This window comes from Chlorocebus sabaeus, chromosome 5 (genome assembly GCF_047675955.1).
Source record: "Chlorocebus sabaeus isolate Y175 chromosome 5, mChlSab1.0.hap1, whole genome shotgun sequence".
In the NCBI taxonomy this organism is placed as follows: domain Eukaryota; kingdom Metazoa; phylum Chordata; class Mammalia; order Primates; family Cercopithecidae; genus Chlorocebus; species Chlorocebus sabaeus.
Genome location: NC_132908.1, coordinates 1,310,068 through 1,443,351, shown reverse-complemented (window position 1 = coordinate 1,443,351; position 133,284 = coordinate 1,310,068). Strand labels below are relative to the sequence as shown.

The window sequence follows — 133,284 nt, the reverse complement described above, 5'->3', positions numbered from 1 at the left end:
CTTCCCCATCATGCTGGTGCTCATGACCGCCAAGATCGTGGGTGACGTCTTCATCGAGGTGCGCCGGGGCCGGGGCCTCAAAGCCTCACCCTGAGCGCGCGGGTGCTGCCGTGGGGTAGGGGCCCTTGTGAGCCCAGCCTCCAAACAGCCAGTCCCCAGGGGGTGGGCTCGGGTTTCCAGGGCGGCCTCTGGGTTCCTAGGGGTAGGCTCGGGGCTCCAGGGGTGGGTGTGGGCTCCTCAAGCCCTGTGTCGCGCCCCGCCCGCAGGGCCTGTACGACATGCACATTCAGTTGCAGAGTGTGCCCTTCCTGCACTGGGAGGCCCCGGTCACCTCGCACTCGCTCACTGCCAGGTATAGCGCCCACGACAGCTGTGGGTGGGGAGGGTGTCCAGTGGCCTCTTGTTGCACGGGGGCGGGGTGCATGGCTCGCGGGCTCCAGGCAGCCCCGCGTTTCCTGTCCAGCGGCTTCACACCTCACCAGCCCGCGGGGGTGACGTGGGAGTTGGTGGTGCATGACGGGCTGTGTGGCGGGGCTGCTCCGGCAGGGAGGTGATGAGCACGCCTGTGACCTGCCTGAGGCGGCGTGAGAAGGTTGGCGTCATTGTGGACGTGCTGAGCGACACGGCGTCCAATCACAACGGCTTCCCCGTGGTGGAGCATGCCGATGACACCCAGGTACCAGGCACCCGGGTCCCACCACGTGACCGCTGTCAAGTCCAGTGGTGGGAAGCACACGGCGAGGTTCGCGGGACAGGGAAGCTGCATGTTTGGGTGCACTGTTGATTCTAGGAGTGCTGGGAGCTGAGAGTGCGGCCGTGGGGGGCCGTGTGGACGCTGAGGCTGGGCGGGGCTGCGGCCTGGCAGGGTCCTGTGGTCCAAACCCAGGCTGGACTGAGAGCCGTGGCTTTGTCAGGAGGCCCTGACAGGACATGCAGCTTGGCCACTGCCGTGTGTCCTTTAGATGTGGACACTGGAGGTTTGGGGTTGGTTTTTATTGGGACCCAGTGGGGCCGCAGCTGCCCTGCAGCAAAGCCACCGTCCCTGGGCCCTTGGCTTTCTGCTGTGCGCGGTCAGGCCCCACCGCCCTGGCACTGATCCTTGGCCCCGTGGCATTGTGCATGTGGAATGCCATGGCGAGGCTGGTGTGAGCAGGTAGCCACTGACACGGGGCCCATGCCCAGATGGGACATCTGGCTGGAACAGGGTCAGAGAGGGGCCCGACACAGCATGGCAGCACAGCCCCCCACCCTCGGGCCCGTCACCCTGACCGCAGGCCTGTCTCGCAGCCTGCCCGGCTCCAGGGCCTGATCCTGCGCTCCCAGCTCATCGTCCTCCTAAAGCACAAGGTGCGTGCCAGGCTGCGGGCCGCCGGGTGGGTGGGGGCCCCAGGGGGTGCTGGCTGGGCGCCTGATGCAGGGCCCTGCTGCCCGCAGGTGTTTGTGGAGCGGTCCAACATGGGCCTGGTGCAGCGGCGCCTGAGGCTGAAGGACTTCCGCGACGCCTACCCGCGCTTCCCGCCCATTCAGTCCATCCACGTGTCCCAGGACGAGCGGGAGTGCACCATGGACCTCTCCGAGTTCATGAACCCCTCCCCCTACACGGTGCCCCAGGCATGTGCAGGGCATGGGTGCAGGGGGCTGGGGCCGAACAGCGGGGGTTGGGGTCCAGAGCCTCGTGGAGGGGCGGTCAGGGAGGCGGCGGGGGGGCGGGCAGGAGTCGGTGACTTTGTCTCCTGTGGAGGGGCCTGGCAGACTTTTAGGCTTCAGGCCGCAGAGCCGAAGTCAACGGGCTGAGCAGGCTGGCCAGATAGGCGTGGGGGCTCAGGACGTGCCTGGACGCCGTGGTGGGGGGCCCAGGGAGCCAGCTTGGGTGAAGTCCCGCCTGCCCCTGCCGTGTGTGCGGCACTGACGGCTGTGCGCCTGCTGCAGGAGGCGTCGCTTCCCCGGGTGTTCAAACTGTTCCGGGCCCTGGGCCTGCGGCACCTGGTGGTGGTGGACAACCGAAATCAGGTGAGCGGGGGCGGTGGGGGTGCAGGCGTGCCGTGCAGGGTTCCCCTCTTTCTCCTGCCCACGCTTACTCTCAGTTCCCGGCAGGGGACACTGAGGCACAGGACCCAGCACCGAGTTGGCCCATGCCCCATGGCCACATCCCTCCCCAGCCCTGCACTCAGCTCGGGGGCTGTGCTGAAGCCCCCAAGGCCCCCAGCCTGTGCTGCCCCAGCCACACACAAGGCAGGGAGCTCCACAGGCAGGCGGGAGCTGACCCGTGGGCCACTGTGGCCTGGCCTTGTCCTGCAGGTTGTCGGGTTGGTGACCAGGAAGGACCTCGCCAGGTACCGCCTGGGGAAGGGAGGCTTGGAGGAGCTCTCGCTGGCCCAGACGTGAGACCCAGCCCTGCCCATAGTGGGCACCAGTGCTGGCATCCTGGCCCCTCCGCACTTCCTCCCGGAGTCACTGGTCTCTCGGGCCAAACCATGCTCCCCAGCAGTGGCAATGGCGAGCATCCTGCAGCTGGGCGGGCAGGCGGTGGGCACAGAACTGACCCTCTCACGGGACTGACCCTGTGTGGGCAGTGGTCTCCTCCCTTGGCACCTCCTTGCGCACGCCCAATCTCTGCTCTCCTCGTCTAGGTTTCTTTATCTCCAGGGATCAGCTGTGTGTGTGTGTCACTGCCTTACTGGGCTGTCAGCCTCTTGGGAGCTAGCGGCAGGGCCGCCACCTGCGTGCCTGTGCCTGTGTGCGTGAGACAGAGCCCTCGACCCTGCTGCTGCCCCAAGGGCTGCCAGCCCTGGAAGGGCCCCTGTGCCTCCACACCTGTGGAGTCTTCGAGACTTGGGAGCTGGCCTGGCCCCTCATCCACAGGCTTGGCCTCATTTTCAACTGTGAACAGACAGCCTGTGGTCCCTGGGCCTGAGTCGTGGACTCGTAGCGCCAGGGTTTGGAGGCTGGGACCGCCCCGGAGAACAATCTCGCGCTGGTGCCACAGAGGAGCCCGGTGCCCTCCCCAGCCTGCATCTATCTGGCTTGGGTACACAGGCCCAGAGGACTGGAGTGACGGGCCCCATGCTGTGGTGTCGAGAGCTGAGAAAAACCACCAAGGCCCTGAGCCCCACGCCCAGCCCTGCTTTGGTTCCTGAGCCTCAGAGCAGTGGAGTTGCTGCCCTGTGGACACTGGCTGGGAAGGCAGGCTTCCCCTAGCACGTGGGGCCCCGGCCTTGGGGGTGGCCTCCCTGCCCCACCCCTGCCGGCCACCAAGTGCAAGTGCAGCAGGGGCCTCAGAGGACACCTGGCCCAGCACGGGGCTAGAAGGGCTGGTGGGCACCAGAGCCAAGAAGCCCCCCACCTGCCCACCTGAGGGCCCCTCAGAGGCTCCTCCAGCCAACCTGGCTGGGCCCCCTCTCACAGGGCGTTAGAGGCAACTTCAGTGTCTCTCTTAGAGCAACATGGGTCCCTCTATGGGGGGCTGGGGGTGGCTCCCTGCTGTGTATTTCCTCCCCAGGGAGTGGGGCCTCCCCAGGAGCTGACACCACACCCCCTGCTTAGCCCTCACGGGGCACCAAGGCGTCTGAGTGTGTCGGGTCTGAATGCGCGGAATAAAGAAATCCTCTCAGCCCGCCTTTGCCAGTGTCTTCCCTCCCACCCCGCCCGGACCACATCCAACAGCCTGGGACTTGCAGGGCCCTGGGGTTAGTGCGCCATGTGGAGTGATAGAGGCGTGAAGGACAGCAGCTGTGGCCACCTGGGGCACCAGCCACATCCTCTTCCTCACCCCCGCCCCTCGCCTCCCTCCTGGGGGCCTCTGGGTCCTGGCAGGTGGGTCTGGGGGACAAGGCAGAGGCACTCCGGGTGGAGGGGATGGGGCTGGGGTGCCTGCACTGCACTGACGCCAGAAGAAAATTCCTGGACCTCAGAGTTTCGGAGTCTGGGCGCCGGAAACCTGGGTGGGGTTTTCCCTCACGGTGGTTCTGTACTGAGGACCTGGAAGCGATTGTGTTTTGGATGTATCTGGTTGAATAGAGCAGTCAGAGTCAGGATTCACGAGGCCTCTTTTTGCTTTTTAATGGGGCTGCTGAGCAAGGCTGGAGTTACCATGGAGCCCGCCTGTGCCCCTACTCCCATGGCGCTGCCCAGGCCTCGGACTCTGCTCGGGCGCGGGCCTGGCTGTATCTGGGGTGTCCTGAGGCTCTCGACCTCCCTGCTCCCGGCGTCCCTCCCTCCTGCCCCCTCCTCCAGCAGCTGAAGGAAGTCCCCTTTGTCAGAGGACACGTGTCTGCGCCCCCTTGGGAGTGGGGCCCCTCAGATACTTCCAGAAGCAGGCAGCTGGGGGCCTGCGGGAGTGGGAGAGCTGAGGGCTGGAGTTCCACTGGCAGCTGGGTTGTGAAGCCATGAGGTTCTGGGGAGAGAAGGAAGGTTCCGGAACAGCCCTGCTGCCCCACACCTGCCTCTCTGTGTCCACAGAGGAGTCTTGCTCTGTCACCCAGGCTGGAGTACAGTGGCGCGATCTCGACTCACTGCAACCTCTGCCTCCTGGATTCAAGAGATTCTCCTGCCTCAGCCTCCAGAGTACTTGGGACTACAGGTGCCTGCCACCACGCCCGGCTGATTGTTTTTGTATTTTTAGTAGAGATGGGGTTTCACCATGTTGACCAGGCTGGTCTCGATCTCCTGACCTCAAGTGATCCACCTTGGCCTCCCAAAGTGCTGGGATCACAGGCATGAGCCACTGCACCTGGCCTAACTTTGCTAATTTTTAACATTTGTGTAGAGATGGGGTCTCACTACTTCGCTCAGGCTGGTACCTAAGAATCCTGTAAGCACTGAGGTAGTTGTGCCGGCAGAGGCACTGTGGGTAGAAATGACTCTGTTTCCAGAACAGTTGTTGGTAGTAGTTAGAATGGATTGCTGCCATCCTGGCTAACACGGTGAAACCCCGTCTCTACTAAATACACAAAAAATTAGCCGCGCGAGGTGGCGGGCGCCTGTAGTCCCAGCTACTTGGGAGCCTGAGGCAGGAGAATGGCGTGAACCCGGGAGGCGGAGCTTGCAGTGAGCTGAGATTGTGGCACTGCACTCCAGCCTGGGTGACAGAGTGAGACTCCGTCTCAATAAAAAAAAAAAAAAAATGAATTGCCGCCTACTCCAGGAAGGAAGAGATCTGATATACTCAATCTTCCACCACTGGTTGGCTAGTCCCCTCCAGAAGTAGAGTAATACCGAGAATTCAGCGTCAATATCTTCTGTTGGCAGTTTGGCCATTCATCAGTGGCAACAGCCATATCAGCCTTTGGTTGGGAGGAACCCATAATATTGGGCCCATGCTATCACAGCCTCTCCATTAACAGACCCATTGTTTTAAGCACTGAGATGGCCAAGGAGAGAGTCTGGCTGACATCCATAGGAGAAGTTAACCTGTTCACCTGGATTCTGAGTGCCTCTGGTTGACATTATTATGAGACACAAAGGTCTACACATTTTATGCCTATTTCATCAGAAAAAAAATTTTTTTGGATTTAATTTAATTTAATTTTTTTTTTTTAATGGAGTCTCGCTCTGTCTTCCAGGCTGGAGTGCAATGGTATGATCTTGGCTCCACCTCCTGGGAATTAATTTAATCTTTTTTTTTTTTAATTTTAACTTTTTTTAGAGACGGGGTTTTGCTGTGCTGCCGAAGCTGGTCTTGAACTCCTGGCCTCAAGTGATTTTCCTGCCTTGGCCTCTCCAAATGCTGGGATAACAGGCATGAGCCACCACACTCAACCTGTGCCTACTTCTTTTAATCTATCCACTTACTCCATTTCCTTCTTACCCAGACCTCTCGTCCCCATCTTCTAATCTTTTCTTTCAGGGTCCTGACTGTTTTTTTTTTGTTGTTGTTGTTTTTGAGACGGAGCCTTGCTCTGTTGCCCAACCTGGAGTGCAGTGGCGCGATCTTGGCTCACCACAACCTCCACCTCCTGGGTTCAAATGATTCTCCTGCCTCAGCCTCCCAAGTAGCTGGGACTACAGGCGCCTGCCACCATACCTGGCTAATTTTTGTATTTTTACTAGAGACAGGGTTTCACTATGTTGGCCAGGATGGTCTCCATCTCCTGACTTTGTGATCTGCCCGCCTCGGCCTCCCAGAGTGCTGGGATTACAGGTGTGAACCACTGCACCTGGCCAATTTTTTTTATTTGCTTTTGTTTTGAGACAGTGTCTTGCTCTGTCACCCAGGCTGGAGTGCAGTGGGGCGATCTCGGCTCAGTGCAACCTCTGCCTCCCGGGTTCAAGCGATCCTACTGCCTCAGGCCTCCTGAGTAGCTGGGACTACAGGCGTGAGCCACCATGCCCCGCTAGTTTTGTACTTTTTTAGTAGAGATGGGTTTCACCAAGTTGGCCAGGCTGGTTTTGCCCTTGTGACATCAGTGTGAGCCTGGAGGCAGTGAAGGATGGCACAGATAGATCTTAAGGACGAGAGTCATTTGTGAGGCATCTGCCTCAGGTTAGGTCTTCTTGCAGGGTGTCCAAGCCAGCTGAAGTGTCTCTCTTCCAGCTAAAGAACAGACTGTTTCTGATAGCCTGGGGAATTAGGAGAATCCAGGATTCAAAATTCTCATGTGTATCCACCCAAATATCTTTATCCTAGGTATTAGTGTCCCACTTTCCATCAGGGCCTGACTTTGACTTCAGAGTTTTGTTGAGGTTTTGAAACAATGCTGCCCTTACTCTTAGAACCTAGGCCTGATTTTTAGTGCAGTCTACCCTGTTGTTACAAGTATCAAGGGTCTTCTGAAATGCTGTCACAGAGGCTCTGTTGCTTTCACAGCTTAGCTTGCCAGCTGGTTTACCATAGCTTATCATTTTTTGTTTTTTTGGAACATTCCAGTGCTTCCAATGTTAATATATAAATGGAAGGGGTCCACCGAGCATTGGTGGAAGGAGGTCTACTGAGGCCCTTCCTCCTAAGGGTCTGCTTTTCTTTTCTTTTTTTTTTTTTTTTGAGACAGAGTCTTACTCTGTTGCCCAAGCTGGAGTGCAGTGGTACAATCTCGGCTCACTGCAACCTTCGCCTTCCAGGTTCAAGTGATTCTTCTGCCTCAGCCTTGCGAGTAGCTAGGATTATAGGCGTGTGTCACCACACCTGGCTGATTTTTGTATTTTTAGTACAGACAGGGTTTCATCATGTTGGCCAGGCTGGGCTCAAACACTTGACCTCAAACAATCCACCTGCCTTGGTCTCCCAAAGTGCTGGGATAACAGGCATGAGCCACCCCACCTCGTCCTAAGGGTATGCTTCCTTTTCTTTTTTTTCCACTGTGTCGTCCAAGCTGGAGTGCAGTGGCGTGATCTCGGCTCACTGCAACCTCCACCTCCCAGGTTCAAGTGATTCTCCTGCCTCAGCCTCCCAAGTAGCTGGGATTATAGGAGTGTGCCACAATGCCCCGCTAAGTTTTGCAATTTTAGTAGAGACAGGGTTGTGCCATGTTGTCTAGGCTGGTCTTGAACTCCTGACCCCAGATGATCTGCCTGCCGTGGCCTCCCAAAGTGCTGGGATTACAGGCGTGAGCCACCACATCCTGCCAAGATGATCGTTTGTATCAAGTATTTGAACTGCCCACTAAGACAGGAATCAATATTTTTCAGAGGAAGATAAAATCCAGACTCCTACAACGTATTATTCGCAATGTCCAGTATTACATTTATTTATTTATTTGAGACGGAGTTTCACTCTTGTTGCCCAGGCTGGAGTGGAGTGGCGTGATCTCGGCTCACTGCAACCTCTGCCTCCCAGGTTCAAACGATTTTCCTGCCTCAATCTCCCAAGTAGCTGGGATGACAGGCATGCGCCACCATGCCCGGCTAATTTTGTGTTTTTAGTAGAGACAGGGTTTCTCCATGTTGATCAGGCTGGTCTCGAACTCCCAATCTCAGGTGATCTGCACACCTCGGCCTCCCAAAGTGCTGTGATTACAGGCGTGAGCCATTGCATCTGGCCCAGTATTTCAATTTCCTAGACTGTATACAAAGAATGAGGAAAATAAAATCCATAGTCAAGGTGGGGGGAAAAGTAGTCTATACAAATTAAACCCAAGATGGCCTAGATGTTAAACTTATCAGAAAAAGAGTTTAGGCCAGGAGCAGTAGCTCACGCCTGTAATCCCAGTGCTTTGGGAGGCCAACGTGGGCGGATCACCTGAGGACAGGAATTAGGAGAATCAGGAGTTCGAGACCAGCCTGGCCAACATTGTGAAACCGTGTCTCTACTAAAAATACAAAAATTAGCCAGGTGTGATGGCACACACCTGTAGTCCCAGCTACTCAGGAGGCTGAGGCAGGAGAATGGCTTGAACCCGGGAGGCAGAGGTTGCAGTGAGCTGAGACGGTGCCGTTGCACTCCAGCCTGGGTGACAGAGCAAGACACTCTCTCTCACACACACACATGCACACAAACACACACACACACACATATATAAAGCCAGGCGCAGTGCCTCACACCTGTAATTCCAGCAATTTGGGAGGCCCAGGCGGGTGGATCATGAGGTCAGGAGTTCAAGACCAGCCTGACCAACATGGTGAAACCTTGTCTCTACAAAAGATACAAAAAAAAAAAAAAAATTAGCTGGGCATGGTGGTGTGTGCCTGTGTTCCCAGCTACTCGGGAGGCTGAGGCAGGAGAATCACTTGAACCTGCGAGGCAGAGGTTGCAGTGAGCCGAGATCGTACCATTGCACTCCAGCCTAGGCAACAGGGCGAGACTCCGTCTCGGAAAAAAAAAAAAATAGAAAAAGAGTTTAAAGGAGCTATCATAAATAAGTGCAAAAATTAAAGGAAAATATATTCAGGGAAAGAAAGAAAAGTATAATCTTAATTAGTTAACAGAAATAGAAACCATAAAAAATAACCAAGGCCGGGCGCGGTGGCTCAAGCCTGTAATCCCAGCACTTTGGGAGGCCGAGACGGGCGGATCACGAGGTCAGGAGATCAAGACCATCCTGGCTAACACAGTGAAACCCCGTCTCTACTAAAAAATACAAAAAACTAGCCGGGCGAGGTGGCGGGTGCCTGTAGTCCCAGCTACTTGGGAGGCTGAGGCAGGAGAATGGCGCAAACCCGGGAGGCGGAGCTTGCAGTGAGTTGAGATCCGGCCACTGCACTCCAGCCTGGGTGACAGAGCGAGACTCCGTCTCAAAAATAAATAAATAAATAAATAAATAAATAAATAAATAAATAAATAAATAAAAAATAACCAAATGGAAGTTCTAGAACTGAAAATTACAATAGCTGAAATAAAAAAATTCACTGGATGGAATTTATAGCAGATTATATATGGCTTAATAGGCCAATAGAAAGTTTTCATTCTGAAGAACAGAATGTTGAAAAATTATAGAAAAATGAACAGACACCCCTTAAATTTATATGAATTTAAAAACAAGAAAAATGGCCTCAGGGACTTTTAGAGCAATATCAAATGACCTAATATATATGTAACTGGAGTCCCAGAAAGAAAAGAGGGTGCAATTGGATCAGAAAAAAAACTATTTGAAGAAATAAATGTAGCTGGGCGTGGTGGCTTACGCTTGTAACCCCAACACTTTGGGAGGCTGAGGCAGGCAGATCACCTGAGGTCAGGAGTTCGAGACCAGCCTGGACAAAATGGTGAAACCCCATCTCTACTAAAAATACAAAAATTAGCCAGGTGTGGTGGCAGTTGCCTGTGATTCCAGCTATTCAGGAGACTGAGGCAGGAGAATCGCTTGAACCCAGGAGGCAGAAGTTGCAGTGAACCGAGATCATGCCATTGCACCACTCCAGCCAGGGCAACAGAGCAAGAGTCCATCTCCAAAAAAAAAAGGTCAAAAGTTCTCCATATTTGATAAGAACAGACGACGTTACACGGACACAGGAGCCAGCTTGCAGAGCCTCTGACAGGCCAAATCTGAGGAAATCAAGGTAACAAAATATATTCTGATAAAAGAATAGATGTAAGAAGTTCAACAAATTTCATAAATGGTAAAAAATATTAAAAGGCAAAAATAAAGACAGTCATACCTAGCCACATGATAGTCCAACAGTTGGAAACCAAAGATAAAGAAAATAAATCTTGAAAGCTGGCTGGGTGCGGTGGCTCATGCCTGTAATCCCAGTACTTTGGGAGGCCAAGGCGGGTGGACCACCTGAGGTCAGGAGTTCGAGACCAGCATGACCACCATGGTGAAATTCTGTTTCTACTAAAAATACAAAAAATTAGCCAGGCATGGTGGCGTGTGCCTGTAGTTCCAGCTACTTGGCAGTCTGAGGCACGAGACTTGCTTGAACCCGGAGGCAGAAGCCGCAGTCAGCCGAGAGATCGTGCTACTGCACTCCAGCCTGGGTGACAGTGAAACTCTGTCTCCCCCTATAAATAAATACATAAACAAGTTTAGCTTTGAATCTTTGTTTTTTGTATTTTTATTTTATTTTATTTATTTTTTTTTTGAGATGGAGTCTTGCTCTGTTGCCCAGGCTGGAGTGCAGTGGCCAGATCTCAGCTCACTGCAAGCTCCACCTCCCAGGTTCACGCCGTTCTCCTGCCTCAGCCTCCCGAGTAGCTGGGACTACAGGTGCCCACCACCTTGCCCAGCTAGTTTTTTGTATTTTTAGTAGAGATGAGGTTTCACCGTGTTAGCCAGGATAGTCTCGATCTCCTGACTTCGTGATCTGCCCGTCTCGGCCTCCCAAAGTGCTGGGATTACATTTTTTTTTGTTGTTTTTAAGACAGAGTCTCACTTGGTAGAAACAAGGTTTCATTTTGTTGCCCAGGCTGGTCTTGAACTCCTGGCCTGCAGTGATCCTCCCACCTCAGCTTCCCAAAGTGCTGAGATTAAAGGCGTGAGCCACTGTCCCAGCCCTCCGTGATGTGAATATACTACTTTTGTCTTTTCCATTGACCTCGTGATAGGTATCTGGGTTGCTGCCTACTTCTCCCTGCACCACCACCACCAAATGTGATGAAGAACGTACTCTGAAATATAAACCTAGAACTGGGAACACAGCTGATACATCGGGATATTTGTCCCCTCCAAATCTCAGGTTGCAATGTAATCCCCACTGTTGGAGGCTGGACTTGGTGGAAAACATTTTGCTTCTTGGGGACTGATCCCTCCTGAACAACTTTATGCCGTTCTCACTGTCATGATTGACGTCTTGCCGTATGAGTTCACAGGAGATCTGCTTGTTTAAAAAAGCCTGGGACTTCCTCCCCTCTCTTGTTCCCTGTCTCACCATGGGATATGCCAGCTCCCCCTTCGCCTTCCATGACGATTGTAAGCTTCCTGAGGCCTCACCAGGAGCAGATGCTGGCGCTATGCTTCTTGTTCAGCCTGCAGAACTATGAACTCTGGTCTTGCTAAGTTGCCCAGGCTGGGTTTGAATTCTCCACCTCAAACAATCCTCCTCCTTGGTCTCCCAAAGCACCAAGATTGTAGTCGTGAGCCACTGTGGCTGGCCACCTTCAATATCTCTTTACGTCCTATCCAGGAATTCAAGCGTCCTCTTCTATGAATTGCCTATTAATATTTTCCCACTTTTTTCAGTCTTATTTGTATTGGCTTGTAGGAATTCCACGTGTATACCTAATAATGATGCTCTGTGGCATTTAGATGTGGTAAATACCTTTACAGAGTGTGCTATTTGTCTATTAACTTCATCTAGAGTATTTGTTGTTAGACAATCGTGTTAAATCTGGGAAACTGTAGACTCCAGATTCAACCCAAAGAGCCAGTGGGGGAGAGGGGGTGGCTCTTACTCCCCATATCGCCGGGGGTGCCTCACCCCCCTGCAAGGTGGATCATAAGAGCTGAGGGGGGGAGGGGGTGGCTCTTACTCTCCACCTCACTGGGGGTTCCTCACCCCCCTGCATTCTGTGTCCATTATTACCATTCTCTTTTTTTCTGTTATCAGTGACAATTTCACAGGGTGTGTGTACACAGCCTGTGATATGAAAACTAATAGCATCCTCTGCACCTTCTCATATTAGGGACCATATCACACCATGGATGTACACTTTTTGAGAGATTTGCGAGATTTGGGGTAGTGTCATCCTTGGTTTCCCTGAATATTCGGGGAAATGTCACAGGGCAAGTGTCCACCCGCTACTCTGTTGGGAGGCACATCCTACGTTAGCTACTGGAAATTAGGAGCTATATCACAGATGGGGTGTAGAGCCACTGTCATATCTCAAGTACTATCATGCTCTCCCCAACGAGTTGTGAGGAGCACTATCATGGGGGGTGTACACCTTCTGCCATATTGGGAGTAATATCATCATCTCTTCCTTTAGATGATAGCAACAATATCACAGAGCAGGTGTACACCCCGTGTATTTTGGAAGCAATGTCATTAGTGAATGACATTCTTCTCGATTTTACGATTCATATCACACGCGGGGTGTACACCCCTTGCTATATTGGGAGTAATATCACCTCTCCCCATGTGGTTATTAAGGACGAAATCACAGGGTGGTGTACACTTCCTCCGTTATTGGGAGTAATATCATCCACTCACCCCCTGGATATCAGGAACCACATCACAGAAGAGTTGTCCACCCCCTTCGATATCGTCAGCAATATCATCATCCTCTTTGCACCTGGATATTAGGAACAATACTACGGGGGGTTGGGGGTGTGACCCACTGTGAGATCCAGAGTAATATCAGCCTCTTTCCCGCTGGATATTCGGAACTATATCACAGGTGTGTGCACCTTCTGTGATATTGGGAGTAACATCAGCCTCTACCCCGCTGCCTATTAGGAACAATATATGGGGGGCGGGGGGGTTACACCCCCTGCGATATCGAGCGTAATATTATTCTCTTTTCTCTGTACCTTAGGAACTATATCACAGGGGTCTGTACACCTTCTGCGATATTGGGATCAATGTTATCCTCTCCCCCTGCCGAATATCAAAAAGAATATCACAGCAGGGTGTACACCCCCTGCGATATGGCCAGTAATGTCATCGTCTCTACCTTTGGATACTAGGAACAACATCAAAGAGGGTGTGTACACCCCCTGCGATATTGGACATAATGTTATCCTCTTTTGCCCTGGACATGAGGAACAATATCCCTGGTGGGGGGAGGTGGAGTACCTTCAGAACAGTATCACTGGGTGGGTGTACACCCGCTGCGATATTGGGTGTAGTATCATCCTCCCTTCTCTAGGATACTCAGAACGATATCACAGGAGGACTGTACAGCCCCTGCAATATTGGGAGTAATATCATCCTCTCCTGCTCTCGACATAAGGAACAATAATCCAGGGTGAGTGTACATCCCCTGCGATGTTGGGCGTAATGTCATCATCTCCCAACGTGGATGTTGGGAATAATGTCACAGGGGTGTGTACACCTTGTTCGATATTGGGAGTAGTATCATCCTCTCCCCTTGGGATTGTAGACAAAATATCGAAGGGGTTTTACAACTCGTGCGATATGAGCAGTAATATCATCCTCTCCCCACCTAGGTATTACGAACTATATGACAGGCGGCTGTACACTTCTCGCGATATTGAGGGTAATTATCATCCTCTCCCATCATGGAGCAGGAGGTGCACACCCACCCTGGGATATTGTTCCTAATATCTGTGGAGGGGAGAGGCTGATATTACTCCCAATACGCCAGGGGGTGTACTTCCACCCTGTGATATTGATCTTAATATTCAAAGGCCGAGAGGTTGATATTACTTGAAATATTGCAGAAAGTGTACACGCCTGTGTGATACTGTTCCTGATATCCAGAAGGGGAGAAGATGATATTACTCCCCATATCGCAGGAGGTGAACACCCACTCAGTGAGAGCCTTCCTAATATGCAGGGGGAGAGAGGATAGTATTATTCCCAATATTGCAGAAGGCGAACACCACCCCACCTCCGTGATATTGTCCTTAATATTCCAAGCCAGAGAAGATGATATTACTCCCAATATCGCAGAAAGTGTACACCCCCCAGCGATAGAGTTCCCATGATCCAGGAGTGAAGAGGATGATATTACTTTCAAGATCGCAGGGGGTGTACACGCCCCCGGTGATACTGTTTCTAATTTCCACGTGGGAAAGGATGATATTACTCCCAATATCGCAGGGGTCATAAACACTCCTTTGATATTGTTCCTAACATCCAGGGCCAGGGAGAGGGTGATATTCCTCCCTGTATTGCAGAGGGTGTTCACCAGTCTTTGATATTGTTCGAAATCTCTAGAGGGGAGATGATATTATTCACAAAATCGTAAGCATGCTGTGTGTCCACCATGGATCCCAATATCCAGGGAGGGATATTACTCCCCTTATCGCGGGTGGTGACCACCCCTCATGTCATGTAGTTTTTTATATCCAGGGAGGAGAGGATGATATTGCTATCAATATCGAAGAAGTGTACACGCCCCCTGTGATGTGGTTCCTAATACCCACATTGGGAGAGGATGATATTACTCTCAATATCACAGGGGTTGTACACACCGCCTGTGATATTTTTCCTACAATCCAGAATAAGAGAGAATGATATTACTCCCAACAGTGCAGGGGTGTACCCCCCCCACCATGTGATATTGTTCTCAAGAGCTAAAGGAAGATATTATTATTCTTTGTAGTGCAGGGGGTGTACACCCACCTGTGATATTGTTCCTAACATCCAGGGAGGGAGAGCATGATATTACCCCCAGTCTCACCGTGGGTGTACACCCACTTTGTGATACTGCTCCTAATATCCAGGGGGTGGAGTATGACATTACTCCCAATTTAACAGTGGGTGTACATCCACTCGGGGATATTGCTCCTAATATTCAGGCAAGGCGAAAGTGATATTACTCCCAATATCGCAGAGAGTGAACAACCCTTCTGTGATATTGTTCCTAATATCCGGTGGGGGAGAGGATGATATTACATTCAATATCGCAGGCTGTGTACACCCACCCTGTGATATTGTTCCTAAAATCCAGGAAAGGAGAGAAGAGTATGACTTTCTATATAGTAGGAGGTGTACACCCACGCTGGGATTTTGTTCCTAATATCAAGGAGGGGGGAGTGTAATATTACTCCCAATATGGCAGGGGGTGTACATCCCCTGAGCTATTGTTCTTGCCATTCAAAACAGGAGAGGATGACATTGCTCCAGATATCGAAGAACGTGTAAATCCCCGTGTGATATTGTTTCTAATATCCAGAAAGGGAGAAGAGGATATTAATCCCCATATCGCAGGAGGTGTACACTCACTCTGATATTTTTCCAAATATGCAGGGGGGAAAGAGGATAATAATATTCCCAATACTGCAAGGGTTGTACACCCCCGTGTGAGATGGTCCTTAATAATATTGCAAGGTGGAGGGGAGGATATTACTACATATATGGCGGAAAGTGTACACCTCCCAGGGATATTGTTGCCATGATCCTGGAGCGAAGAGATGATATTACTTTAAATATCACAGAAGGTGTACAGGCCCGCAGTGACACTGTTTCTAATTTCATCGTGGGAGAGGAAGACATGATACCCAATATCGCAGGGAGCAGAAACACTCCTGTGACACTGTTCTTAATATTCAGGGAGGAAGAGGATGATATTACTGCCAATACACACGGGTGTACACCCGTCTGTGAAATAGTTCATAATTTCCAGAGGGAGAGATGTTATTACTCACAACATCGTAAACAGGCTGTGAGTCCACCGTAGATCGTAATAGCCAGGGGCGGGGAGAGCGGGTGGCTCTTACTCCCCATATTGCGGGGGGTGCCTCACCTCCCTGCGATGTGGATTGTAATAGCCAGCGGGGGGGAGAGGGGGTGGCTCTTACTCCCCCATATCGCGGGGGGTGCCTCACCCCCCTGCGATGTGGATTGTAAGAGCCAAGGGGTGATCTATTTATCTCCCCTCACTAGAGCTCTGGAGGGCGAGAATCCGAGTGCCACAATACAGGGTGCAGGGCAGGCCTGAAATATTTACGGGAAGGATGGGAGCAAGACTATGCTGGACCGCTTTAAATACCAGTGAAAGGACTTTCCAGTCTAACCAAAAGACAACAGAGTATTAAGTTTTCTTGCACAGAGGAATGGCTTGCAGAATACGGTGTGCCATAAAAATGCACCTGGTCATTGTGTGAGGTTGGATGGGAATGTGGCGAAACCAGTTAGGAAGTTGCTGAGGTGACCCTGACCATGGAGAGCAAGAACTACATTGAAAAGGCATTGCAAAGAAAATACAGGCTGGGTTCCGTGGCTCTCGCCTGTAATCCCAGCACTTTGGGAGGCCAAAGCTGGCGGATCACGAGGTCAAGAGATTGAGACCATCCTAGCCAACATGGTGAAATCCTGTCTCTACTAAAAATACAAAAATCAGCTAGGCGTGGTGTCGTTCGTCTGTAGTCTCAGCTACTCAGGAGGCTGAGGCAGGAGAATCGCTTGAACCCGGGAGGCGGAGGTTGCGGTGAGTCGAGATCGCGCCATTGCACTCCAGCCTGGGCGACAGAGCGAGACTCCGTCTCAAAAAAAAAAGAAAGAAAGAAAGAAAGAAAATACAAACAAAAGCTGAGATTTGCTGAGTTCCTGCTACAATGCCAACAACAAAGCGGCATCAACAAGGTGGCATGGACTCATCCTCACTTCTGTTAAGTGGGTGGGGGTAGGAGTGGGGGAGTGTCACACATCCGCAAACGGTAACGCTGAACTTCCAAAGTAGGTCCATCGGGCTTCCAGGAGCCGCGGCTGTCCCAGGCCTCAGTTGCCTCAATTAGTCTGAGGCTAACTTCCTGCTTGCACCGCAGGGTAAGGATACTTTTCTGTGCGGAGACCTCAGCTCCTCAATGTACAGAGAAGGGCCTTGCAGGGCCTAAGCAGTGGGGCTCAGGGACCCTTGATCAAGCTGCCAAACCTTGTCAGGGGCTTGGAAGGTCACCTAAGGGCGGAAGCGAGCCGCTGTGGCCCCCCGGGGCAGTGGGCAGGCGGCAGGGCGTCGCCGGCAGAGGCCAGAGCACCGCTGAGGCCTTAGCGGAAGCGGCTGAGTCATGGTGGGTCCAGCAACACCACTCATTTGGAGAAGCCCCGGGACGCCAGCGGCTCCAGCATTACTGAGCTGTGACTTGGCGTCCGCACCTTCACTGCAGTCGGGAACCACTGGCAGCGATGGCGGTGACCGGAAGAGCTGAGTCAGCGAAAGCGACAAGAACGACGCCGGGGGGAGGGGCTGACGCGCCCGCGGGGAGGGGCTGACGCGCCCGGGGGGAGGGGCTGGCGCGCCCGGGGGGAGGGGCTGGCGCGCCCGGGGGGAGGGGCTGGCGCGTCCGCGGGGAGGGGCTGACGCGCCCGCGGGGAGGGGCTGACGCGCCCGCGGGGAGGGGCTGACGCGTCCGCGGGGAGGGGCTGACGCGCCCGGGCTCCAGGGCCCCGCGAACCGTCATGACCGCGACGTTGCGATCCCTGGCAGTTCGGCGGGGGCCGCATCGGGCTGGGTCTCCCGGATCCCGCCAGGGGATTGGAGTCTTGTAGCAGGACGAGCGGCAGACAAATCTCCTCAGACAGCGAGTTATAGAAGGAAGGGGTTAATTCGGCCGGGGGCATAGGGAAGACTTCAGTCTCAAGAGCCGGGCTCCCGGAGTGAGCAATTCCGGTCCCTTTTAAGGGCTCACACCTCTAAGGGGGTGCGTGTGAGAGGGTCGGGACTGATTGAGGAGGCAGGGGGTACATGACTGGGGGCTGCGGTGCACCGGTAATTAGATCGGAAGAAAATAAGGTAGGGATTTTCACAGTGCATTTCTATACAATGTCTAATCTGTAGATAACAGAACCGATTAGGTCAGGGGTGGATCTTTAACTACCAGGCCTAGGGTGTGGCGCCGGGCCGTCTGCCTGTGGATTTCATTTCTGCCTTTTAGTTTTTACCTCTTCTTTCTTTGGAGGCAGAAATTGGGCATAAGACGATATGAGGGGTGGTCTCCTCCCTTAGTCTGAGGCTGAAATTTGAAATCTTGAAGTGGCCCCAAGCCACAAATACTACAGACGGGTTTCAGTGGGAATTAGGACCTTGTGAAAGGAGACAGCAGTGCCCCAGAGACTGGGTAGATTTTGAAGATCAAAGCCACTTGCCTAGGAACAAAAATGATTTGCCTGACTCAGTTCCAAAATGCAGCAAATAATAAAGCGAAACACACATGCACCTTTTTTTTTAATGCAAGAGCAAAACTTTTAAAATTCCAAAAAGAAAATAAATCTTGGTTTCTGAGATTAATTTCGTCAAAGGAACATATCTTAGGACCCCAAAATCACGAAGCTAAAGGGAAAAGTCAAGCTGGGAACTGCTTAGGGAAAACCTGTCTCCCAATCTATTCAAAGTCACCCCTCTGCTCACTAAAATAAATGCATATCTAATAGCCTCCTTTGGACAGGCTAATCAGAAACTCAAGAGGCTGGGTGCAGTGGCTCACACCTGTAATCCCAGTACTTTGGGAAGCAGAGGCGGGCGGATCACTTGAGGTTAGGAGTTCCAAACCAGCCTAGCGAACATGACGAAACCCCATCTCTACTAAAAACACAAAAATTAGCCAGGCATGGTGGCGGGCGCCTGTAATCCCAGCTACTCGGGAGGCCGAGGCAGGAGAATTGCTTGAAAGCGGGAGGCGGAGGTTGCAGTGAGCCGAGATGAGCCATTGCGCTCCAGCCTGAGCAACAGAGCCAGACTCCCTCTTAAAAAATAAAAATAAAAATAAATAATAATAAAGAAAATCCAGGCCAGGTGTGGTGGCTCATGCCTGTAATCCTAACACTTTGGGAGGCCGAGGCGGGTGGATCACCTGACGTCAGGAGTTCAAGACCAGCCTGGCAAATATGGAGAAACCCTCTCTCTACTAAAAATATAAAAATTAGCCAGGCGTGGTGGTGGGCACCTGTAATTCCAGCTGCTTGGGAGGCTGAGGCAGGAGAATCGCTTGAACTGGGGGCAGAGGTTGCAGTGAGCTGAAATCGGGCCAGTTCACTCCAGCCTGGGTGAAAGAGGGAAACTCCGTATGAAGGAAAGGAAAGGAAGGGAAGGGAAAAGGGAAAAGAAGGAAGGGCATGCTGGGCGTGGTGGCTCACGCCTGTAATCCCAGCACTTCAGGAGGCCGAGGCGGGCGGATCACGAGGTCAGGAGATCGAGACCATCCTGACTAACACGGTGAAACCCCGTCTCTACTAAAAATACAAAACATTAGCCAGGTGTGGCGGCGGGCGCCTGTAGACCCAGCTACTCGGGAGGCTGAGGCAGGAGAATGGTGTGAACCCAGGAGGCGGAGCTTGCAGTGAGCTGAGATTGTGCCACTGCACTCCAGCCTGGGCAACAGAGCGAGACTCTGCCTCAAAAATAAATAAATAAATAAATAAAAATAAAGAAAAAAAGAGAGAGGGAGGGAGGAAGGAAAGCAAGCAAGCTCAAAAGAATGCAACCATTTGTCTCCTATCTACCCATGACCTGGAAAGCCGCCATTTCCAGACCAAACCCATGTTGATCTTATATATGTTGATTGATGTCTCGTGTCTCCCTAAAATGTAGACAACCAAACTGTGCTCTGACCACCTTGGGCACATGTCCTCAGGAGGTCCTCAGGGCACGCATCCTCAACTTTGGCAAAATAAACTTTTTAAATTAACTGAGACCTCCCTCAGATTTTCGGGATTCACAAGTTTTAACAGGATGAGAGTTTTGCAGAGGGAACTTTACATAGGTCCGTGAAACTTGCTCAGAGGTACCAGGACTCAGTAGTTCATCTCTTTCTCTAGTTTCTCCCGACTTCCACACTGCTGAGGCCAGAACTCATTTTTGTATAATAGTGCTTAATTAGGCTGGACACAGTGGCTCACACCTGTAATCCCAGCTACTCGGGAGGCTGAGGCAGGAGAATTGCTTGAACCCCCCTCAGGAGGTGGAGGTTGCATTGAGCCGAGATCGCGCCATTACACTCCAGCCTGGGCAACGAGAGCGAAACTCCATCTCAAAAATAATAATAATGCTTAATTGATTTTGTTCAGGTTTCTTTTTTAGATGAAAAACAACTCTATTATAGAATTTTCTTGGGGGGGAAACACAATTGCAGTCGCTAAACCAGAAACCACAATTACTTTTGCTTCTTTTCCTACATTTTGTTCACAAGACGAGGTTTTTGTTTTTGTTTTGTTTTGTTTTGTTTTGAGATAGTGTCTCACTTTGTCGCCCAGGCTGAAGTGCAGAGGCTCGGTGTGGGCTCACTGCAAGCTCTGCCTCCTGGGTTCAAGTGATTCTCTCACCTCAGCCTCCTGAATAGCTGGGATTACAGGTGCCTGCCACCACACCCAACTAATTTTTGTATTTTTAGTAGAGACGGGACTTTGCCATGTTGGCCAGGCTGGTCTCGAACTCTTGACCTCAAGCGATCAGCCTACCTCAACCTCCCAAAGTGCTGGGATTACAGGCGTGAGCCACTGTGCCTGGCCTCAAAGTGTGAGTCTTTCTCAATCATATCAGTGATTAAATGGAGAAAACAAAACAAAACAATGGATAATGGTGGAAATGAATGTAATGCCACAGATTTTTTTTTGTTTGTTTTTTATTTTTTGTTTTGAGATGGAGTCTAGCTGTTGCCCAGGCTGGAGTGCAGTGGAACGATCTTGGCTCACTACAACCTCCGCCTCCCAGGTTCAAGCAATTCCCCTGCCTTGGCCTCCCAAGTAGCTGAGATTACAGGCATCTGCCACCACGCCCAGCTAATTTTTGTATTTTTAGTAGAGGTGGGGTTTCACTGTGTTGGTCAGGCTGGTCTCGAACTCCTGACCTTATGATCCACCCGCCTCGGCCTCCCAAAATGCTGGGATTACAAACATAAGCCACCACGCCTGGCCTGTCACAATTTTTTTTGTCTTGGGCAACAGAACTGAGGATGAGAGGGAGAAGAAAACAGTCAAGAAGCTATTCCTTTTCATCTGAAACTTCTTATGCACTTCTTTGTAACCATGTGCATATGTTACTTTTTTCTTTTTTGTTGTTTTGTTTTGTTTTGGATGTGTGGTCTGAGTGCTTGCTTTTGAGTCAAGGGGCTTGACAGTTCTTCAAACTGAAAACTAAAGAGTGGCAGATCTGGTTCTGGTATAACGCACGCTAGAATTTTGCTATTTCATTGTTTTCTCTCAGGCACCGTTTTCGATGGCTGCTGTTCATTCATCCATTCAGCACATACTTGTTCAGGGGCTTTTATGTGCCAGGCACTATGCGAAGGTCCTTCAAACAGCCAGCCAAAATTTGGAACATGCTTTGTGCCAGCTACATAGAGTGTGTTTTTGTTAAAGACTTCTGTTATTGTGGGCCTTTGTTCTTGTTGCTAGTCAATCTTGGGATGATCTAATAGCATGTAGCTTTCTTTGCAACAGAGCTGGACCCAGAACATTCCATTCTGGACTCCAGGGTCCTGCACATGTGAAATAGACATAGGACTGACTTTGAGCACTGTGATAAGTAATTCTCTTCTGTTAATAGCGCTTTCCTGGAGCTATGCCCTTAGAAAATGTCACACCAAAGGGTCCCGTGGACACTTTGCTGCAGAAATTATTTGATTCAAATCAATTCAATTTAAAATCATGTATCGAGTGCCTAGTACTTATAACCATGGGGTAGGAATGGGAGATGAGCCAAAGATGAAAATAACCCAGACCCTGAAGCTCATCCTTTTTTGAGAGTCTCACATCTTCCTAAAGACTGATCCAGATACTTCTCTTTTTAAAATCTTTTATAGGTCTCATTGGCTTTCAGATTTTTTTCATTTCAAAGAAAAACCCACTGCGTTTTAACTGAGTACCAGACACTGTGCTAGGGGTTGGTTATACCATTTCAGAAAATTACATTATTGATGGCAATGGTGTTGGTAGTATTTGAGTCACCTGCACAACATGCATGTATCAATCAGAATTTGCAGCTGTAACAGGCATGATTTTGCTATGTATAGTTGCTAGCAACTGACTACTGCTTGCTTTATTTATTTATTTATTTATTTATTTATTGAGACAGAGTCTCACTCTGTACCCCAGGCTGGAGTGCAGTGGCACAATCTCGGCTCACTGCAACCTCTGCCTCCTGGGCTCAAGCCATCCTCCCATGTCAGCTTCCTGTGTTGCTGGGACTACAGGTGCATGCCACCACACCTGGAGAATTTTTGTATTTTTTGCAGAGATGGTGTTTCGCCATGTTCCCCAGGCTGGTCTTGAACTCCTGAGCTCGAGTGATCTGCTTGCCTTGACCTTCCAAAGTGCTGGGATTACAGGCGTGAGCCACTGTGCAATTATGTATTGAAATATGTTATTATAAATAACCTTTTTATGTCTTCTTTGTATTACAGTTAGCACACAATATTGATTTTCTTTTTTTTTTTTTTTTTTTGAGACGGAGTCTCGCTCTGTCGCCCAGGCTGGAGTGCAGTGGCCGGATCTCGTCTCACTGCAAGCTCCGCCTCCCGGTTTCACACCATTCTCCTGCCTCAGCCTCCGGAGTAGCTGGGACTACAGGCGCCCGCCACCTCGCCCGGCTAGTTTTTTGTATTTTTAGTAGAGACGGGGTTTCACCGTGTTAGCCAGGATGGTCTCGATCTCCTGACCTCGTGATCCGCCCGTCTCGGCCTCCCAAAGTGCTGGGATTACAGGCTTGAGCCACCGCGCCCGGCCCCGATTTTCTTAAATATATGTGTGTAGGCCAGGCGCGGTGGCTCACGCCTGTAATCCCAGCACTTTGGGAGGCCGAGCGGGAGGATCATGAGGTCAGGAGATCGAGACCATCCTGGCAAACACGGTGAAACCCCGTCTCTACTGAAAATACAAAAAAATTAGCCGGGCGTGGTGGCGGGCGCCTGTAGTCCCAGCTTCTCGGGAGTCTGAGGAAGGAGAATGGCGTGAACCCGGGAGGCAGCAGAGCTTGCTGTGAGTGGAGATCGCGCCACTGCACTCCAGCCTGGGCGACAGAGCGAGACTCCGTCTCAAAAAAAAAAAAAATGTGTATATATATGTGTGTGTGTGTGTGTGTAGTTAGTTTGACTGTATTATCTATGGATCTCATTTAATAATAGTACAGAGGAGATTACAAAAAGAACTACTAGCCTACTCAAATACGTCTGAATGACTGATCCTGGCAATTATTGCCATCAGTGTCAAACCCCAGGCTTATTCTTATTTGGTACACCTCAGATCGGACCAAGTTGCTTTACTTCGTATTCCCAGTATTGGAGCAAGCATCTTTCACTCCCACAGCCCCATCTTAGGTCATCTTGTTCTATAACTATAGGACTCTGTCACCTTTGACACATCTAATTGACCTAAGGGAGTCTATTCATTTTCTGTCCAGTTGCCCAAGACAGTTGTTGCGGATAGGCCCGGTGGGTCACACTTGTAATCCCAGCACTTTGGGAGACCAAGGCAGGCGGATCAACTAAGGTCAGAAGTTCAAGACCAGCCTGGCCAAAACCTGATGAAACCCTGTCTCTACTAAAAATACAAAAAATTTAGCCGGGCATGGTGGTGGGTGCCTGTAATCCCAGCCACTCAGGAGGCTAAAGTAGGCAGGAGAATCACTTGAACCCGGGAAGCGGACGCTGCAGTGAGCCAAGATAGTGCCATTGCACTCCAGCCTGGGCAACAGAGCGAGACTCCATCTCTAAATAAATAAATAAATGGAAAAAAAAAAAAAAAAAAAAAAGAAGTCCAAAGAGACCAAGATGGAAGTTATAGCTTTAAATTCAAGCTTTCTGTTTCCCAAGTGAGTATAGCAAATCCTACTTTTACCATTTGTTCCCAGACTCATGTATTCTAACCATTTTGAATACATAGCAGCATTAGTTCAGCACATAAATATATCATGGAGGACAGTACCCAAAACCTACAGGGGATGATCTCCAACCTGATGGCTGTGGTGAACCTTTAATAGGCCACTCCAATTCTGTTAGCAATAGCTTTAGATGATGGGGAATGTGAAAAGACCAGTGGATTTTATGGCCGTGCTCTCTGTTGTACTTTCTTTGCCATAAAAAGAGTCCTTGTTCTGAGCAACATTGTGTGGGATCCTATGATGACTTTTTTTTTTTTTTTTTTTAAAGACAAACTGTCTCTGTCTGTCACCTAGGCTAGAGTGCAGTGGTAAAAACAGGGCTCACTGCAGCCTCAACCTTCTGGGCTCAAGCAATCCTCCTGAGTAGCTAAGACCACATGCTCAGGCCACCACACTCAGCTAATTTTATTTTATTTATTTATTTATTTATTTTGAAATGAAGTTTCACACTTGTCGCCCAGGCTGTAGAGCAGTGGTACGATCTCGGCTTACTGCAATCTCTGCCTCCTGGGTTCAAGAGATTCTCCAGCCTCAGCCTCCGGAGGAGCTGGGATTACAGGCACTCGCCACCATGCCCATCTAATTTTTATATTTTTAGTAGAGGCGGAGTTTTGCCGTGTTGGCCAGGCTCATCTCAAACTTCTGACCTCAGGTGATCCGCCCACCTTGCCTCCCAAAGTCCTGGGATTACAGGCGTGAGCCACCATGTCTGGCCAACTCAGCTAATTTTTTTTTTTTTTTTTTTTTTTTTTTTGAGACAGAGTTTCACTCTGTCACCCAGGCTGGAGTGCAGTGGGGCGATCTCGGCTCACTGCAACCTCTGCCTCCCGGGTTCAAGCGATCCTACTGCCTCAGGCCTCCCGAGTAGCTGGGACTACAGGCGTGAGCCACCATGCCCCGCTAGTTTTGTATTTTTTTAGTAGAGATGGGTTTCACCAAGTTGGCCAGGCTGGTTCTGCCCTCATGACATCAAGTGATCCCCTGCACCTGGCCCCAGGGCCCTGATTAACCAGACAAAACACTCAACACTGGAAGTGAAATCTCAGCCCATTTATCCCTCCATCCGGAGTGAATGAACAAATAAATACGCTATTCTCAACCCCACTCACTGGGGGAATTTCCCTTTAGTGCTGTCTTTTAGGGGCTCCCCTGAGTAGTGCTGTGGTGCAGCATCGTCCTTTTTGGTGCCAATGTATCATCTGACCCTCTGTGAACCACGGTCCCTGGGAAGGCAGCCAGACGACGGCAGCAGCTCGTCCCTCAAGGCCCAGAGCTTTCACGGGACTTCCTCTGGCCCCTGATCCCCCAGCCTGTGCCCAGCTCTGGGCAACCTCAGAGGCCCCAGGCCCAGGCTGGCTGGTGCAGCCCAGCAGCCATGTCAGGTGAGCCAGAGCTGAGGGCGGAGCAGAGGAGTGGGCCCGGGGAGGGGCCTGCCGCAGGTGTGAGGGTGGGGACCGCTCTGCTTCTGACCCCGGGCTCCCACACGCTGGCCAGGTGGGGTGCTGCGTGTTTCTGCCGCCCAGTGCTGTGTGTGTTCAGGCAGGGCCCTGGACTTGTCTGAGCCAAGCCCCTCTGGATCCTGTGTGACCCAGGGAGACGCGTTGAGCCCTGGGTGGTGGGCAAGGGTCCTGCAGGGGTTTGGGGCCCCGTTCCCGTAAGCTCCAGTGGGAGCCGGACCCCAAGGGGCGAACTCCCAAGACGCCTCCTTGCAGAACCGGCCGACAGTGGCCCCTCAGGGGCATCGGGCCCTTCCCAGCTGAGCGCCATGACTCTGGAAGACCTGGGGCTCCTCCTGGCAGGAGACCTGACCAGCCCCGAGACCTTGAGCCTGGAGGAACTCTCGGAGAGGTATGAGTCCAGCCACCCGCCATCCACGGCCTCTGTCCCTGAGCAGGACACCGCCAAACGCTGGAACCAGCTGGAGCAGTGGTGAGCCCTGCGGGGGACGCTGGGGCGGGAGGACCACACCGCCGCCGCCGCCTCAGCCTCTGTCTCCACGGCGGTCACCGCCAGCCTCGCCCACTCTCGCCCTGGCCAGGGTGGTGGAGCTGCAGGCCGAGGTGGCGTGCCTGCGGGAGCACAAGCAGCGCTGTGAGCGCACCACACGGAGCCTGCTGCGGGAGCTGCTCCAGGTGCGGGCTCGCGTGCAGCTACAGGGCTCAGAGCGGAGGCAGCTGCAGCAGGAGGTGCGGCCGGCAGCCCAGGCCCCTGAGAAGGAGGCACCCGAGGTGAGCAGCTCCCCCACCCGCAGGTCGAGCTGCCCCTTTCCTGGGAGTTGGGGGCAGCTGCTTCTGGGCCTGGAGCCCAGCTCACCCCTGCTGTCCAAGCCCAGAGCTCCCAGGGGCCCAGTGGTGCCAGAGCTGGGTGGACTCCAGGGCCAGGTGCCAGACCCAGGCCTAGGTCCAGCCCACAGCCTCCTCTTCCTCCTCGCAGTTCTCTGGTCTCCAGAACCAGATGCAGGCCCTGGACAAAAGGTACCTCCCACACACCCAGGGGCACAGGCCGGGGGCGGGGGGGCGGTGGCGGGAAAGCAGTGGCAGGTGCGTTGGGAGATCGACATCTCCCGCGGGTGTCGCTGGAGTAAGGGATACACATCCAGGTCCGGCTAGAAAGGGCCGGGTTTGTACGTGCCTGGGCGGCCCTCAGAGGCCCAGGAAAGCCGTGGGAGGTGGCCGCAGGGGCCCCTTGGCCGGACCCACAGCCCCCAGAGGCTGCCCAGCCCCTGGGCCTCTCGGGAGTGGCTTGTTGTGTCCCAGGCTGGTGGAGGTCCGGGAAGCCTTGGCTCAGCTCCGGAGGAGGCAGGCGCAGCAGGAGGCGGAGAGAAGGGGCGCCGAGCAGGAGGCCGGCCTCAGGTGGGCGCCCACTGCCCGCAGCTGCTCTGGAGCTTGCCTGGGGTCGTTTGAGAGTCCCTGGCCGAGCCAAGACACGGGTCTCCCTGCCGTGTGTCCTCGTGACCCAGAGGGGCACCCGCCCTCAGTGCCGAGTGTGCTGGGAGCCTGGGCCCGCTGCGGACCCTCCGTGAGGAAGAGACTCACAGCAGCCCTTCCCCACCACCAGTGCTGTGTTTCTCATTCCTCTATTTTCCTGGGGGCAGGGGTTGGGGGTCGTACACCTCCTGCCTGGCCAGCCTGTGGGTCAGCCTCACCCTGCTGGGTCCTCCGGCCAGCTGGGCTGGTGTGACTGCAGCCGGTTTCTCTAGGCTGGCCAAGCTGACCGACTTGCTGCAGCAGGAGGAGCAGGGCCGGGAGGTGGCCTGTGGCGCCCTGCAGAAGAACCAGGAGGACAGCAGCCGGAGAGTGGACCTGGAGGTGGCCAGGATGCAGGTACCACCAGGCCCAGCCTTCAGTGGGGGCCACCCAGAGGGCCGAGGAGGACACCCCAACCATCACGGCTGTGTCCATTGAAATCAGCTACAGCTGTAGACGATTTAAAACTCAGTTCCTCAGCCATACGTGCCCCATTTCAAAAGCTCAGGCCAGTCGGGCGCAGTGGCTCACGCCTGTAATCCCAGCACTTTGGGAGGCCAAGACAGGCAGATCACAAGGTCAAGAGTTCAAGACCAGCCTGGCCAACGTGGCAAAACCCCATCTCTACTAAAAATACAAAAAATTAGCTGGGCGTGCTGGCGGGCGCCTGTAGTCCCAGCTACTCAGGAAGGCTGAGGCAGGAGGATCGCTAGAACCCAGGAGGAGGAGGTTGCAGTGAGCTGAGATCACGCCACTGCATTCCAGCCTGGTGACAGAGCAAGACTCCGTTTCAAAAAACAAAACAAAACAAAAAAAACAAAAGCTCAGGCCATGTGCAGTGGCACACGCCTGTAATCCCAGCACTTTGGCAGGCCGAGGCAGGAGGATCACTTGTGCCTGGGAAGTCAAGACCAGCCTGGGCAACACAGCAAGACCCCATCTCAAAAAATAAAAAGCTGAGTCGCCACGTGGGGCCGGCAGCTGCACATCTGGGTGTCCTTCGTCCCAGGAAGGTGCTTGTGTCCTGCCGCCTCCACCCCTCCCCACACAGCCAGCGCCTGCCTGGATCAACAGATCGCACGCAGCCCTGAGGCCCCTTCCATAGCCACTTTCAGGCTCCACCTGTCCCTGCACGAAAAGCGGAGTTCGCCTTCCTTGATACGAGTTCCTAGAACCCGGGGTCCCACCCATGGGGCCGGAGCGGCTCCCCCTCCCGCTGTGGCCTCAGCAGGGGCCTCCGCTATGGGTCGGGAGGGGACCGGGCAGCCGCACATTTCAGCAACTCAGGTCTGAGCTCCACAAATAGAGACCGGGGACTGCAGCCAGCTCCTGTGGGCATCAGGCAGTACGCTGGGTGCGGGGCCAGGACTGCCGGGGTGCCCCAGCTGTCGCCCACATAGCTCTGCTACCTGGAGCCAGCAGCCTCCCTCTCACTGCCCTTTGGGAAGTTACTGAGCGGCTGTGTGAGCAGGCAGAGGCGCTGGGCTGAGGAGTCCCGAGGTGCCAGGTGTGGGGGCGCTGCCGCTCACGAGGGCGTCTGCCTTTCCCTGAGCCTGGGTGTCTGAGTGTTCTCTAGGGCCAGAGGCAGAGGACCAGAGTCAGGCCGACCCTCGTCTCTGGTTTTGAGACGGGGTATTGCCTGGTTGCTCAGGCTGGAGTGCAGTGCTACGATCACAGCTCACTGCAGCCTCAACCCCCCAGGCTCAAGTGATCCTCCTGCCTCAGCCTTTCTTTTTCTTTTTCTTTTTTTTTTTTTTTTTTTTTTTTTAGACGGAGTCTCGCTCTGTCACCCAGGCTGGAGTGCAGTGGCCAGATCTCAGCTCACTGCAAGCTCCGCCTCCCGGGTTTATGCCATTCTCCGGCCTCAGCCTCCGAGTAGCTGGGACTACAGGTGCCCGCCACCACGCCCGGCTAGTTTTTTGTATTTTTTAGTAGAGACGGGGTTTCACCATGTTAGCCAGGATGGTCTCGATCTCCTGACCTTGTGATCCACCCGCCTCGGCCTCCCAAAGTGCTGGGATTACAGGCTTGAGCCACCGCGCCCGGCCCTGCCTCAGCCTTTCAAGTTGCTAGGACTGCAAGTGCATGCCACCATACCCAGCTAATTTTTTTTTTTTTTCTTTTGAGACGGAGTCTCGCTCTGTCGTCCAGGCTGGAGTGCAGTGGCGCGATCTCGGCTCACTGCAAGCTCCGCCTCCCAGGTTCACGCCATTCTCCTGCCTCAGCCTCCCAAGTAGCTGGGACTACAGGCGCCTGACACCACACCTGGTTAATTTTTTTGTATTTTTAGTAGAGACGGGTTTTCACCGTGTTAGCCAGGATGGTCTCGATCTCCTGACCTCGTGATCCGCCTGCCTCAGCCTCCCAAAGTGCTGAGATTACAGGCGTGAACCACGGCGCCCAGCCTGCCTGGCTAATTTTTTGATGTTTCGTAGAGACGAGGTCTCACTGTGTTGCCCAGGATGGTCTCAAACTCCTGGGCTCAAGTGATCCTCCTGCCTCAGCCTCCCAAAAAGTTTTCTTTTTGCTTCTTTTTCGAGATGGAGTCTTGCTCTGTCGCCCAGGCTGGAGTGCAGTGGCGCGATCTCAGCTTACTGTACGCTCCGCCTCCTGGGTTCATGCCATTCTCCTGCCTCAGCCTCCCGAGTAGCTGGGACTATAGGCGTCTGCCACCACGCCCGGCTAATTTTTTTATATTTTTAGTAGAGATAGGGTTTCACCATGTTAGCCAGGATGGTCTTGATCTCCTGACCTTGTGATCCGCTTGCCTCGGCCTCCCAAAGTGTTGGGATTTCAGACGTTAGCCACCGCGTCTGGCCTTTTTTAAATTTTTTTTTTTCCCGGACAGTCTCGCTCTGTCACCCAGGCTGGAATACAGTGACCTGATCTCGGCTCACTGCAACCTCCATCTCCTGGGTTCAAGTGATTCTCCTGCCTCAGCCTCCAGAGTAGCTGCAATTACAGATGCCTGCCACCATGCCTGGCTAATTTTTGTAGTTTTAGTAGATACAGGGTTTCACCATGTTGGCCAGGCTGGTCTTGAACTCCTGACCTCAGGTGATCCACCCGCGTAGGCCTCCCAAAGTGCTGGGATTACAGGTGTGAGTCATTGTGCCAGCCACTGCTTGTTTTTGTAAATAAAGTTTTATTGGCACACAGGAACATTTGTTACATGTTGTCAGTGTCTCCTGTGGGGGCTGTAACCACCGTGCCGAGAGGGTTACAACAGAGATCCCACGAGGGTGGAACTTGTACCATCTGGCTTTTTACAGAAAAATATCTACTCTAAGGCGGCTTCCTGGGGGGCAGGAGGCCAGCAGGGGCTCAACCAGAGAGGAAGCTTCCCGGGAGGTGCCTCTCCGTGGCTGACGAAGGGCCTGTGCCGCCTGCCTGCCCTTTGGGTGTATGAGACGCAGGGACTGGGTCGGCTGCACCTCCCCTCTCCCCTCACCTTCAGACCCTCAGTGCAGAGGAAAGCAGCTGTTGGGGTGGAGACAAGGCCCCGAGGCTCTGCCCAGCTTGCCTGGCTCCCCGGGCGTGGGGACACCAGTGTGACATCCCTGCTTCCCTGTCGGGGCCTGGTAGTGGCTGGGGGGCCTTCCCTGGGCAGCATCGGTGGTGGGTGCCAAGTGTGTCTGGTCCCCACATGAGTGTGGCCTTCCAGTGCTTCACAAACCCATGCCTGGTCGGTCGTCTGGGTACAGAGTGGTCCTGCCCGCTCTGGCTTTCTTCTGGCTGAGGGTGTGGCGGGCCTGGCTCTGCTGGGCTCGGGGACAGGAGGGGACCCCAACTCTGATGGAGACCATGGGCAGGAGGGGGAGGCTGCACACAGGACAATGTGCCTCCGCCGCAGGCCCAGGTGACCAAGCTCGGTGAAGAGGTGAGCCTGCGCTTCCTGAAGAGGGAGGCCAAGCTGTGCGGCTTCCTGCAGAAGAGCTTCCTGGCCCTGGAGAAGGTGGGAGTCTGCCTGCGGCCGGCCTGCCCCGCCCCACTTTCCAGACGCAGACCTGCGGCTGACCGTGGGGTCTCGCCACAGAGAATGAAGGCCTCAGAGAGCTCGCGGCTGAGGCTGGAGGGCAGCCTGCGGGGCGAACTGGAGAGCCGGTGGGAGAAGCTTCGGGGGCTGATGGAGGAGCGCCTGCGGGCCCTGCAGGGGCAGCATGAGGTGGGGCCGGCTGGGCGGCGGACAGGTGGGGCTGGGGCTGGGGTGTGGGTCTCAGGGCGGCCTCCACCCCTTGGCAGGAGAGCCACCTCCTGGAGCAGTGCCAGGGCCTGGATGCCGCCGTGGCCCAGCTGACCAAGTTCGTGCAGCAGAACCAGGCATCGCTGAACCGCGTCCTGCTGGCCGAGGCGAAGGCCTGGTGGGTGTCCTGGGGCCTCAGGTGCTGTCAGGTGGGGAGACCCCCAGTCCCACTCAGGAGGGGGCCGCGGTGGCCGACTCAGTGGGGAATGACCTTGCCTCCCCCCAGCAGAGTGCTTGACCCCGAGGGCTGCAGCCGGACGGTGCGGCCCCCCTCCCTCCCGTGCTCCCGTGGGGCCTCCCATCCCTCACCTAGCCTGCTCTCCCTGGGGCACTCGGCTGTGGCCATGGCAAGTAAACCCCTGCCTTGGCCGTGGGGAGTGAACCCCTGTCGTGGTGGCACTGTGACCACAACCCATCTTCTGATCCCAGGGTCTCCTAGGAGGTTCCGGAGCCAGCAGCCAAGCTTCCCTCCCTAGCCCAGGGCTGAGGGGTGGGCAGGCTCTGCTGAGGGCATCTATGTGTCCCCCAACCCCTAGGGATGCCAAGGGGCGCCTGGAGGAGAGCCGGGCCGGGGAGCTGGCTGCCTACGTGCAGGAGAGCCTGGAGGCCGCACAGCTGGCCCGCGCGCTGGCCCGGCAGGAGATGCATGGCGAGCTGGTGCTGGTGAGCGGGTAGCGCAACACATCCCCAACGGGGTCCCCCATGCGCACTGGATGGGCGCTCAGTCAGGCCTCCCCGCACCCACCTGTCCCCCTTCAGCTCCGAGAGAAAAACCGGGCTCTGGAGGCATCGGTGGCGCAGCTGGCCGGGCAGTTAAAGGAGCTGAGTGGCCGCCTCCCGGCTCTGAGCAGCCGGCTGGATCTGCAGGAGCAGACGCTGGGCCTCAGGCTGTCTGAGGTGCGCCAGGCAGCGGAGGGCAGGCAGGGCTACGGGGAGTCCCCACCCCGCCGGCTCTCAGCCCACCACTGTCCCCAGGGGAGAGGCTGGACAGGCCAGTCCCAAGCCTCCCATCACCCAGCGACTGTCCCCAGGGCCCAGGAGACCCCGAGCTCCAGAGACTCCTGTGTGGGGTGGGACGGCCGCTGGGCAGCCTCGGCCCACGGCGCAGCCATGCAGGCAGTCACAGAGAGGCAGACAAGCAGCCTCCACCCCTCCTGCTCTTGTTCACTTTGTACCAGCTCTATTGAAACGGACTCACTCCCCACACGGTTCACCCGTGAACAGGTACAGTTCCGTGAGTTCCGTGTGTCCATTCACAGTTTCAGAGCATTCCTCCGCCAGAAAGAACCCCAGCCCCGTCCGTCCGCCGTCATTCCCATCCCCACTTCCCCTGGCGACCGCCGGGTCCCTGCCTGTCTCGGGGGTGCCTGTTCTGGACGTTTCCAGGAAACGGCGCCACACCCCGCACAGCCGCTGCGGCGGTAACACCCGTGGGCATCCCGTTTCCCGCTCCTTGGGGCCTCGTGCACAGAGCTTCGCCCTCCCACCACGGCGTAATGTGCATCGCGTGGGCGCCGCCGCCCGGTTCCGGCTCATCCCCTGACGCATGCGTGCTGCTGCGAGTGGGTGACACCCTGCGTCCCGGGGCTGGATCCCACTGGGGCCTGCCCTGCCTCCCTCGGGCACCTGTGTGGTCGGAACAGCCCCCACGGGCCCTCAGCTGCCCAGGCCCTGCCTGGCATGTGAGTCTCCAGAGCGTGCTTGTCCAGGCCGTCCCCGCTGCCTGCAGGCCTGTGCACAAATGTCTCAGAGTCGGAAGTGGAGGTGAGGGCCACCTGCCCCCAGAGCTCTCCATGTCTGTCCATCCATCCGTCTGTCCTCCCTCTCTGGGCATCTGTATCCCAGGCAAAGACCGAATGGGAAGGTGCAGAGAGGAAGTCTCTGGAGGACCTGGCCAGGTGGCAGAAGGAGGTCGCCGCGCACCTGCGGGGGGTGCGGGAGAAGGTGGATGGCCTCCCCCAGCAGGTGGGTGAAGGCACAGCCAGACTCGGTGTACTTTGGCGCGGGACCCTCCCCCACCGCGCCCGTCCTCTTGCCGCCTCCCTCTCGCTGTGTGGGCACCCAGGCCAAGGCTGGTCCTAGACTGTGCCCGCTCCCGGCTCTGTGCTCAGATAGAGGGCGTCTCGGACAAGTGCCTTCTCCACAAGAGTGATTCGGACCTCAGGATTTCCGCCGAAGGCAAGGCCAGGTACAGCCTCCAGGGCCCTGGGAGAGGGGCAGGGGCTCTGCTGACCGTCACTGGGCAGGGCCAGTCCCCACGCTGCTCTCCACAAGCCCCCTGGTGTCATGACAGATCCATTCCCCCTGAGCCTGGGCCCGGCCCAGCACTGAGCTCACCCTGCCACCCTGGGGCAGCCTCTGAGAACTCTCCCTCTATCATCTTCCCTCCTGGAGGGTGACACAGCTGAGCCCCCTCGAGCCTCCTTAACCCTGTGGTGGCTGTGGGAGTAGCCTGTGTCCCCGGTCCTGGCCCTACCCCCGAGCACACCCCACAGCCAGCCCCAGCCTCTGGTGCCCGCAGGGAGTTCGAGGTTGGGGCCCTGCGGCAGGAGCTGGCCACGCTGCTGTCGTCCGTGCAGCTGCTGAAGGAAGACAGCCCTGGGCGGAAGATCGCGGAGATGCAGGGCAAGCTGGCCACGGTAGTCCTGGGTCTGCCCGCACCCAGGTGGGAGAGAGGGGGAGCCGTTGGGTTCAGACGGGGCAGCCGTGCAGAGGCAGGACCCCCTGGCCTAGGGGGCGTTTTCCAGCCGGCAGGAGACGCTCAGAAAACCACCTGTCAGAGGCCTGGCACGGTGTCTTATACCCATAACCCCAGCACTTTGGGAGGCCGAGGCGGGCGGATCACCTGAGGTCGGGAGTTTGAGACCAGCCTGACCAACATGGAGCAACCCCATCTCTACTAAAAACACAAAAATTAGCCAGGCGTGGTGGCGCATGCCTGTAATCCCAGCTACTTGGGAGACTGAGGCAGGAGAATCGCTTGAACCCGGAAGGTGGAGGTTGTGGTGAGCTGAGATCGCATCATTGCACTCCAGCCTGGGTGACAAGAGCGAAACTCTGTCTCAAAAACAAAAAACAAACCCAGTTGCCCTGGGCCACCCCAGCTTGTCTCAGCCTCTGGAAGTTCTAAGCGGAGGCACTTTGCCTGGAGCCCCCACACTGGGGTGTCCGTGTGCAGCCACGAGGGCTGAAACAACCCTGAGACCTGGCCAGGCCCCCGCAGGGCCACTCTCAGGCTTCCCCTTCCTCAGCAGAGCTTGTCCCAGGCCCTGCGGGGGTGGGGGGAGGACGAGGACCAGCATCTCAGCGGGTGGCCCCTGCCCAAGCTGTAAGCGGATATGGGGGCGCCCGTGGGGACAGCAGGATGCCAGCAGACTGGCCCTGTCTGTGGCTTAATTGGGGCCGTGTTTAGTTTCAGAACCAAATAATGAAGCTGGAAAACTGCGTCCAGGCCAGCAAGACCATCCAGAACCTCAGGTTCAACACTGAGGCCCGGCTGGTGAGAAGGCCCTCCCTCGCCAGCACCGCCCAGCTCCCACCCACTCCCTCGGCCCTGCCACCTCCCCGCCTGCCCTGCTGCAGGCTCCAGTGTCCGTCTGTCCAAGTGTCTGGCAATGGGCATGGTTTCCCTGAAGATAAATGACTTCCAGCCTCTCGGTGGGAGATAAACCCAGTTTGCCGTCCGCTGCCCGGAGGTCTGGCTCCTGGGTGACACGGGCATCCCCGTCCCACAGCGCACACAGGAGATGGCCGCCCTGCGGGAGAGCGTGCTGCAGCTGCGCAGTGAGGGGGGCCTGCAGACGCCACTGGACAGCTGGAAGCTGCTCCCGTCCCTGGCGAGGCTGCGGGTCTTCATCAAGGACACGGCGCCAAACGAGGTGGTACCCGTGAACTGCTGGGGCGTGTACCAGGCGGTGAGGTGGGCAGCAGGGATCCCAGCGCAGCCTCCTGGGCCTTTGGGTCCAAAGGGTCGGGATTTGGGGCTGGGGGCCCGCGGGCAGCAGGTGGGCTGTGGGGGGTGGGGCAGGGGTGCAGGGGCCACGTGCCACATTTCCGGACAGGTGGCTGCAGTGGAAGGCGTCCCTCATAAAGCTCAGGGCCCCGCGGAGGCCAGGAGGGGTCCCAGAGAAGCCCCACAGGCAGGAGCAGGTGCAGCAGCTCACACCCTCGCTCTTTATCCAGAAATAAACGAACCAGCCTTGTACTCATTAGAGCTGAGGTTCCCTGATGCGTGCCAGCGAACAGCCTCCTCAGGGCCTGTGGGGTGAGAGGGGTGGCGAGGCCCCCGGCAGCGGGGGTGCCCAAGGCTGGAGAGAGCCAGACTCTTGAGCCCCACAACTCTTCCTGTCCTGCCCAAGCCCAGCCTGGCTTCAGGCTGTTGCTTTTCCTAGCACTTCAGCAGCCCCTCTCCTTCCCTGCCAGGCCCCCTAGGGCTGCCAGAGCCCCCCGGGGTGGAAGGGGCTGGGCTGGGGTCTGCCCAGAAGCACCTAGGCCTGCCCCCGCCAGGACCCCCAGTGAGCCGCCCTGCCCAGGTTGTGAGGAGGACCTGGGGACGCTCCCTGGCCTGGGGCTCTCTGGCTCTGCCTCAGAGCCACTCCAGCCCAGCACCCTGCAGTGGAAGAACCTTCCAGCATCTGTGGAGGAGACAGCCCTTGTTTGTGCTCTCCGTCGGGCAGTGGGCCCCTCTTCCTGCCTTTCCAAGGAGGCCGTCGCTCATCTTGCGGTCGCCGGCCCTGCCACCTGCTGCCGGGGGCCTCAGGCGAGGGGCTGCAGGTTCCGGGCCGCTCAGCCCTAGGGCTCTGTGGGGTGGGCAGGCAGTGGGAGGGCTGGTTCGGAGGCCTCTGTCCTCCATTGCCCTTTGCTGCTGACCTGGAATCTCTGGGACTGGCCCATCAGCCTCCCCTGGGGGTCCTGGTGGTTGGAGCCCCCTGAGCTCAAGGCTCCCTCTTCTGTGGGCTGGGCTCTGGAGATCCCTGTGCCCCTCCAGGGGCTCTGCTGGGGCTGAAGGCCAGGGCGTGGCCAGGCCTGGGCACCACCCTTGCTGCTCCCACTGCAGCCCGGCCCTGGTGACCTCTCGGTTTGCCCTTTGGCAGCTGTGAGGGATGGAGGAGGCTCTTCCCAGGAGGATGGGAGGAGAGTCCAGTGCCTCAGGGGCGGCCCCGCTGCCGCCAGCTGACTCCGACCCCAGTGCCTTGCTAGGCCTCGGCTGGCTGTGCCCCTTCCGGGGCTGGGGTTCCCCTACCGGGCAGCTCAGGACAGGCCTCGGCTGACCAGCTGGCCAGCAGGTCGCTGAAGTCGGGCGTGCCAGGGGGCAGCAGGCCCAGGGGGCTAGGGGTCGGCTCCTTCCAGAAGGATGGGGGCAGCTTCCTCTGGGCCATGGGGGTGATGTGGCCGTACTTCCGCTCCAGCCTCAGGCTCCAGCTGGCCGCCGCCCTGGACCCCCAGTACTGCTGCAGCCCGTAGTCGAAGAGCTCGGCCAGGGGTCCCAGGGGCTGCGCCCTGTCCCCGCTGAGGCCCGGCCTGCGCACCTGCCCTTGGGAGACCCCGGGCTCCGGGGTGTGCTCGTCCTCCAGGGACCCGCTGCGGGCCAGGCGCACCAGGTCCGCGTAGTAGAGCTCCCGGGCAGTGCTGCCGGCTGGGCGGCTGTCGGCGTAGACGTCGCAGGCATCTGGGTCCTGCGCCTTGTCCTTGCGGCCAAAGTACCGCTGGATGTCGTCGCTGATGAGCTCTGAGAAGCGTAGCAGCTGCAGCGGCATCTCGGGGCTGCTGGGACCCTGAGGGGCTGCCTCCTCCGAGGCCTCTGCCCGGCCTGAGCTTGGGAGGATCTGGCTGCAGCCCTCCAGCCCCTCGCCCTCCTCCTCCCCCTCCTCCCCCTCCTCCCTCTCCTCCTCCTCCTCCTCCTCCTCCTCCTCCGAAGTCTCCGGGGGCTCTGGATCTGAGGGCAGGAAGGGGTGGTGGTGCAGCAGGGGCAGCTGGAAGTCGCACAGGGTCCGGATCACACCGGCGGCCATCTCCGCACGTCCCACGCTTCTGGGGCCTCCGGGGCAGCAGGGGCTGGCTAGGGAGGGAGGCAGAGGAGCAGATTCCCTGTCAGGCCTGGCCATGCCCCCACCACCCTCGATTGCTGCACTCGGATCCCACCCATCTGTGGCCTCCCCCAGAGACCTTCCTCAGCTCCTGGGCTCCCAGTTGTGCTTGCTGAGGGCACGGATTGCCACCGGAGTGAGGCGTGGAGAGAGACGGGGTGGGCACTGTGGCCGCATGGCCGTGGCATGAGGGGGATGGCTGGCCAGGGGCTGAGACCTGCTGGACGGCTGGCCCAGGATGGTCAGTGGGTGGGAGCAGTGGGGTCCTGTCGTGGGGGGCAGTTGGGGACACAGGGACATTGTAGGGACACTAGAATTGTGGTCACTTGGGAGGGGAGGATGCTGGGTGGGAGAGGGCAGTCCCTGGGGACGGGGCCTGGAGAAGCCAGGCAGGTGGGCAGGGACCCCCGCAGGCCAGGGCAGGGGGCTGGGGCTGCTGAGCCAGAGCTGGGCCCCAGGTTGGGCTGCTGTGAATCAGAACCATGGCTCTTGATCAAAGTGGAGGCGTCAGCTGTGACTGAGCCCAGAGCCGCAGCCCCTGCAGGGTTCTTCCAGGCCGTCACAGTCCCAAGGGAGCGGGAGGCAGCACCCCAGTGGCCCTAACTGGGGTGCCTCTGCGATGGTGAAGGCGGCTGGGGTGGGAGGTCCCTGGAGGGGTGGGCTCCAGGGGCCACTGCACTTGGCCAGGACGACTCAAGGGAGGCACCTGGATCAGGGGCCTGGCAGGAGGGTGTCTGGGCGGGGACTGTGGGGTGGGTGAAGCTCTCTTCTAGGCTAGCTGCCAGGTAGAGCCCACCACACAGACAAGGGCTACCCAACCCCTCCTCATGGGTGTCCCTGGGGCCAGGTAGCCTGAACCCATCTTGTCCGGAGCCTGCGGCCGGAGGGCGGAGGGAGGGAGTCGGCTGCAGGGATGGGGAGGGGCTGCGGGGAGCATCCACAGCACTGAGACAGGCGTTCCTCGGGGTCAGGATGTCTCCCCACTGGCTGTCCAGAAGGCGAGCTGCGAGGCCCCCCGACCTGGCCGGCCCAGCTGTGGTTCTGATCTCACTCAAGTGCTGGGGTCCCCGTCGCAGGAGACGTCCAGTGTCCTGAGTGCTGGACTTTGGGGCTGACCACTCACAGCCAGCCCAGACGCAGGCGCCCTCCCATGGCCGTCTGCCCGGATGCTGGCCCAGCCCTGGGCCAGCCCAGCGCTCTGGGGGACTCTCCCAGGGGTGGGTGGTCCCCGCAGAGCCCTGGGCAGAAGGACTCACAGGCTCCCCAAGTCCCCAGTGCTGTGGTGGTCCCCAGCAGCGCCCACCTCCCCCAGGCCCTAGCTCCTACCTGGCCGGGGCCGCAGCTCTCGATCCACAGGCACACCCTCCACCTGGACACGAGCATTTATAGCCGCGCTCTGCAGCCGCCAGGAGCTGGCAAATATTTGGCAACAGCATTGTCATCGCAGACTGGGCAAATAGAGCCCGTTTGCTTTAGCGCCCGGCAACCAGGGCCCCGAGGGGGGAGCACGCCCCCGGCCTCACCTGCACACAGCCTGCCCGGGGACTGTGGAGTGTTTGTGCGGGCGCAGCTGGCTCGCCCCCGGGCCCCGGGACCCTTATCTCTGCTGCTGACTGAGGCCTGGACCCAGCCTTGTCAAATAGGCGGAAAATTAAATTTCATGCTATTTTGAGTTCTGGAGTAGGCCTCTCTAGAGGGCATCCTGCGTTTGCAGCCAGCGGGGTGAACAGTGCTCCCGGCCACAGGAGGACCCTGGGGAAAGGGGAGGGGAAGGGGGAGGGGAAGGGAGCGAGGTCCCAGGGACCCCCAGCCAGGGCCCGGCACCTGCCCAGCTCCCCTGGCCATCGGGACCTCCTGGACAACCGTGACCATCTCCACTGGCCCAGTGGTTACTGGGACGCCTCTGGGCTGCCGCCGTCCACCTGCCCAGAGCTCAGAGGTGTTTGCAATTCATCGTTAATGGAGGAACCCCCTGCTTCCCCAGGCTTCTTCCCAGGGGCCTGCATTCCTCAGTTGCAGCCACCCCTGGGGTGGGAATGGGGGGCTGGGAACCCTCCCCTCACCTATTGCTCCCAGGAAAGCCTCCCCCAGAAGTGTCCCCAAGGGCTTCTGCCGCTCCCACCGACTCCCTGGCTCCTCCTGGGTGACCCCAGCTGGTCCGTTGTGGGGCCATGTTAGCTTCCTGCGACTGCTGTGGCCATGACCACAACCCTGGCGGCCTGGAGCACAGGGCGGGAGGCCAGAGGTTGGGGTCCAGGGTCCCCAGGAGTGGCTCCTTGCCTCGTGGTTGTGTCTCCCCAGTCTCTGCCTCTGTCCTCACAGGGTCCTCCCTGTGAGTGTCCTCTGCCCTCCTATGGGGACCCCGTTCCTGGATTTAGGGCCCATGCCCACCCTTTGTGCCCTCAGCTTCACCAGTTACACCTGCAGGGCCCCCATTTCCAAATGAGGTCCCACTGGGAGACTCAGGGTGGATAGCATTGTGGGGACATGGCTCAGGCCGCACAGGCACCGCCCACATGTGACTGTCCCTGACCTTGGCGTTCGCCAGGTGTGCCCCTGCTTGGCACTATGCTCCCCAGAGCAGCCCCCAGTGGCCCAGGTTGGGAGGACTCCACAGTGTCCTTCCCAGGGACTCCGGCTCTGAGGACGGGACAGCGGCCCCCAGCCTGGCCTTGGCCCCAACACTCCGTGTCCCGAGCCCCCAGCTCCTGGGCCTTCACCTTCCAGGGGCCGGGACGGTTCTGGATGCCACCCCCCACCCCAGTCCTCACCCCTACGCTCCAGGCATCCCCCAATCAGATGGTAGACCAGCCCCTCTCACCCAGTGGCATCCAATACACAGGGATCTGGACACGGGCCCAGCCCTTTTCTGTACCCGGGGACCTCTGGCTGACCTGCCCCGATCTCGGGCAACTGGAAGGCAGGAGATCCCAGAGGGCCTCAGGCAGCCAGTGCAACCAATCAGTGTCCGGGGGCTGCAGTCAGGACCCCTGGCTTCGAGGGAAGGGACAGGAAACGAAAAGTTCAAGCTTAAGAGTGAGATCCTGCAGAGGGCAGCCCGGCGGCCTCTACATGGTTCTCATGGTGAGAGGTGGGGTCACCTGCAGGTCCCAGGAGAGGCTGCTGGGAGTGGGGACAGGGACTGCATCAGCACAGCTGCCAGTTACGGCTTCTCCTTACTGCTCCTTCACAGGCAGAAACCGAGCCCATGCCCTGGTGAGCTCACAGCCCAGGTGACCCCACAGCCCAGTGAGCCCGTCCCCAGGTGAGGTGCATCTGGCCATACTCAGCCCTGAGCGTCCAAACCATGTAGGGGCCTCTGTCCCTGGCTTCATGGGGGCGTCCCTGAGACTCCAGGGTCTGAGGATGCTTTGCCAGCCTCACCAGCTCCCCTCTGATCCAGCCATCATTGAGGACCTGCGGCTGCCCGGGGTTCAGGGCCCTAGACTCCCATCTCTGACCAGATACAGCCCCTGTCCCTACCGATCTGGGGAGCTTCCAGCCTGGGGCCCTGGGTGCGTCCACCCTGGTCTGCTCAGAACCCCAGGGCCGGACCTGCAGAGGGTGGGGGTTCTGCCGCTCCTGGCAGTGACTGCAGCGCCCTCTGCCGCATGCCGTGGAATGGCCGGGGTCTGCGGAGGGAAGGGTGGGAGCCAATCCAGCCTGGGGTCTGGCACTGCAGCCTCCCCCTCGCTGGTCTTAGCAGGAATGGCGTCAGCAGGAACCCCGAGGGAACTTTAGTGCAGGACCCAGAAGGGCCCCTGGGCCCCTGTATTCTGCCCTGAAGGGCGCGGGTGGCGGGAAATGGCGAGCCCAGGCTTCGGGCGCAGGTGGTCCCCAGCTCACTCGGTTACCAGCCTTGCTGTCCTGTACACCGTGGGTGGGGAAATGAGACCCAGCCCCTCATGAAGGAGGTGGGTGTGGGGGCTCGACAGGCAAGCCTCGGGAAGCAGACGGGGTTCCCGCAGAGCGGACAGCCTGGGAACACTGGCCCTGTGATGGCCCCAAGACGTCCGCACCTGAACCCCCAGCACTGACACAGCTGAGGGACCGCGGGTGTGGCTAAGCGAATGACCTTGAAACGGGAGATCACCTGGCGGATCCTTGTCGGAGGGAGGCAGGAGGCTGAGAGGATGGAAGAGGCCATGCTGCTGGCTTTGGAGCTGGAGGCAGCGGCCAGGATCCGGGACGTGGGAGCCTCTGGATGCTGGCGGGGTGGGGGCCATGGCTGCCTGAACCTTGGCACTTCCCCGCTCCTGGGGAGAAAGCCTCAGCGGGGTGACCTGCTGCTGCTCCTGCCCCGAGGCCCTGGGTTTTCCCGCCGTCCTCTGACTCAGGCGCTGGGGGCCTGCCTGTGACCCTGCCCAGAGCTGCCTGGATGCTCATCTCTGCCTGACAAGAAACCACAGAGAAAACCGCAGTCTGGGATGGAAAATGCTAGAGTGGGCACAAACCGGAGCAGACAGGCATTTGGGAGGAAGCGCTGGGGCAGAGCAGTGTGGGGCTGGCACGGACACCCCGGGAGCTGGCCGGAGGCTCAGGACAGTGCCACTGCACCGGTCCAAGCGGGTAGCGAAGGCGAATGCAGGGGTGGCCGGAGGGGCGAAGGTGGGATATGGGGACTCCCTGGGGGAGGGGTGGATGAATTAGCCACTAGCTAATTAGTCCCCTACCCCTGTGCTGAGACTCAGGAGGCCCGCAGGTGCCGGTGACTGCGGTTTCTGGTGAGGCTGGGTGGGGCGGCAGCCTCTGGGGCATCTGGGACAGTGGAGAAATGCACGTCCCACACCACCACCTGCCTGTTTCCTGCCTGGGGTAGGACGGGCAGCCAGGGCCAGGCCAAGGAGCACAGGAGGCTCGGCAGTGGGGCTGGGCCCAAGCGACGTCCAGCATCTGCGGCCAGCGTGCCTCTCGGTGGGGGCAGCATCGGGCCCGACGGAGCTCCCAGCCCACAGCTCCCTCCCCTTGCTGTGGGGCCTCAGGCCCGGGAGGAAGGCGCTGCCCTTCTGAGTGCAGCATGCCTGCTGTGCCCACGCACCCCATCTTGATCTTCCTGGAGAAAATCAATAGCTCCAATATGCCAGCTCTCAAGAGGCTCTCACCTGCCATTAGGCACACGAGGGCCGCAGCCTCCGCCGACCATTAGCGGGACATTAGGCCTCCTGTGAAATGTCTCTGTGTGCTTTGAGATAAACGAAGGCTGAGGTGTTGGTTTACGTCCCTGGGGGAGGGGGAGGATGAGAGCCGCTTCCCGGGCAGGGCCAGCGCCAGCTCCACGTGGACGCGCCAAGGACAGCAGGGCCCCGGGGACACAGGCGCCCCAGCACATCCGGCTGTGGCTTTTCCCACCCGGGGTCAAGCAAACACACAGCATTCGGGGGGAGCCACCGTCCACCAGCCAAAGGCCACTGGGGACAGATGGGCAGCATGGGAGCTGGCGGTGCGCTCACGCCTGGAGTCCCAGCTCCTCCAAAGTGGGAGGACACACTGAGCCCAGGAGTTTGAGACCGGCCTAAGCAACATAGTAAGACTCTGTCTATACCGAAAACTACAAAAATCTGGCTGCGTGCAGTGGCTCACGCCTGTAACCCCAGCACTTTGGGAGGCCGAGGAGGGTGGATCACCTGAGGTCAGGAGATCGAGACCATCTCTACTAAAAACACAAAAATCAGCCGGGCATGGTGGCGGGCGCCTGTAGTCCCAGCTACTCGGGAGGCTGAGGCAGAGAATCGCTTGAACACGGGAGGCAGAGGTTGCAGTGAGCTGAGATAGCGCCATTGCACTCCAGCCTGGGTGGCAGAGCGAGACTCCATTTCAGAAAAAAAAAAAAAAATGCAGGAGGGTTCCAGAGTGGCTGCTGTCAGGAGCGGGGGCCCCTCTGGCTGGACACCTGTGTTTGTGTCTACAACCCTACAACTAACCGCCACACACTGGGTTTCCTCAGGGTTCCAGAGGACGCAGGTCCAAAGCCAAGACGTCAGCATCACCTCGCTCCTGCCGGGGGCTCCGGGGAGAATCCGTTCCGTGCCTGTCTCCCTCCCCTGTGGTGGCCAACGCTCCTGAGCATGTCCGGGCTGTTGGCGCCTCACTCCAACTGCCACCGCTGTCATTGCCTTGGCCTCCCCGCGGGCGTCTCTCTCTGTCCTCTCCCCTCCTCAATGTGTGTCTTGTAATTTTTGTAGAGATGGGGTCTGTGTTGCCCAGGTTGGTCTCAAACTCCTGGGCTCAAGCAATCCCTCCTGCCTCCTCCTCCCAAAGTCCGAGGATTAAAGGTGTGAGCCTCCACGCCCGGCCTCTTCTCACCTTCTTGTAAGCGCTCCGGTCACTGGATTTAGGGCCCACCCTGGTCCACAAGTGCCTCGTCTTAACTAATGACGTCGGCAAAGACCCTGTTTCCAGACAAGGTCAAGTTCTTGCGTTCTGAGAGGACGTGAATTTGGGGCACTGTTGAACCCAGGGTGGTGTCTTCCAGTCCTCACAGTGGGCTCAGTGGGACGGGGGATGCCCGTTTCACACTCTTCCCAGGTGTCTCATTTCTGTTTGAGACTGAGATTAACGTGGTGGCCTGGCCCCTCAGAGGCTGGCCCGCCCCCGAGTGAAGCCTCAGCCCCTGCCTGTGCCTCCCAGCCCTGCCCCTGACTCCACTGTCCTCAGGCAGCTCGTGCTCAACTGCCCAAAACCATGCCAACCAGGCAGCTGCACCAGCCTAACCCAAAGGCTCCATGCCTAACCGCAGGGCCCTTCGATTTCCACCTCCTCCAGGAAGCCCCCCGGGCTGCACACCACGATGAGGCTGACCAGTCCTCCCCAACCACACCTTGAGCCCCCTCCTCCCACAACAGTGGGTGCTCCCAGGTCCCTACAAGGGGATTGATTTGGCAGTGATTCCACGTGGGGTTCTAGGGTAGAACAGGTGGGGCAGGGCCGGGGAGGAGGACCTGGGCAAACAGGTGCCTCTGTTGACACAGCAGCCCCAAACACGGACTGGGGCCGGGCCGCCCAGGTGTTGCTGAGCTCAGGACACCTCCAGCCCCCCTTCCTGGCCTTGATGCCAAGAGCTCCTGGGGGAACAGAACTGGTCCCAGATCTGGTGCTTTTCCTGCCGGGAAGCAGGCGCAGAAGTTGGTGCTCCAGAGGCAAGCAGATTCTGGCTCAGGGGAAGGGGCTTGTCCAGGACGACCCGGCCACACGCAGCGCAGCAGATGGGCTGAGGTCCCTGCCGCCACCCAGGTGACAGGAGGGGTGGCCTGCACTGGCAGTCAGGAGCAGGCCGTCTAGCTCTAGCGCCTTCCTGAGAGGAAAGAAGCACCCCACCTCCTTCCCGTTCACTGAAGGTGCGTCCAGGCTTCCGACTAATCTCGCAGTCGGAATGGGTGTGAATTCCTCTCTGAAACTCTGGGCATAAGAAATGACACGTTTCTGTTACACAGACATATTGCAAAAATTAAAAAAAAAAGACGGACTGGGTGCGGTGGCTCACGCCTGTCATCCTAGCACTTTGGGAGGCTGAGGCAGGCAGATCACTTGAAGTCAGGAGTTCGAGACCAGCCTGGATAACATGGCGAAACTCCGACTCTAGTAAAAACTCAAAAATTAGGCGGGTGTGATGGCACCAGTAATCCCAGCTACTCGGGAGGCTGAGGTGGGAGAATCACTTGAGCCCAGGTGGCAGAGGTTGCAGTGAGCTGAGATCACACTATTGCACTCCAGCCTGGATGACAACAGCGAGACTCCATCTCAAAAAAAAAAAATAAATAAAATAAATTTTAAAAAGATGAAAACACACACACACACACACAAAGAAATGACATGTTTTCTTTTCTTTTCTTTTTCCTGAGACAGCGTCTTGCTCTGCTGTCCAGGCTGGAGTGTAGTGGCGCAATCTTGGCTCACTGACACTTCCACGTCCCATGTTCAAGCAGTTCTCCCACCTCAGCCTCCCGAGTAGCTGGGATTACAGGTGCGTGCCACCATGCCCGGCGAATTTTTGTGTTTTTAATAGAGATGGGGTTTCACCATGTTGGCCAGGCTGGTCTCGAACTCCTGACCTCAGGTGATCTGCCCACCTTGGCCTCCCAAAGTGCCGGGATTACCGGCGTGAGCCACGGCGCCCGGCCTTATTTTCTAAATTAAAAAAAAAAAAAAATTACCCAGGCATGACGGCACCCACCTGTAGTCCCAGCTACTTGAGAGGCTGAGGTGGGAGGATGGCGGGAGCCCAAGAGGTCAAGGCTGCAGTGAGCTATGATGGTGCCTCTGCACTCCAGCCTGGTCTTTTGAACAAGACCTTGTCTCAAACAAAAAAACAAAAAACAAACTTGCTTCAGGCCTCAACTTCTCAGAGTTGAGAGAAATCCAAGCTCAGTCTCACTGCACAGGGCCTCCTGCCTCCCCTACAGGCCCACCAGGAGACGGGGCTGCCAGCCGCTGGAGCTGAGTCTGGGGTCTTCGGGGGTCCCGCTGCTTTGGGGCGCTCCTTGTCAAGCTTTCGTGGTGGGGGTTAGTGTAGCTGCCGGAAGGTTTCATCCCACCTGCTGCACAGACAAAATCTATTCCCTGAGACCACAGTATTGCAGTAAAGAAAGACTTGAATTGACTTGAGGCGGGCCCCGCCACTCAGGAGACGAGTCATTACACACATCAGTCTCCCCAAAGGCGCCAAGGTTTGGGCTTTTCAAAGACACTGGTGGGGCTGCTGTGTCTATGGAGTAGCCATTCTCTTTCTTTTTTTTTTGAGATGGAGTTTCACTCTTGTTGCCCAGGCTGAAGTGCAATGGCGCCATCTCGGCTCACTGCAACCTGTGCCTCCCAGGTTCAAGCAATTCTCCTGCCTCCGCCTCCCGAGTAGCTGGGATTACAGGCACCTGCCACCATGCCCTGGAGTAGCCATTCTTTTACTCCTTTACTTTCCTGATAAACTTGCTTTCACTTTTCTCTATGGACTCGCCATGAATACTTTCTTGCGTGAGATCCAAGAACCCTCTCTTGGGGTCTGGATCAGGACCCCTTTCCCGTAACGTATTTCTGTGGAACCACAGACGGGACTATAGCGTGGAAGACCCTTCCCAAAGGCTAACTTTCGGAAAGTGCTGGGGTCCTGTAACATCCTTCTGGTGAACCCTGAAGGGACAATATTCAGGGGACCCGAGACCCATAGGAAATAGAAAAGGAAACTGACTCTGCAGCCCTGATTGGACGACTCTGGGTAAGTGGCAGGTCCGGTAAAGAATGGGATTGGGGTAGAGGCCCAACTTAGGTAACTCCTAAAACAGAGAGGGGCATGGTGGTTCATGCCTGTAATCCTAGCACTCAGAGGCTGAGGTGGGTGGGTCACTTGAGGCCAGGAGTTCGAGACCAGCCTGGGCAATATGGAGAAACCCTGTCTTTACTAAAAGCACAAAAAAATTAGCGGGGTGTGGTGACTCACCTCCCAGCACGTTGGGAGGCCAAGGTGGGCAGATCACCTGAGGTCAGGAGTTTGAGACCAGCCTGGCCAACATGGAGAAAACCCGTCTCTACTAAAAATACAAAAAAATTAGCCTGGTGTGGTGGTGCCTGCGTGTAATCCCAGCTACTTGGGAGGCTGAGGCCAGAGAATTGCTTGAACCTGGGAGGCAGAAGTTGTAGTGAGCCGAGATTGCATCACTGCACTCCAGCGCGGGCGACAAGAGTGAAACTCCTCCTCAATCAATCAATCAATCAATCAAGGCTGGGCGCGGTGGCTCACGCCTATAATCCCAGCACTTTGAGAAGCCAAGGGGGGGCGGATCACCTGAGGTCAGGAGTTCGAGACCAGCCTGGCTAACATGGTGAAACCCCATTTCTACCAAACATACAAAAATTAGCCAGGTGTGGTGGTGGGCGCCTGTGGTCCCAGCCAGTCAGGAGGCTGAGGTGGGAGAATCGCTTGGGCCCGGGAGGCGGAGGTGTAAGTGCTGAATGGGTTCACCTTGCCCGCTGCCTAGACAGAGCCAATTTATCAAGACATGGGGGAGTGCAATAGAGGAGTAATTCACGCAGAGCTGGCTGTGCGGGACACAGGAGTTTTATTATTACTCAAGTCTCCCCAAGCATTCGGGGATAGGAATTTTCAAAGCTAATTTGGTAGGTACAGGCTTGGCAAGTGCGGAGTGCTGGTTGGTCAGGTTGGAGACAGACTCATGTTCAGACTCCTCTGTTCCTGGGTAGCATGGCAGAACTGGTTGGGCCAGATTACCAGTCTGGGTGGTACCAGCTGATCCATCCAGTACAGGGTCTGCAAAATATCTCAGGCACTGATCTTTGATCTTAGGTTTTTGTTTTTGTTTTGTTTTGTTTTGTTTTTGAGACATAGTCTTGCTGTGTCGCCCAGGCTGGAGTGCAATGGCACGATCTTGGCTCACTGCAACCTCTACCTCCAGGGTTCAAGCGATTCTTCTCCCTCAGCTTCCCAAGTAGCTGGAACTACAGGCTCCTGCCACCATCCCAGGCTAATCTTTGTATTTTTAGTAGAGACAGGGTTTCACCACATTGGCCAGGCTGGTCTCGATCTCCTGACCTCGTGATCCACCTGACTTGGCCTCCCAAAGTGCTGGGATTACAGGCGTAAGCCACCACACCCGGCCTGACCTTAGATTTTACAATAGTGATGTTATCCCCAGAAGCAATTTGGGGAGGCTCAGACTCTGGTTTTTTTTTGAGACGGGGTCTTGCTCTGTCACCCAGGCTGGAGTACAGTGGCGCCATTTCGGCTCACTGCAACCTCTGCCTCCCACGTTCAAGCGATTCTCCTGCCTCAGCCTCCCAAGTAGCTGGGAGTACCAGGGTGTGCCACCACGCCCGGCTAAGTTTTTGTATTTTTAGTAGAGACAGGGTTTCACCGTATTAGCCACGATGGTGTCGATCTCTTGACCTCATGGTCTGCCCGCCTAGGCCTCCCAAAGTACTGGGATTACAGGCATGAGCCACCGTGCCCGGCTGGTTCAGACTCTTGGAGCCAGAGGCAGCATGACCCCTAAACCATAATTTCTAATTTTTTTTTTTTTTTTTTGAGATGGAGTCGTGCTGTGGCCCAGGCTGGAGTGCAGTGTCACAGTCTCGGCTCATTGCAATCTCTGCCTCCCGGGTTCAGGCAATTTTTCTGCCTCAGCCTCCCAAGTAGCTGGCATTACAGGTGTTCAACACCATGCCTGGCTAATTTTTGTACTTTTAATAGAGACAGGGTTTCACCCTGTGGGCCAGGTTGGTCTCAATCTCCTGACCTCGTGATCCGCCCGACTCGGCCTCCCAAAGTGCTGGGATTACAGGCGTGAGCCACCGCGCCCAGACAATTTCTAATTTTGTAGCTGATTTATTAGTCCTGCAAAGGCAGACTGGTCCTCAGGCAAGAACGGGGTCTTTTCCGGAAAGGGCTGTTAACTTTGTTTCAGAGTCAAACCAAGAACTGAAATTCTTCCCAAAGTTAGCTCTGTCCACGCCCAGGAATGAACCAAGACAGCTTAAGGGTGGGAAGCACGACGCAGCACCTTAGTTAGGTCTGATCTCCTTCACTGTCACAACTTCCTCAGTGATAATTTTTGCAAAGGCGGTTTCAGAGGCCGCAGTGATGTGAGATCGCGCCACTGGCGTCCAGTCTGGGTGACAGAGCGAGTCCCTGTCTCATGCAAAGAACCAAACGGGAAAAAAAAACAAAAACAAAAACAGGGCTGCGCCACGGCCTGGGGGAAAGCCGGCAGAGAGGTGCGGGCGCCCAGCTCAGGGCGGGCAGGGCAGGGCTGAGGGCGCGCATCCCCACCCATGCCCCGAGCACCTTCATGACGGTTCAGAGCTGCTCCGAGGCAAACTCAGACAACTCTCTGAGGACGACGTCCGCCCCCGTGGCGCCCCGCCTCTCTTCGGGGCCAGGGACCCGGGTCTCGGTCCTATTCGAAAGGGACGGAGAACTACATTTCCCGGCATGCTGTCGCGTTCTCCGGCGGCGCTGGGGCCTGCGACGGAAAAAGCTCGCCGCAGTTAAACGTCATTTCCGCTGCGCTACTGGAACCACGTTCTGTAGTCGTGAGCGGAGGCCTGGTATGGCGTCCGGTTTCCGATTTCCTCTTTCGGGCGACGGAAGTGACGCGATCACGGCGCGCCACGGCGTCGAACGCAGAGTCCAGGCGGTAATGAACCGCGTCTTGCGTGCGCCGGCGGCCCGGTGAGCTCCTCAAGGTCTCGGAGGGTCGAGGGCAGGCACCGGCGGGCGGGCGGAGCGCTTACTGCTCTCTCTCTTCCAGGGCCGTCCGGGCGCTGAAGCTCATGAGCTGGGCTTCTGGAAGCCTTCATCGGCTGCCCCGTTCCCGGGATCTGGCCCAGCCTGCCGCCGTGGAAGAGGACGACCCTGACCGCCCAATTAAGTTTTCCTCCAGCAAAGCCAACCCTAGCCGCTGGTCTGTGGGCCATTCCATGGGAAAGGAACATCATCAGCCCTGGTGGAAGGTGCTGCCCCTCAGCTTCTTCCTCATGGCGCTGGTCATCTGGTGCTACCTGAGGGAGGAGAGCGAGGGGGATCAGTGGCTGGGACGGGTGTTGGGAGAGGAGCCAGAGCCCCGTGATCGTTCTGAGGAGCCTGAAACTCCAGCTGGCCACGGAGCGAGAAGTTAACGGGGTGGCCGCTGGGGCTGGCAGGAAGGGAGCTGACAGCCGTCTTTTGGATTTGATGTCATGTTTGCCCGTGACTGTCCTGGCTATGCGTGCGTCCTCCGCACTGAAGGACTTGGATGGTGGGTGGAGCACTTGGTTATGCTGATCTGCGTGAAGGCGGAGTAGAATCTGAGCAGATCGGAACCTGCTCCTTGCCTGGCGCTTGATGTCCAAGGATTCCATCCGCAAGACCTTTTTTCAGATCCTTAGGAAAGGTTTCAGTTGCACTGTGTGCTGTTGGATTTGCCCAGTCTTTGTATAACATAATCATGTTTCCAAAGCAATTCTGGTGACAATTGTAATCCGGTGTTAGTGTGCAGGTAATTTGCTTTCTGAGATAGATTGGCAGAAGTGTGAAACTTTATTACATACTGTGTGGCCTGTGTAAAGAACACTTCTCCATATTAGTTCTGCACAATAACAAATTGAAAATAAATTTTAATTTTATAATATGGGGTTAGATGATTCCTTTTCGCATCTAGTTTTTAAAAAGGGGGTATTTTAGCAGTTATTGTTTTTTATTTTAATCTTACCAGAGCACATAAGTTAGTTGCACCAGCAGCTATTTTTAAAAGTTTCGTTTTCCTTTTTTTTTTTTTTCCCCCTGAGAGTGGGAACTGAGGAGAGAAACCTACAGATATGTCACCAAATAGTACCAGAAATGAGGAACTTTTGCAGTTTTCTGCAAAACTTTTTAAGCAAGGCAACAATTTTCTGAGTAGAATACAGCTAATGAGTATTTCTTTTCACAAATGATGGGCACTATTTTGGGTTACCTAAGTGATACTTGTTGTTGTTTTTTGTTTTTCATTTTCGAGACAGGGTCTTATACTCTGTCGCCCAGACTGGAGTGCAGTGGCACAGTTTTGGCTCACTGTACCTTCTGTCTCCTGGGTTCAAGCGATTCTTCTGCCTCAGCCTCCCGAGTAGCTGGAACTATGGGCTTGTGCCACCACACCCACATCATTTTTATATTTTCAGTAGAGACGGGGTTTTGGCATGTGCCAGGCTGGTCTCAAACTCCTGACCTCAAGTGATCTCTCCTCCTTGGTCTCCCAAAGTGCTGGGATTACAGGTAGGAGCCACCGCGCCCGGCCCCAGATTCTTTTGTCTCTTTTTTTGAGGTGGAGTCTTGCTCTGTCACCTAGGCTGGAGTGCAGTAGTAGGATCTTGGCTCACTGCAACCTCCGCCTCCTGGGTTCAAGCGATTCTCCTGCCTCAGCCTCCAGGGTAGCTTCAGTCACAGGCATGCGCCACCACACCCGTCTAATTTTTGTATGTTTAGTAGAGATGGGGTTTCGCCATGTTGGCCAGGCTGGTCTTGGATTCCCAACCTCAAGTGATCTGCCCACCTTGGCCTCCCAAAGTTCTGGGATTACAGGTGTGAGTCACTGTGCCCAGTCAATTGTTTTCATACACATATACATATACATTTTTGACAATGTGACTATCCCACATGCAGCAGATCCCAAGTGCCTCCAGGGCAGTGATCTGGGAGGGCTTTTCCTGTTGCTGACCTCACACCTGTGCCGTGGACAGACCCAGGGCCAGCTGGGGATGGTGGGCGGATCTTCCCTACTCCTGGAGTTTTCAAAGGATGGTAACAGAGCAGGTTGATAGGTGAACAGTTAATTCAGTACAGTTAGTATTTTTTATTATTAGTTTTTGAGATGGAGTCTTACTCTGTTGCCTAGGCTGGAGTGCAGTGGTACAATCTTGGCTCACTGCAACCTCTGCCTCCCGGGTTTAAGCACTGCTCCTGCCCCAGCCTCCTGAGTAGCTGGGATTACAGGCACACCACCACTCCTGGCTAATTTTTGTATTTTTTGTAATTTTTGTATTTTAATTTTGTTTTTTTGTATTTTTAGTAGAGACAGGGTGTTGCCATGTTGGCCAGGCTGGTCTTGAACTCCTGACCTTGGGCGATCTGCCCACCTTGGCCTCTCAAAGTGCTGGGGTTATAGGCAGGAGCCACTGCGCCCAGTTGTATTTAACTATTTTTGTAGTGTGTTTGTCATGTTTTCCCAACTGGGCTGTAGGTTTTATTTTTCCCAGGGTACATGGCACACTGACCTCCCCAGATAAGCATTTGAGAGGGAGACCATTGTAAGCATGCTAGAACAGACGTAATTGCAGCGATACTTGAGATGACATAGCTGGGCAGAAGGTGGAAATTGTTTTGTGTTTTTTTTTCCGAGGTGGAGTCTCTGTCACCCAGGTTTGAGTGTGGTGGTGTGATCTCGGCTCACAGCAACCTCTGCCTTCCGAGTTCAAGCAATTCTCCTGCCTCAGTCTCCTGAGTAGCTGGGATTACAGGCGCGCACCACTGCACCCGGCTAATTGTTTTGTATTTTCAGTAGAGATGGGTTTCACTATGTTGGCTAGTCTGGTCTCAAACTCCTGACCTCAGGTAATCCACCCACCTCGGCCTCCCAAAGTGTTAAGATTACTAACGGGGTTGAGCCACTGCGCCCGGCCAGAAATTGTTTTAAAACGAAAATTCTTTCAAGGAATATGTTAGCCCAAATGGTCACGTCTAAACCGATGAACTGTTTCAGAAGGTCCTGCCAGTGCTGTGCATTTTGTCCCCAAGAAAAGTGAAATACTTATAAATTCACAGTGAAAAACCTGGGGTTGGCTGGGTGCGGTGGCTCATGCCTGTAATCCCAGCACTTTGGGAGGCCGAGGCGGGCGGATCACGAGGTCAGGAGGTCAAGACCATCCTGGCTAACACGGTGAAACCCCGTCTCTACTAAAAAAAATACAAAAAATTAGCTGGGCGCGGTGGCGGGCGCCTGTAGTCCCAGCTACTGGGAAGGCTGAGGCAGCGGAATGGCGTGATCCCCGGAGGCAGAGCTTACAGTAAGCCGAGATCGTTCCACTGCACTCCAGCCTGGGTGACAGAGCGAGACTCTGTCTCAAAAAAAAAAAAAAAAGAAAAAGAAAAACCTGGGGTTATTAAATCTGGTACCACCCAGGGTTTTAAAGAACATTTCTTCCAAAGCATGAAATAAAAATGATACTTTCAATAAGTCTTACATCAGTTTCCTTTGATTTCTTCAAGGAAGATGCCCCCGGGGTGTGGAGGAACAGCAGGCGTCTTCACTCATACGTTTATAGCAAAGATCCCCAAATTCCTAAACCCTAAGGCCTCAAATCATTTTCGTAGCTTAAGCAGGCTCCATAGACACCTCTGCTGGGCAGCTCACAGGCTCCTTAAACTCCAAAATGGAATTAATCTCCCCCAAACCTGTTGCTTCTCCCTTGTTCTGTATTCCTGCAAGCCAGAGACCTGGGCATCATCCTAGACTCCCTTTCCATTCCTAGCACGCTGGGAGTCTTCAAGATCTGTTTATTCCTCTCTGAAGAATTCGCAGGCCCTGTCCTTCCTGCTTGACTTCATTTTCCTGCTTGACTCAACTTGAAAATACCATTTTCTTCATTATCATTTTAATTTTAAGATTTAAATATAATGTTTGTAGAAATAACTCATTTAGAAAACGTGAACCTGGCTGGGCGCTGTGGCTCATGCCTGTAATCCCAGCACTTTGAAAGGCTGAGGCTGGTGGATCACCTGAGGTTGGGAGTTGGAGACCAGCCTAGCCAACGTGGAGAAACCCCGTTTCTACTAAAAATAAAAAATTAGCTGGGCGCGGTGGTGAATGCCTGTAATCACAGCTACTAGGGAGGCTAAGGCAGGAGAATTCCTTGAACCTGGGAGGCGGAGGTTGCAACAGTGAGCCGAGATCGAGCCACTGCACGCCACCCTGGGTAACAACAGTGAAACTCCGTCCCCGCCCCCCACCTCTCCCCCGCCAAAAGAAAAGAAAATGTGAACCTATAAAGAAATTTATCCTACCAGCAAATGATAGGTTTTGTTGTTTTACAGTAATAATATTTTTTTAAAAAACCTGACATACTTGGAACAAATCTGTAGGAAGTGATTTGTTTTTAACCTAAATGGGCACATTTTTCTTTTTCTTTTCTTTTTTTTTTTTTTTTTTTGACGGAGTCTCACTCTTGCCCAGGCTGGAGTGCAGTGGCGCGATCTCGGCTCACTGCAAGCTCCGCCTCCCGGGTTTACGCCATTCTCCTGCCGCAGCCTCCCGAGTAGCTGGGACTACAGGCGCCCGCCACCTTGCCCGGCTAGTTTTTTGTATTTTTAGTAGAGACGGGGTTTCACCATGTTAGCCAGGATGGTCTTGACCTCCTGACCTCGTGATCCGCCCGCCTCGGCCTCCTAAAGTGCTGGGATTACAGGCCGTGAGCCACCGCGCCCGGCCTCCTACCACTAACAATTCTTAGGAAACGCTGTTTCTATCAAATCACGTATAGCACTTAGAGTTTTCCATTTTCTCGGCTACTGGGCTGTTGGGGGAGGGGGGGCCTCAAGTGTTTGCAAAATAACTGCGGTAATTACCTTTGTAGATAAATCTTTGAATGTAAGTTTTTGAGGTCAGGGTTCGAAATGGGAGAAATTCCTTTTTACAAAGGTCAGGACCCCTTGGCCCTTCCGCCCCGTGCCTGGCTCCCCCTGACATTAGCCTCTTGGTTAGTTTGTGGAAGACCAGCTCTATTGAGATACAACTCTTGTGATTAATTCATGTAAAATACACGGTTATGTCGGGTCATGTCACAGCAGGGGCGACCATCGCGGGTCCGACGCGCGGCCCCAGGCAGGGCCCCCTCCCACCCGCGTCCCAGGCCGGGGCCCGCAGGGCACGGCAGGGTAGGGCGGGGCGCGGGGTTGGGGCGGGGGCGGGGTCTGTGGCTGGGGGCGGGGCTGGGTCTGGGGCGGGGCCGGGGTCTGCGGGCCGGGGGCGGGGCAGCGGGGGGCGTGGCCGCGGGGGGCGCGCGAGGAGATCCGGGGGCGGGGGCGCCGGCGCGGCGCATGCGCGCTGCATTGTTTTGACTGAAAATGCCGTCGGTTTCGAAAGCAGCGGCGGCGGCGCTGAGCGGGTCCCCCCCGCAGACTGAGAAGCCGACCCACTACAGGTCAGCGCCCGTCCGGCCTGCGGCCCCCCGCCTGCGCCCAGTACAGCTCGGAGCCTCCCGCCGGGGCTCGCGCCGCCTCCGCCTCCCCCTCGCCGTCCCGGCGCCCCCTGGCCTCCGCGCCGCGCCTGGTCTGGGGGGGCCACGACCCTCTGCGCTCGGCGGCCTCCGCCTGAGGTCGGAGCGCGGCGCCAGGGTCTGTGACGGCACCCGGTTCCGGGGTCCACGCGCCTCTGGGAGGGAGGAACGCCCCGGGGTTGGGGGCTGCGCCTGGGCTCGGGGACCGGGACCCTCTGCTCCGGCTGCTGACCCTGAGGTCACAGCGGGTCGCCCAGGGTCCGGGGTGGCGCTTGGGCTTGGGGACCAGGGTCAGCGCCTGGGCTTCGAGGTCGGGTGAGGGTCGTATCTGGAGTCGGGATGGGGGTGGGCGCAGCGCCCGGGACCCGCCAGGAATCTGAGTGCAGGTCAACCCTGGGGTTGGAGCGCCTGAGGCCGGTGGGTCCCGCCGCCCACGAGTCCCTGGAGGTGCTGCCGGAAGCGAGCTGCGTCGCTGTCTGTGTTTGTAGGTACCTGAAGGAGTTCAGGACGGAGCAGTGCCCCCTGTTTTCACAGCACAAGTGCGCGCAGCACCGGCCCTTCACCTGCTTCCACTGGCACTTCCTCAACCAGCGGCGCCGCAGGCCCCTCCGCAGGCGCGACGGCACCTTCAACTACAGCCCCGACGTGTACTGCTCCAAGTACAACGAAGCCACAGGCGTGTGCCCCGACGGCGACGAGTAAGCGGCCGCGAGGGGGCGCCGCTGCCCGGGGGGAGGTGGGGGCCTCCGCCCAGGGACTCGGCGTGGACCCTCAGCGGACGCCTTGGTGTCCATACCTGGCCTCTGTCGAGGGCATCGTAATTATATGCTGAAGTTTTCTAGTGACCAGGGATGCTGGGGAGGCGTTTCCTATTCTCAGGCCAGTTCCAGAGGGATTATATGGGTTTTAGGGGTAACGCTTGTGTGACTCAAACCAATTTTGCTTCACCTTCCACTTTTTTTTGTTTATTTGTTTTTTGAGACGGAGTTTCGCTCTTGTTGCCCAGGCTGGAGGGCAATGGCATGATCTCGGTTCACTGCAGCCTCCACCTCCCGGGTTCAAGTGATTCTCCTGCCTCAGCCTCCCGAGTAGCTGGGATTACAGGCATGTGCCACTACGCCCAGCTAATAGAGTAAAATAATTTTACTGTATGTTTAGTAGAGACAGGGTTTCTCCATGTTGGTTAAGCGGGTTTCGAACTCCCAACCTCAGGTGATCTACCCGCGTCGGCCTCCCAAAGTGCTGGGATGACAGGCATGAGCCACCGTGCGGGACCCCACTTTTTTTTTTTTTTTTTTTTTTTTGAGACAGGGTCTTGCTCTGTCACTGGGGTTGGAGTGCAATGATGGGACATGGCTCACTGCAGCCACCAACACCTAGGCTCAAGTGATCTTCCCTCCTCAGCCTCCCAAGTAGCTGGGACTGCAGGCTCATGCCATGCCAGCTACTTTTGCATAGTTTCTGTAGGGATGGGGTCTCACTACATTGCCCAGGCTGGTCTTGAACTTCTGGGCTCAAGTGATCCTCCTGCCTCAGCCTCCCAAAGTGCTGGGATTCCAAGTGTGAGCCACTGTGACTAGCTGTTTCCCACTCTTGATTTGACACAGTTCCTGCATCAGAACCAACCACTGGCCAAGTGCATTGTTTTGTGTTTCTGTAGAGGTGGGGTTCTTGCTGTAGCCTGGTCTGGTCTCAATCTCCTGGGCACAGTGATCCTCCCTCCTTGGCCTCCCAAAGTCCTGGGATTCCAGGCATGATGCACTGCGCCTGGCCAGGTTTTGGAGCATTTTGTAGCGGTCGGTTGCTTTCCACGCAGAGAGCTTGTTAGAATATTCACACTGTAGAGTATATCTGGGATGTTTCCTTTCTTGATGTTTACATATTTATTTTAATTTTAGAAAAGATAGTAAAGTTTTTATGTGCAGGCTCATTTATGTAGCACTGAGATTGAGTCTTACTCTGTCACCCAGGTTATAGTGCAGTGGCATGATCTTTGCTCACTGCAACCTCTGCCTTCCAGGTTTAAGTGACCTGCCTCAGCCTCTTGAATAGCTGGGATTACAGGCACCCACCACCACGCCTGGCTAATTTTTTGTATTTTTAATAGAGATGGGATTTCGCCATGCTGGCCAGGCTGGTCTCGAACTCCTGACCTCAGGTGATTCTCCCTCCTTGGCCTCTCAAAGTGCTGAGATTACAGGTGTGAGCCACCATGCCTGGCCCCTGTGTAGCACTTTTAAAGTTAAGAAATCAAGGTTTTGTTTTGGTTGATTTTTTTCTTTTTTTACAAGTTTCCTAATAGTGTTATGAACAGATGTCTTTATTTTGAAGTATGTAAAATGGGAAAACAGGGAAAATACAAGTCAGATTGTATATTCACAGACCGGTGGGAGGTGGTGTCAGGTTCTCCTTGCTTCCTGTGGGCTGTTGGCAGAGGGTGGAGTGCGGCCGGTGGTCCGTTCCTGCCTAGGAGTGAGATGGCGGCAGTTGCAGTCTTGAAGTCTCCATCCTTTGATCTTTTGGAAGGAGCTGATTCTCCAGGGACCTTCCCGTTGGAGGCTGTTTTCAGTGCGGAGACCCGTGTGAAGTCTGTTTTCCTTTATTTTTTCAACAGTGCTTAGCCCAGGGGATAAATTTTTCTAATTTTTTTTTAGGGATGCTAGAAACTTTAAATACTGAAATGTTTTTAATTGCACATTGAATAGTGTTTGTTTTGTTTTTGTTTTGAGACGAAGTCTGTCACGCAGGCTGGAGTGCGGTGGTGCCATCTCGGCTCACCGCAACCTCCACCTCCCAGGTTCAGGCGATTTTCCTGCCTCAGTCTCCCAAGTAGCTGGGATGACAGGCGCATGCCACCACGCCCAGCTGATTTTTGTATTTGTAGTAGAGACTGGGTTTCTCCATGTTGGTCAGGCTGGTCTTGAACTTCTGACCTCATGATCTGTCCACCTCGGTCTCCCAAAGTGCTGGGATTACAGGCGTGAGCCACTGCGCCCAGCTGTTTTTGTTTTTTGTGACAGGGTCTTGCTCTGTCCCCTGGGCTGGAGTGCAGGGGCACGAACATGGCTCACTGCAGCTTGAACCTCCAGGGCCCAAACGATCTTCCTGCCTCAGCCTCCTGAGCAGCTGGGGCCACAGGAGTGCTCTGTCACTCCTGGCTAATTTATTATCACTGCTTTTTTGAGACCAAATCTCACTCTGGTTGCCCAGGCTGGAGTACAGTGGTACGATCTCAGCTTACTGCAGCCTCTACCTCCTGGGCTCAGGTGATTCTCCCTCTTCAGCCTCTGGAGTAGCTGGGACTACAGACTCTTTACACCACGCCTGGCTAATTTTTTTGTATTTTTAGTAGAGATGGGGTTTTGCTATGTTGTCTAGGCTGGTGTCAGTCTCAAACTCCTGGACTCAAGTGATCCTCCCACCGCAGCCTCCCAGAGTGCTAGGATTATAGGTGTGAGCCACCACACACCTTGGCTCACTTTTTTTTTTTTTGTAGAGATGGAGTCTCACTGTGTGGCCTGGCCTCAGGCGACCCTCCCACCTTGGCCTCTCCAAAGTGCAGGGATTGTAGGTGCAAACCACCACACCCGGCCATAGTGTTGTTAAGGCAGGTTGGTGCCTAAACTTGAAGTAATGTAGCCAGCCCGTTTTGGTGAGGATGATGATGTACTTCTAGGCGGTTCTGAAAGTGCATAATTGAATTGCTTTTTGAGCCACTGTTTACTGCAAATGGGGCTTTCAAAGGCAGATATTTGTCTAGTTGATGTCTGGGCTCAGCCCCTTATCTGCCCAGATCTGGGATCCTAAGTTGCGAGTGGGGCCCGTGCTGCCTGACTCTGGTGTGGGGGTCCCGTAAGTGTGAATACAAGCACCCAGCCTGTCTGACCCCACTCCAGTGTTGAATATGGGGCACTGATTGGCAGCGCTCTGTTGCCCAGGCTGGAGTGTAATGGTGCGATCTCAGCTCACTGTAACCTCCACCTCCCAGGTTCAAGCGATTATCCTGCCTCAGCCTCCCGAGTAGCTGGGATTACAGGTGTGCACCACCACGCCCGGCTAATTTTGTGTTTTTAGTAGAGACGGGGTTTCTCCATGTTGGTCAGGCTGGTCTCGAATTCCCGACCTCAGGTGATCCGCCCGCCTCAGCCTCACAAAATGCTGGGATTACAGGTGTGGGCCACTGCACCTGGCCAGGTGATGCTTTTGATGCATAAAGAGAAACCATCTTTTTCTTTTTTTTTTTTTGAGACAGGGTCTTGCTCTGTCACCCAGGCTGGAGTGCAGTGGTGCCATCACAGCTCACTGCAGCCTCGACCCCCGGGGCTTAAGCAGTCCTCTCACCTTAGCCTGCCAAAGTGCTGGGATTACAGGTGTGCAGCCCTGCACCCGGCGAGAAAGCATCTTTTCATAACTGTTTCTTTTTTTGGAGATGGAGTCTCACTCTCACTCTGTCCCCCAGACTGGAGTGCAGTGGCACAATCTCGGCTCACTGTATCTTTTGCCTACTGGGTTCAAGCAATTATTCTGCTTCAGCCTACCGAGTAGCTGGGATTACAGGTGTGTGCCACCATGCCTGGCTAATTTTTGTATTTTTAGTAGAGATGGGTTTCGCCGTGTTGGCCAGGCTGGTCTTGAACTCCTGACCTCAGGTGATCCACTAGCCTCGGCCTCCAAAAGTGCTGTGATTACTTGCATGAGCCACCAAGAGCCACTGCGCCTGGCCTCATAACCGTTTTGGTTCCGGAGTCTGGAAGTCCTGGTGTGGACTCAGCCCCACTGCTAGGCACAGGGTGGTGTCCAGTTCTTACAGGGACCGACAGTGCTGTGGTAAGCGCTTGCCTCGAGGTGGTCACTTCAAGCCGTGCTCAAGTAGCCGTTCCATAATGCGATTATTCATTACACAAATATTAGCCCGCTGTCTGAATGGCTTACAGTTATAATTGAGGGTGGTAAGTGGGGCTAAGATGCCTGTTTGGTGTTTTGTTTTGGATGCATCCTGGGTATATCCACACATAATAAGAAAATTTCCTTATTTTATTTAATACTTTGTTTGTAGCATGTGAATGACTTGCTTCGGCCGGCCCTTTCGGAGGTGTCTGACAGGCTGCCTCACCTGGGAATTTCCTCCGTAATTACCCTTCGTTCCACGGGAGCGGAACTTTCTTACCACTGCGCACAGGGGATAGCCAGTTTGTCCCACTGAAGTGCCTGCTCTGGTTCTCATTGAGGGTTGCCTCGGAATTTGTAAATAGATGAACGTTCAGAATAAGGACAGGACCTTCCTTCCTTTCTTTCTTTCATTCTTTCTTTTTTTTTTTTTTTTTGAGATGGAGTCTCACTCTGTTGCCCAGGCTGGAGTGCAGTGGTGCGATCTCGGCTCACTGCAAGCTCTGCCTCCCAGGTTCACGCCATTCTCCTGCCTCAGCCTCCCGAGTAGCTGGGACTACAGGCGCCCGCCACCAGCCAGGGCCTTTCTTTTCTTTAGTTCATTGGTTTTTGAAATTTCTATTTTGGCCGGGCACGGTGGCTCACGCCTGTAATCCCAACACTTTGGGAGGCCAAGGTGGGTGGATCATGAGGTTAGATCGAGACCATCCTGGCTAACACGGTGCAACCCCGTCTCCACTAAAAATACAAAAAATTAGCCTGGCGTGGTGGTGGGCGCCTGTAGTCCCAGCTACTCCGGAGGCTGAGGCAGGAGAATGGCGGGAACCCAGGAGGCGGAGCTTGCAGTGAGCTGAGATCGCGCCACTGCACTCCAGCCTGGGCGACAGAGCGAGACTCCATCACAAAAAAAAAAAAAAAAAAAAAAAAAAAAATTATATTTTGGGTGTTGATACTACCAACCTGATATTTTACACATAAATGTGTATCAGAGAGCAGAGACCCTTAGCCCGTGTGAGGCGTGGCTCTTGGTTCTGGCTGGAGGCGCTGGGGCTGAGCTGTGGGGCAGAGCAGGACTGGGACCCCAGGAGGGCCCCCCGCTGCTGGCGCCTCCTTTCCTGGGCAGGCTGGCACCTTGCTCCACCCCTGCCTGCTCAGTTGCTGCCTCAGTGTCAGCCCCTCCTGTGGTCAGCCCCACTGGCACCAGCTCCTGCGGGCGCCTCTGCCGTCACCGCCCCCTCCGTGGAGGGTAACCTCCTCCAGCCCCTGCTGTCATCCCTTCTCTCTTCCTCCTCCCATGGTGCCCCAGGTCACTTCTCGGCGTCCTCCCCTGTTCTCTGTGGGCACCCCCTCCGGTGCCTACCCCCGTGGGTGCCCCCACTGTGCGACCTTTCCTAGGTGGGTGGCCGCCGCTTGTTGCACCCCAAGCCGTGCCGGTCCTGTGGGCATCGTGGGGATCCCGGGCCCCGACCCGCCTGGCTCGGGAAAGGCCCTTTGTTCTACGGGACACGCCCCTCCCCTGCGCGCCCGCGATTGGCTGCCCCGGGTCACGTGTGGAGCCCCGCCCCCGTGGGAACGGTCCTGGACGTGGGGGCGGGGCAGCCCCCGTGGGGGCGGGGCCTTGAGACTGCGGGGCTGTCGCTGAGGGGCGGGGCGCTTGCTTTTCTCTTTAAACAGATTGTGGTAAAGAAATAGAAAAGAAGTCCCGCGGGACCCGGGGCCGCTCCAGGGTCCCTCTTTTTTGTTTGTTTTTTTTTTTGAGCCAGGGTCTGGCTCTGTCTCCCCAGCTGGAGTGCAGTGGCTCGGGTCTCAGCTCAGGCGACCTCTGCCTCCCGGGCTCAGCTGATCCTCCCACCTCAGCCTCCGGAGTACCGGGGACTACAAGTGCGCCACCACCCCCAGCTAAATTTTTTTTTCCTTGTAATTTAATAGAGATGGGGTTTTGCTGTGTTGCACAGGCTGGTCTCCAGCTCCTGGACTCAAGCGATCCACCTGCCTCGGCCTCCCAGAGTCCTGGGATTACAGGCGTGAGGCACCATGCCCAGCCTCTAGGCCCATTTTCATTGGGGAAAAAAAATCCACGTGGCCTGCAGCTGTGTAGCCACAGAACCAGTGGCTATCTGCCAGCCCACCCCTGCCCAGAAGAGCGCCCCTGCACTGTGGCCCTGCAGCCACCCTGGGTCTCTTCTTCTCATGAAAAACGGGCTCACGCCATTCCTGTGGTGCAACTTTTCCAGGTTGACACACAGGTTTGTCGTCTTTTTTTTTTTTTTTTTTTTTTGACAGGGCCTCACTCTGTCACCCAGGCTGGATCTTGGCTCACTGCAACCTTATCCTCTTGAGCTCAAGTGATCCTCCCACTTCAGACTCCAGAGTAGCTGGGACCATAGGCGCACACCACCACGCCCAGCGGAATTTTTGTACTTTTTATAGGGATGGGGTCTTCAAACTTCTGGGCTCAAGTAACCCACCCACCTCTCCTCCCAAAGTGCTGGGATTACAGGAATGAGCCACTGCACCTGGCCTCTGTCTTCTTTCCAGAGCTCTGTTTGGTGGTGTCACCTGGCGGACCTGATACTTCCTGCTTGCCCTGTGGGACCTCCCCAGGCCCCTGTTCTCCAGCAGGTGCAGAACTCCTGTCTGGATGGGTCCAGGGTGTGCCTAGCTGGGTCTCCACTGTGCATTCTGTGAGGAACTGGTGGGAGGAGAAACTTTTCCAAGTATCCATTTCTTTTTTTTTGTTTTTTGAGATAGAATCTCGTTCTGTCGCCCAGGCTGGAGTGCAGTGGTGCAATCCCGGCTCACTGCAAGCTCCGCTTCCCAGGTTCACGCCATTCTCCTGCCTCCGCCTCTGGAGTAGCTGGGACTACAGGCGCCCGCCACCATGCCCAGCTAATTTTTTGTATTTTCAATAGATGGAGTTTCACCATGTTAGCCAGGATGGTCTCGGTTTCCTGACTTCATGATCTACCCGCCTTGGCCTCCCAAAGTGCTGGGATTACAGGCGTGCGCCACCGTGCCCAGCTAACTTTTTTTTTTTTGTATTTTTGATAGAGATGGGGTTTCCCCATGTTGGCCAGGCTGATCTTTAACTCCTGACCTCAGGTGGTCCATCCGCCTCAGCCTTCCAAAGTGCTGGGATGACAGGCGTGAGCCCCTGCACCCGGCCAGGAGTCTGATCTGTTAAAAGAGCCAATTGGAATATTTAATTTTAAAATGTTGAATGCCTTAGGACCTAAGGCGTAGGTAAAAGATTTACTCACTTCAGGGTGTGTAGGCTGTTGCTGTTTAAACTGATCTCATGATGAGCTTGGGCTTTGGGAGCGAGAAGAAAGCCCGGGGCTGGCCTGGGGCATGAGAGCAATTTTTAAAACTCAGAGGCATCTGGGCACGGTGGCTCATACCTGTAGTCCCAATACTTTAGGAGGCCTAGGCAAGCGGATCGCTTGAGCCCAGGAGTTTGGGACCAGCATGGGAAACAGAGCAAGATTCTGTCTCTACAAAAAATTAGGCCGGGCCTGGTGATTCACACCTGTAACCCCAGCACTTTGGGATACTGAGGCAGGCGGATCACCTGAGGTCAGGAGTTCAAGACCAGCCTGGTCGACGTGGTAAAACACCATCTCTACTAAATATACAAAAATTAGCTGGGCATGGTGGCAGGTGCCTGTAATCCCAGCTACTCGGGAGGCTGAGGCAGGAGAATCGCTTAAACCCAGGAGGCGGGGATTGCAGTGAGCCAAGATTGTGCCACTGCACTCTGGCCTGGGTGACAGTGAGACTCTTGTCTAAAAAAAAAAAAAAAAAAAAAAAACCGGCGGGGCACGGTGGCTTGCGCCTGTAATCGCAGCCCTTTGGGAGGCCGAGGCGGGCGGATCACGAGGTCAGGAGATCAAGACCATCCTGGCTAACATGGTGAAACCCCGTCTCTACTAAAAATACAAAAAGATTAGCCGGGTATGCTGGTGGGCGCCTGTAGTCCCAGCTACTTGGTAGACTGAGGCAGGAGAATGGCGTGAACCTGGGAGGTGGAGCTTGCAGTGAGCCAAGATCACGCCACTGCAGTCCACAGCCTGGGTGACAGAGCCAGACCCCGTCTAAAAAAAACAAAACAAAATGAAACAAAAACCAATATAGCCAGGCATGGGGGTGCGCCTGTTCCTCCCATCCCCCAAGCTGTTTCTGTGCTGTGCTGTGGGGCCCTCTCAGCTGGAAGGGAGTCATGTACACTGCCTGTCCCCTAAGCCAGGTGGTTCTCACACGTTCCCTGGGAACCAGCCGGCAGTGCAGATCCATGGGCCTCGTCCATGCCAGCTGGGGGGACTGCGTGGGCTACAGGCCTCCCAGGTGATTTCGATGCACGTGGCTCGCAGTCTGGAGAATGTGTTAAGGGGGTCTGGTGCACCCTCCTTGGGTTCAGGTAAGAGCTGCCTGAGGGAAGGGCAGCTTCTCGCACTCCGGAATCTGGCTGCCTCCTATCCGCTGGTCTCGGTGGGTCCAGGGCATTGGAGCGTGAAGCAGAGCGGTTCCCGTGCACTGGGTGTTATCTGGTGGCTCTGCTCACTGATTGTCTTGGATGAGTTTGAGAACCATGTGTGTCACCCAACCCCTGGGGGCTCCTGCGTCCCCTCCTTGGGCATCCGTGAGCTTTCTCTTAGGTATTCCCTCTCACTCCTAGGTGTCCGTAGAGTAAGGTATTTTCCTAAAACTTCCATTTTTTCTTTTCTTTCTTTTTTTTTTTTTTTTGACAGACTTTTGCTCTTGTCGCCCAGGTTGGAGTACAGTGGCGCGATCTCAGCTGACTGCGACCCCTGCCTCCCGGGTTCAAGTGCTTCTCTGCCTCAGCCTCTCGAGTAGCTGGGATTACAGGCACCTGCTGTCATGCCCGGCAAATTTTGTATTTTTAGTAGAGATGGTTTCACCATCCTGGCGAGGCTGGTCTTGAACTCCTGACCTCGTGATCCACCCACCTCGTCCTCCCAAAGTGCTGGGATTACAGGCGTGAGCCACTGTACCCAGCTGGCTGGCTGGCTGCCTTCCTTCCTTCCTTTCTCCTTCACCTCTCTCTCCCTCCCTTCCTTCCTCTCCTTTTTTTTTTTTTTTTGTGTGTGTGTGTGTGTGTGAGACAGGGTCTTGCTCTGTTGCCCATGCTGAAGTGTGGTGGCACAATCACGACTCACTGCAGCCTCAGCCTTTTGGGCTTAAGCGATCCTCCCTCCTCAGCCTCCCAAGTCGCTGAGACCACAGGTGTCCACCGCCACGCTGGGCTAATTTTTAATTTTTTTGTAGAGATAGGGACTCACTATGTTGCCCAGGCTAGTCTTGAACCCCTAGCCTCAAGCAATTCTCCTATCTCTGTCTCCCAAAGTGCTGAGGTTACAGATGTCAGCCAGTGTGCTAGCCCTTCCAACGCTGAAAAATACGCCATTGTGTGGATGGAGGCCCACGTTTGCCCCGTTGTGTGGACAGAAGCCCACACTTTCCTTACTGGCTCCATTGGCACCCACTTCAGTGGTTCCCCCCTTGGCTCTTGCGATTGACGCTGCTGTGAACATGGGTGTGCAGATGTCTCCTGAAGACCCTGCCTTTGGGTTTTTTGGATGTGTACTTAGGAGCAGGATCGCTGGGTACCAGGGTAGCTTTCTAATTTGACTTCTGCTTGGCTGGCTCCTGGGGACCTTGAGAGCCAGCCGGGCACCCCTTCTTCTGCCTCTGTCCCCCTCAGCTTTCAGTGTCTCGCACATCACAGGTGCCCGTGGAGCCTGGGTTGGGCTCTCTGAACTCTGTGTCTCTATTTCCTGACCTTAGAGGATGGGGCTGGACCTGGTGTTGCTGAATCGCTCTTGGTCCCCAGCCGTCCCTGGCCGGAGCTCCTAGTGTCCAGGCTGCAGCCCTGTGCACAGCAAGGTGGGCGGGGCCCTCACGGAGCTCCCCAGCCGCAGCTGGAGGTGAAGGTTTGAGTCCTTACATTTGGGGACCTGCAGTGATGGCCCCTGTCATCCTCTGCCTTGGCCCTCAGGCCACTCAGGGTGATTCTGTGACCAGTCAGGGCTCGGCACCATTGACGACTCAAGGTCCTCTGTGTGTCCCCTTGCCTCCTTCTGGAGTGACCTTCCTGGGGGTGCCCAGGAATGCCGGAGCGGTTTGTGTCATCTCCGTGTCTCTGTTGCTGCTGCCTGCCTATGACTTGGGCCTTGGCAGCTGCTTCCCGTCCCCGCTGCGCCCCGTCCTGCTCCAGGAGCCGCCTGTGACTCCCCAGGAGCGTGGCTCTGGGCCTGCAGGTGGCCCATGGGATGGTGACGCTGCCTCACCTGTGCTCCCCACCACGCCATCTGCCTCCTCTTCTGCCCATGCCCCTCATCTCCCCCAGCCGCGTCCAGGGCCCTATGCTTATCCCCTCCCCTACGTCCCTCCTGGGGTCCCTGAAAGCAGCAGGACACTGGGCAGGAGGGGCCCCCACTTTGTGCCAGTGACTGGTCAGGAAGGTGATGCAGCCTGTGTGCAGGGCGTGAACTCTCATTCCTACACAGGTTTAAAAGTTTATTTGGAACATTAGGAAGGATGAGCTTTGTGGAAATTCAGCGTTGTGTTTCCTGCTGTGTTTGGCTCACTGGGGGTTTGCGGTGGTCTGTGTTTGACTAGTTGGGAGTTTGCGGTGGTCTGTGTACCATTGGGGTCAGGTGCTGTGTTCAGTGTGTCTGTCCTGATCAGAACAGGAATCTGGGAGAAGGGAAGGGAATTCACTGCTTGCCACGTGCTGATGGGGTGTGGACCCAGGGAGCTTAGTAGGGCTGCCTCTGGGTCCATGAGAACCAGGCATTATGTACCCCTCTGCTCCCCAGGTGTCCCTACCTGCACCGGACAACAGGGGACACGGAACGCAAATACCACCTGCGTTACTACAAGACGGGAACCTGCATCCACGAGACGGATGCGCGTGGCCACTGCGTGAAGAACGGGCTGCACTGTGCCTTCGCGCACGGTCCCCTGGACCTGCGGCCGCCCGTGTGTGACGTCAGGTGAGTGAGCATCCACGGTGGGCACTCAGCCAGCGGCTTGCCTGCCTGCTGCTGCAGGCTCTGCTGGCCCAAATCTCTCTCTTTCAGAATTTGTTTCTGAGTCTGGATATTAGTCCTTTTTTTTTTTTTTTTTTTTTTTGACACGGAGTCTTGCTGTGTTGCCCAGGCTGGAGTGCAGTGGCGCAATCTCAGCTCACTGCAAGCCCCGCCTCCTGGGTTCACACCATTCTCCTGCCTCCGCCTCCCGAGTAGCTGGGACTACAGGCGCCCGCCACCACACCCAGCTAATTTTTTTTTTTTTGTACGTTTAGTAGAGACCAGATTTCACCATGTTGGTCAGGATGGTCTCGATCTCTTGACCTCGTGATCTGCCTGCCTTGGCCTCCCAAAGTGCTGGGATTACAGGTATGAGCCACCTCGCCCAGACCTGTGTTTTTTTTTTTTGAGGCAGAGTCTCTCTCTGTCGCCCACGCTGGAGTTCAGTGGCACAATCTCAGCTCACTGTAACCTCTGCCTCCCAGGTTCAAGTGATTCTCCTGTCTCAGCCTCTTGAGTAGCTGGGATTACAGGTGCCAGCCCAGCTAAGTTTTGTATTTTTAGTAGAGACGGGGTTTCACCGTGTTGGCCAGGCTGGTCTCGAACTCCTGACCTCAAGTGATCCTCCCACCTCAGCCTCCCAGAGTGCTGGAATTACAGGTGTGAGCTACCAGGCCCAGCCTTTGGATGTTACTTCTTCCTTTTTTTCTTTTCCTTTTTTGTTTTGTGGAACGGAATCTCGCTCTGTCACCCAGGCTTGAGTGCAGTGGCGCGATCTCGGCTCACTGCAAGCTCCGCCTCCCAGGTTCACACCATTCTCCTGCCTCAGCCTCCCGAGTAGCTGGGACTACAGGCATCCGCCACCACACCAGGGTTTTTGTTTTGTATTTTTGGTAGAGACGGGGTTTCACTGTGTTAGCCAGGATGGTCTGGATGTCCTGACCTCGTGATCCGCCCGCCTCACCCTCCCAAAGTGCTGGGATTACAGGCGTGAGCCACTGCGCCCGGCCTGGATGTTATTTCTAATGAGACAATCCCTCACCTCTTCTCACTGGGTGTTTCTTCTCTGGGTCCAGCAGGCAGCTCAGTGGGGTTGAGGCTGTGAGGCACTACTTTCCGGGAGAATGAACTCAGCACACAGTCTGGGGCTGCAGGAAAGCAAATCCTGCCCAAAGAAGACTCCGCTCTTATGTGGGTCGGGCCGAGTGTAGTGGCTCATACATGTAATCCCAGTGCTCTGGGAGGCCAAGGTGGGAGGATTGCTTGAGCCCGGGGGGTGGAGGCTGCAGTGAGCCGTGGTTGCGTCACTGCACTCCAGCCTGGGGGCAGAGCCAGAGCCTGTCTCAGATAAAGCAAACAAAGTGAAGTGGTTGGGATTTGGATGAGGACTGTGGGCCAGGACAGGGGAGCGCCTACACACTAGATGCTGTCCTGAACCTTCGGCTGCAGCCTCTCTGTGCAGTGGTGGGAGGGGAGCGTGCCCTCCGGTGACCTCGTCTCAGCTTTGGAGGCTCCGGATGCAGAGCCGTGACCACTGTGTCCTCGGCTTGCAGGGAGCTGCAGGCTCAGGAAGCCTTGCAGAACGGCCAGCTGGGCAGCGGGGAAGGGGTGCCGGATCTGCAGCCTGGGGTCTTGGCCAGCCAGGCCATGATTGAGAAGATCCTGAGCGAGGACCCCCGGTGGCAAGGTAACTCCACGGCCGCAGCTGAGGGCGGTGCAGGGGCGGGCACAGCACAAGAACAGCTTGGGCCACTCTGTTCTCCATGCTTTTCAGTTTATGTGCAAGGTGATCAGATGGGGAAACTGAGGCTCATGGAGTCCAATACCAACCCCTCCCCCACAGTGGGTGGGTGCTGAGTAGGATTTGGGCCCAGGTGCCTTCCCCACACCTGCTCTGAATCTCTGCGGCAACTGGCATCTCAGTGGGGTCAGCTATTGACCAAGTGGCCAAGGGGGTAGTAGCACAACTCCCCCGGAACTTGTGGGGCGTCGTGTCCCAGAGCCAGGGCGCCCACCAGGATGCCCAGCAGAGCCCCCAGCCCACCGCGCACCCACCCAGGATGCCCAGCAGAGCCCCCAGCCCACCGCGCACCCACCCAGGATGCCCAGCAGAGCCCCCAGCCCACCGCGCACCCACCCAGGATGCCCAGCAGAGCCCCCAGCCCTGCGCCTCTCTGGGGTGGTGCTCTAGACAGCAGCTTTCAAATCCCTGGGCTTGGATGGAAATGCATGGACCAGGGGGCTGTCCCTCGGGGCTGGGGGATGTGCATTCCTGGCTGGCACATAGACGAGGTTATACGCAGGGGAGAGTTTGATTTGAAAAAAAATGTAGTAAGGCCGGGGGCACTGGCTCATGCCTGTAATTTCATCACTTTGGGAGGCTGAGGTGGGTGGATCACTTGAGGTCAGGAGTTCGAGGCCAGCCTGGTCAACATGGTGAAACCCCATCTCTACTAAAAATACAAAAAATTAGCCGGTTGTGGTGGTGGGCGCCTGTAATCCCAGCTACTTGGGAGGTTGAGGCTGGAGAATCTCTTGAACCCCGGAGGTGAAGGTTGCAGTGAGCCAAGATGACACCACTGTATTCTAGCGTGGGCGACAGAGACTCCGTCTCAAAAAAAAAAAAAAAAAAAAGTGGTAAAATGCACATAACATAAAATGCACCATTTTTGCAGTGTTGTGCAGCCGCCACCTCTCTCTAGTTCCAGAACATTCCATCCCTGCAAAAGGAACCCCCTGCTTATGAGCACTTCTTCCCCGTCCCCTCACTGGCCCTGCACCACTGGCCTGCATCCCAGCTCCATGAATGTGCCTATTCTGGATGCTTCGTATGGCAGCAATTTTTTTTTTTTTCTCTCTGAGATGGAGTTTCTCTGTCGCCCAGGCTGGAGTTCAGTGGCGCCATCTCAGCTCACTGCAAGCTCTGCCTCCCAGGTTCATGCCATTCTCTTGCCTCAGCCTCCTGAGTAGCTGGGATTACAGGCAGGCACCACCACCATGCCCGGCTAATTTTTTATTTTTAGTAGAGACAAGGTTTCACCGTGTTGGCCAGGCTGCTCTTGAACTCCTGACCTTGTGATCCACCTACCTCGGCCTCCCAAAGTGCTGGGATTATAGGCGTGAGCCACCACATCCGGCCCAGTGAATGACTTCTAAAACTAGGCTTTATATTTTAGAGCAGTTTTCGGTTCACAGCAAAACTGAGTAGAAAAATAGATTTCCCAGACGCCCCCTGCCCCCTCAGCCTCTCCTGCCATGAACCTCCTGAGTGCGAGGTACGCTTGTTACCAGCAGTGAACCCACGTTGAGGTGTGCTTGTCACCCAGAGGCTGTGGTGTGCATGAGGCTCAACATACGGCATTTCAGGGTGTGTGTTTCTCTGTTTTTTAGCATATTCACAAAGCTGTGCAACCATCTCCTTTGTCTAGTTGGAGAACGTTTTTATCCCCCATGGAGGAAGCCGCATACCCACAGCAGGACTCCCTCCCACCCCTGGTGGTCTTGGCTCCACTCTGTCTCTGTGGGTTCCCTAGTTCTGGGCATTTGTTTTCACATAAACAGAATCACACCACGTGGCCTGTGGGCCCGGCTTCCCTCACGGAGCGTGAGTCTTTGAGGTCCGCGTGTGCCGTGGTGCGTGTCTGCGCTGCCCGAGTGCTCCTGCAGCTCCTTCCGTTGGGGGACAGCCGGGTCCTCCCACCTTCGGTCTCCTGTGCCCAGCCTCCAGTCACGATGCTCAGGCACCATGTGGCCCGTTTTTCAGACGCCAACTTCGTGCTGGGCAGCTATAAGACAGAGCAGTGCCCGAAGCCACCGCGCCTATGTCGCCAGGGCTACGCATGCCCGCACTACCACAACAGCCGGGACAGGCGGCGCAACCCCCGGCGGTTCCAGTACAGGTGAGCCTGCGGGACCGTGCTCAGAGGACCCCGGCTGGTGGGCGTCCTTCCTGGCCCGTGGCCCTCACTGCCCACCCCAGGTTCTCATGGGAGGGCTGCCCTTGTGGCACCATCATCCCCGGGAGGGGAGGGCATCTCCAAGCACAGTGGCTGTTGGAGGCACCATGGAGGCCCATGCGTCTGTCCCGGGGACGGGCCTCCCCACCCATGCTCAGTGGCTCCCATGCAGTCCCCTACCGGGGCTTCTCTGCCAGGCAAGGGGACGGAGCACTGCAGGAGGGACCCCCGTGTGCCCAACCTGTGCCTCTGGTCGCAGCCATGCTGTCCGGGCTGTGGACCGCGTGCTGTCTCCTCGCCCGAGCCCCAGGCACTCTGACGTTGTTGTCACCTGGGATCGACCTCGTCTTCACAGCTGGCAGCTGGGACACCGGGTCCTTAGGCTGAGTCCCACGGCCAACAACCCAAGGGTCGTCCTGCCCAGGGTGCACAAAGGACCTTCCTCCACTGCCTGAGCCCCAGCCGTCCCTGGATCTGGCCCGCGGGTTTGGCGCCTCGCAGCCTGCTTGCCTCTGAAGTCCCTTTCTCCTTCTTGCCCCAGCCCGGCCTCCTGGGTGTGCCTGGCCTGGCCTGCCTGCCGTCTGCAGTTTGCACCTGAGATGGGGGTTGGGGGGTACAGACCCCACCGGGTGTCTAAATGACTGGACCATGGCCTTGGCCTCCCTGAGGCCCTGTCTGTGTCCAGCTCTTCCTTTGAGCAGAGAGCCACCCTCTCCTCTTCTGAATGACCTGGTGCTGCCTCATGTGCCCCAGAGGGCGCCTGTGCCCCCATGGGAAGGATGCCCCGGAGGGTGCCTGTGCCCCCATGGGAAGGACCCCCCTCCTTGTTTTGCCACATTCCGTCTCCCTCTGAGCAGCGTCCAGGTTGAGGGACCTGAACGACTGTAGAACAACCACAAATTAGTCTCTAGGTTTTTGTCATCGCCCGTCATGGAAAGAAAAGAAAAATTCTTTTCTTCAACAGGCACTTATGTTTTCCATAAATCCAAGCCAGTTACAATAAAGCTGTTAGAAATTCCACGAGGAGTAGAGGATTTTGTTTTTTTATGAGACAGAGTCTCTGTTGCCCAGGCCGGAGTGCGGTGATGCATTTCAGCTCACTGCAGTAGGAACATAGGTAATTTGAAATTGGTGAGGATTTTTAAATCGTGGGATCAAAACTCTCACTTGCATTTTATAGAAGGTTGACGAGACAGCCCCGTGCTGTCCAGGTGCCCGGCCTCACTGCCCCCAGGAAGTTCAGCTGCATCTCCCCTGCGTTCTCCACGTCCATGAGGGTGGCTCTGACTCAGACTCAAGTTAAATGCCATGAAGAACAGCCCCGGGGCTCCTGACCCCGTCCTGGCACTGGCCCAGCCTGCGTGTCCATGAGTGCAGAGCTGGGCTGCCGGTCACTCCAGGGCCCTAGGCCTGAGGCCCCTCCTGGTGGGAGGCAGACACCTCTGGGCACACGGGGGCAGCCATGTCCTCCTGTGTCCCCTGACACCTCCTCATCCCCAGGTCCACGCCCTGCCCCAGCGTGAAGCACGGGGATGAATGGGGGCAGCCATGTCCTCCTGTGTCCCCTGACACCTCCTCATCCCCAGGTCCACGCCCTGCCCCAGCGTGAAGCATGGGGATGAGTGGGGGGAGCCATGTCCTCCTGTGTCCCCTGACACCTCCTCATCCCCAGGTCCACGCCCTGCCCCAGCGTGAAGCACGGGGATGAGTGGGGGGAGCCCGCACGCTGCGACGGCGGTGACGGCTGCCAGTACTGCCACTCCCGCACGGAGCAGCAGTTCCATCCCGAGGTACGTCCCTCTGGCCCCCCAGGTGCAGGGATTGCTGGAAGGCCCCGGAGAAGCTGAGGGTTTCACCGCGGGGCTCATCACACAGAAAGAACAGTGATTCACCTTGGCCGAGGGCTGGCGCGGGGCGGGAAGCCGGGGGGGCATGAGGGCTGCACCTGCTTCCTGTCTTGCTTGCTGGCCTTCAGGCTGCCCTCAGCCGGTGAGTCTCTCCGCTTGGCCTGCCACAGAAAAGAATCATGGGAAAAAAGCAGGGAGAAAATGTCAATTAAAAACATACATATTCAGGGCCGGGCGCAGTAGCTCATGCCTGTAATCCTAGCACTTTGGGAGGCTGAGGCAGGCGGATCACTAGGTCAGGAGATCCAGACCATCCTGGCAAAACCCCGTCTCTGCTAAAAATACAAAAAAATTAGCCAGGCGTGGTGGCGGGCGCCTGTAGTCCCAGCTACTCAGGAGGCTGAGGCAGGAGAATGGCGTGAACTTGGGGAGGCAGAGGTTGCAGTGAGCTGAGATCCGGCCACTGCACTCCAGCCTGGGTCACAGAGCGAGACTCTGCCTCAAGGAAAAAAAAAAATGTATATATATATATACACACACACACACACATTCAGGCCAGGCACAGTGGATCACACCGTAATCCCAGCACTTTGGGAGGCCGAGGCGGGCAAATCACTTGAGGTCAGAGGTTTGAAACCAGCCTGGTCAACATGTCTTCACTAAAAATACAAAAATTAGCTGGGTGTAGTGGTGGGCGCCTGTAATCCCGGCTACTCTGGAGGCTGAGGTGTGAGGATCACTTGAACCCGGGAGGCAGAGGTTGCAGTGAGCCGAGATTGCGCCACTGTACTCCAGCCTGGGGGACAGAGCAAGACTCTGTGTGAAATACCTGAAAACCTCAGCCAAGGGGGAGGCTTGCAGGGGCTGGGAGGGACCAGGCGCTGCTTCCTGTCTTTTCTTGACGCATGTCGTCACGGACGCGCATCATGCCTTTTGGGTGTCGGTGACCACACACTCAGCGGTGCCACCAGGGGCCTGTCGGGAGTCTGGCGTCCGGAGCCTTTTCTGTGTTCAGTCACACAGGCCTGGCTGCAGACCCCAGTCTCCAGTACCCCGCCAAGTGGAGCTGGCACCACATGGGTCACAGCCGGCCCCGTAAATCCTGAGTGACATAAACCCTCCCACCTGGGCCCTGCCCCAGGTGAACAAGAACTCTTCCCAGGCAGGAAGTTCCTGGGGCTGAAGGGGGCAGCCTGAGCAGGAGCCAGGGCTGTGCCTCCACTAGAAGGTGCAGGGTATGGATGGTCCACCCAGCTGTGTAGTTGCCAAGGGATCATACTCAGATTTGTATTTAAAACGAACAGGCCAGGCACAGTGGCTCACGCCTGTAATTCCAGCACTTTGGGAGGCCGAGGCAGGTGGATCACTTGAGGTCAGGAGTTTGAGACCAGCCTGGCCAACATGGTGAACCCCTGTGTGTACTAAAAATACAAAAATTAGCTGGACATGGTGGCACGCGCCTGTAATCCCAGCTACTCAGGAGGCTGAGGCAGGAGAATCGCTTGAATCCAGGAGGCAGAGTTTGCAGTGAGCCAAGATGGCACCATTGTACTCCAGCCTGGGTGACAGAGCCAGACTCCTTCCCCCCCCCCAAAAAAAATGAACAGGCCGGGCACGGTGGTTCATGCCTGTAATCCCAGCACTTTGGGGGACCGAGGTGGACAGATCACCTGAGGTCAGGAGTTTGAAACCAGCCTGGGCAACATGGTGAAACCCTATCTCTACTAAAACTGCAAAAAATTGGCCAGGCGGCCGGGCGCGGTGGCTCACACCTGTAATCCCAGCACTTTGGGAGGCCGAGGCGGGCGGATCACGAGGTCAGGAGATTGAGACTATCCTGGCTAACACGATGAAACCCCATCTCTAATAAAAATACAAAAAATTAGCCAGGCGTGGTGGCGGGTGCCTGTAGCCCCAGCTACTCGGGAAGCTGAGGCAGGAGAATGATGTGAACCCGGGAGGCGGAGTTTGCAGTGAGCCGAGATCGTGCCGCTGCACTCCAGCCTGGGCGACAGAACCAGACTCTGTCTCAAAAAAAAAAAAAAAAAAATTAGCCAGACATTGTGGCACATGCTTGTAATCCCAGCTACTCGGGAGGCTGAGGCAGGAGAATCACTTGAACTGGGGAGACGGACGTTGCATTGAGTCGAGATCACGCCACTGCACTCCAGCCTGGGCAACAGAGGGAGACTCTCTCAAAAAACAAACAAAATGAACAAGCGAACAAGCCCCCACAGGTGCCTCGTGGTGGGAGAGCCGTCGGAGGGTGGCCAGGCTGGAGGTCAGGAGGGAGGCTTCCTGCTGGGACCCAGGCAGGTGTGGGCACTGGGGGCCAGGTGTGCCAGTTGCTGTGTCCTTCCCGGAGAGCTGCGGAGCAGGAGGGGCTGGGCCAGGCCCTCTGAAGGCGGACTGGGGGCTTCCAGGCCGGTCTGTCCCTTGCTGGGTCTTAAGCGTTGTTGACCCATGAGAGGGGCTGTCACCCTAGGTGAAGTGTCAGTGGGTCTGGTCAGGGAACAGAGACACGCGCTTCTTTTAATAGGCACTTATTAGGCACCTGCTGCATACCAGACTCTGAATTTGGTGCCATCTTTCAGAAAAGATCAGCAGGGAAATGACCTTGCCCGTGACTAGAGGGCAGGTGCGGCAGGAATGGCCCACAGGTGTGCCTGTTCCCTGTGGGTCAGCTGTGCAGAGAGGAGGGATGCGGGGACCAAGGGCACACAGTGGAGGAGGGCAGGGCCCACCCTTTTCGGGGTGTCTTGTTAGGACTTGGAGCTTCGTCCTCTGCCTTGGGATGATGCCAGCTATGGTCTTTCCACAGGATCCCATATCCAATCAGGCGTCTTTATTTCATTTTTCCCCCAGATCTACAAATCTACGAAATGCAACGACATGCGCCAAACCGGGTACTGCCCTCGCGGCCCCTTCTGCGCCTTTGCACACATTGAGAGTGAGTGACCGTCCCTGTGGCAGCTTCACCTGAGCAGGTTCTGCGGCTCTGCAGGCCCTCACTGGAGTTACTGATGACCCGCAGCTGGCCACGAGGGCCTGGAAGACGGGCGGGAGCTCAGCACTGTGGTTGGGGGTGGGGGGGGTCCCTGACATGCCCATGGAGGCTCCCTGGGGTGTTTGTGCCACATGAGGCTGGGTTCCCTGCACGCCAGTGTGGGCCAGGCCAGGGGGAACCTGCAGGGACCCTGTGTCCAGGCACGATGGGGCCCCGAGCGTGGAGGCCGAGTCCTCGTGTGGGCCGGCTGGCGCCTCCACCTGCCTCCTGGGCATCCAAGCTGGGTCCTTCTGCCCCCCACTGCCTGGGCCTTGCCCTGAGACTGCCATCTTGCCGGGCGCCCACCCAGGAACACCACCTCGGGCTCAGCCCGAGCTTTCCAGAGCCGTCCGCTGTCCAGAGGATGAGGGCTTAGCTTTGGCCATCACGTGGTCCCCAATAAGTTCCCAGCAGCAGAAACAAGCCCCAGTGGGAACCCGCGCGGCCGCCGCCTCGAAGCCGGGGGCTTGGGTTCCGGGTTTTCTGCGTGTGGTCGCAAGCTCAAATTTCCCTTTGTTTTTGATTTTAGTAGGGAGGGCAGCTCTTCTTGTTCACATTTTAAACATTGCTTTTCGGCCGGGCGCGGTGGCTCAAGCCTGTAATCCTAGCACTTTGGGAGGCCGAGACGGGCGGATCACGAGGTCAGGAGATCGAGACCATCCTGGCTAACATGGTGAAACCCCGTCTCTACTAAAAAAATACAAAAAACTAGCCGGGCGCGGTGGCGGGCGCCTGTAGTCCCAGCTACTCGGGAGGCTGAGGCAGGAGAATGGCGTGAAACCGGGAGGTGGAGCTTGCAGTGAGCTGAGATCGGCCACTGCACTCCAGCCTGGGCGACAGAGTGAGACTCCATCTCAAAAAAAAAAAAAAAAAAAAAAAAAAACATTGCTTTTCCTGGTAAAAACATGAAACACTGGTCTAAGGCCTGAGGGTCTGGTTGCCCTGAGCGTCCCCTATCATTGCCCAGCCGTCCTCTGCTGCCTCCCTGAGGGATGATTGTGACAAGGCCGTGCACGCTCGGCCCTGACATGTGGTGCAGAGACTTCTGCGTGTTCCTGTCACCCACCAGTGGCCCTCAGAGCCTGCTGCTCCTGTCCTTGCAGAGAGCCTGGGGATGGTGAATGACTGGGGCTGCCGCGACCTCCACCTCACGAGTCCTGCCTCCACGGGCAGCGGCCAGCCGGGAAACGTAAGTGAACAGTGTTCCCGGGACAATACCAAGTGTCCTTTGGTTTAATTGAACTGTTAGGGATATAGATGGATATGAGTTTTCAGCAATGTGGTCACGGGCAGTCTGTGGTGTTTGTGGCTCTTCTAGAAGAGTCTAGAAAATCCTTGCCACTAGGCCGGGGGCGGTGGCTCATGCCTGTCATCCCAGCACTTCGGGAGGCTGAGGCGGGCGGATCACCTGAGGTCAGGAGTTTGAGACCATTCTGGCCAACATGGTGAAACCCCGTCTCTCCTAAAAATACAAAAATTAACTGGGTGTGGTGGTGGATGCCTGTAATCCCAGCTACTCAGGAGGCTGAGGCAGGAGAATTGCTTGAACCCAGGAGACGGAGGTTGTGGTAAGCTGAGATCCCACCATTTCATTCCAGTCTGGTGACAGAGCGAGACTCTTTCAAAGAAAAGAGGGGGGAAGAGGGGGTTGGGCTCCTAGGAAGGTAAGGCTCTGGGGGAGACTGGTGGAAGATAAGAGTCACTTCAGTGAGGTTGGTTACACAGCCTCTCCTGCTGGTGTGGAGAGGGGAGAGGGCACCTTCACAGAGGGAGTTCACGCCCGGCTTTGAGGCAGGAAGGGAGCGGAGAGCTGTTCCTGCGTTTGCTGTTTCTCAGCTGCTTTCAACTCGAAATAATATTTTTCCCAGAGAGTGGCATGTTGTGGGGTGGGACACTCTGACCCCTCGTGTATGTCTTAGAGCTTCACGTGAGCCTCTGCCTTAGGCCCATGGCTCGGTTTGGGGTTTGACGCTGTGGTTGGTTCGGGGAGTCTAGAGCTGGCACCCTGCCTTCACATAGACCAACCCAAGGTCAGAGAGCCACGTTTAAATGTAAGAAATGGAACTCAGGGCCGGGTGCAGTGGCCCATGCCTGTAATTCCAGCACTTTGGGAGGCCAAGGCAGGTGGATCACCTGAAGTCAGGAGTTCGAGACCAGCCAGGCCAACATGGTGAAACCACCATCTCTACTAAAAATACAAAAATTAGCCAGGCATGGTGGTGCATGCCTACGGTCCCAGCTACTCCAGAGGCTGAGGCAGGAGAATCGCTTGAACCCAGTAGGAGGAGGTTGCAGTGAGCTGAGATTGCGCCACTGCGCTCCAGCCTGGACGACAGAAGGAGACTGTCTCAGAAAAAAAAAAAAAAAGAAAAGAAATGGAACTTAGGAGAACCGACAGGGAGCCAGCAGATTCAGACGTCTCTTCTGTTTCATGAAGCCTTCAAGATTTGGCATCCTTGGCCAATTGCAGTGGCTCACGCCTGTAAACCAAGTACTTTAGGAGGCTGAGGTGGGACAATCGCTTGAGGTCAGGAGTTCAAGACCAGCCTGGGCAACAAAACGAGACCCTGTCTCTACAGAAAGCTTTGAAAAATTAACTGGGTCCACTGGCAAATGCCTGTGCTCCCAGCTTCTTGGCAGGCTGAGACAGGAGGATTGCTTTAGCCAGGGAGGTCATACCACTGTGCTCCAGCCTGGGAGACAGTGAAATCCTGTCTCAAAAAAGAAAATAGCATTTGTCTAAATTCTGAGCAGAGCTTACATCTGTGTGTGTGTGTGTGTGTGTACAGATCTTTAAGAACCAGAAGTACTGCTGAGTAGGTGTGTATATATATACTTATGTGTGTGTGTGTATTTTTTTTTTTTTTTTTGGAGACAGAGTCTCACTTTATCACCCAGGCTGGAGTGCAGTGGTACAACCTTGGCTCACTGCAGCCTCCGGGTTCAAGCAATTCTCCCAGGTTCAAGCAATTCTCCTTTTTTTAATTTTTAATTTTATTTTTTGAGATGGAGTTTCACTCTTGTTGCCCAGGCTGGAGTGCACTGGTGCCATCTCGGCTCGCTGTAACCTCCACCTCCTGGGTTCAAGTGATTCTTTTGCCTCCACCTCTCGAGTAGCTGAAACTACAGGCATGTGCCACTGTGCCTGGCTATTTTTGGTATTTTTAGTGGAGACAGGTTTTCATTGGCCAGGCTGGTCTCGAACTCCTGACCTCAGATGATTCACCCGCCTCAGCCTCCCAAAGTGCTGCCACTGTGCCCAGCCTGAATATGTATATTTTTAATTCACATTTTCTCCCTGTGTTTTCCTCACATGACTCTTTTTTATGTTGCAGGCCAAGCGGAGAGACTCACCGGCCGAGGGCGGCCTGAAGGGCAGCGAGCAGGACAGCAAGCAGGTACAGGCCCCAAGGCTCCCCGCGGCCCTCGTGCCTGCCAGTGCGACATTGCGTTAGGGCTGCGCTTGCGCATCCTTGGTCCCGCCCACTCTGGGCTCACAAAGCCGTCTGGTTAACATCTGCTTGTTACAGAATTAGCTCTCTCCTGGTACCCCCGTGTTTGTCTGTTGGAAACATTCGTGTTACGCCTTGGAAACAACAAAGCCAAAACCTCCTGCTGTTTTCTGCTCAGGGAAATAAGAGGGGCCCTTTGGAGCCCATCTGTGTTACTTTCCTTGGGCTACGAGGAAAGGATGCAGATGGGGCCATTTAAACAGCAGAACTTGCCTGGTGCGGTGGCTCACACCTGTAATCGCAGCACTTTGAGAGGCCAAGGAGGGGGGATCACGAGGTCAGGAATTCGGGACCAGCCTGGCCAACATGGTGAAACCCCATCTCTACTAAAAATGCAAAATATTAGCCAGGCGTGGTGGCACGTGCCTGTAGTCCCAGCTACTTGGGAAACTGAGGCAGGATACAAAATATTAGCCAGGCATGGTGGCACGTGCCTGTAGTCCCAGCTACTCAGGAAACTGAGGCAGGAGAATCGCTTGAAGCCGGAAGGTAGATGTTGCAGTGAACCAAGATCATGCCACTGCGCTCCAGCCTGGGTGACACAGAACGAGACTCCGTCTCTAAATAAATGAATGAATGAGGGAGTTTTGGTTGGGCATAGTAGCTCACACCTGTGGTTCCAGCACTTTGGGAGGCTGAGGCAGGAGAATTGCTTGAGCCCAGGAGTTGGAGGTTGCAGGGAGCCGAGCACTCCAGTCTGGGCGAGAGTGAGGCCCTATCTCAAACCAAACCAAAAGCGAAACCACACCCCAAGCAACAGCACCTGATTCTCTTTCAGTTCTGGGGGCTGAGTCCGAGCTTGAGCTATCCAGAACTGGCTCCTGAGGCCCCCTAGGTGCAGATGCTGCCTCTTCCGTATCCTCTGGGTCACTCCTCTGTGTGTGGGCATCCTGGGGTCTCTTCCTGGGAACAGCAGCTGCGTAGGGCCCTGCCCGTAACACCTCATTTCATTGTTTTTTACAGTTTCTTGAATTTTTTGAGACAGGGTCTGGCTCTGTCACCCAGGTGGGGTGCGGCGGCCCAGTCCAGCTCACTGCAGCCCGGGACTTCCAGGCTTGAAGCAGTCCTCCCACCTCAGCCTCCTGAGTCACTGGGACCCCAGGCCCACACCACCAGGCTTGGCCAATATTTGTATTTTTTTAGAAATGGGGTCTTACTATGTTGTGCAGGATGGTCTTGAACTCCTGGGCTCAAGCAATCCTCCTGCTCTGGCCTCCCAAAGTGTTGGGATCACAGGTGTGAGCCTCCACGCCCGGCCTAAGAACTCATCTCACCTTAATTACTCCTCACAGGCCTATCTCCAAATTTAGTCACTCCGGGGGTCACGGCTTCCATGTAGGAATCTGGGGGGGACACGTTTGGTCCATAACAAAGACACTGTGCTGACTGAAACGAGCCAGGTACTGAAAGGCAGATCCTGTGTGCGGAGCCGCATTCACAGACAGCAGGTAGCAGGGTGGGTGCTGCGGCCGGGGCGGGGGAGGGAGCTGGTGTTCCTGGGGTCAGAGCTTCCGGCTGGGAGATGAGGCGTTTTGGGGATGGATGCGGTGATGGCTGCACAGCGGCGTGGATGGAATTCATGCCACGGACTCCACCGACCCGTGACCACTGTAGTAAATGTTACATTTCACCGTAATACAGAGAAGAAAAACCAGGCAGGCAGTGCCGGTGTTAGCGGAGGTGCTGCGTGCCCATGGCATCCTCACGGGGCAGGCGGTGCCGGTGTTAGCGGAGGTGCCGCGTCCCCATGGGGCTCTCGTCTGACGCCTCTCACCATGCCCAGCCCTCTTGTGGATGGGCCTCTACACCAGGCCCGTCATCTGTGGCCATTGTACCTTGGCGAACAAGGACTGACCTGGATGTTGATGATTTTCAGGTGATCATTTGGGCTGCAGTCACAGTGTGCACATCACCCCAGCCAGCTCCCGGGCAGGGTCAGCATGGGGTCTGGGAGTCACTCAGTGCTGAGGCTTCCTCTCCGATCCCTCTTGGTTTATGGCCTCCAGTAGGCTGGGGAAGGCCCCCAGGGTGGAGTCCCTCCTGCAGACACCCAGGAAGGAGGCGGCCTTGGCTTCTCAGGCTGCTGCACTCACCCTGGGCCGGGCAGTGCTTTGGGAGCCTGAGGCCGCCTCCTAGCCAAGGGTCAGCCTGTGCCCAGCCCTCAGACCAGCGCTGCTTTGGAGGCAAATGTGGCACCTGCACTGTGGTGTCTCCTGGCTTTCTGCGTTCTTGGGCTCTCTGCAGACACAGGTGTGGGGCACAGGCTCCCTGTCTGACCCAGGGCAGGGCAGGCCTGCTCTGCAAACCCCACCATTGTCCATGGCTTCTTGGTGGGCCCGGGCCCTTCCAGGCAATAGTCCCTAGGCTCTCCCTTATTTGGGAGGTGGCCTCCGGGCCTGGGTGATGCTCTGGAGTTGGGTTCAGGCAAGGACTGAGACACCTGCAGGGGTCATGGAGCTGGGAGGACATCCACAGGGGTGACTGTGACCCGGGCGGTGGCCTCTTGGCTACTGGTGGGTCAGGACATGGTGGACCTCAGCCTGGTGGAGCAGGGGCAGCTTGTGTGTAGGGACTGTGCCCCAGAGCACGGACCCAGGCAGACCCTGAGACACAGGGTGGGCTGCCAAGAGATGGGACAAGGAGGGGATGGGGGAGGGCTTCTGCGGGCCGTGCAGCTGTGCAGTGTCCACATCCCCGGAGGGCAGTGCATTGCCGTCCCTGAGCTTTTGGTTCTGAGTCACAGCTGCTGGATGCGGTGAGCTCGGCAGACTGCCCCACGTCACTCACCCCTTGCTGGTGCCTGCCTCCTTGGTCCCGCAGCCTGGGTGGCCCTGTCCTTTGCTGGTAGAGAAGGTCGGTCCCCTCCTTGATCCAAGCTGTCGGGGAACAAGGAGCTCCCAGGTATCTGCGTCGCTCCTGGATGTCGGGTCACTGGAACGTCTGTTGGGAGGTCCTTCTCAGCTTTCCTGGGGCCACATTGAGGCTCTGGAGCAGGGACAGGAAGCGCCAGGGGTAGGGGGCGGGTTGCCACTGAGATGGCACCAGGTCTCGAATCACCCACCGTGTTTCTGGGCTGCTTGCTAGAGAACGTGAGGCTTCCAGCAACCCCGTCACCAGGCTCACCATGGGGGGTTGATGGGGCGTGTCGGCAGCGCTGTGCATGGCTGGAGGGTCCCTGGTGTTGCATGGCTGGGTAGCTCTGTGGTGTTGGGTGCAGGAGTTACCGCCGTCCCTGATGCTGACGGGGTGGACTGTGGTTCCTTTTTTCACGGCTTGAGGGAGAGTGGTCTCCGGGCTAGGTAGGGGAAGTGGATTATGGACGAGGGGGCAGGCCCCATCTTGCACCTGCGCAGGGAGCTCTGGTGGCTGTCTCCAGAGTTTGCAGCTGGAGGAGACTGTTTTCAGAGTCAGTCACGAGGGCTCTGTGCACCTCCTGTGCCGTGGGCTGAGGAGCAAATCCGTTATCCAGAAGGAAGCCAGTGCAGGCAACAGGACCACAAGGCCACAGAAGCCTGGAGCCAGGTGCGTTCTTGAGGACTAGTCAGTGCCTGATTTCTGACCCTTAGGAAATGCACGTTAAAATTCTTCATTATGGGCCGGGCGCGGTGGCTCAAGCCTGTAATCCCAGCACTTTGGGAGGCCGAGACGGGCGGATCACGAGGTCAGGAGATCGAGACCATCCTGGCTAACACGGTGAAACCCCGTCTCTACTAAAAAAAAATACAAAAAACTAGCCGGGCGAGGTGGCGGGCGCCTGTCGTCCCAGCTACTCGGGAGGCTGAGGCAGGAGAATGGCGTGAACCCGGGAGGCGGAGCTTGCAGTGAGCTGAGATCCGGCCACCGCACTCCAGCCTGGGTGACAGAGCAAGACTCCGTCTCAAAAAAAAAAAAAAAAAAATTCTTCATTATGGACAGTTTTACTTAGCAGACAAATTAGTAGAATCACACCCCCGAAGGTTAACTTTTCCTGCATTACTTTTCAGCAAAACCCAAATATCATATCATTTCAACTCTAATATTTCAGTATACAATTCATTTTTTTTTTAAGAAACAGAGTCTCTCTGTTGCCCAGGCTGCAGTGCAGTGGTGCGATCTTGGCTCACCGCAATCTCTGCCTCCTGGGTTCAAGCGATTCTCCTGCCTCAGCCTCCTGAGTAGCTGGGACGACAGGTGCCTGCCACAATGCCTGGCTAATTTTTTGTATTTTTAGTAGAGACAGGGTTTCTCCATATTGAGCAGCCTGGTCTCGAACTCCTGATCTCAAGTGATCCACCCACCTTGGCCTCCCGAAATGCTGGGATTACAGGTGTGAGCCACCGTGCCCGGCCCTGGCTAATTTTTTTTTGTATTTTTAGTAGAGACAGCGTTTTGCCATGTTGGCCAGGCTGGTCTCGAACTCCTGACCTCCAGTAATCCGCCCACCTCGGCCCACCTCGGCCTCCCAAAGTGCAGGGATTACAGACGTGAGCCACTGTGCCTGGCCAGAAACCCTTTCTAATCCAGCTTTTGATGCTCGATTTTGCAGTGACCTCGTAGGTGGCTCTGGGTCATTTGTATCGGGCGTTTTCTTGTGTGCAGCGCCCTGCCCGTTACTGGGTTTTATTCAGCACTGCTCTGTGTGTTTGCTCTTTTTCTTTTGATCTATTATCCACCAAATACAGATCATGTGAGTCGCCCCGTGTTTTACTTTCCCTGGTGATGAGGTCACAGGACCACGCTATGGATGTTTTAGAAGTGGTGCTGGGTCTCTTTTTAAGTCCCTGGGAGGGCATTTCTCAGGGGTCCCCCGGGGTGCTCAGGAGCCAGTCCTGGGTGAGAGCTGGGTTGGGGGACCCAGGAGGTGTGGGGAGCTGCTGCAGGGCTTGCCCCTTGGGCTGGCAGGCCCCTGGCCTCTGACACATCTTTCTGCACCTGCCGGATTGATTTTACTGGCAAATGTCTACTCCTGAAACATTTTCTGCAGAAAAGCTCATGAGACACTTCACAGAGGTGTCTGTGCCTTTCCCAGGTGTACCATAGCCCGCCGCCCTGCCCGTCCTGGTGTTTCTCCTCAGTGCGGTCAGAGCCCCTCCGGGTCTGGGAAACTCTCCCCGGGCCTTGCCAGGGCGTGGTAGTTGGCAGCTGTCCCGTGGTGCTTTCTGCAGGGTGCTGACGTGGCGCTGCCTCCTCCACGCAGGGGGCACGTGCTGACAGTGTTGTGTCTTTGAACAGAACCACCTGGCCGTGTTTGCAGCCATCCACCCGCCGGCCCCCAGCGTGAGCTCCAGCGTGGCGTCCAGCCTGGCGTCCAGCGCCGGCTCTGGCAGCTCCTCCCCCACTGCGCTGCCCGCGCCCCCCGCCCGCGCCCTCCCGCTCAGCCCCGCTGGCAGCACCGTGGAGGCCGTCCTCGGTAAGTCCGGCACCATCCTCCTTTCTCCCTGACCTCCTTCTGTTCTCCTGCTGTAGCTTTTCAGGAACAGCGCTTCTATTTCAGGACATGTTACAGAGTCGCCATTTTTGTAAAGAAGCCAGACATGTCTTCGGTCTTTTGTCACTTTGGTTGTGTTGCACATGGGCTGTGAAAACAAGCCCTGGTAGGCCGGGCGCGGTGGCTCACGCCTGTAATCCCAGCACTTTGGGAGGCCGAGACGGGCGGATCACGAGGTCAGGAGATCGAGACCATCCTGTCCAGCACAGTGAAACCCCGTCTCTACTAAAAATACAAAAATTAGCCAGGCGAGGGGGCGGGCGCCTGTAGTCCCAGCTACTCGGGAGGCTGAGGCCGGAGAATGGCGTAAACCCGGGAGGCGGAGCTTGCAGTGAACTGAGATCACACCACTGCACTCCAGCCTGGGCGGCAGAGCGAGACTCCGTCTCAAAAAAAAAAAAAAGAAAACAAGCTCTGGCTCAGAGAGGCTCCTGGCCTGGGTGCCACGGGCACTGGGGACGAGGAGCCTCCCGGGAGCCAGGCAGAGTGTGCGCCGCCCGGCCCAGGGACTGAGAACAGGGAGGTTGCTGACAGATGATGGGAGGCGTGGGAGTTGGCTGCCTGTGTGCCCAGTGCTGTGGGAGGCTGAGGCAGGAGGATCACTTGAGCCCAGAAGTTCAAGACCAGCCTGGGCAACATAGTGAGACTCCATCTCTACTAAAAATAAAATAATTAGTCAGGCATGGTGGCGCACATATGTAGTCCCAGCTATTTGGGAGGCTGAGGTGGGAGGATCACTTGAGCCCAGGAGGTCGAGGCTGTGGTGAGCTGTGATTGCACCACTGCACTCCAGCCTGGGTGAGAGAGTGAGACCATCTCAAAAAAAGAATTGAAAGTAGGGATTGTGGACCAGTGAGGGCACTGAAGGTGGGGGATAGTGATGGGGTGGGAAGCCCGGCGAAGGCTTGGAGTCGGGGGCAAAGCTCTGAGCACCTGGGCTGGCAGCTTTGGGAGGCCTTTAGCTGGAGGGAGTCACTGGGCACTGAGACACGTGATGGAGCTGGGCTGTGGGGACCCGTCCGGGCCTGGCTGGAAGCCCAGAACCTGGGGGGCAGATTCTTCCAGAAGCCCAGCGGGGCCAGAGCTGGGGGCGGGACAGTGCCAGGGGCTGGGCTGTGTGTCCTTGGTCCCTTTCAGCCCCTGGGGACAGGTTGGGGTGGTGGGGGCGCCTGCCGCACCTGTGTAGAGCTTTGCTTGCAGAGACGCTTGGTGAATGATGGGATGTGCTGAAGTCCCACATTCCATGGCCACCAGCGCCCAAGGGACCCAAACCTGCCTCTCCTGACAGTGACAGTGAGGGACATGGGGAAGGCCGCCACCTGTAGTGGTCTCCAAGTTCTGTCCCTGGGCTGGGGTGGAGTGGGATGGGGTTGGGGGTACAGTGAGGATGGGCCCTGCTCAGCTCAGCCCGGGCCTGGAGCCCACCCCTTCCTCTCCTACATCCTCTGCTGTCCAGGGTGTGGTGGGGGAGCTGAGCATGGGATCAGGAGGACAGGGCTGCTGGGGCCACGTGGTGGGGGCCCTCGCTGCAGTGCCTGCATGGGCACACTCTGGGGACTCGGAGTGGGACCCCGGCACCATCAGGGCCCGCGTCGATGCGGGAGGTGGCCCGGCGGCCAGACCCGCAGTGACTCCTGCCCGAGAGCCGCAGCTGCCGGTCGCTGGTGGTTGCCCCCCACGGAACTGCTCGGGCCTGGCTGCAAGCCTCCAGCAGCTCCATCCGTGCAGGCCTGGACGCTGCCGGCCAAGGAGGCCGAGGAGAGAGACTCTTCCCAGCGCCCACTTAGGCCACAGACTGCACCTCGGCAGGACACTAGACCAGTCTCATCCTGAGTGGTGTCTGCAGGGAAAGCCAGGTGCAGCTCCTGAGGCCCCAGGACGGTCCTCAGTCCCCCAAGCACCCAGGGCCCCGCTCTCAGCACCTCTGCAACCCAGGTGCATCTTCTGGGCATGGCTCTCAGCCTGTGTTGCTGTGGGGCTGTCCCATCCCTACATCCCCTTGGGGTTGAGCCCAGGCCTTTACATTTTTGTTTTGTGTGTGTGTGGGTTTTTTGTTTTTGTTTTTGATTTTTTTTTTTTTTTTTTTTGAGACAGAGTTTCCCTCTTGTTGCCCAGGCTGGAGTGCAGTGGCGCGATCTTGGCTCACTGCAACTTCCGCCTCCCGGGTTCACGCCATTCTCCTGTCTGAGCCTCCGGAGTAGCTGGGATTACAGGCGCCTGCCACCATGCCCGGCTAACTTTTTTTTTTTTTTTTTTTTTGTATTTTTAGTAGAGATGGGGTTTTACCATATTGGCCAGCCTGGTCTTAAATTCCTGACCTCATGGTCTGCCCACCTGGGCCTCCCAAAATGCTGGGATTACAGGCTTGAGCCACTGCCTGGGATGTGTGTGTGTTTTTTTGAGACGGAGTCTTGCTCTGTCACCCAGATTGGAGGGCAGTGGCGTGATCTTGGCTCACCGCAACCTCTACCTCCTGGATTCAAGTGATTCTCCTGCCTCAGCCTCCTGAGTGGCTGAGACTGTAGGCGCGTGCCACCACGCCCGGCTGATTTTTGTGTTTTTAGTAGAGATGAGGTTTCACCATGTTGGCCAGGCTGGTCTCGAACTCCCGACCTCAGGTGATCCTCCCACCTCGGCCTCGCAAAGTGCTGGGATTACAGGCATAAGCCACTATACCCGGCCTGAAGTTTTTAAAAGGTCTCTTTCCCAAACACTGGGACCTTTTGTGGCCGCATGCGTCTCTCCCTTGCATCCCTGGTGTTCCCATGTGGGCTCTGTCGTGTACCCACAGGAGAACCCTCCAGAATCCAGGACCAGTCCCTCCCTCAGGAGGCCATGGGGAGAGTGGGCATCCTGGATGGACCCAGCGCCCCGTGCAGGGGGGCTCGGTCGGGCCGGGGCAGGGGCACAGGCTCAGGCCATGTTTGTGTGTGTTTCGTCCTCACTGGCTGGGAGCGCTGGGCCGCCCCGCCCAGGGAAGGGCTTCTCCTTTCTGCCTTGCTGTGGAGCGCTCACCTGGTTTCAGGACAGGACTCAAACTTGCGCCCTCCGGTCTGTTTTGGAAGTCATCTTCTCCCGGAGCCTCTATGGAGGAGGAAGCATGTGGTGTGAGATGACTCCTGTTAGGGCTTCACCATAAAGGGCAGGTTTTTAAAATCGTGAATGCTCCATGGGCGGGAGCGCTGTGTTCATTTTTCTCTCATGCAGAAACAAGCCCACGTGTGTGTTCAGCTGGAAACTAGGGCATACATGCTGTTCCTCTCAAACCAGAGCGGTCTCAGGAGTTGAATGGGCTGGGGTACCCACCCCCATCCCATTCCATTCCAGCCCAGGGACAGAGCACTTGGAGACCACCACAGGTGACGGCCTTCCCTGAGTTTGTTTTTGTTCGTTTTGGGGTTTTATTTTTTGAGACAGGGTCTTGCCCTGTCATCCAGGCAAGAGTGCAGTGGTGCAGTCAGCTCGCTGCAGCCTCAAATTCCCAGGCTCAAGAGACCCTCCTGTATCAGCCTCCCAAGTATAGCTGAGACCACAGGCAGGCGCTACGGGCCTAGCTAGAACATGCTTGTTTTAATTTGAGATCGCTATCATTAAATGGGTTGTGTGATCCAAGGTCCTGGATCGTGCTGAATCACAACCTCAAATTCACACATCCCCATCAGAAACTCAGGTCAGGGATGAAGTCCACAAATCACACCCTCAAATTCACACATCCCCATCAGAAACTCAGGTCAGGGATGAAGTCCGCACAGTGGCTAAAGCTCCAGGAGGGTCTGGCCTCTGAGCAGGTGCTTTTGTTTTTCTTGCTCTGTCATGCAGGCTGGAGTGCAATGGCAGAATCTCGCCTCACTGGAACCTCTGCCTTCCAGGTTCTTGCAGTTCTTCCTCCACAGCCTCCAGAGTAGCTGGGACTACAGGTGTGTGCCACCATGTCCGGATAATTTTTGTATTTTTAGTAGAGATGGGGTTTTGCATGTTGGCCAGGCTAGTCTTAAATTCCTGACCTCAGGTGATCCGCCCGCCTCAGCCTCCCAAGATGCTGGGATTATAGGCGTGAGCCACCGTGCCCGCCTAGGATTGATTGATTGATTGATTGATTTTTTTTTTTTTTTTTTTTTTTGAGACAGAGTCTGTCTTTGTTGTCCAGGCTGGAGTATAGTGGTATAATCTCGTCTCAGTGCAACCTCTGCCTCCCGGGTTAAAGCAATTCTCCTGCCTCAGCCTCCTGAGTAGCTGGGATTACAGGCACCTGCCACCACGCCTGGCAAATTTTTGTATTTTTAGTAGAGACGGGGCTTCACCATGTTGGTCAAGCTGGTCTGGAACTCTTGACCTCATGATCCGCCCGCCTCGGCCTCCCAAAGTGCTGGGATTACAGGCATGAGCCACTGCTCCCGGCCACTTATTTTTTTAAACAAATAAGTATACATTCTGTTTTTTAAATGAAGTTTCTCCTTCCCAACCTAAAAGTAGTAATGCTAGAATTTGAGCATAGCAGAAAAATATTTAGGAAAATTAAATCCCAAACAGGAGAGACCATCTTGGACTCTGCTTACTCTGGTGGAAAACAGAGCCAGGTGCCTGTGTGATTGACAGAGGCGTGGCTGCATCTGCATAGCTGACCTAACTCAGATGGACTGGAGTTAGCACATTTGTAGTAATTTTTCCAAACATTTTTTCATATCTGAGGTATGTTTTCGACCTCTTTTAGTATGTCACTCGTGATCTTGAAGCACGTTCTTTCATTGACTTAAATATTTCCTGAGCCGTGAGCTGTGGTTCACGCCTATAATCCCAGCACTTTGGGAGGCCAGGGCGGGTGGATCACCTGAGGACAGAAGTTCGAGACTAGCCTGACCAACATGGTAAAACCCTGTCTCTACTAAAAATACAAAAATTAGCTGGGTGTGGTGGCTTGCGCCTGTAATCCCAGCTTCTCACAAGAATTGCTTGGACCACAAAGGCGGAGGTTGCAGTGAACTGAGATCGTGCCACTGCATGCCAGCCTGGGCGACAGAGCGAGATTTGTTCTCAAAAAAAAAAAAAAAAATCCTGGCCGGGTGTGGTGGCTCAAGCTTGTAATCCCAGCACTTTGGGAGGCCGAGATGGGCAGATCACGAGGTCAGGAGATCGAGACCATCCTGGCTAACACGGTGAAACCCCGTCTCTACTAAAAAATACAAAAAACTAGCCGGGCGAGGTGGCGGGCGCCTGTAGTCCCAGCTACTCGGGAGGCTGAGGCAGGAGAATGGTGTAAACCTGGGAGGTGGAGCTTGCAGTGAGCTGAGATCCAGCCACTGCACTCCAGCCTGGGCGACAGAGCAAGACTCCGTCTCAAAAAAAAAAAAAAAAAAAATTCCGAACCATCTATTCAGAGGTGAAGCGATGGAATTTTTTTTTTTTTTTTTTCCCCAGGATCGACATTGCCTTAGTTACAGGCAATGTATTGTTGTTGCTGCTGCGGCTGAAATTCTGAGCTTTGCCACCCAGTGCCAGCCTCACTTTTTCCTCTGTGCATGCCTGAGGCATCACTGTGAAGTTACATCCCTGCACTAGCCGCAGGCACCAGAGGCAGTGTCCTGTGCCCCAGGCTCAGGGACTCCCGGAGCGAGCGGGACTGTCTGGCCCCGGGTGTAAGCCTGCCTGCCTGCGTGGGTATTTTATTAGCTGTTGTAGAGGGTTTTGGGCGAAGCAGGCGTGTAGACTGGGTCATTTTTTTCCTTGTTAATAGTACAGTTTCCTTCAGGTTGTAGATATACCGTGACTGAAGCACGGAATAGAGAAAATGAGCGGATTCTGTATTTAAGAGATTTAGTGAAAGCGTTTCAGGCCCATCTGATAGGTTCCATTTGCCTTCATCTCCACTTCATAGGAATAGGTTTCAGATTAAGAGTGACCTGCGAGCTCCGCACCCCGCGTTTAGATGGGGCTGGGCGGGCACGCGGACTTGGGAGGGAGGAGGGTCCTGCAGGGCAGGCAGCGGCCCCAGGTCACGCCGCCCCGCCCCGCGAGCGCCCGTGTTGGCTCCGGTGTTTCACCTGAGTCCGCCCGGAGCCGCTGCAGATGCAGGTGGGCAGGGCAGGAGGAGCCGGGCAGGGGGGCGGCTCCGGGGCTTTCGGCCTGAAGACCTCTAGCCCCCGCTGCCCGCGCCCACCTGCCCGCCCAGCTCGTGGCCAGGAGCCGCGGGGACCGGGTGCGCCCGGGGGGAGGGGAGGGTTGGGGGAGGGCGTGGCCAGTGCGGCGGGGGCGTGGCTGAGTCACATTGCGGGGCGGGGCCCGCGCGGCGGGGGCGGGGCCGAGTCACGTTGCGGGGGCGGGGCGCGGGCCGGGTTTGAATCCCCGGCGGCGGCCGCGGACCGTGAGTCAGCATCGGCGGCGGCCCCAGCGCGTGGCAGCCCCGCGCCGTCAAGGTGCGGGTCTCGTTACTCGGCGCTCAGGAGCGGGCCCTCCCCTAGGTGCGCCCCCCAGGTGCGTCCCCCGCGTCCCGGAGCCGGGTGTGACAGCCGCGGGGTGGGCCCGGGCTTCTCAGAGACCCGGAGCGAGGCGAAGGCGCTGCCTTCTCGGAACTTGCCTTTGCCGGGCGCTCGCCGGTTCCCAGCGCGGGCTCGGACCTTCTGCGTCCCCTAGAGAGGCGGGGTCGGTGCCCCGAGGGAGGGCAGGGGTGTGGGGCGGAGCGGCCAGGGGAACGGGGCAGGGAAGGGCCGAACCCTGCGTCCTGGCCTGGCCCAGCCTGCACTCAGCCCGCGTGGTTCGGGGATTTCCCTGGCGTCGGGGGCTCCCCCGCCCTGGCCTGAGTTCCGAGCAGTCTGTAGCTTGTCCTCGCGTGTCCCTGACCCCGGGGGACCGCGGCGGCTTGAATGTGCTGTGTCACGGCAGAGCCGGGCTGTGGGGCCGTGACTCAGCGGGCCGGTGATTTCCCAACGCCCGGAGCTGAGGCAGCCTGGCCTGACCCAGCTGTACTCGCTTAGATAACCAGCCTCACCTAGATTGTGCCTCTGCGTGAGGGTTAGCTCTTTCTTTGAGAATGTTTCAGAAGATCTGGATCTGACCTTGGAACAGTGAGGTGAGGGGGGGAAGAAGCTGCGGGCGAGAAAGTGGGCCAGGTGGGTGCAGCAGCTCTCTTCCCCCTAGCTTTCTGGGAGTGGGCCCCTAGACAGCACCCTAGGGGTGGTGGAGCCCCCTGGGACCCTCCCCACTGCCCTCTTTGGATCAGGGGCACTTGGCTGTGAAGCAGGGCTGGAGTCTCTTGGGGGCACCCACATGTTCCCCGAACGTCCCCTCTCCAGGTAGCTTCCCAGGCTTCAGCGCAGGTGACTTGGCTGAGATAGGTGGCGGCTGACGTCCTCTGAGCTGAGTGCGAGCTGTAGTAGTTTGTCAGGTGAGCGTTGAAGGCAGCTTAGCCCCTCCACATGCTGCGCGCTCTGCACCTGGTGGGAGAAGCCTCTGTCCTGACTTACGCACAGAGCATGGTGCGATCCCCCCACTCCAAGGGGAGAAAAGGCGCCTCCGTTCCTGTCCCCCAACTCCTTTGCGTCTTTGCTTTTCATGAGGAGTTTCTGGATCTCTGCCAGGTGTGAGGGGGTGAGCTCTGAAGGGGCTGCCACATCCTGATCCCGGGACTTGGGTGCAGAGGGCAGGTTCAGGTTCCTGAGCGTGGCTGACCTGACCCTGCGCAGACGGCTTGGCCCTCCCCGTCATCAAGCCCCAGTGTGGAAGCACACGGGGGCCGTGGGCAGGCCTGCGGGTTGGGGATCGGTGCCTGTCCTCAGTGGGTGAGTCTGCCCGGGGCCTTGGCATGGTTGAGGGTGACACCTGCAAGGATGGAGTGGGGGGCATTCCACGCAAGGCTTGGAGGCCGAGCAGCTTTCTGGGGACTGGTGGGGCTGATCTTAGTGACTGGAAGGCACGGCCAGGCTGAGCCTCAGTGGCACAGCAGGTTGGGAGCCTGGCAAAGGACCCATTGGGAAGCGGTGACCGGCACGCGCAAGGGCACAAGCTCCCTCCCTCCTTTCTTGCAGGTCAGGGCTCGGGACACGATGAGGCTTTTTGTAGTAGGAAGGTCACTCTTCCGATGCGTGAAGGTATTGGCCTCATTGGTGTGGGCTGAGCAAGCAGCCCCTGAGGAAGGGGCCCTGTAGTGCCAGCTTCCGGGAGGGCCCTGCACACACACTGTCTGGGAAGGCCCTGCAGTGGGGCCATGGGAACGAGCGAGGGATCCTTTGCTAGGGAGGAGGGGCTCTGGCCCCTGCTGGGGGACGTCCAGGACATCTGGGCTGGGGGCTGCAGAGCCACTGTGTTGGGCGGGTCCAGGCCACAGGAGAGGCTGCCAGGCACCAGGGAGGAGAGTGGGCCTGGGGGTGGGCCTGGGAGGGAAGCTGGTGCCTGTGACCAGAGGCAGTTCAGGGCACAGGTGCAGGGCTGGAGGGAAAGGCCCCGGGCAGCGGTGGGCAGAGTGAGTGCTGAGGAGGCCCCAGAAAACAGCTGCAGGAGGAGTGGAGACAGAGGTGGGGGTCTCCTCCCTGGGGAGGACTCAGGGAGGGAGGGCTGTGCACAGCAGGGGCAGATCTTTTGGTACAGAGTCCTGAGGGGCCTGGGGAGGACGGACAGGACCAACGGGGCATCTGCAGGTGGGCCCCCATGTCCTGGGTTGAATTGTGTCCCCTGAAAGTTGCATTTGAGGCTGGGCACGGTGGCTCATGCCTGTAATCCCAGCACTTTGGGAGAGGAGGCAGGCGGATCACCTGAGGTGGGGAGTTCGAGACCAGCCTGACCAATATAGAGAAAACCTGTCTGTACTAAAAATACAAAGTTAGCTGGGAGTGGTGGAGGGCAGCTGTAGTCCCAGCTGCTCAGGAGGCTGAGGCAGGAGAATAGCTTGAGCCTGGGAGGCGGAGGTTGCAGTGAGCTGAGATCGCACCACTGCACTCCAGCCTGGGCGACAGAGCAAGACTCTGTCTAGGGGAAAAAAAAAAAAAAAAAAAAAAAGATGCACCTGAACCCCAGGCCCCGCACCGGGCTCTGTGGCGTTGCGTGGAAGCACAACAGGTCCTTTTATCCCAGCGTTCGCTGTCCACTGCCTCAGTTGCTGGTGTGAGGTCTGGGTTCAGGATGGCACTGTACAGGAGGGCATTTGGTTGCTCAGTTAACTTTTATTACTGTGCAGTGCTGAAATCTGTCTATGTAACTAGTAAATCTTGTTAATCTCTTACTGGGCTTGACATGCAAATGAGGACGTTCATATAGGAAAAAGCCTGGTGTGTAGGGGTTCCATGTCATCCGCAGCCTCAGGCCTCCATGGGGGGTCTTGGAATGTATCCCCCCTGCTCCAGATCGGGGGATGCTACTGCAGGGTCCTCATAACCAGGTTAAAATGAGGCCGGTAGGGTGGGCCAGTGACCAGTGTCCTTATAAGAACAAACTTGGACAGACACTCAGAAGAGATGGCCCCCAGCGCAGAAGCAGACACCGGAGTCATGTGGCTGCCAGCCATGAAGGAGAGTGGACACCAGGAGGAGGAGGAGGAGAGCCCCAGGTCCTAGAGGGAGGGAGGAGGAGCAGCGCCCCAGGTCCTAGAGGGAGGGAGGAGGGAGGAGGAGCGTGCCCCAGCCCTGGAGAGAGGAGGGAGGAGGAGGAGCACACCCCAGCCCTGGAGAGAGGAGGGAGGAGGAGGAGCACACCCCAGCCCTGGAAGGAGGAGGGAGGAGGAGCACACCCCAGCCCTGGAGAGAGGAGGGAGGAGGAGGAGCACACCCCAGCCCTGGAAGGAGGAGGGAGGAGGAGCACACCCCAGCCCTGGAGGGGGGAGGCCCTGCCCACTGCAGATCTGACTTTCAGCCTTGGAGCCACCTGTCTGAGGCCACTCAGTGCATGGTCCTCTGCTGCTGCCTCCAGCGTCTCAGCTCTGTGCTTCGCAGCACGACTTCACTCAGGCTTTGAGGTTGTGCCCTCTTCAGCCATGGCCTGAGCACGTCAGGTGGATGACAGGGACCAGGAGGGCTGGCCCACTCTGCAGGCCAGGGTGGATGTCCGCTCGAGGATGTCACTATCCTGTGAGTGGGAAGGAGAGGAGCGAATGGCTTTGGGTGCCGCTGGCCCAGGGTCTGCCTTTGGTTCTGCCAATGAGCGTCCTTGAGGGCCGAGGCCTTGGCAACTGCTGTTGTGGGTTCCTGGTCCTCAGGGGGTCTTGGCCTGGCCGCCTCCACCCCCCACCTGTTCCTTTAGTTTCTGGATAAGACCTTCGAAAGTCCCTAAAAGCTTCATTTGAACAGTGTCTCTGTGGGAGTGGAGACTGCTGCTGCAGGTGCCATGTGCTGTCCCGGATGCCTCAGGGCGTCAGGTTCTCTGCCCCGGGTCCTGCTGCCTCTGTGACCGGGAAGGACCGTGTTGCCAGGTGGCACCACAGCCCGGCCTCTGTGCCCCGGAAATTCCCTCATGGCTGGCGTGTGGATGAGGGTTGAGTCTGGGTCGTGCTGTGCGGTGGAGTGGGGTGGGGATGGCCTCTGCCTTGCGGCCTCTGGGGTCCACTGTCCACCCCTGAGCCAGGCTCCTCTCCCACCTGCTGCTGTGGGTGGTGGAGCACGGTCTCCACACAGTGTGGCTGCTGAGCGAGGCCAGATTCAGGGTGAAGTTCAGAGGCCCGGACCTGCCAGGCCGCGCAGCATCCACACCAGCCTGTGCCTGTGCGCGATGGGCTGTGCACGGCCAGGGCTACCACGTGGCACGAGGATGTTCTGGCTGCTCCTGTGGGGTTCAGAGTGTGTGGCCACCGAGCACCAGGCCTCAGGCGAGGGGCCACCTGCCACCCTGTGGTTGCTCCCGTGGTCCCCGTGGCACTGACTGGTGCCAGCCGGTTCCACGGAGGAGAAGTGGAGGCCTGGGTGGAGGGGTGAGGTGCAGGCCATGAGCTGAGGCTGGGCCCCACACCTGTGGTCCCCACAAATCTCGCGTGTGGCTAGTGTCGCGTTGTTCTTCAGAAGTCACCTTCCTGCCTTTCCTGTTGATGCTGAAAATGTCTGGAAGGGCCCCAGCCGAGTGGGGTTTTGTCCCTCTGCGACCCGTTGGCTGCCCAGTCCATTTCTCCAGCTGTTTCCTGGGACGCCCCCTGTGTGGTGAACCTGCTGTCACGCTGACATGGCCACCAGTTCGCAGCAGTCATCCCTGCCTGGATCAGCCAGCTCCACGCTGGGTGGGGTGGGGTGGGGTGCGGGGAGTGAGGCTGCAAGAGCCCTGTGAGGGCGGGGCTTGACGTCGGTACCTGGGGGGCAGTGACCACCTCTCCGCTTCTGCTGGGCTACTGGTCTGAACCGAGCACCAGGCAGGGCTGGCCAGGCTGGAGGCTCCCGGCGCGCCAACCCCCAGTCGGGTCTGACAGGTGTCCCCGGGGTGCGGTTGCCTGGGGCTGTGGAGGGACCATCTGTCCCAGGTGAGGACAGGAAGAAGGGGGTCTGAGACCCTTCAGGGACAGGCAGGGGTGGCTTTGCGCGTCTCAGAGCAGGACTTAGCAGCACACTGTTAGTACCAGGCGTCAGTGGAGGGTCAAGATCCCCCAGGTGGACCTGGAGTCCACTGTCCACTCCTGAGCCAGGCTCCTCTCCCACCTGCTGCTGTGGGAGGCGGCACCAGCCCACAGGGTGTGTCCCGGAGCTCCTGCAGCCGCCGCGGTCCCCTGGCCTGCCCCCGTGGCACGTGGGTTCTCAGATCCCAGATCTTCTGGTCACCCCCCATCCCCAACCCGACCTCTGTGCAGAGGCTGCAGGAGTTCGAGACACGCTGTCCTCAGGGGCTGGTGACCAGAGCTCAGCCTCCTCAAGACAGCTTCCTAATACTAGGAAGGGGCACTGGGGCCACCGCGTGCCGTTCGGGGTTGGGGTTGGGGACTTGGGAGGGCCCATGCAGGAGGGCAGCCCCATGGCCTGCAGGGACGGGTGGGGACAGCCTCGGAAGGCAGGGCTGGCTGGGTGAGGCCGCTCCGAGGAGGGTCCTTCCCACTCAGTCTTGAGCCTGGGGGATTGAGGTCTTGGTGCTTGGCATGAAATTGCAGATGATCACCTGCTCCTTGAAATCACCCTCCCAGAAAGTTTTTCAAACCGTCGAGAGTGCACACATGGTCAGATGCTAACACACGCTTAGGTATTTACACTCCGAGGAGCAGCAGCGGCATGCGGAGGCGAGGACCCAGCTGCTGGGCTGTGGCGGGGTGTCCCACCTGCACGTGCTCGTTCTGCCAGAGAACAGCCAAGCCTCCCACTGCCTGCTGGGGGCTGCGAGGGTGGGCTGGGGGTGTCCTTCCCAGGCTCCCCCAGCAACTCCCATGCCTTCTGCCCTTGGTCTCACTTTAAGCCCAGGCCGGACAGTCGTCCTCCTCAGCTGGGCTTCCTGAGCTCTGTAGCACTGTGTGGGCTGTGGATGATGGGGGGCTCTGTTGACAGGTTCCGCGTTAGACCCACATCTTAGCAATGTGAATATTGCATCCCTAGAGAAGGATCTGGAAGAGCAAGACGGCCACGACCTGGGACCAGCAGGTGAGGGCGAGGAGCACCTGGGGCCCTGTTCCTCCAGCCGCTGAACAGCTAAGCGCTGTGGCAGGAGGATCGCTTGAGCCCAGGAAGGTCAAGGCTGCAGTGAGCGGGGGTTGGACCACTGCGCTCCTGCCTGGGTGATAGTGCAATAGCCTGTATCTGGTTTTGGGGGCGGGAGGTCCCCCTTCTGGCGGTACCTCCTCCTCTCCTTCACTGCCCCTCCCCTTCCCCCCCCCGCACACGGACTCCTCAGCCTCTCTTTCCCGCCTCCCACTTCTTCCGTTCACCTTCAAAGTGGCCCTGCAGACAGGTGGGGCTCTCCCTGAGGAAGGTCCTGATGGTCTCCGAAGGACAAATGTATTCACATTGTAGACAAAAGATCAACATCCATACAAATGTCTTTTCCTATACAACACCCTTTCCTTCAGCCTAAAAGTGTATCTTTTCTTTCTGACTTTAAAAGAAAGTCAACTATTTTAGGGGGACTGGACAAGTGCTGGGAGGACTGTGCTAGTGGCTAAATTGGCTGGCAGAGCCTGGTGGGTGTTTGGCCTCTTGGGGGGGGCCCACGCTAAACCCCTGTGTCCCCCCCTCTGGTTGAAATCCCTTTGAGCCCATGGCTTGCCCAACTGTGTGAGACGTGGCCACCCGGGGTTCTGTGGCTCCACACCCATAGAAGGTGGCTGCTGGCCTGGCCCCCGTATCCCCACCTCCCCATATCCCCACCACCACCGCATGCAGGGTCCGTCTTCCGTGGCTGCCGCCCGCCGGTGGGCAGATGTTTGGGCAGAGGCCTAGCGGTACTTACTTCGCTCACTGGTCCACCCCTGCCAGGTCCCAGGTCACTGGCCGGCTCTGCGCCTGTTACCATACCGGGCTCCCTGCCCCGAGCACCATCGCTGCACTCGCCGTCCTCCGCGTCCACCTCGCCACTCAGTTCGCTGTCCCAGCCCCTCCCGGGGCCGGTGGGTTCCTCGGCCATGACGCCTCCCCAGCAGCCGCCACCCCTGCGTTCAGAGCCGGGTGCACTGGGCTCTTCAGCCTCATCCTACAGCCCCTTAGGTGAGTGCTGTCTCCCTCCACGCAAGCGTTCCCATGAAGCCTCCATGGGGCTGCCTCCCAGAGGCCACCCTGACTGAGGGGCCCCACATGGAACCTTGTGCCCCATCCATGGTGGCAAACCACGTGGCCTGCTACTCACAGGCTCCCCCTACCGCAGACAGTGTTGCTCTGTCACCCAGGCTGGAGTGCAATGGCACGATCTTGGCTCACTGCAACCTCTGCCTCCCGGGTTCAAGCAATTCTCCTGCCTCAGCCTCCCGAGTAGCTGGGATTAGAGGCTTGCGCCACTACCCCTAGCTAATTTTTGTGTTTTTAGTAAAGACGGGTTTCACCATGTTGGCCAGGCTGGTCTCAAACTCCTGACCTCGTGATCTGCCTACCTCGGCCTCCCGAAGTGCTGGGATGACAGGCTTGAGCCACCATGCACGGCTGTTTGTTACGTTGTAAACGAACTAACACTTGGCTGGGCTTGATGACTGGAGAGCAGCCTGATCAACATGGAGAAACCCTGTCTCTACTAAAAATACAAAATTAGCTGGGCGTGGTGACTTGTGCCTGTAATCCCAGCTACTCAGGAGGCTGAGGCAGGAGAATCACTTGAACCTGGGAGGTGGAGGTTGCGGTGAGCCAAGACTGTGTCGTTACACTCCAGCCTGGGCAATAAGAGTGAAACTCTGTCTCAAAAAAAAAAAAAAAAAAAAAAGTCCGGGCGCAGTGGCTCATGCCTGTAATCCCAGCACTTTGGGAGGCTGAGGAGGGCAGAGCAGGAGGTCAGGAGATCGAGACCATCCTGGTTAACACGGTGAAACCTCATCTCTACTAAAAATAAAAAAATTAGCCAGGCGTGGTTGCGGGCACTTGTAGTCCCAGCTACTCGGGAGGCTGAGGCAGGAGAATCGCTTGAACCCGGGAGTCGGAGGTTGCAGTGACCCGAGATCGCGCCACTGCACTCCAGCCTGGTGTTAGAGCGAGACTCCGTCTCAAAAAAAAAAACAAAACCAAAACCACTTTGGGCCAGCACAGTGGCTCAGGCCTGTAATCCCAGCACTTTGGGAGGCCGAGGTGGGTGGATCACTTGAGGCCAGGGGTTCAAGAGAAGCCTAGGCACCATAGTGAGATTCCTGACTCTCCAAAAATTACAAAATTTTAAAAGTTTTTATTTTTTTAAGACAAAGTCTCACTCTGTCGCCCAGGCTCCAGCATCTTCGCTCACTGCAGCCTCCCCTTCCAGGTTAAAATGATTGTCTTGCCTCAGCCTCCCGAGTAGCTGGGATCACAGGCTCCTGCTACCACACCCGTCTAATTTTTGTGTTTTTAGTAGAGATGGGGTTTCACCATGTTGGCCAGGCTGCTCTCAAACTCCTGACCTCGGGTGATCTGCCTGCCTCGGCCTCCCAAAGCGCTGGGATGACAGGCCTGTTTTTGTTAAAGTAACATTTAGAGCATCTCATAGTCTCTCAAGCTGCATACACATTGGTAGATGTCACCGTGTGGAACAGCTCTTTGGGGTCTGTGAGAGTCTGTGTGAGGCGTTCCTGGGAGTGGAGTCTGAGAACCACTGCCTCTTCCACCTCGTGGTGTGGTCCCAGGAACTCCAATTTACTCCTCTGTTCAGACTCCTCAGGTGGCCAGGAAGGCACAGATCTGGTGGGGAGACCGGCCGGGGCAGGTGTCACTGTCTGTGCCTCTGCCAGCCCCACACGGTCCCCAGCGCCTCTTCCTGAGGCTGGTGGGGTCCAGGAGTGGGGCAAGGGGCAGGCAGGACAAAGGGCAAGACCCCTGCTATCAGGGTGGGTGAGCCCCAGAGGGTGCCCACGTGGCGGTGGGGCCGGGGCATAGCACCCAGCAGTCACCAGGCCGTGAGCACAGCTGGGCTGGGCTGTCATCGGCCCTTTCACACTCAGGTTTGAACGGTGTCCCCGGGAGCATCTGGGACTTTGTTTCCGGCAGCTTCTCCCCCAGCCCCACCCCTATCCTGAGCGCCGGCCCCCCATCCTCTTCGGGTTCAAGTCCAAACGGGACTGAGCTGGCCCGGGTCAGACGGCAGCTGGACGAGGCCAAGAGGAAGATCCGGCAGTGGGAGGAGTCCTGGCAGCAGGTGAAACAGGTGAGCGTGTGGGGGGCCAGACAGGTGAGGGGGAGGGAGGGCCACAGGGGACTCAGGTGAGTGTTGGGGGGGAGAGACAGGTGAGGGAGGGCCGCGGGGGACTCGAGTGTGGGGGGTGTGAGACAGGTGAGGGAGGGCCGCGGGGGACTCAAGTGGGGGGTGAGACAGGTGAGGGAGGGCCGCCGGGGACTCAGGTGAGTGTTGGGGGGGGGGGTGAGGGAGGGCCGCAGGGGACTCAGGTGAGGGGGCCACAGGTGATGGGGAAGGGGGGGAGGATCGCAGGTGACACGGGCAGTGGGGTCTGCAGGTGGCATAGGTGAGGTGGGAGGGGCTGAGATGGGCTCTGGCTGCCTCCTGCACGGGCCCTGGGTTTCAGGTCTGCGATGCCTGGCAGCGAGAGGCACAGGAGGCCAAGGAACGTGCCCGCGTGGCCGATAGTGACCGGCAGCTGGCGCTGCAGAAGAAGGAGGAGGTGGAGGCACAGGTGAAGCAGCTGCAGGAGGAGCTGGAGGGCCTGGGTGTAGCCTCCACACTGCCGGGGCTGCGGGGCTGCGGGGACATCGGCACCATTCCCCTGCCTAAGCTGCACTCGCTGCAGAGTCAGCTGCGCCTGGACCTGGAGGCGGTGGATGGCGTGAGTCCTGCTCGGGGCAGGGTGAGGGCTAGCCTGTCTGCAGGGCTGCTGTCCCTGTCTGGGGAGGGCCCTGGCTGGTGCGGTGTCCTCTCCCCCCCGCTCCTCGGGTCTGCTCCGGGCCTGGGGAGGAGGGGACAGTGCCCCGCCCCAGCACAGACCCCCTGAGACCTCGTTGCCTGTCTCCCTGGGAGCCGCCTCTCCTGTCAGGCTGGCCCTTGCCCTTTCACCCCTCCCTCTTACCAGCGAATGCCAGGCTGCACCCTCCACAGGGAAGGCGGCCCCATCCCTCCCTGTTCACAGCTGCAACCCTCACACATGCTCCCTCCACTTCAGCATGCCTGTCCTCACCTCGCCTGTGAAGGGTGGACTCTCGGCCTAACTGCTGTGGGCCAGTGTGTCCTGTGTAGCCCACATCCTGGGCACCCAGCCGCCAGGGCCCTCAAGGGCCTGTCCTGTGCGGCCACTGCCGTGTCTGTGGTGGCCCCCGGGGGCCGTCCTCTGCCCAGGGCTTGAGACGGAGCATTCTCGCCACCCAGCAGCTGCCTTTTCCCTGAGGTGGCCCTGGCTGGGGGCATCTCCCTGACCCTGTCTCTGTAGCTGGTGGCCGGGTGGCCTGAGATGCCGAGTCCTGCCCAGAAGGCCCTGCAGCTCCCCAGCTGGTCCAGCCTGGGCAGGGCCTCCTGACCCCGTTACTATTCTGGTCCTGCAGGTGATCTTCCAGCTCCGTGCCAAGCAGTGTGTGGCCTGCCGGGAGCGGGCCCACGGTGCCGTCCTGCGGCCCTGCCAGCACCGCGTCCTCTGTGAGCCGTGTGCGGCCGCCGCACCCGAGTGCCCCTACTGCAAGGGCCAGCCCCTGCGGTGGTGACCTCAGCGGGGACAGCCACCTCCTGCTGGGCACCCTGGCTCCAGCACTCGTGACCACAGACACATCGTCACTCACCTCTGGTGCCACTGATGTGAGGACCGAGGCTGGGAGCCCCCGCCTGCGCTCAGCTGTTATCATGAGGCTGGGAGCCCCCGCCCGCACTCGGCCCGACAGCTTTCCTGTCACACGTTGTCACCTATCTAGTCCTACCGACGGTTTCAAGGTATTTTCCTCAAAAACCTTAAAGGCAAACCCACAGAACCCGCCTGCCTGTCCTCGAGGGGCCTGGTGCCTCAGGGGTCCGCGTGGCACTGTGATCGCAGCAGTTTGTGGTCCTGTGACTGGACCACTGGGAGCTGGGGTCTTTCAAAGCACTTTGTAAACCGAGGAATTTAGAGGTTATAAATTGCTCTAAGCTGCTTTCTATGTTGTTTTTTAAATATTCGATATGAAGCTTTATATGTGTACTGTGAACTTAAATATTTCGTATCAGTTTATTGTCAATTCATAGTATGCTGAATATATTAGATTTCATATTCTGAAACTAGCACTTAAGAAATGAGCGTTTATCTAGTAGTAAGACCTAGGATTTTTACATTTTCCCATTAAGTGCATAGTATTTATAAGCAGAGTGATTATGGATTTAGATGTTTTTAACTTGAAGGAGCTCGTTTTCCCGAGCCTGTGTGCGCACAAGGCACTAGGGTTGATATTCCAGCCTCGGGACGTGGGAGCAGGAGAGCTCCATCCTGCATTTCTGTGATCCGTGGCCGCTTTTCCTATGCGCCTGTGCCTTGCTAAACAAGTGAAGGAGCATCATTGGGTTCGTTTTATCCCTTGAACCTCTGAAAGACAGTTTGATGCTAACGAAAAATGCAGCAGAAGGGATCAGACATCAGAGGTTTTAGAATTACTTTTTTAAGCAGCTGTCTTCTGGCCGGGCACGGTGGCTCACGCCTGTGATCCCAGCACTTTGGGAGGCTGAGGCGGGTGGATCACCTAAGGTCAGGAGTTTGAGACCATCCTGGCTTACATGGTGAAACCCTGTCTCTACTAAAAATACAAAAATTAGCCGGGCGTGGTGGCGGGCGCCTGTGGTCCCAGCTGCTCAGGGGGCTGAGGTAGGAGAATCGCTTGAACCCAGGAGGCAGAGGTTGCAGTGAGCCAGGATCACCCACTGCACTCCAGCCTGGGTGACAGAGTGAGACTCTGGCTCAAAAAAAAAAAAAAAAGCTGTCTTCTGATTACTTAGATCTGTCCTAGGCAATGGTGCTTTGTGGCTCCTTGGAGACATCACTGGGCGTCCTATTGGGGGTCAGGCAGTGAACTGGGAGAGTGGCTGGCTCCCCAGCACCTGTGGCCACCCCCGTCCTGCTTGTGTGGGAGATGCTCGAGCTGTGGTGTGCGCCAGGGTGCCGGGTGTATGTGAGTCACCTGACCCGTACTGCCAGTTAGTATCAGAGCTCATCCATGTGGCCAGCGAGGTCACACCAGGACCCAATCACAGCCTTTTAGTGGCCTGGAGCACACGGGGGAAGTGGCCCCCCAAGGGGACGGCTCTGCTGAGTCCCCTGGCCTGTCTGACCCTGGAGCGAGAGCGTGGCTTCCGGCCGCAGCAGAAACGCGACTGAGAACGCGTCCCCGCGATGACCTGACCCTTCTGCTCAGGGTGGGGACTGTCCCTAGGAGTTGAGGAGCAGGAACAGGCGTCTGTGATTTACGGCGACCTGGCTCTCTGTGGGCCATGTGGGTTGTGAGGGCACAAGAGCAGGCAGCAGCATCAGCGTGTTCCTCCCTGCCCGTGGCTTTGCCAAAGACTTTTAATAGCATTTTTTAAAAGTGCAAAACGTCTAGGTAAAAAATTTTTATCAGTGACCAAATTAGAATGTATTTAATATAGTAGGAGGTTTAAGAACTTTTTAAATGTAAGACAAACTGATAGCAACATTCTATCATTTTAAAGGAAGTGGATCCGTGACATTCTGCAGCTAGTCCACTACTCCAGGTAACTATCGACTTGGTTTTAGTGAATCTATTTTGTTTTTAATTATAGTGATGATTTATTAGCTCAGTATCTAGAAATTACGTATATTTTGTGCTACTGTCATCAATGTGTAAAATCCTCTGTTTTTATTATTTATGCACTTGGTTCCCATTTCGGGCCTCTGGTCTTTTCTGGGATATGGTGTCTGCCCAGACCTCTCCCGGTTGTCGGGAGCAGCGGAGCGCTCGTCTGCCGGCTGCTCTGCTCTTTCTGGGAACAGCGTGGCGGCTGCCCCTCAGGGCATCCCCATGGATCAGCTTCTGGGGTGGTGGAGCTGGGAGCCCCAGGGGTTGGGGGACGGCGGAGACATCTGCTCCCCCATATTTGTACTGGCTCTGAGGACAGGTGAGCAGTGGGAAGACCAAAGAATGGCTGGCGGTGCTGCCAGGATTAGAAATGGAGGCAAGACCCTGGGGCTGCCCGCCCTGGGGCCTTCCTCACCCATCTCGGTGGCCGAGGCACACAGCAGTGGCTGGAAGGTGCCCCGTGGAGGCAGGCCCAGCGGCTCCCACCTGTGGCCATGGCTGGCACTGGGCATAGGAGCCAGGTGGTGGCCGGTTGTGTGTGTGCTTGTTGCCTGTCTGTAACTCTAGTGTTCAACATTAGCCGTGAAAACAGTGACGTGTGTAACTGTGGTCAGCAGACCTTGTTCCGTGTGGACGCGTCACGTGGATTAATTTCTGGAAGCCTCGATCTGTATGTTTGAGTATTTAGATGAGAGTGTTGTTTGAGTGGAATTTTAATCCGGAAGGTAGGATTTATAATCATTTACTTGTAGTGAACTGTTTAAAGTTAACAACACTTGTTAAATTTTTTTACACTATAGCATTTATGCAATGGTTTACAGAATTCATGGAATTATTTTTATCAGTATGGGAATTAATTAAAACCTTGAATCTTTGTTTTGTCTGCTTCTCTGAGCACAAGCCTGGCCAGCTGGTCCCTGGGGGTCCTACCAGCCAATCTCCAGGGCGCTCGGCCGTGTCCACCTCTGCTTCCCACCATAGGGTCACAAACTCCCACGCAGTCCTGGGTCACCCCGCAGCTGCTCTGGAGGCTTGGCTCTGGGTGTCTTGTGCCCCAAGTGCTCCAAGCTAGAAGTTTCTGCCAAAACACCAGGTGGCCGGTCCTCACCTGGACCCACAGGTGGTGGGTACGATGGTGGCCTGGCCCCCTCCCCACAGGTGACTTACCTGTGGGCCTCACATAGGGGATGCCGTGCTGGGTGAGCAAACCTTTTAGCCTTTTGATCTCCTTTGACAGTTCTTTATGAGCCTACAACACGAAGTTCCAGGGAAAGGCCGGGGTGGGGGGCGGGGCGGGAGGCTACTGTGCGCTGCCACCTCCCCGCAGTACGGTACCTTTCTGCAGTTTTCCAGGGTCTCAAACCCCAAGCTGTCAGGACCTCCCTCCAGCTGGGTGGGTTCGTTTTCTTCTGGGGCCTTTAAGTAGCCAGCATCCTCAAAAAGTGTCCGCAGCAACTTCTCATGGCCCTGAAGGTGGAGGATGCAGGGGCAGCACCCAGCTCCCAGCTGGGCCCGCCAGGGGCAACCCCGAGCATATGCTTACCTGGGCGGTGATCAGCTTGTCGGCCAGGTCCTGCTCCACCTGGTCCCACCGCCGCTGCAGGGCCTCTGGCAGGGTCGGGTACACTGAGGGCCCAAGAGAAGCCAGACTCAGTTGTGCCCCATGTCCCAACCCTGGCCCCCACCACTGCAGGGCTACGTGCGTGGCTGACCCCACCGGCCCCCACTGCGTCCCGCACCCCTACCTAGCAAGGCGTGGGGGTGGCAGACGAGGGGGGTCTCGAATGTCAGTGCATAGACACAGGTGCTCGGCTCGGACACGTGGGCCAGCCGGTTGCTTTTTCCACATGCCAGCTCCACCTGGGGAGGGCACGCCGGTGGGTGTGTTGCAGAGGCTGGGGCCCCTCTTCCCGGGCTCCCGTCTGAGGCCCCACCTTGCTCTGCCGGCTCCGGGAACGGCAGGCGTCACCATCCCTCATCCACATGCCCGTGAAGGTGTTGTTGGCGATCTCCCACTCGTGCCAGATGCTGTGGGGACACGGGCACAGCCCGTGAGGCTGGGAGGGGGAGCCGCGCTGCTGCTTTGGGATCCCTGGCCCAGCCCTGCTCACCCGAGGACCCCGCTGTAGGCGTTCCAGCGGAAGGTCTGCTCATGCTGGGTCACGTTGTGGAATGGGCAGAACTCGTACTTGTACCTGGGGACACAGGTGGCATGAGGGGTGTCCCCAGGCTGCGCCCCAGCCCACCCTCGCACCCCCCGCACTCACGTGGACTCCACCAGGCTGAAGCACTTGCCCGCGAGTCGGAAGAGATGCGCCGGCCCTGGAAGAGACTCACACTGATCCCCAGGCTCCGTGCACAGAACCTGTTTGCCAAGGCTGGCAGAGTCTGTTTTCAGAGGACCAGTTTTTAACAAAAAGCACAAGATGTTCAAAGAAACAGGAAAACAGGTCCCATTCAATGGAAGAAACTGACAAAACCGAGAATTCTAACAATAGCCCTTTAAAAATGAGAGTTCAGGCTTGGTATCGTGGCTCACACCTGTCATCTCAGCACTTTGGGAGGCCAGGGCGGGAAGATCGCTTGAGGCCAGGAGTATGAGACCAGTACGGGCAACACTGCGAGACCCCCGTGTCTACACTAAAAACACACACAAAAAACTAGCTGGGTGTGGTGGTGTGTACCTGTAGTCCCACCTACTCGGGAGGCTGAGGCAGGAGAATTGCTTGAACCCGGGAAGCGGAGGTTGCAGTGAACTGAGATCGTACCACGGCACTCCAGCCTGCATGACAGAGCAAGACCCTGTCTCCAAAAAACAACAAAAAAAGACATTCCCAGATAAAAGCTTCAGGAGTTGGCTACCTGCAGGCCCATGTGCCCCGCGGGGAAGTGAGTAGACAGATGGCAGCCGAGCTGGAAGGAGACGGAGGGCCCTAGTACGGGGGTAAATTAAATGCCAGTTACCTTTCTAGCTGTGGTCTGTATAGCTACAGAACTTAAACCAGTGGTCCCGAATATTTACGGCAGCAGGGACTGGTTTCATGGAAGGCTGTTTTTCTGTCAGCCGGGGGTGGGGATGGGTGGTTGTGGGATGAAACTGTTCCACCTCACCTCATCAGGCATCAGGTTTTTTTCTTTCTTTTTGAGAGACAGTCTCATTCTGTAACCCAAGCTAAAGTGCAATGGCACGATCTCGGCTCATTGCAACCTCTGCCTCCTGGGTTCAAGTCATTCCCCTGCCTCAGCCTCCCGAGTAGCTGGGATCCCAGGCACGAACCACCACACCCGGCTAATTTTTGTATTTTCAGCAAAGATGGGGTTTCACTATGTTGGCCAGGCTGGTCTAAACTCTGGACCTCCAGATCTGTCCACCTTGGCCTCCCAAGTGCTGGGATTACAGGCGTAAGCCACTGCGCCCCGCCTGAAAGACTAACTTTTAAAGACATAAACAGGTTGAAAGTGAAGGTATGGAAAAGTATTCATGTAAACAGCCAAAAGAGAGCTGGAGTGGCTGAAACTACAAGAGACAAATACGTTATATATTGACACAAGGGTCCATGTGCCAAGACACCACAATTATCCATGTACAAACGGTGCCACCCACTACATAAGGCTGACAGGAGACATCCATACCCTTTATTTATTTATTTATTTATTTATTTATTTATTTAGAGATGGAGTCTAGTCTTGTCACCAGGCTGGAGTGCAATGGGACGATCTCGGCTCTCTGCAACCTCCACCTCTGGGTTCAACCAGTTTTCCCGCCTCAACCTCCCCAGTAGCTAGGATTACAGGTGCCCACCACCACGGCTGGCTAATTTTTGTTTATTTTTGTACAGACAGGGTTTCTCCATGTTGGCCAGGCTGGTCTTGAACTCCTGACCTCAGTTGATCCACCTGCCTCAGCCTCCTAAAGTGCTGGGATTACAGGCGTGAGCCCCCACGCCCGCCCTGATGGATTTAATATTTTTAAGATGACTACCACGCATAGTGATGTGCAGATTCAATGCAACCCCATCCAAATCCCAATGACATTTTTTGCAGAAATAGAAAAACACATCCTAAAGTTCATAGGGAGTCTCAGAGGACCCCCAAATCATCGAACGATCTTGAAAAAGAACAGAGTTGAAAGACATACATACTGATTCCAAAAATTACTTCAAAGCAGTCATGATCAAAACAGTGTGATACTAGCATAAAGACTGGCGTAGAGGCCGGGCACAGTGGCCCACGCCTGTAATCCCAGCGCTTTGGGAGGCCAAGGCAGGCGGATCACGAGGTCAGGAGATTGAGACTATCCTGGCCAACATGGTGAAACCTGGTCTCTAATAAAATACAAAAAATTAGCCGAGCGTGATGGCAAACGCCTGCAGTCCCAGCTACTCAGGAGGCTGACCTAGGAGAATTGCTTGAGCCTGGGAGGTGGAGAGGTTGCCATGAGCTGAGATTGTGCTACTGCACTCCAGCCAGGGCTAAAGAGTTAGACTGTATGGAAAAAACAAAACAAAACAAAAAACCATCAAGGGAGTGAAAAGACAACCCACAGAATGGGAGAAAATAAACACTGGCAAATCATAGACGTAAGGGATTCATATCCAGCATATATAAAGAACCACAGCCCTACAATAAACCCAGTTTAAAAATGGGCAAAGAGGCCTGTCATCCCAGCACTCTGGGAGGCCAAGGCGGGCGGATCACCTGAGGTCAGGAGTTTGAGACCAGCCTGGTCAACATGGAGAAACCCTGTCTCTACTAAATAAAAATTAGCCAGGTGTGGTGGTGCACGCCTGTAATCCCAGCTATTTGAGAGGCTTGAGGCAAGAGAACTGCTTGAGCCTGGGAGGCGGAGCTTGCAGTGAGCCGAGGTTGCACCACTGCACTCCAGCCTGGGCGACAGAGCGAGACTCCATCTCAAAAAAAAAAAAAGAGGCCGGGCACGGTGGCTCAAGCCTGTAATCCCAGCACTTTGGGAGGCCGAGACAGGTGGATCACGAGGTCAGGAGATGGAGACCATCCTGGCGAACACAGTGAAACCCCGTCTCTACTAAAACTACAAAAAACTAGCCGGGCAAGGTGGCGGGCGCCTGTAGTCCCAGCTACTCGGGAGGCTGAGGCAGGAGAATGGCGTAAACCCGGGAGGCGGAGCTTGCAGTGAGCTGAGATCTGGCCACTGCACTCCAGCCTGGGCGACAGAGCGAGACTCCGTCTCAAAAAAAAAAAAAAAAAAAAAAGACATACAAACAGACCATAAGCAACTGAAAAGATCCCACATCATTAATTAGGGAAGTGCAAATTAAGACAACCCTAAGGTACCACTTCACACCCATCAGGATGGCTGTTAGCAAAAACAACAAAGTGTTGGTGAAAATGTGGAGAAACCAGACCCCTCTGTGCAATGCTGGCTGGAATGGGAAATGGTGCAGCCACCGTGCAAACAGTTTGGTGGTTCCTCAAAAAGCTAAACATGGAATTCTAACAAGATCCAGCAAAGCTACTCTCAGAAATTGGAAGCAGAGACTCAGTATTTACACCCAAGTTCACAGCAGCCTATTCCCAGCCAGGGGCTGGACGTCACCCCCGTGTCCAGACGACGGGTAAACACGTGGTCTCTCCTCGCGTGCAACAGTCCTCAGCCATAAAAACGAAGGAGGCACTGAGAGCCTCCAGCCTGGGGGACCCTGGGGACACTGTGCCAAGAGGAGTCAGTCAGACACAGAAGGTCGTGTGCAGTTACGGGTCATCTGTGTGGCGTCTCTGCAACAGCCAAGTTCGGAGACAGCAGAATGGTGGGTGCCAGGGCTGGGGGAGCCAGGGTTTGAAGGGGACAGAGCAAGTTGTGCAGACGCTGGTGCTGATGGTTGCAGGGCAGTGTAACCAGCCCCTGCGGGAAGAGGGAAGGTGTGCAGCGTCCTGAGCCTCCAGCCAGGCCGGCCACAGGCAGTGCTAGAGCGAGGGAGTGTACAAATCAAGGCCAGTGGCAACTTGTCAGTAAAAGACGCCACAGCAGCCACCCCGTTCTTCAGGCACGCTGGGGAGTCGGGACCTGGCTGGGTATGCACCTGTCCCAGCACCCACCGAGACTGTCAGCCATGAGGCCATCCTCTGGGCTGTGGGCAAGGCTGGGGCGTGGGCCATGGAGGCGGGGAGGAGACCTGGCGCCTGGCTCCTGTCCGGCCTGCGCTGCAGCAGCAAGTGCACTGGTTAGAGGAGGATGCCTCAGTTAGACTGACGTTTTAAACTCTGCAGTTTTACTGTATTAATAAAGTCCAGGCCGGGCGCCATGGCTCACACCTGTAATCTCAGCACTCTGGGAGGCCAAAGTGGGCAGATCACGAGGTCAGGAGATCGAGACCATCCTGGCTAACACAGTGAAACCCCGTCTCTACTAAAAACACAAAAAAATTAGCCAGGTGTGGTGGCGGGCGCCTGTAATCCCAGCTACTCGGGAGGCAGAGGCAGGAGAATGGTGTGAACCCAGGAGGCAGAGGTTGCAGTGAGCCGAGATCACACCACCGTGCTCCAGCCTGGGCGACAGAGCGAGACTCTATCTTAAAAATAATAATAAAGCCAAAATACACACGAGGTGCTGGGTGACTATTCCCTGGGAACCTGGCCAACCCAGGAGCCTCAGCCTGATCCCCGCTCCTGGAGGGCAGAGGCTAATGCCACTGAGACCTCTAGGGTGCTGGCCCGGCCTGGCCTTCTGTTCCTGACATTCCACTCACCCCTGGGGCTGTCCCCTCCCAAGACAGATGGAGACCAAGATGGCCTGGCTGCCCTGCTCAGGGGCTGTGGATATAGGAAAATCCTGGTCCTTCCTCGTCAGATACCATCTGGGTGGCCCCCACTCCCGGGCTCACCCACTGTCCTCCCAGCCTGACCGCTGGGGGCTCCACCTCAGCCCTGTCATGCCTGCTGTCCCATAGCCTGGGGTGCTGGGGCTCGGCCCCTCCAGTCTGGCCCCAGGGCTCTGCCCAACAGGCACACAGGGAAGCCTTTGGAGCCATCCGACACCCTGACGTGTCCCTCGCCCATCTGCCGCTCACAGACTCCCACTGGGAGGGCGGCTGGTCAAGCTCCTGTGTCCTGGGAACTCGCATTCCCAGGCTTACCCCCAGCAGACATGACTTGGAGACACCCCAGGAGGGGCGTGGGCACCAGGCTCAGCTCTGTACCTGCAGGGCCATCCGTCCAAACAGGGCTGCGTGAGGGCGGCAGGGCCTGGCCTGGCTCCCCAGCTGGGAGAAGGCCTCTGCCTGGGCGCTTCCACAGCTTCAGGGGGCTCCCACTGGCTGGGGTGCAGCCTCCTGCAGGGGATGGTACCACAAGTCCCCAACTGGCAGTGCCCAGTACCCCGGGTCCTCTGCTGCTGGCCCACACCAGAACCCCAGCCACGGCCCCTCCCCTCCGCCAGGCCCTCAGGTCTCAGCAGCCTGCTCTCCTGAGAGGGGTGGGGTCCGGCCCCTCCACTCCTTCAGTCAGACACAGCCAGACCTGAGCTGGAGTCTCCACGCCCAAATACCACCCCCCCCAAATGCCATCACCCCTGCCGGCAGGCTCCTCCTCTGCTCCTCATTCGCCCGCACGTCACCTGCAGGCTCCATGCTCACAGTCTGCATGGTCAGGACACTCGCCAGTGCCCTTCGCTCCTGCGGGCCCAGGTGGCCTTACCACCAGCTGTCCTTACGCCCGAGGCCACAGCTCCTCAAGGCCCCATCAGCTTGGCTGAGCCTAGACTCCCTCATTTCCCGTCTGCCCCTGGTCAAGCTTCGGTGGGAAGCACCCCCCTAGGGCTGCATGTCTTGGTGACAGTCCCTTCTCGAGGTGGTCCTCCCTCCCACTCTGCTCCCTGGCCTAGCCCCACACCTGGTCCCAGTGCCCTCCTAACTTCCACAACCCCCATACCCCACCAACAACTTCCCCGGGGACCTCACCCTCACCCTTGGACCTCATGCACCCCCACTAATGAGTCCTGTGCCCACCATGACCCCTCTCCAAGCACCAGAACTGCCTCATAGACCCAGCCTGGCCCCAACCAAAAGCAAGCTCCCAGCCTGACCCCTGCAGTCCACTTGCCATGGCTTCTCTAGCCAGGATCCTGGGGCCACTCGGCTCCTCCCCAACCCCTCCCCAGATCCAGGCCCCTGCCAGGGCCCCAGAGTCCTGCCCAGCTGGCTGCTCCCTCCCACTGCCACTGAGGCAGAGCTCCCTCCTGGACAGTGTGCTGGGCTGTGGCAGGACCACCACCCTGACCATGCCCCATCCCTGTCCATGCCACAGCAGGATACTGTCTCCAAATCACAGACCTACCAACCTCTGTTCCTCCTGCTGTCAGGGGATGAGACTCCTGACTCATCTGGTGGAGACCCAGGCCATGGAGGTGCCCGATGCCCAGCCCAGCCCCACCAGCCTCGGCCCTAGCAAACCCACCCCTTCCTTCTCGGCAGAGGTTCTTCTGCTGGGACCTTCTGAGCCCTAGGTCGCACTCACCACGCCCGAGTTTCTCAGCCCGATTATCTTTCTGCTCTGCTCCTTCCACAGACCACACTCTCCTACCCACTGCGCACAATCTGTTTCACACGCTGATGCTGAAGGAGTGCTACCTCAAAGACAAAAAAACACTCAGAACATCCGTGCCCGATCCCACGGACGCGGGAGACTATCCGCGCCCAACCCCACAGATGCAGGAAAAAATGGTCTGGAGAAAAACACTATCAACAAGAAGACTGGAAAACAGGAAAACAAACATGCCACTTAGATCCAAAGGTGGAACGAGAACTGCTCCAGATTAAAACACTAAAGAGACATGATTAACCAAATGCACCTGTGAACCCTGACGGGCCCAGGTGTGGGAATGGGGGTGGGGAACACTATAAAAGACATTCTTTTTAAATTTTTTGGGTTTTTTGTTATTTTTTTGAGACGAAGTCTTGCCCTGTCACCCAGGCTGGAGTGCAGTGGCGTGATCTCAGCTCACTGCAACCTCCGCCTCCTGGGTTCAAGCGATTCTCCAGCCTCGGCCTCCCAAGTAGCTGGGATTACAGGCGGACACCGCTACGCCCGGCTAATTTTTGTTTTTGTGTTTTTTTAGTAGAGACAGGGTTTCACCATGTTGGCCAGGCTGGTCTTAAACTCCTGGGCTCAAGCGATCCTCACACCTCAGCCTCCCTCCTGAGCAGCAAGCACGTACCACCACAACCAGGACTCTCACCTCCGAAAAGACGTGGTCCCCTTAGCCAAGGCTGCCTTTCTCCTACTGGAAAGGGTTCGGTCGGCTACTGCTCTTACACAGCGGCCTGCCTCCTCCCCAGCTTCCTGGGACAAGTGTTAGCCCGACTCCAGCGCTTCAGGCCCTGGGAAGCCACATCCCATGGCTCTCAGCCTCAGGGAAGTGAGCCTAACCCCACGTGCGCCATTATGCCCAGCCACACAACAAAAACCTTAAAAAGATCTGTTTGGAGTCAAAGTCCACAAAACCTACCAACAAGCTGCGGTACCACCTGATCCCCTTTCTCGCTCATCTGTGGCTACCCAGCTGAATCCCCTCTGGCACGGGCTTTCCTGCTCAAGGCCTTTGGCCACTCCCTTTCCTGAATCCCTTTCCCCAAACAGGCACAGCTTTACTCCCTTTTCTCCTTTAGCTTTTGGCTGAAATGTCACTTCTTAGACTTTTCCTCAGCACCCTATTTAAAGCAGTCCCCAGCCAAGGCAGGAGGATTGCTTGAGGCTGGGAGTTTGGGGCCAGCCTGGGCAACGTAGTGAGACTTCCATCTCTACAAAAACACGTAAACTTTGCCAGGCATGGTGGCATGCACCTGTAGTCCCAGCTACTCAGGAAGCTGAGGGTGGTTGATTGCTTCAGCCCAGGAGTTCAAGGATGCAGTGAGCTATGAATGCACTACTGCACTCCAGCCCGAGTGAGAGGGCAAGACCCCGTCTCTAAAAATAAAAAAAAAATGCGATCCCCCAAACAATACTCTAACACATGTACACATACTCCCTCCTCTGCTTCACATATCTACATGGCATTTTTCATCATCGACTATTCTATGTATTTTACCTAATTGTTCAGTGCCTGTTCCTCCATCACTCCCCATGAGACTGTCAGCTCCCTGAGGACAAGCATTGGTGTATCTGTGTTCGTTTCTGCAACCCCAGCACAGACCCTAACACATAAAAGTATTCGATAATAAAATTACTGAGGCTGGGCATGGTGGCTCACGGCTCTAATCCCAGCACTTTCGGAGGCCAAGATGGGCGGATCACTTGAGGTCAGGAGTTTGAGACCAGCCTGGTCAATACGGTGAAATAAACCCTGTCTCTACTAAAAATACAAAAATTTGCTGGGCGTGATGGTGATGCATGCCTGTAATCCCAGCTACTCGGGAGGCTGAAGCATGAGGATTGCTTGAACGCAGGAGGTGGAGGTTGCAGTGAGCAGAGATCGTGCCACTGCACTCCAGCCTGGGCGACAGAGTGAGACTGTCTCAAAAAATAAAAATAAAAAATAAAAAATAAATCCTTGGATTTCTGTCTCTTATACTTAATACTCATTCAGTGTTTAAAAGGCATATATACTCATGACCCAACAATTCCACTTCTGGAATCCTGCCTTGGGAAACCACTCACCTGAGGGCAAACCAAGGCACCTACACAGCGTGTTCTCCACAGCACTATTTCTAATGGCCAAAAAAAATATAAAGAACCTAAATACAATCGGGAAATGCAGTGCCATCCGATCGCGTACTGAGCACCAAGAGAAAGAATGAAGACCTATATCACCACCGTGAAGCGTCCCAAGACATACACTGAGTGACAACGACAACTCAGCCAAATACTCGCGCAGCATGATTTTTTAAAAAAGTGACAAAGATTACAAAAACTACACGTTTTCCGGCTGCATAGATACGCACGTAAAAGCACAGAAACGCCTCTGCCAAGTTACCAGACTATTAACGGCAATTACCTCTCGGAAAGAAAAGGAAGGACTAAGTCTGGAGATAACTTTTAATTCGGTACAAGAACGTTCTGGTATATTCTCTCGCACTTCCACATTAATTTTAGAAGGCTGACAAACCAATGCTTTAGACTTCGGGCCGTAACTCTCAGGGTCTCTCACCCATCCTCCATTGTTGCTGCCCCCCGCGGCCACCCCCGAGCCCGCCAGCAGCACTCCTCACTCACCAGACACGGGTGAAGGATCCCTCTTGGCCTGGAGGCGACTGGCCTGGGGCAAGAACGGGTTGTTCACCCTACGGGAAGCGGCAGGGTCAGCGGGGAACTGGCCCGGGCCGTCCCCCTGCCCGAGCCGCCAGCTGCCAGGCTGCTCACCCGAACGTGTTGGGCTCCTCCACCACCTTCATCTTCGCGGCACCTGCCGGCGCGGGGCCTACGGGGAGCGAGACCGTGAGCGGGGAGGCCGGGATGCAGAGCGCGCGCGGGGCCTGGGGACGCGGGCGGCCGGGCCACTCACCGCGGGCCGAGAGCCCGAGGAACAACAGCACCCGCACCAGCCCCGCCGCCATCGCGCCGCAGCGCCGCGCGGTCACGTGGAATGACGGTCACGTGACCACGGGAACCGGAAGTGGCGCCCCGCGCAGGCGCTGGCAGCCGCACGGCCTGTCCAGAGGCTGAGGGGCGTACCCGTTGGGTGGGGAGTACCCGTCACCCCGGATCCGCGCCATGGGCCGCAGGAGGGCAGCGCGCGGGCCGGGGGTGGAGGGCGGCCGTCCTCGGCACCTCCCGACCCGCTCCCTGGAGGCCTTCGCCGAGGAGGTCGGCGCCGCACTGCAAGGTGAGCGAGGCGTGATGGGGAGAGCGGGTCGGGGTTCGAGGGCCTGCCCGGGGATCCTACGCTGAGGCCAAGTGCCCTTCTCTCTCTCGTGCAGCTTCCGTGGAGCCAGGGGCGGCTGAGGGCGAGGGCGGCCCGGGCCCGGCGGCGCTGCCCTGCACGCTGGCCATGTGGGAGTTGGGCCACTGCGACCCCCGGCGCTGCACCGGCCGCAAGCTGGCCCGCCTGGGGCTGGTGCGCTGCCTGCGCCTGGGCCACAGGTTCGGCGGTCTGGTGCTCAGCCCCGTGGGCAAGCAGTACGTGTCCCCCGCAGACAGGTAGGCGCGGGAGGCCTGCCCTAGCTCGTCTTCATTTTCAGCGCGTGGTTCCTTTCAGGGATCGTTTAGTGGGACTTGTATGTCACACCCACACCCACACCCACACCCACGTGGGCAGGGAACGTCTGTCTAGTTTGCCTCCTTTGCATAGCGCAGAGCTTAGGATAAAGGAGGTTTTGGGATAATAAACGTTTGTTGAGTGAATAAATGCATGCTCTAGGTACCCCAAACAGCTGCCTCAAAAGCTTGCTCATGAAGTCCGTTTGAGGATGTTTGGGGATGGCGGAATGATGTCCCTGAATCCCTAGCGAAGCAATTCTCCAGGGACATGCTTTACTTTGGGTAGTACTGGCTCCTGAACTTACCCCATGCGGTCCCTGGCAGACAGCTGGTGGCGCAGTCTGGGATCGCCGTCATTGACTGCTCCTGGGCCAGGCTGGACGAGACGCCGTTTGGGAAGATGCGAGGTAGCCACTTGCGCCTGCTGCCCTACCTGGTGGCTGCCAACCCCGTGAACTATGGCCGGCCGTGCAAACTTTCCTGCGTGGAAGCTTTTGCTGCCACCTTCTGCATCGTAGGTGAGTCCAGGGGCTCCACAGCAGCGTGACCGGGCAACGTGGTGTTCCTGCTGTGCTCCCAGCATCGTGTTTCCTGAGGACAGACCCCTGAAGGAGCGTAAGGGACGGACAGGGAAGCAGTTCAGACAGACCAGGGTTTCAGCCCCGACTGTCAGTTCAGGTTTTCGGCCTGTGGAGTTGCAGTGGAGGTGGAATGGGATCGCTGCGGTACAGAGGCCAGCGTATGGGGTGCCATTCATTATGACGGCAGCACTGCCCCGAGAATCCTGCTTATCTTCCGTGTCCTCCTTACTGAATTGCTGATCTAAAGAAGCCCAGATGAGGCATGGGGCAGTCTTGCTGGGAATGTTTGCGTTTCGCAACAAGGAGGGGGACTCGGTCAGTTGCAGAGGTGTGGACTGTAGCAGGGGAGGTGCAGGCTGGGCTGGGGGCAGCTCAGGCTCTCAGGACTGTAAGCTGATGTTTGGTGAGGACCCTGCAGTTACGTGGGAGAGCCATCCGGCAGCAGGTGATCAGGACGCACTTGAGGGGACCATTTACTACTTTGGGTTTCTTGTTTGTCACACCATCAGGCTTTCCAGACCTCGCTGTCATTTTGCTGCGGAAGTTTAAATGGGGCAAGGGCTTCTTGGACCTGAACCGCCAGCTCCTGGACAAGTACGCGGCCTGCGGCGGCCCGGAGGAGGTGCTGCAGGCAGAACAGGAGTTCTTAGCCAGTGCCAAGGAGAGCCCCCAGGAGGAGGAGATTGGTGAGCCCTGGCGGGGCTGGGAGCCAAGGCCCTCCAAAGCCGGGGTGGTGGGAGGTCTGGTCCTGCTCTGAGCTCACTTAGAGACGACTTTCCTCTCTCGGCTCAGATCCCTTCGATGTGGATTCAGGGAGAGAGTCTGGAAACCCCAACAGGCCTGTGGCCAGCACCCGGTAGGTCCTTGGGCTTCTTCATTTCATGATCACTCAGACCCAGGGCTCTCCTCTACCTCTGGCCTGAGCCCCTCCTGCTGCCTGGGGGTGGTGTCGTAAACAACACCCCGACGGTCTGACTGGAAAACCTGAAGTGGACATCCCACTGGAGAGGGTTGGGTTTGGAGAGTACATGGAGAGGACTCTGTCCTGGGCTTGGGGCTTTTTGTGGATGAGGTTGCCTCCAGCTAGCCAGGGAGGATGTCATTTGGGAATGTGCTCCCCCTCCCCTCCCAGGCTGCCCTCGGACACTGATGACAGTGATGCGTCTGAGGACCCAGGGCCTGGCGCCGAGCACGGAGGAACCAGCAGCAGCTGCTCTGAAGAGGAGCAGACTCAGGGACAGGGGGCTGAAGCCAGGGCCCCGGCCGAGGTTTGGAAAGGAATCAAGACGCGGCAGAGAGACTGAGGGTTGCAGACACGTATATATTTGAGGCTGGGTAACGAGAAGATCTGAAGACACGAGGGACGTAGATGGGCCTGGCAGTCTCGGCTCCTCGTGGCTGCTGGCAGGACTGAGCTGTCCGGGTTCTCTCCGCACTTCCAGCACAGCTGTGCTCTGGATCCTGCCTCAGCGCGCTCGCAATGAAGCTGCAGGCCAGGAAGCCGCGTGTGAGTCTCTGTTTTTCACCCTGGGCCTGGGGAAGGGTTGGGGCGAACTCTTGGCTCTGCCCGGCGGGGCTGTGGAGCAGGTCTCCGGTGGCCACAGATATGTGCGTGAAGGACACCCTGCCAGTTGGCATGGAGCCCTTCACACTGACCACCAGTCTTGGGTGACGTCGCTGCCCTGGGAGTCCCGTGGGGACTGGAGACGTGTGCGGTTCTTGACTCACCTGCCCTGTGCATCCCTCTGTGAGTGGAGGCTCTGGAAGCTCCACCTAATAGTGCCAGTGGCACTCTTTGCCCTCCCCAGCTGTGACTACCAAAAAATGCCTCTGCACATTGCCCGTGGTGCGGGGAGCACAGCCACTCACTGAGTCCCTGGAGACCAGCTGCCCACCGCCCACCCAGGGCCAGGGAGCCCAAGGAAGCGGGCAGGGAAGCGCACCTGGTGGCCAAGCCCACTGTGGCCTGCACTGTGTCCCAGGCAGCTTCTGGCCAGGTTCTGCCAAGTTGGCCACCCAGATGTGGGGTTGGGTGCAGGGGTTCACAGCACACACCAGACGGACACGGCCAGGGCGATGGGAGCCACGGGGCCAGCCACGACACACACATCACAGCACAGGAGGGGCGCCGTGGGCCCTGGCTGCACAAAGCTGGCCACAGTGAGCTGAAAGATGCTTCAGGGAACTCGGGGTGGGGGCCGGGGCCGGGGTCAGCAGCTGACGCACTCAGGGGTCCGCCTCCATGCACTTCTCCAGCTCCTTGAGTTTCTTCACGAACTCCTGGGCCTCCTTGCTGGTGCGGCCTTCCAGCATTCTCAGCGCAGACCTCACTGCAAGCGGGCGTGGGCAGATGTGTGGGAGCCAGCGACAGGCCGCTGCCCCTCCCCCCACCCGGATGCTCACTCACCCTGGGCTCTGGGCCGGCACAGGTGCAGGGTGACAGGCTGCCCAGCCCTTGCACCCCCGCCCACCTGGGGCCGGGCGACACCACTGACGCCCCCTAGGCCGAGGGCCGCCTCCCCAGCGAAGTCGTTGGTGGACAGCCAGTCGTGGTCCATGACGGTGAACAGCACACAGGCCCCACGGCGGCGGCACGCCTCGGCAGGCACGGAGCTGCGGACAGAGGCCAGTCAGGGGAGTCTCACTCCCGCAGCCTGGAGCCCGGGGCTGGGGCTTGGGACACTCACAAGTAGAAGAGCTCGTCGTATACAGGGTGCAGCGTCCGGGTCTTCACCTGGGTCCTCTGGCTGCGGACCAGTGGGAAGAGATGCGGTGGGCCCAGCTCCACGATCACAAAGGGGTCGCTTAGGCCTGCAGGAGCACAGTCATGAGCCCTCTGTCCCCATCCTACCATCATCTGACCCGTCCCCGCTGCAGCTCACCGTTGGCGTCCAAGGGGAGCAGGTCGGCGGCGTGCAGCACCTCCACAGCCAGCCGCTGCTCAGCCACCTCATAATGGCAACGGACGCTCAGGCGTCCAAACCGGTTCTGCTCGAGGGTCCTCTGCAGAAAGGCGGGTGAGCGCAGCCGGGCTCGGGGAGCCTCAGAGGCAGCACCCTGTCCCGGGCGCCTCCCTACCTGCTTGAGCTTGTCCAGGTAGAACTGCTCAATGCACTCACGGGTGGAACATTCGTGCAGCCGCAGCTCCTCCTTCAGCCTCTGCAGGGGGAAGCGCATCAGGAGGGGCCCCTGGGTGCTGGTATTCAGCGCTGGCACTTGGGAGACCTGACTGCCCGTGGGGCCGCCTCATGCTCAAGGACACAGCCTGTGCGGGGCTGCAGTTTGAACTCGGACCCCTCATCCATGCCCCCGCCGCAGAGGGTCCCGCCTCACCTTATAGCTTCCATCCCTCAGGCTCTCCAGGGGCAAACCCTGACCCTCTGCGTGGAAAAAACTGACCAGGGCCTGGGGCAGGGAAAGAAGGTGGAGGTATCAGGGAGCCTGGCTTGTGCTGGGGACAGGTGGAGACCCCCAGCACAAAGGAGCCCAGGCAGCACTGGGGGCTCAGCAGTCCAGGGCAGAGCCCTTTCTCACACCCTGGGGGGCATCGGAAGCTCCCAGGAAAGCTGGGGAAAGGCCATCACCAGAGGTCACACCTCAGCATTAACAGGAGGCGGTGCCGTGGACAGCCCTGGAGTGGCTGCTGAGCCAGTGGGGATAAAGGGAGGGATCAGAGCAGCCCTGAGGCGGGGGCCAGCGGGAAGGGTTCCTTCACAGGGCTCTACCTCCAGCGTGAAGTGGAAGCGACTGTAGAAATCAGCAGAGACGTCACGGTTTGCACCCAGCGCCTGCAGAATGGCCTGGAGGAGCAGCTCCCACAGGGCCTCCAGCACCCTGCAGGGTGGCATCAGTGACCACGGGCCAGCCACACCTGCCCCGCTGACCCCACCTGCAGAATGGCCTGGAGGAGCAGCTCCCACAGGGTCTCCAGCACCCTGCAGGGTGGCATCGGTGACCACAGGCCAGTCCATCCCACCCCACCCGCCCGCACCTGCTCAGGTTCCCCTTCACCAGCGAGGAGTTCAGCAGGGCCAGCTTCTCATCCAGGTACTTCATGAGCGGGGCCACAGCCTGCAGGCAGGGGTGTGCAGGCAGGGGTGTTCAGGCCGGGCTGACCCCGCACCTCTGCCCTGCCTCCAGCACACACAGTCCCGTCCACAGCCCCTCGCCCCAGCACTCACCTCATCGTTCTGGATGGAGTCGGGTGAGAGGCTGATGTGCTGTACATACTTCCGGATGTCGCCCACCATCTGAGGGCAGGAGCAGCGCTCAGCATGGGCAGGGGACACCAGGGACTGTCCCCACGCTCCGGTCTCCAGGCCCCACCCACCTTGGAGGTCAGGTGCGCTGTCACCGTGTGAGCCTCCCGCTGCAGGTCATCGTCCAGGGCCTGTGTGCAGCTGAGCAGGGGGCGGGGGAGCGCCCCTTCGAGTCCTGGGGCCCCCTCGGGCCATGCCAGCCCCTTCAGGGCCTGCCCAGCAGCCTTGCGCACGAGCTCCACATTATTGAGGACCACGCAGAGCTGGGGGAGGTGTGGTCAGGCGGCGATGGGTCGGGGCCTGGTGATGGCTCCCCACCTCCTGCCAACTCCCCTCCCCAGCTGGCCACTCACCGCCTCGCTCACTGCTTCACCGGCTGCCCCTGGCTGAGTGTCCACCTTCTTCCGAAGCAGCTCAGTGTAGAAGAGGGTGGCCTCACACATGTCCTGAGGAGGGGGCGGTGGTGGGGAACCATGGAGCCCTCCCCTGCCCCGTCACCTCCCCCACCTGTTCCCCTCACCCCCAGGGCCCACCCACACACCTGGCCAAGCTGGGTGCCCAGCCCCTGAGCCTGGGCAGGGTCAGGCCACGCCAGGCGCACCCACAGCTCCTGGATGTGACTGAGGCAGAGACCAGCAGTGGCTGCGGAGCTGCTGTGCCTGGAGGAAGGGTCCACAGGTTCCAGCTGGGGAGACAGGGGAGGCTGGGGTTGCTGGGGAGGTTGGGGAGGTGGGGGAGGCTAGGGTTGTGGGGGAGGCTGGGGAGGTGGGGGAGGCTAGGGTTGTGGGGGAGGCTGGGGAGATGGGGGAGGCTAGGGTTGTGGGGGAGGCTGGGGGCCTGGACCAGCCCCAGTGCCCTCGGGCCAGGGCAGCTCTCACTGTATCCACGTCCACGGCTCCCTGAAGCCTCCACTTGGCCTGGTCCCGCAGCACTTGGAGCCAGAGCTTCACAGCAGGCAGGAATGGGGTGTGGATGCCAGCCAAGGCCAGAGAGCGGCTGTCCCTGTAGCGGGAGGCCGGTCAGGGCTTGGCCCTGACTCAGATGCCTTAACCAGCACGTTCCAGACTCATAGCCCCAGGAGAGCCCCCCCTCACAGGTCCGGGGGCCCTCATCCAAAAGTCTGTCTGCAAGAGATAGGGACGGGGCACCCACCGGCCAGGGATGCTATCCCAGAAGCGCTGGAGGTCAGCCAGGGTCAGGTAGAGCTCAAAGAGCCCCGAGGCCACCTCCAGCGTCATCTTGGGGCTCAGCTCCTCTGTCAGCACCCACGCCTCCTCAGCCACCTGTCCAGGACAGCAGAATCAGGCCACCTGCAGCAAGGAATCCCAGGCCCCTCCTAGTCAAGGGCCTCTGCCCACTTTCCCATGCCTGGCAGGTACCCGGGGTCAGGGACCCTGCTCACCAGACGCTCCAGCTGCCTGAAGGTCAGGGTGAAGACATCCACGTTGAGGATGCTGCAGAGGAAGGGACAAACCTCATCCACCTGCGCCCTCCCTGCAGGCTCTGTTGGCCCCAACCCCAGCCCCAGGACAGCCCTGAGAGGCCAGGCCCACCTGTGGAAGAGGCTGGCATAGACACTGTAGCAGGATTGAAGGTCATCATAGATGGCGTCGGCCAGCACAACCAGCCCAGGCAGGCGCTGTGGTCCTGGCTGTAAGGAAGCCTAGCTCGTACCCACCTCTCGGCTGCCCGTACCCCTCACAGCCAGGGTCCCCCACAACCGCACCTGCTCTCGGGGACTCCTGGCATTGAGGATCCTGTCATACCACTCCCGGTTGCCTCTCTGCAACAGACGCCACCAAGACAGCATGGGGGTTTGCAGGGAAGAGGGAGAGGTGGGCAAGAGACTGTGGTGCAGAGGTGCAGGGGACGGGAAGGCAGGGCAGGGGAGGGGAGGGCCTAGCGGCCAGCCCCCAATGGGCTTTGGAACATACCTTCAGGGCCGCAGCAACGTCCATGTTCAGCTCCGTCTCGAAGGGGCATATCTCAAAGGAGGGCTGGAAGAACTGCAGCTTGCCCAGACACCTGGGTGGGGGCAGCACGCTGAGTGGGGCCTGCCCTGCCAGCCACCCCCACCCACGCCGACACGCGGGGCTGCACCCACTTCAGCAGCAGCTCCAGGCGGTAGACAGCGGTGCTGTTGGTGGCGGGGAAGTAGTCTCGGAGCTGGCGCAGCAGCTGCAGCCCGAACTCAGAGAAGGCGGAAAAGCTATCAGCGAGGCCCTCCTCCTGTGGGGACAGGGCCCTTCAGCGCCAGCAGCCCCGACTGCTCACTGATGAGGAGAAACACCCTCCCTTTCTCAGCCCGCAACCCCCTTCCCCCAGCATGGTCAGCCCAGCTCTGCCCTGAGAAGCACCCTCCACGGGCACAGCCGGCCTGTCGCAGCCTCGGTTTCCACCCACGCAGCACACGCAGGGCCTGTGCCCCTGCAGTTCCCACGTCCGTCCTGCAAGGGCCGCTCCCTCCTGTCGCTCAGATGGGCGCTACCTTGGCGGCTTTCCCCAACTCTCTCCTAAGTTCTGGCCGCCCCCCGAGGTGACTTCCACGAGCCTCCCGTCTCCTTTCCGCAGAGCGCTGGCTCTCGCTCATGTCATACAGTTTGTCCGTTTGTCTTTGACCCCCACCCAGGCAGGACTCTGCCCCTCGCCGACCGGCACTCAGCAGCCCCAGTCCCCAGCACTCCCTTCGCCATGGCTGGCAAGAGGGCCCCGGCTGCACCCACCTGCTCCTGGGGCAGTGAGGGCGCCTCCTCCCAGTGTGCCTGCATGTCGTCCAGCAGCCCCAGCAGGTAGCTGTAGTCCAGCGTGCAGGTTTGATGGTGGCGGCTGCTGACCTGCCAGTGCCTGCGGGGCCCAGCCCATGGTCAAGGGATATGGACCCCGCCCCTGCCACGCCCACTCAGCACCACCTACAGCACTACCCCTTTCTCGGCCCCACCCAATCAGCACTGCCGTGCCTACTCATAGCACCGCCCCTTTCCCTGCCCTCCAATTAGCGCTGCCTCACCTACTCATAGCACCGCCCCTCTCGCTGCCCCACCTACTCATAGCACCGCCTCTTTCCCTGCCCACCCAATCAGCGCTGCCTCACCTACTCATATCACCGCCCCTTTCCCTGCCGCATCCTCCCAACCAGCACATCCGCTCACCGCTTGGTCCCCAATGCCCCACCCACCCACGCCACGCCCACATTCCCCACCCACTCGTAGCTCCACCCACTCACAGCACGGCCAGCTGCAAGGGTGACAGGTTGCTCTGGGCTCCGTGCAGGCAGAGAATGGTGGCGGCTGGTGTGCTGAGCTCTCCTCGCCAGCTGCTGGAGTTGGGCTGGGGGAGGAGGTTTGGCGTGGGTGGAGGCGGGACAGCCCCACATCCCCTCCTCAGGCCCCCTGCCGGGCTGTCCCAATCCCAGGAGCACCCACTACCTCCTCTGCTGGGTGCTCGAACCGCAGCAGATGGCTGAGCAGCAGCAGGTGGGACAGGAAGCCGGATCGCCCGAGCTGGCTCATGGCGGTGTCCCTCTGCAACGCAGAGCCCCCCGGGTCACCAGCTCCGCCCCAGCCCCGCGGGCAGGGGTGGAGGACCGAGACGCCCACTTTCCCCACCTGCGTAGTGATCAGCTTGAGAACCAGGTGGCAGTCTCCTTCCACACGCGAGGCACTGGAGCGTGGCTCCAGCTTGAACCAGCGCTCGACGCCAGCCACAGGCACCTCCTGGGGGTAGCATGGGGGTCAGGCCCACTAGACTCCTCCCCCTCTCCTTCCACACTGACTCTGTGAGACCCTGGAGAGACCACATGGCCTGGGCTGCCCTTCTCCGGGGAACGAGGGTGTCAGGCAACGGTGAGCGCTCAGCGGAGGCCCAAGAGCAGGAGCTCCTCCAGGCAATGCCCTGCCCCTTGAAGACTGGGACACCCCCCAGGCCCTTCCCTAAGCGTCACCAGCCCCACCCCACACCTACTCACCCGGACAGGTATGTTGAGGCACCCCAGGAAGTCATCGGTGTGGTCCTCGGTAGGTCCTGCTGTCCCATTTGCACGGGCTGACTTGACGATCTGTTTGAAGTACCTGGCCAGCGCGGTGGTGGGCATCACGCTGAGGCTCCTGGGGAGCCACCGCCCGCTGGGCCCCATGACCAAGCTGAGGGCACAGGTGAGGGGTAGAAAGGTCCCCGCTGTCATACCTGCCCATGCCCTTCAGGCCGATGACTTCATTCAGCTTCCTACATGCTTCTACCAGGGACACATCGTCGTCATGATCCCTGGTGGGGAGAGGAGAGGACCTGGCTTGTCTGGAGCCCCCAGCCCAGCCCTGAGTTCGTCCTGCTCCCTCCCAAAAGGTGCCCATTCCCCCCACCCTGCACGGTGCAGGGGCCTGTACCAGATGTCCAGATGCAGCTGGTCCGTGCTCACGTCCTCAATCTCACTACAAGGAGAACAGAGAGATGCCCATGAGGGTCCCTGGCGAGGCTCTGCCCAGGCCGGGGTCAGGGAGTTCAGAAGCAGCAGGGCGCAGGCCACAAGCTCCAGCTCTCCAGACAGGCTGTTCAGGTCCAAATCTCGATCCCGCCACGTGTCGCCAGCCGTGTGGCCCCGGTGGCACAACGCCCATCTCTGGGCCTCAGTTTTCTCCTCTGGAAAGTGGCCACAGGGCCCCACAGAGACCGGGAGCCGCTGCGAGCCACCCCCCTCCAGGCACAGCCCAACTCTGGACCCCAGGCAGAGCCCCCCTCCCACATGTAGATAGGCGAGGGCCTCACAAGAGGAAGTGCTCCTTCCAGACGGGGTTCAGGGTGCTGCTCTTCACCTCGGTGACCTGGATGCACTTGGCGGGCAGGGGACCACCGCGCTTGCTGCCCTTGCGGAAGCCGAAGCGCTGCTCTTTCTGCGCACGGGGCTCCCGCGTGGTGTCCGAGGCAGGCAGGATGCCCAGCATGCAGTATGGGTCACTGAAGCCTGGGAACGGTAGGCGCCTCAGCCCCAGCCCCACACCCTCTGCCCTCCACAGTTGCCAGGCCTGGGTGCAGCCGAGGTCTGCTGGGTCCCCACGCACCATTGGGGTCCTTGGCCAGAAGGTTCTTGGCACGCATGACAGAGACTTTCAAGGCATACGTGGGGGCCTGTGGACAGAGGGGTGTGGGAGGCTGGTGAGGCTGAGCTGCCCCCCAGACACCCTGCTTAGCATGGAGGTGACAGGGCCTTGCCCTGTGCCCCTGCCACACAGGCACATGCTGGTCAGGGTCTCCCCAGGCAGCGGCGGCCTCACCTTGGCCTTCCTCACTCGCTCGATGGCCTTGGTGTGCTCCTCAGTGCTGGTGCCAAACACCTGTGGAGGGCGGGTGGGTTGGCAGGACCTAGGCAACCCCTGAAGCGAGGCTGCCACCATGCTGGGACCTCGGGCTCAGCCCCAGTCACAGACACCTGACCTCAGTCCTCACGGGTGCAGGGTTGGGGGGAGCCCGGGAGGGAGCAGCGGAGGGCTTGTGCCAAGGGGCCCGGGCATGCCCGGAGATGGTCGGCGTGATGAGGGGCACACGAGTGCATGCGCAGGAGCGGGGGCCACAAGGGGACGGGGGAGTTCAGACCACACTCAGGTGGAAGCCAGGTGCGTCCTTCAGGGTGCATCTGTCAGCCTGTGCGCGTGTGTGTCTGTGTGCACCCTCAGCCATCTCTGTGTTGTGCACCTGCAGCCGTGTGTGTGTGTGTCTGTGTGCACCCTCAGCCATCTCTGTGTTGTGCACCTGCAGCCGTGTGTGTGTGTGTCTGTGTGCACCCTCAGCCATCTCTGTGTTGTGCACCTGCAGCCGTGTGTGTGTGTGTCTGTGTGCACCCTCAGCCATCTCTGTGTTGTGCACCTGCAGCCGTGTGTGTGTGGGTCTGTGTGCACCCTCAGCCATCTCTGTGTTGTGCACCTGCAGCCGTGTGTGTGTGTGTCTGTGTGCACCCTCAGCCATCTCTGTGTTTTGCACCTGCAGCCGTGTGTGTGTGTCTGTGTGCACCTGCAGCCATCTCCGTGTGTTGTGCATGGATCAGGGAGATCCTGCTGTTTGGGTGATCATGGTGTCAGTGGGTGGGGAAGGGGTTGAGGTGGGGAAGCAGTCGGGGTCCGGGTGGGCTGACCTGCTGGAGGTAGCTGAGCAGGGCCTCCTCGTCGTCCACCTGGTCAGGGCCCATGGTCCCCGCTCGGTAAAGCACTGTGTACAGGGCCTCCTCGTAGAGCATGTCCACCTGCAGGTGGGGGAAGGGCGGCCACAGTGCCACGTCCCAGGCCCCCAGCCCTCAGCAGCCCCTCCTGCCTGCCGAGCCCAGGCCCCACCTCTGCCGCCCTGCACTGGGAGCCCCTCCGCTCCTCACTCACCCACCCACCCTGGCTCTCCACCATCACCAGACCCTGTGCACACAGTATCTGCCTATAAACGGCTGAGAGAGCGGCCACTGCAGACAACTGCCCCTGATTCCGGCCCCCACCTTTACCTCCTCCGGGGCCAGGGCTCTCAGGCCACGGCTGGGATCCACAGGCTCTGGGGGTGCTGGCGAGCCACTGCGCAGGGGGACCTGTGTGTGGGGCCCAGGGTGAGGGCCTTGATCACAGGGAGAGCCATAGGCCTGCAGCTGGGAGGACAGGTGGTGCCCCAGGAGGTGGGAGCGAGGGCAGGGGGGAGGAGGAAGGAGAGAGAGGAGGGGGAAGCCCCGTGCTGGGCTGCAGTACCGGGACCTGGGGGCGGCACCCTCACCTCGGGGCACGGCAGGCCCTGTCTGCCTTCCCCCTTCTTCAGCATGAGGCGCATGTGGGCAAAGAACTCCACGCCGTCCCCAGGTTTCCTGGAGGAAGGGCTGGGTCAGCTCGAGGCTCTCAGCACACTGGCCCCTGCCTGGGACCCTCAACTCCAGGGGCAGAGGGGAAGGGCTGGGTCAGCTCGAGGCTCTCAGCACACTGGCCCCTGCTTGGGACCCTCAACTCCAGGGGCAGACAGGGCCATGTGACCTCCACAGTGTGGCACGGCTAAGCACAGGCCCTCCTTTGCACCTAGGTGGGCTGGGGCCAGGGTGGCCGTGTGTGAAGTCTGGTGGGGAGTGACCCTGTGAGCGTGTGGGGCTCGGCCCCTGGGCACCCACCAGGCCCCCATGGCAGGCTCCTGTGGGTCGGCACTGGCACTCCCTGGTTCCTGCTCAGTCCTGCGGCGGAAGGACGGGCACACCTGCACCTGCCTGAGCACGCTGCTCTTAATGTCCAGCAAGGTCGACATGGTGGGTGACCTACAGCAGAGAGCACAGCCCGCAGCCTCAGGTCATCCACTCCATCCTCTGTGCACCACAGAGGCCACGGCAGGCGGGGGATGGGCGGGAAGAGGTGGGGCAGAGGCCTAGGGGCTCACCCACAGCCTGGATGGCACTGGGCTCCTGTCCACACACCTGCTAGGTGACCAGCTAAGTCCCTGCACGCCCTACAGGGTGGCTTCAGGGAGGAGGTAGCGGATGCCATCAAAGGCGGGGCTGGTGCCCACCCGGAGCTGGGGGTCCATCCAGGGGCTTCTGGGGTCTCACTGGAGAGGGAGGTGGTTGCTGCACTCGCCCCCCAACACCCCTCCCCATGACAGCAGAGCGGGAGGCACCTGTCTCCTGGGGCTGCACCAAGAGGACCAAGATCTGGGTCACAGCGCTCAGCTCCCCCAGCCCCTGTGCCCAGTCTGGGGCCAGGACAGATGCCAGGTGCCCAGCTCTCCTATGCAGGAGGTAAAAACTCGCTAGAACCCTGGCATCCCAGACCACAGAGGAACCTGGGTACGAAAGGCCTGTGGGTCTTCGTCACCTTGACAGAGGAGGGGCCGGTGGCCTGGGCTGCAGCACTCATGCCCAGGTGGGGCAGGCAGTGCTCACATGGCCAGGAGGCCCTGGAGGGGACGGCCTGGGGGTCCTCACTCACCAACCACAGCGGGGGTCAGTGCCCCCTCCTCACCCCAGGAACTGGTCAGCAAACCTGAGGTGGACAGTGGAAGGTGGGGGGCAGTGCCTCCACAAAGCAGGGCCTGCTCCCCACAGTTGGTACAAACAAGAACATGAAGCGAGCCGGCCCCCGCTGGAAAATGCCGGGCGTGGCTACAGCTCCCTCCCAGTCCATCCGGAGTCAGTTCCCCTCATGTTGCTATGGCAACTGAGCCACCCTGTCAGCCTCCTGCTTGTAGTAGCAGCAGCAGCCCAGATGTCACCACTGGGACACAGCTGCCCTCTGCCGAGGCCTGGAGCCCAGGCCCAGGCAGACCCCTGCCCGGAAGGCCCCACCCACTTTTGTTTTGTTTTGTTGAGATGGAGTCTCAGTCTGTCGCCCAGGCTGGAGAGCAGTGGCACGATCTCAGCTCACCACAACGTCCACCTCCAGGTTCAAGTGATTCTCCCCTGCCTCAGCCTCCCGAGTAGCTGGGATTACAGACGCCCACCACCACGCCTGGCTAATTTTTTTGTACTTTCAGTAGAGACGGGGTGTCACCATGTTGGCCAGGCTGGTGTTGAACTCCTGACCTCAGGTGATCCACCTGCCTCGTCCTCTCAAAGTGCTGGGATTACAGGCATGAGCCACCGCCGCCGAGCCCACCTGTGCCAGGGAGGAAGGCCAGGTGGTACCGACCCGCACACCCCTTCAACATGGGCAGGGTGATGGTTAAGACACCGCAGCCTCCTGAGACCCTCTTCCTCCGCACTGGTACAGATGCAGACCCTCCACCTCTGCACTGCCTCTGCCTGCATGGCCCCCCAGCAGCCCCAGGGAGGTCCCCTCCCCTCCATGAAAACTGTCCCAGAGTCAGGCCACCTCTGCCCCACCACAAGAGAGGTATCCACTCTTGGGCTCCTGTCCCAGCCTTGCCGGTCCCTGATTTCTAGGACACCGCGCTCCCCCAGCCCCCCGGGGTCCTAGCCTTGCTATCTGGGTCCCCTTCCCTTGCCAGTGCTCTCTCATCCACCTGTGGAGGGTGCCTCCGGGCTGGGCACACTGGCTGTTGCAGGGGGCATGGTCATTCTCATGGAACAGGAGAGGAAACGAAGACTCAGCAGGTTCTATTGCTCACCCAGGCTCCCACAGACAGTTGGTGGTGAGGGCCAGGCTAGCCCACCCCTCCCCTGCATGCCCAGGCCAGTTCCCCTTGGCTGCACTAGACTCATAAGCTCAGTGGGCAGCACGGGGGCCCGGGCACACCGTGCCAGTGGTGGGTTCCAAATGGACCATGTGGAGCCAGCTCCCGGGCCCCTGCTGTGTCTGTGGGGGTTCAGGGTCACCAGCCCCAATCTACACCCACACTAACTCAGACACCATTCCTGGACATCTCAACCTGATTCCAGGGTCCCTGCAAGCTCCTGAGCCCTGGGTGCAGGCTCTCATGGGACCAGACCCTAGAGCTGAGGACAGGAGGGAGAGTTTGCGGCTCCCACCCTATCAGAGGTAATGCTTGGGGGGGCCTCACTCCTTCAAACCTATCAGTGCCTTCCCCTGTGAGCCTCCCCCCAAAAGACAGGGGGCTCAGTGGGCTGGGTACAATGCTTCCGGAAGCTGCCACCCCCACAGCCAGTCGTGAAATCCCCAGGGACCCGGGAGTCGCAGACCCCGCTTTCCCTCCCTTGCTGGGTGGAAGAGGCTGCTCCCCCTGCAGCCCCCCGAAGCCAGCAGAGCAGCCGCTGCTGGAGCTGTTGCCAGGGCAACTGCCGGCCGCATTTGCGTGTGACAGGGGCGATGGGGGCTCGCAGTCCTGGAGACAAACGTGACGCAGGAGCTAAGTGGCCTGAGCTGCGGGGTTGGGGAGGGGGTGTCTTGGTGAGAACAAGTTGTTCCAGGCAGAAAGAGGGGGCTCAGCGCCCTCCCTGCATTTTTCTCTCCACACTTACCTCCACATCCCCGAGAGGGATGCCCTTTGCTCCCTGCATCTCTGATGGGTAAACAGAGGCGCAGGGCTGAGAGCCTATCCAAGGTCCCAGAGCCAGCAGGTGGGCCGGGGACGGCCATCCAGGTCTCTCTGGTGTCCCCAGTGCTAAGCTCCTGGGACAACCAGCTAGGCCGGCCACCCTGACCCCAACCACAGCTCCTGCCCCTCCCGCTGCCCATTGCTAGGATGGGTGCAATAGTGGCGTCTTGGCACAGGTGTACACAAGACTTGGCTCATCGTGGGTGCACAGAAACCCCTTTGCTTCCCCTGGAAACCCCAGGCTGCCTGGGCAGCTGATAGCCTGGCTGCACCCAACTGCGTGGGCCCTGGGAGCCACCTGCCACAGAGGCCAGAGCTGCTGTGAATGGTGGACATACGCATCTGTCTGTGTCTGTGACCAGTGCAGGAAGCACTGACTGCCTGGGTGGCTCTCAGCACTTACGGGACAGGAGTGAGCCAGGTGCAGGGGACCCCCCGTCTTTCCCGTGGGTCCAGAGGTGGTGTAACTCCTTTCCAGGCTCTCACCCTGGGACAGTAGCATGAGGCAGGATGAGCCCAGACTCTGCTCATGCCTGATGCCAGGGCCAGGACCACACTCCCATGTGTCCAGTGAGCAGAGGGAGGACTGCCAAGGAGTTCCTGCCTTGTGGCACTGGGGCTGAGCCACACCTGCCCGTCCCACCTTGCTCCCTGACTGTCCCCCAGGCCCTGGCTGAATGCGGAATGACATTTTGCAAGGAGGATGGCACGTCTCATTTCACAGCCCAGGGCAGGGGCGACTTGCCCAGAGCCCAGATGTGAAACTGGGACTTTGAGCCATCTCCTGCCAGGCCCTTTGGGGGCTGGGGGTGGGGGAACAGTGAGGTAGCTGAGTCTGGGGGCAGCAGAGCAGAGGCTGGGTCAACCTTCCTCCCCAGTGCAGGATGTCTGGGAACAAATGCCTTCAGCGTGCTGGGGCCGCCCTTCTTACCACATTTGGGGCAGGGGGGTGGCTGTTGGTGCCCTGAGTGTGTGCCTGTCAGGGGAGGTGGCGTCTGCCCCACAGGCTAGCTCTCCAAGCCGCCCTCTTGGTCTTCTCTCCAGCTTCCTCGCTCTTCCTCCCTCAGCGCCCCCGACTCCCCTTTACCGGCCCTGGGGGTTTCCCGTGGGACTCTCTCTCTGGTCTCTTCCAGACAGCCCCTGCGCAGTTGATGGCAGCGCCCAGGTGCAGGTTACCTGGCGGGCCCGCTACAAACGCTGCTCCCCGGGGTCTCATTCCAGTCGAATCCCGGGAATCTGCATTCTAACAAGTGCTGCCGGTGGCCTTGGGCTCCCTGAAGTCTGAGACCGGCTGCCAAGGTCCAGCTGCTGGCACCCAGCAGGAGCGCAGGAGACCGGAGCCCACGGCGCCTTCTTCCTCCCCTCTCCTGTGTCTACGCAGCGCTCTCTCCTCCCTCTGCTCACCTACCCCCTCCCTGCCCAGCCTCGCGGCTCCGGGCGCCCGCGGGAGCCGCACCCTCAGTTCTATGGGGGTCTCTCCCCTTGGAGGGGGCGGGCGGTCCGGGGGGAGTCTGGGGGCGGGCCTAGTGTGTCATTTTAAACTTCTCCCCCGGAGACCCCGGCCCAGGCCAAGAGCCCACAGCCCTTCGCGGAGTGCGGCTAAAGGAGGGGCGACTTTGCACTCGCAGGGATTTCGGGGGGCCTAAAGGGCCCTACGAGGACCTGCGGGAGGACGGAAGAGACGAGGGCGCTGGGGGGGCGCAGCCCGCCCGGGAGGGGTCCTGGGAGGCCCCGGGCCCATCTGCTCCCCTGGGGAGGCGGGAGCGGGGGTCGAAGCCTCGCTTGGCGGCCCAAGTGCGGGGGAGGCCGTCGCCAGCGCCCCGATACCATCCCCGTCCGCTCCGCAGTGCGGACCCCACCGCCGCACCTGCTCCTGCGCGCTCGGAGGAGAAATGCCCCCGAGACCCCGCCCCTCCGAGCATGCGCGGCCTCAGTTTCCCCAGGACCGAGGGGGCGTCGAGACTTTCCCACCGCCCCCCGCCTCGGAGGCCACCCCCGTGACTCCTGGGGGACCCGGGCCAAGGGGGCGGCGGCCGTCGGTCCGTCCGGGTGGGGGCGCGGGGCCGAGCCCTGACGGCGGCCCAACAGCACCGGCTGCAGCCCGCGGCACTCACCGTGGGCCGGCGCGGGGAGAGGGGCTCCTGGGGCGCCGCGCTCGGGCCCCAGCTCGGGAACGCCGAAGCTCAGCGACCGTTCCCAGCCGAGCGCGCCGACGACTGAGCAACTGCCGGGCGGACGCCGCTGCGGGGGCGGGGCCTTACTGGGGGCGGGGCCAGGTCTGACGGGGCGGGGCATGACCGCGCTCGCCCCGCCCACGACCCCGGGCTCGCCCCGCCCCCCGCGCCCACTGCGCCTTAGGGGACTGGGCCAGGGTCCCTGTGCCTTGAGCCGCGCCGGAGCCCCTTCCCCCGGGGTGCGGGGCTGTCAGTCAACTCACAGGTGTCTGCGGGACGGGAAGCGGCCTTGGGTGC

The 133,284-nt window shown here is 57.5% G+C and overlaps 8 protein-coding genes and 2 long non-coding RNA genes across 42 annotated transcripts in view; 6 read left to right on the top strand and 4 right to left on the bottom strand.

Annotated features, from left to right (window-relative positions):
* CLCN7 (chloride voltage-gated channel 7) overlaps nucleotides 1–3,613 on the top strand; it is a 28,444-nt gene extending 24,831 nt beyond the window's left edge. The window contains exons 19-25 of one of the 3 annotated variants that reach the window (XM_007981386.3): nucleotides 1–58; nucleotides 267–352; nucleotides 547–676; nucleotides 1,288–1,347; nucleotides 1,435–1,611; nucleotides 1,930–2,010; nucleotides 2,299–3,613. The exon at nucleotides 1–58 is cut by the window's left edge and continues 70 nt beyond it. In XM_007981386.3, the coding sequence (XP_007979577.1) occupies nucleotides 1–58; nucleotides 267–352; nucleotides 547–676; nucleotides 1,288–1,347; nucleotides 1,435–1,611; nucleotides 1,930–2,010; nucleotides 2,299–2,385 (679 nt within the window). In that variant the 3' untranslated portion in view covers nucleotides 2,386–3,613. Of the gene's footprint in view, nucleotides 59–266; nucleotides 353–546; nucleotides 677–1,204; nucleotides 1,348–1,434; nucleotides 1,612–1,929; nucleotides 2,011–2,298 lie in introns of those variants that run through there. The other 2 variants (XM_073015007.1, XM_073015008.1) reach the window with 2 other exon arrangements.
* Nucleotides 3,614–3,820: 207 nt separating this feature from the next.
* On the top strand, nucleotides 3,821–11,643 carry LOC119621200 (uncharacterized). Its single transcript, XR_005237770.2, has 3 exons — nucleotides 3,821–4,579; nucleotides 5,645–9,930; nucleotides 10,919–11,643. It is a non-coding gene; the product is annotated as an uncharacterized lncRNA (long non-coding RNA).
* Nucleotides 11,644–17,371: 5,728 nt separating this feature from the next.
* CCDC154 (coiled-coil domain containing 154) lies at nucleotides 17,372–35,685 on the top strand. 9 transcript variants are annotated; one of them, XM_007981352.3, is made up of 18 exons: nucleotides 17,372–17,731; nucleotides 24,938–25,191; nucleotides 25,522–25,738; nucleotides 25,848–26,037; nucleotides 26,243–26,283; nucleotides 26,566–26,661; nucleotides 27,009–27,132; nucleotides 30,629–30,730; nucleotides 30,812–30,940; nucleotides 31,018–31,136; nucleotides 31,555–31,681; nucleotides 31,778–31,915; nucleotides 32,864–32,983; nucleotides 33,130–33,206; nucleotides 33,540–33,657; nucleotides 34,431–34,517; nucleotides 34,753–34,937; nucleotides 35,080–35,685. In XM_007981352.3, the coding sequence occupies exons 2-18, from the start codon at nucleotides 25,185–25,187 to the stop codon at nucleotides 35,204–35,206; spliced, it is 2,004 nt and encodes a 667-aa protein (XP_007979543.2). In that variant the 5' UTR covers nucleotides 17,372–17,731; nucleotides 24,938–25,184; the 3' UTR covers nucleotides 35,207–35,685. The 9 variants fall into 9 exon arrangements, with proteins under 9 accessions (XP_007979543.2, XP_037845975.1, XP_072871105.1 ...); XM_037990047.2 differs by having other exon boundaries at nucleotides 31,778–32,242; nucleotides 34,753–34,896; XM_073015004.1 differs by adding an exon at nucleotides 22,167–22,281 and having other exon boundaries at nucleotides 30,629–30,940; nucleotides 31,778–32,242; nucleotides 34,753–34,896.
* A 506-nt stretch (nucleotides 35,686–36,191) lies between these two features.
* Nucleotides 36,192–40,029, bottom strand: PERCC1 (proline and glutamate rich with coiled coil 1). 4 transcript variants are annotated; one of them, XM_073015006.1, is made up of 4 exons: nucleotides 38,628–38,731; nucleotides 38,431–38,516; nucleotides 37,184–38,028; nucleotides 36,192–37,076 (listed from the first exon to the last, which is right to left on the bottom strand). In XM_073015006.1, exons 3-4 carry the CDS (start codon nucleotides 37,290–37,292, stop codon nucleotides 36,214–36,216), a joined length of 972 nt encoding a protein of 323 aa, XP_072871107.1. In that variant the 5' UTR covers nucleotides 37,293–38,028; nucleotides 38,431–38,516; nucleotides 38,628–38,731; the 3' UTR covers nucleotides 36,192–36,213. The 4 variants fall into 4 exon arrangements, with proteins under 4 accessions (XP_072871107.1, XP_007979551.3, XP_037845980.2 ...); XM_007981360.3 differs by lacking the exon at nucleotides 37,184–38,028 and having other exon boundaries at nucleotides 38,628–40,029; XM_037990052.2 differs by lacking the exon at nucleotides 37,184–38,028 and having other exon boundaries at nucleotides 38,431–40,029.
* A 601-nt stretch (nucleotides 40,030–40,630) lies between these two features.
* Nucleotides 40,631–42,931, bottom strand: LOC140711643 (uncharacterized). 2 transcript variants are annotated; one of them, XR_012092887.1, is made up of 3 exons: nucleotides 42,207–42,931; nucleotides 41,198–41,496; nucleotides 40,631–40,736 (listed from the first exon to the last, which is right to left on the bottom strand). It is a non-coding gene; the product is annotated as an uncharacterized lncRNA (long non-coding RNA). The 2 variants fall into 2 exon arrangements; XR_012092888.1 differs by having other exon boundaries at nucleotides 41,198–41,492.
* Nucleotides 42,932–49,173: 6,242 nt separating this feature from the next.
* Nucleotides 49,174–50,216, top strand: UQCC4 (ubiquinol-cytochrome c reductase complex assembly factor 4). Its single transcript, XM_007981337.3, has 2 exons — nucleotides 49,174–49,279; nucleotides 49,359–50,216. The coding sequence occupies exons 1-2, from the start codon at nucleotides 49,248–49,250 to the stop codon at nucleotides 49,723–49,725; spliced, it is 399 nt and encodes a 132-aa protein (XP_007979528.3). The 5' UTR covers nucleotides 49,174–49,247; the 3' UTR covers nucleotides 49,726–50,216.
* A 4,431-nt stretch (nucleotides 50,217–54,647) lies between these two features.
* On the top strand, nucleotides 54,648–104,732 carry UNKL (unk like zinc finger). 10 transcript variants are annotated; one of them, XR_005237773.2, is made up of 16 exons: nucleotides 54,648–54,759; nucleotides 55,323–55,532; nucleotides 66,561–66,737; nucleotides 68,327–68,460; nucleotides 70,537–70,672; nucleotides 72,402–72,519; nucleotides 75,442–75,526; nucleotides 76,726–76,811; nucleotides 78,958–79,020; nucleotides 84,346–84,523; nucleotides 97,030–97,122; nucleotides 97,954–98,181; nucleotides 100,086–100,288; nucleotides 100,665–100,922; nucleotides 101,632–102,010; nucleotides 103,751–104,732. XR_005237773.2 is itself a non-coding variant. In XM_037990059.2 (15 exons), the coding sequence occupies exons 1-15, from the start codon at nucleotides 54,683–54,685 to the stop codon at nucleotides 101,785–101,787; spliced, it is 2,052 nt and encodes a 683-aa protein (XP_037845987.1). In that variant the 5' UTR covers nucleotides 54,648–54,682; the 3' UTR covers nucleotides 101,788–104,732. The 10 variants fall into 10 exon arrangements, 9 of the variants coding, with proteins under 9 accessions (XP_037845987.1, XP_037845986.1, XP_037845988.1 ...); XM_037990059.2 differs by having other exon boundaries at nucleotides 100,665–100,772; nucleotides 101,632–104,732; XM_037990058.2 differs by having other exon boundaries at nucleotides 101,632–104,732.
* Nucleotides 104,584–115,435, bottom strand: GNPTG (N-acetylglucosamine-1-phosphate transferase subunit gamma). Of its 3 annotated transcripts, XM_007981235.3 has the most exons (12): nucleotides 115,331–115,435; nucleotides 115,189–115,246; nucleotides 115,042–115,109; nucleotides 111,033–111,164; nucleotides 106,125–106,179; nucleotides 105,969–106,052; nucleotides 105,792–105,885; nucleotides 105,603–105,717; nucleotides 105,401–105,483; nucleotides 105,193–105,324; nucleotides 105,025–105,106; nucleotides 104,584–104,935 (listed from the first exon to the last, which is right to left on the bottom strand). In XM_007981235.3, exons 1-12 carry the CDS (start codon nucleotides 115,380–115,382, stop codon nucleotides 104,841–104,843), a joined length of 1,050 nt encoding a protein of 349 aa, XP_007979426.2. In that variant the 5' UTR covers nucleotides 115,383–115,435; the 3' UTR covers nucleotides 104,584–104,840. The 3 variants fall into 3 exon arrangements, with proteins under 3 accessions (XP_007979426.2, XP_007979428.2, XP_072871103.1); XM_007981237.3 differs by lacking the exon at nucleotides 111,033–111,164 and having other exon boundaries at nucleotides 115,331–115,433; XM_073015002.1 differs by lacking the exons at nucleotides 115,042–115,109; nucleotides 115,189–115,246; nucleotides 115,331–115,435 and adding an exon at nucleotides 106,542–106,659.
* A 1-nt stretch (nucleotide 115,436) lies between these two features.
* Nucleotides 115,437–118,106, top strand: TSR3 (TSR3 ribosome maturation factor). The gene is made up of 6 exons (XM_007981242.3): nucleotides 115,437–115,651; nucleotides 115,746–115,965; nucleotides 116,350–116,543; nucleotides 117,116–117,292; nucleotides 117,399–117,462; nucleotides 117,739–118,106. The coding sequence occupies exons 1-6, from the start codon at nucleotides 115,540–115,542 to the stop codon at nucleotides 117,908–117,910; spliced, it is 939 nt and encodes a 312-aa protein (XP_007979433.2). The 5' UTR covers nucleotides 115,437–115,539; the 3' UTR covers nucleotides 117,911–118,106.
* On the bottom strand, nucleotides 117,908–133,022 carry BAIAP3 (BAI1 associated protein 3). Of its 8 annotated transcripts, none has more exons than XR_012092884.1 (35): nucleotides 128,240–128,489; nucleotides 127,980–128,120; nucleotides 127,598–127,685; nucleotides 127,338–127,418; nucleotides 126,984–127,091; nucleotides 126,130–126,189; nucleotides 125,917–125,983; nucleotides 125,624–125,819; nucleotides 125,245–125,289; nucleotides 125,048–125,125; nucleotides 124,830–124,932; nucleotides 124,471–124,578; nucleotides 124,291–124,386; nucleotides 124,089–124,192; nucleotides 123,589–123,709; nucleotides 122,970–123,094; nucleotides 122,800–122,890; nucleotides 122,592–122,648; nucleotides 122,419–122,516; nucleotides 122,268–122,319; nucleotides 122,018–122,148; nucleotides 121,744–121,867; nucleotides 121,407–121,550; nucleotides 121,219–121,311; nucleotides 120,937–121,128; nucleotides 120,788–120,856; nucleotides 120,598–120,677; nucleotides 120,332–120,440; nucleotides 119,940–120,011; nucleotides 119,685–119,765; nucleotides 119,489–119,609; nucleotides 119,294–119,417; nucleotides 119,014–119,219; nucleotides 118,550–118,936; nucleotides 117,908–118,139 (listed from the first exon to the last, which is right to left on the bottom strand). XR_012092884.1 is itself a non-coding variant. In XM_073014998.1 (35 exons), the coding sequence occupies exons 1-34, from the start codon at nucleotides 128,344–128,346 to the stop codon at nucleotides 118,833–118,835; spliced, it is 3,576 nt and encodes a 1,191-aa protein (XP_072871099.1). In that variant the 5' UTR covers nucleotides 128,347–128,489; the 3' UTR covers nucleotides 117,908–118,139. The 8 variants fall into 8 exon arrangements, 6 of the variants coding, with proteins under 6 accessions (XP_072871099.1, XP_072871100.1, XP_007979462.3 ...); XR_012092885.1 differs by having other exon boundaries at nucleotides 117,908–118,092; XM_073014998.1 differs by having other exon boundaries at nucleotides 118,833–118,936.
* Between the last annotated feature and the right edge of the window lie 262 nt (nucleotides 133,023–133,284).

Coding starts and splice junctions, on each gene's coding strand:
- CCDC154 (XM_037990044.2), top strand. Junction 27,133..30,628: donor TGGAGGTGGCCAGGATGCAG/GTACCACCAGGC, acceptor CCTCCGCCGCAG/GCCCAGGTGACCAAGCTCGG. Junction 32,243..32,863: donor CACGGTTCACCCGTGAACAG/GTACAGTTCCGT, acceptor TCTGTATCCCAG/GCAAAGACCGAATGGGAAGG.
- PERCC1 (XM_073015006.1), bottom strand. CDS start 37,292: ATGCCACGGCCATGCGGCCACAGTGCCCACCCCGTCTCTCTCCACGCC. Junction 37,077..37,183: donor GAGCCCAGGAGCTGAGGAAG/GTCTCTGGGGGA, acceptor CTCCCTCCCTAG/CCAGCCCCTGCTGCCCCGGA.
- UQCC4 (XM_007981337.3), top strand. CDS start 49,248: ATGAACCGCGTCTTGCGTGCGCCGGCGGCCCG. Junction 49,280..49,358: donor TTGCGTGCGCCGGCGGCCCG/GTGAGCTCCTCA, acceptor TCTCTCTTCCAG/GGCCGTCCGGGCGCTGAAGC.
- UNKL (XM_037990058.2), top strand. CDS start 54,683: ATGCCGTCGGTTTCGAAAGCAGCGGCGGCGGCGCTGAGCGGGTCCCCC. Junction 68,461..70,536: donor CGAGGACCCCCGGTGGCAAG/GTAACTCCACGG, acceptor CCCGTTTTTCAG/ACGCCAACTTCGTGCTGGGC. Junction 98,182..100,085: donor CTCATCCTACAGCCCCTTAG/GTGAGTGCTGTC, acceptor TTTCACACTCAG/GTTTGAACGGTGTCCCCGGG.
- GNPTG (XM_007981235.3), bottom strand. CDS start 115,382: ATGGCGGCGGGGCTGGTGCGGGTGCTGTTGTTCCTCGGGCTCTCGGCC. Junction 105,718..105,791: donor CCCGGAGCCGGCAGAGCAAG/GTGGGGCCTCAG, acceptor TGCCCTCCCCAG/GTGGAGCTGGCATGTGGAAA. Junction 105,107..105,192: donor CCCTGGAAAACTGCAGAAAG/GTACCGTACTGC, acceptor TTCGTGTTGTAG/GCTCATAAAGAACTGTCAAA.
- TSR3 (XM_007981242.3), top strand. CDS start 115,540: ATGGGCCGCAGGAGGGCAGCGCGCGGGCCGGGGGTGGAGGGCGGCCGT. Junction 115,652..115,745: donor GGTCGGCGCCGCACTGCAAG/GTGAGCGAGGCG, acceptor TCTCTCGTGCAG/CTTCCGTGGAGCCAGGGGCG. Junction 116,544..117,115: donor TGCCACCTTCTGCATCGTAG/GTGAGTCCAGGG, acceptor TCACACCATCAG/GCTTTCCAGACCTCGCTGTC.
- BAIAP3 (XM_073014998.1), bottom strand. CDS start 128,346: ATGGCATCCGCTACCTCCTCCCTGAAGCCACCCTGTAGGGCGTGCAGG. Junction 125,290..125,623: donor TGGAAGGAGCACTTCCTCTT/GTGAGGCCCTCG, acceptor TTCTCCTTGTAG/TGAGATTGAGGACGTGAGCA. Junction 120,012..120,331: donor GCTTCCACTTCACGCTGGAG/GTAGAGCCCTGT, acceptor TCCCTGCCCCAG/GCCCTGGTCAGTTTTTTCCA.